Source organism: Quercus lobata, chromosome 1 (genome assembly GCF_001633185.2).
Source record: "Quercus lobata isolate SW786 chromosome 1, ValleyOak3.0 Primary Assembly, whole genome shotgun sequence".
In the NCBI taxonomy this organism is placed as follows: domain Eukaryota; kingdom Viridiplantae; phylum Streptophyta; class Magnoliopsida; order Fagales; family Fagaceae; genus Quercus; species Quercus lobata.
Genome location: NC_044904.1, coordinates 9,807,003 through 9,928,898, shown reverse-complemented (window position 1 = coordinate 9,928,898; position 121,896 = coordinate 9,807,003). Strand labels below are relative to the sequence as shown.

At 35.7% G+C, this 121,896-nt stretch overlaps 2 protein-coding genes across 4 annotated transcripts; both read right to left on the bottom strand.

Annotated features, from left to right (window-relative positions):
* Positions 1–4,575: 4,575 nt before the first annotated feature.
* On the bottom strand, positions 4,576–66,675 carry LOC115977697 (callose synthase 9). Its single transcript, XM_031099728.1, has 52 exons — positions 66,403–66,675; positions 64,898–65,102; positions 56,141–56,238; positions 55,458–55,621; positions 52,744–52,840; positions 51,329–51,439; positions 51,121–51,246; positions 50,202–50,291; positions 49,436–49,533; positions 49,207–49,324; positions 48,249–48,374; positions 47,590–47,666; positions 47,405–47,483; positions 46,809–46,931; positions 46,269–46,371; positions 44,574–44,697; positions 44,283–44,472; positions 44,123–44,175; positions 43,317–43,377; positions 43,148–43,229; positions 42,384–42,433; positions 40,968–41,054; positions 40,166–40,251; positions 40,008–40,032; positions 36,897–36,991; positions 36,681–36,762; positions 36,349–36,512; positions 36,110–36,230; positions 34,658–34,755; positions 34,477–34,567; positions 34,207–34,367; positions 33,997–34,106; positions 31,532–31,666; positions 31,020–31,088; positions 30,747–30,924; positions 30,470–30,584; positions 22,752–22,871; positions 18,067–18,182; positions 17,886–17,969; positions 17,686–17,798; positions 13,076–13,128; positions 12,834–13,010; positions 11,686–11,733; positions 9,912–10,070; positions 8,738–8,851; positions 8,568–8,656; positions 7,896–8,054; positions 7,715–7,817; positions 6,043–6,162; positions 5,748–5,798; positions 5,468–5,650; positions 4,576–5,002 (listed from the first exon to the last, which is right to left on the bottom strand). The coding sequence occupies exons 2-52, from the start codon at positions 65,097–65,099 to the stop codon at positions 4,766–4,768; spliced, it is 5,715 nt and encodes a 1,904-aa protein (XP_030955588.1). The 5' UTR covers positions 65,100–65,102; positions 66,403–66,675; the 3' UTR covers positions 4,576–4,765.
* A 15,117-nt stretch (positions 66,676–81,792) lies between these two features.
* On the bottom strand, positions 81,793–109,730 carry LOC115977682 (callose synthase 3). 3 transcript variants are annotated; one of them, XM_031099699.1, is made up of 44 exons: positions 109,517–109,730; positions 109,369–109,421; positions 109,016–109,280; positions 102,429–102,529; positions 101,755–101,879; positions 101,564–101,657; positions 101,351–101,461; positions 101,141–101,257; positions 100,888–100,980; positions 100,059–100,150; positions 99,655–99,781; positions 98,961–99,098; positions 98,785–98,861; positions 98,615–98,705; positions 97,702–97,839; positions 97,487–97,604; positions 95,881–96,215; positions 95,650–95,702; positions 95,489–95,549; positions 95,184–95,265; positions 95,051–95,100; positions 94,843–94,929; positions 93,781–93,921; positions 93,591–93,682; positions 93,360–93,444; positions 93,070–93,230; positions 92,796–92,919; positions 92,591–92,703; positions 92,350–92,479; positions 92,106–92,257; positions 91,514–91,623; positions 91,196–91,399; positions 90,270–90,338; positions 89,918–90,107; positions 89,688–89,841; positions 88,803–88,922; positions 88,603–88,721; positions 88,424–88,507; positions 85,175–85,287; positions 84,852–85,081; positions 83,963–84,760; positions 83,828–83,878; positions 82,901–83,086; positions 81,793–82,278 (listed from the first exon to the last, which is right to left on the bottom strand). In XM_031099699.1, the coding sequence occupies exons 3-44, from the start codon at positions 109,236–109,238 to the stop codon at positions 82,027–82,029; spliced, it is 5,991 nt and encodes a 1,996-aa protein (XP_030955559.1). In that variant the 5' UTR covers positions 109,239–109,280; positions 109,369–109,421; positions 109,517–109,730; the 3' UTR covers positions 81,793–82,026. The 3 variants fall into 3 exon arrangements, with proteins under 3 accessions (XP_030955559.1, XP_030955567.1, XP_030955576.1); XM_031099707.1 differs by having other exon boundaries at positions 109,016–109,243; XM_031099716.1 differs by having other exon boundaries at positions 97,702–97,836; positions 109,517–109,729.
* Positions 109,731–121,896: the final 12,166 nt, after the last annotated feature.

The window sequence follows — 121,896 nt, the reverse complement described above, 5'->3', positions numbered from 1 at the left end:
AACAATAAAATTTGTAGAGCGTGGACTTGAAAGGCTAGGTCTTGGTCACCGAACGGTGGTTAGTCATGGTGTTCATATAGAACTAAACCATGTTAGTTCGAGAAGTCTATCTCCTCGATACGGTCTGGGAGGCTCTGGTTTTTGGCCTTTTTTCCCAGCCCCTTTTCTGGATTGCTTACTTCTCCTTTTATATTAGCCTGTACCCCTCATTTAACGTCCACGTGTAGGTTCGACTTTCCAGGACTGATACTTGTCTCATCAGCCCATACTCAAAGTGGTTGGGGGTAGTTGTAAAAACTGAAAAGCATTACTTTGTCTGACGCAGAGTATTCAATGGCATTAATGGCAGCTTTTCCTTTGTCCTTTGTCGCCATATTATCCAGGGGTCCTTTCTCTATCAACGCGGATATTTTAGATTTTTCCCAGAACTGTTTCTATACCATTTTGGCCCTTTCTTTTAGGAGGGCCTTGGGGATGCCGAGGACAAAGTCATCCTCGGCTATGCCTCAAGGCTACTTGGACTTTTATTGTATGTTCTCGGCTATATCCCACCTCGGCTCGGGCCTTGGGCCCTAAGGTAAAATGGGCCGGGGTCACAATTTCTTTGGCCCCACAATATATATTTTAAAACTATTATAGGTAAAATTCTATTACTTGAATTTCAAAAGATTTAAAATTTGATTTTTTTAGGTAGTTACAATATATTGCTAATTCTGCAGTTCGAACTCTTTCCTCTCTAAACTTTTAAGCACTCAGGGCACAGGGAGGTGTCAATTCAGTTACACATCCCTTGGCAATTCTTTTTTCTTTTTTAATACAAGACAAAAATTCTATTCTATCATAATCTAAGTGTATATGTATGTGGAACTCCTTTCTGGAGACTTGAACCCCGACCCTTATCCCCCACACTCCATAAACACTTATACTTGTGGAATAACTATTGCGCCAAGGGTACGTGGTGATGTCCCTTTGGCAATTTTAGATTGTGGAATTGTACAACCTTAGATCTTAATTTCATTAACTAATTTAATTGCTTTAAACTATCATTAATTACTAGAATCAAAGTGGGATTACAACCCCATTAACTTGAAATAAATATATTGAACGTTGACTTCCTACCATATATGATTTGAAAATCAATACACGGGTAAAAAAGAGGTATATAATGATTAAAAAAAGTCGCAATTATTTATCTTAATTACACATTTTTCATGTTATTTGCGTATAGTGGATATTAATTTGGTTAATTATTATTGCACATAGTTAGTTACACAACTTGTAAAATCGTGTTTTGATAGTTGTAATTGTGAAGTAGTGAAAGGGCCTGTTTGGTATACATGTTCAAACACATGTTTTCAATTTTTAAATAACATTATACATATTTTCATATACTTATTCACCTACACGTATTTCTAAAAAAAACTGAAAACTGTTATTTAAATACACATACCAAACGGGCCCATATTTTGAAAACATGATTTCACAATTTTTAATTTAAAATCGTGTTTTCAAAATATAATTTCAGCATTTATGTACGTACATATTGTGTATGATAACAATTATAGTAGTGATTTATATTCTCAAAAAATTATTACTTACAATTAATTTCATTGCAAAATTTATCTATTTGCTCAAGCAGATGCAAATTTTGTGTGGATAAGAATCAAAGTTTCCCTCATGTGGATGTGGAATTAATAAGAACATTATTACTTCTATTTATGTCATTTCATTGCTTATCTCTATTATGTGGTGGTTATCATTCTTCAAATGCGTCCACTAAGGTTTGTGATTTGACACTCCCAAGCTCTTGTGAGCTTGAACACATGTCAAGAAATGGTTGGTTACATTTGATATAGCAATTGGCACTACTAAATTAACTAATGGGATTCTGTAACGTAACCTCAATCCCTACACTAGCATACACCTGATCATAATTGATTTGTACTGACAATGATGAATCGGCGTCGTTTCAGTGAACACTAGAGGGTGCAAATCATACGATGCCGTTTGGTTCCCCAGTATCGTAGTTCTGGGAAAAGGACAAACATTTGCGTGGCATTAGTTTTAAGAAAGTCTTGCATGTGAATATTAGTACCTAACTTCTGGTATACGTTTTCTAGAGAGAGTTTTTTTTTTTTTTTAAGTGTGTGTGGCTCACACTCTTGTGGTGTGGCTTGCTTTTAATGTAAAATGCCTTCTGAGCCAACAAGGTTTGGCAAACCTAATTTTTGTTAGCGTTAAAATTTAAAAAGCAGTATCTTTTCACAAAAATAATCATTTTACTAGTTTCTTTTAGTTAATTAAAAATTTATCTACATATATTCTAATTAGCTCAACTAATAAAATTTATAATTGTTGAATATGGATTTGTGTTCGAATCACACCTAAATAAGACAGAAATTAATTGATTTTTTTAACATGAAAGTCAAACATAATTGGTTTCCTATTAGTAAATGAATGTCATATATTTAAATTCTATCATTTTCAAATATTATTTTGATTTCATCGTTGATGTCACAAACATTGTTTGACACAAATGACTCATAAGATTAAAAGACCTTATGCGTGTCTGAAGTTTAAAAATGCCCATCTCATTTAAATTGACAAGTACAAATTAAAGAGAATATAAGAAGGTAAAGGTATTGAAACTTCATCATTTATTGATAGACTTGACAAAATTGGACCTAAACCCATTAACTCGACCAGTAGAAAAAACAAGTTAACCTATACCCAACCCATTGAAATGTCGAGTTGGATATGGTCAACCTGTACCCAATCAGTTCTTTAAATAAGAGATTTTTTAATTAAAAAAATGTTTTTATTTATTTATTTAAAGGTAATATGTAAAGTTAGATGTTCTCTTTTGGTGGAAAGAGTAAAATCAATTTTTTGAACTCTCTATTATGGCATGCAATCTCTTAAGTTAGATGTTCTCTTTTGGTGGAAAGAGTAAAATCAATTTTTTGAACTCTCTATTATGGCATGCAATCTCTTAAGTATTTCTATAATCAAAGTTGTTTTTAAACCAATCTTTAACACTGATTCACAATATTTAGTTTTTTTTTTTTTTTTTTTTGAGATAAACATTTAGTATTTATGGTAAACTTAAGTATGTGTGTGTGTATATATATAGAGAGAGAGAGTATTTTTTTTGTTCGTTTTTATGGTGATAATATCATTCGTGAACTATAAATTTTGTAAACTTAAGATATATATGTTGTTTAAATTTAACAAAAACAATATGACTTTTCTTGCAACCTATTAAAGATAATCTATTTATGAGCCAAACCTGATCTGACTCGTAACTTGATCAACCCAATCTGATTGTGACCTGTTTGACACATCTATTCGTTGATCTACAACGCACAGATCGAGATGCAAGGGAAAGCATTCCATGAGCAACTTCCGGCGGTATATGTCCAACTCACCAAGTTCACGCAAAAGAAAGACTTTCTTTTGGTTGTGAATTGTGAATTTGTGTTGCTACACGTTACCTTTGTCCAAAAGAATGTTTGACTTTTGATTTTTCAATGAAACCGTTTTCTTTTTCCTCACAAAGAAAAATATTGTATCAGTCCCTAATGTCGTTGAAGTACATTTCCTTTTTAATCAACTTAACTGCTACGTTGATGACAAAAAAAATATAAAAATAAAGAAAATAAAGAAGAAAACAGACATTTGCCTTCTCTAGCATGTTAGAAGTTAGAACTTCAAAAATAGGGAGGTTCGCCCCTCTAAAAACATTATTGCATATAAAAAAGTGAAAATTTAAAGAGTTACATCTTCTTAATATAAGATAAGAATGGCAGTGGAGATTTACTATGATTTTAAGCTAAAACAGCCCTGTAGCAGAATTGAACTATAGTTTCTGATGAGACAAGAACTTATTTAAATCAAACTTCGTCCAAAGACAACAGATTCTCTCTTTTTTTTTAAAAAAAAAGATATATTTATTATTTATTATTGATTTAATTTTTTTTTTTTTAATTTTAGAGAAAGGACTCAAATAGATTAAACTGCACATTACAAACCAAAATATTCATTGTCCTCTAGTAGTCTTGTTTATTTCAAAATTCCATTTAACTAAAATATTCTACTTCACCTTGCTAAATTTGTTTGATTTAAACATACCTGGATTAGTTTCCATTCAGTTTCATTCTTGGTTGAATCAAAATCAGTTTCATTTTGGCCTTCAGAGTTCAGTCATCACACAATACCCCGAGCTTGTCTGATTGGCGAGAAAAATATAACTCTTCCATCATTTTAGCAAGTTATGTTATCATCAAGAAAAAAGGTTTAGACACCACTATCAACCATTTTCCATGAGAGAAATAGTTTCCAACAAATTTTAATTACTATTTTAATAGGACTACGAGTAAAACATTGAGATTAATTCCTTGCAAAAAATTGTGGTAAACAACATTGAGATTAGTTTTTTAACCGCTTCACTTCTCTATAACTCCACAGAACCAAATGGAACATTAAACGTTTTAGATATAGCCACCGAACGTGAACATTCACCAAAACAGGTAAATATCAGCAATATCATGCAGGCACAGTGCAAACTGTGCACTCTTGAATGACCAAAATGATGTGACATATATTACCATTAAGAAAAATACTGCTATTCAAATGCCTCTACACAAGCTATATCAAATACATGCACATTAGGGTTTGCTACATCAAAAAATTTTGACAAGGAACTTTGAGACAGAATTTCCCCCCTTTTACAATTATAATATATGTACAGGATCAGAGTTGGTCATCATAACTCGGTGTTGGGGTTGTTTCCAGCAAGGATAAGAGAGATTTCCAACCCACGGCTGAAAGCCTGGTTAAACATGAGGCGGGTTTGGAATGTTGATACAAACGGAAACCATGAAGAGAAAGCAACAGGAATGAATATCAGCATCCCCATCCCCGCATCATATAAACGTGCAAGTGAACGAATTGATTTCCATAATCCCACCTTTTTCACAATTGGCTTCCAAGCTGCAGCAATCTGCAAATCATAGTATAATTCCATGTTAACGTGTGTAAAAAAAAACTGGTGGCACTAATATTATCTAATGTAAAATAGAAAACAATTACAAGTCTCCAAACAAATGATGGAAGCTTAGAAATTGGTGGCAAATTGCAAGGGCCAGATTTGTGTAGAAATGAGTCTGGAGTCACAAAAACCCAAAAAAAATTGAAGATAATCCTTATAATTGGGAAAATTAACAATATTACAAATGCATTAGGTGACCAGCATTACACACTGTCTGATTTAAGTAAACCACGGGAACAGTCTTTCCTCGTGGTCTGTTGTGCAAATGATTCATATAGTTGCTTCTATACAGGAAGAATATAAAACATTCAAACATAGTTTTGGAATTCTGATTCTGCCCAAAACATTGATTTTTCTTACCAGAGAGAGAGAGAGAGATTTAGATAAATGAAAATAACAAAGATAACTTAAACTTACAGAAAGGATTCCCCATCCAGTGGGAACAAATGCTAAGATGCATGCAAATATGTCAGGGATTGACAAATTTGTTAAAGCAACTGCGACAGCTAAACCAGCAATTGCCAACAAGAAGGAGAGGCCTTGGATGAAGCGCAACAAAAGCTGGAAATTGACTGAGATCTTTTGGCTGAATGTGAAAACCTGTAAAACCAAAGATGAAATGAAGAGTTCAAATCACAGATAACATAAATTTGGAAGTAGGGAGTCCAGCACTCAAGTTATAAGTTTTATTCCAAACCTTGAAAAGAATTATGAGCACAGCTAGCACGATCCATGACAGGCCATACACCTACAGATATGCACGAACAATGACATATGAACTGTTAAATGTCTCAATTATGTCCAAATTCTAAATTTTAAAGGTGTATCAAATATTAAACAGTATGGGAAACGAAGAACAGTTAGTTGACAAATGACAAAAGATTTACAAATTGCATTTTACAATAAAATTAACTGGCAAAAGTAGGTTCATAAGATGCCAGCGAATGAGAGAAGCAGTGAAAACTATATCAACTAATGAAGAGAGCCGTTACCGTCAATGATGTATCTGATCCTTGCAGATGCAGCTTGTATACAATGCCATACTGGAAGATAAAAAATCTTAGACTCAGAATAGTTTCAGCTATTCTTCCTCCCAATGTCCGAATATGTATCTGTAGATTCAATATATTTGGATCAACTGAAGGGGGAAAAAAAGTTGTGGTGGCAAAATAACGATGACACATAATAAAAAAGCATATGAGTTCAGTGGTCAAGAAGACACAACTTGGATGAGCCTGAGTAGCATCATAGTGACTGGTGCTCAAACAGGACGAATGACCCCACTGAAATGTTCACAACGGGTATAGTCGACCAAAAGAAGTTGATACAAACCAAAATAAATAAAACTTTGTTTAAGAATTTACTACCTGAAGATCTTTTACCAGAAATCCTATTATTTAGTTAACTTTTAGTGTCCAGCTTATTTGATTAGCTTTTAGCTTTATGCACAATTTTTTAAAACCTCATTTTTTTCTCACTTTTTTGAAGTACAAGTATATTTTAGCACTCTTTCAACAAAAAGCTAAATAAGCTGATGCCAATCGTACACTCAATACATAAGTTAGTAATGACAATCCAGCATGTTCCTTTCCTAAAAAAAAATTTTAAGCTTAACCTTATAACAAATATTTAAGCTACTGCAAGCTCTCTTTACCCACAAGCGTATAGCTTATGTTTGGTGTTAGTGTGTTTGTGATCGATATAAATTGCCTTAAAGGATTAAGTTTTTGGGAGAAACAGAGTACAAGAGTATTAAATTTAAAGGTCCAAAAAGGAACTCTTACTTTTCTTCTATCTCTTCATTTTTTATCCCTCCCATCTAATCACAATAAAATTATTTATTAATTTTATCTGTAAGTTAGACAATCACCCAATGGGTCTTGCATGACCTAACCCTCTACCAACCTCTTACAAGTGGAAGAGGTGCCATTTCAGCTAAAGTTCATTGGCTCATCAAATCACTCTATAATAATTCATCCAATCCAATCAATGCATAATGAGAATACTAAAATCTTGCTAGACTTACTCTAGTTATTTTTATATTAGATTGTTATAATTTAACAATAGCATAGGGGTATTCTTGTAATCTAGGCATATCACTTTAATATAAATATGTGCTGAGGTGAAAGAATGATTGATTAAGCCATAAACCCATTCTGTCTCTCTATCTCTCTATTTTCCTCTTCCTTTTTCTTCTCTCTTAACCATAATCCTTCATACTTTACAACTCAACATGATATCAGGGCATCCTGATCCAACCCTAAAAATGCATTAAAGCAATCTAGAGATCCTCGTCAGATGACAGCGGTGTGCTTATATCAGTTTCAACACAATCACCAAAATCTGACAACCATATAATCTGAGTCGCTGGACTCCCAAAAGTTTTCAATGATTTTTCCCAAATTTTTTTGAAGCTATTTGATGTGTGTTTGTGTTAATTACACACAGATATATGGGTAGTGTTAATTACACACCATTTCCCACACACATCCTGTACACAGGTGAATTTGAACTGAAATCATGAGTTGAAGACACTTTTGGGTCATTTGAGCTAGAGCTTATTGGCATTAGAGAGACATTACTACCAATGAAAAAAGAAAAGTAAATCCAAGCTTCCCAGCTTGGATATCAAATACAAAATAAATCCAAGAACAGATGCAATACCAGCTCTTCATCCCACCAAGCTTCCCAGCTTTCTTCTCCCTTCACTCCAATTCCACCTCTGTAAAGAAGCCAATTTGTCCAATCTTTGAAATCCTCTACAACTCTAAAAGAACAACATATATTTTAGTCAATGAAGTGGAGTAGACTTCAATTTCAGAAAAGATGAAAAAAAAATACTTACTTCTGCCACTCAAACCCAGACGGATTGAACAAATAGGGAGCAAAAAGCCATGAAAGAGCCATAAACCAACTGCTAATTGAAAGAAGAATGTACCCAATTGCACCACCATCATTATATCCATATGCTAGGTACACTATCAACAAAAGCACAACTTCAAATCTGAAGACAAGAGGATGAACATCATTGGACATTCCAATTTGAGTATGCACACTTTGTAGAAAAAATGGAAAAAATAGAAATTGCATAAATTCCAACATAGTTATGGTTTCTAAAAAATAAAATTGAAGCCAAAATACAACATCAACAACAAAGCCTTAGCCCTAGAATTTTTTGGTCAATTATGGATCCTCAAAAGTCTAATTGGAGTCAGCCACATGTATACCTCTCCATCATTCTATACCATAAAAAATTATACTTCCTGTTGGCTCCTGAATTAGCATTTCCTTCTTACTACTTCTACTCATGTTATGGTCTTCCTCCACCTCTTTTAGTAAGTCTTTCCCTATTACTAAGGAGAAATGTTGGCATATTATTGACAAAAATCCATGCTCAAAAATATAATTACTACATAAAATTTAAAAATCTCCCAAGTTTCTTGGATAGAACCGCTAGTATATGACAATGCACTGCCACAAAACAGATAAACACACACACACAGAGACAGAGCCACACCCTTTAACAAAATGACTGCGGGAGTAAAGCCTGTAGTTCTCGGCAAATTTGATATGGCGGACAACAAATCCCCTACCAGTTGCTTTGTACTGTTGAGAAATAAAAGTTAATTTAACTATTAAATTCACCATGAAAAATTAACTGAAAATTAAAAGAGTGCAGGAACAAACCCCAGCACCACCATGAAGAATAGTCCGACCAAAGTAATGAGTTCTCGTGCCCAGAGAGAATGTAAAGAATATGGTACAAAGCTGAAACTGCATTGTGACAAAACTGACAATGGCCTGCAGCAGTGATGGTAAAATTGCAAAAAAAAAAAGGTAAAAAATATTAATCCAACTAAGAGTAGAAAAACAAAACACTCAGCAGAAGGTTAAGTCTGTCTTCAAACAGAATGTCCACTTAATAAACATACATTTTTTTTTGGGCAATCTAAACATAACACAACATTATTCAGGCTACACTTTATCTGTATTAGCGACAATCATCTAAACAGTGACAATTCAGTAAGACATTATTTTATTTATTTATTTGTTCAAATTAATTTTGTTATTGATTATTCATTAGATACATTTATTTTAGACTACTTTAAAAAAAAATAATAATATTATTCATTAAATTTCACTCAGAATCAAAATAAATCAAAACAAGGAAATTTAATAAGATTGCAACTGCATTCCTTATAACCTACATTTATTTGATATTTTATACACACCAAATTGGAAAGATAATCAAATTCAATACTATTCTAATGTTAAGACCTATGCTTGAAGACTGCTCTGCTTTCCAACATACAGCTCTCCAAAAACCTATAGAATACATTGATTATCAAGATTTTGAAGATACACAATCAGACCATTTTTCTGGAGCTCAGATGAGACAGAGCAACTAATAGTGACACGATTCATCTATTATTCAAACTCACTCTACCTAATTACAAAGTATTTGTTGGACAATATGGACATAAAACTCAGAAATATAGCCCCAGTAGAAATAGATCCAACAATTAGATTTTATTTTCCTCACTTCCTTTCCATGTAAGTGTATACAAGATCACATGATGCCAAGACCATGCAAATCTCAGGGGCATAAACAAAGTTTCTAGCCTATGGTAGGGATATAGTTCAAAATCACAATTATAAGATATAAAAGATTAATTTCAGCACAAAAACACAAAAATCTTGCACTTACAGCTCCATTGCATGATGCAGAAAACAGCTGAGAATCTTTCGTAATATAATGAAATATAATTGTAAATATATAGGAATGATATATGAAAACATACACACGTTGCAGTACAAGTTGTTAAAAGGACAAATAAATACATGTAGGATAAGCACTTACCTTTAAGAAACCCTGCTCCAAGATGAAACCCAAAATCATTGGCACGGCAGTGAAAATACCAATTTGAAAGAGGAACTGTGTGTTTAAAGCAGCACTCAGGGCAGTGTTCTGCAATATCTGAGCTCTCTCTTCAATGGCTTCACCAACTCCAGATAGTGCCTGCAACACAATCATATCACAGTTACCTAAAACCTAATTGAGAATAAAAATCAACCACAAAATCTATTTGAGAGAGAGAGAGAGAGCGAGAGAGAGATTGAGCAAGTAGTACCACCCCACCCAACCCCTTAGTAATTTGTGCCAAGGTCCAGATGGTACATAATGCTTCAACATCAGAATGTACTATAAATATGTATTAAAAGAAGCAATATATTCACCATATAAGATTGAAACAGGAATCCTTTAAGCATGCATATCCTTCTAGCATTGGCATATAAAATATTTTCTTAGTAGACTGGAAAAGACACAATACAACAAAGTATATTTTCATAAAATATTTATGTATACCAAGCATTGTTCTTATGCCAACAACAAGTAGCATATGTGATAGAATTATTATCATCACTTCCTAAATTGTGTATTGGATTGGGAATTGTGGTCACTAGTATTTTGTTTGTTTGGTGTCTTGTGAGTAATGTCTAGTTCAATGATAGATATGTTATCTTGTTGGAAAGGACAATTTGTCAAGAGAATCAATGAGGAAACTTGGGAAGCTATTTCATTGTGCTTAATGTGGTGTTTTTGGACAGAAAGGAATACTGTTTTGAGGGAACAAGTCACATTCAATGAAGTTGAATCTCTTATATTTGAAGACTATATATGTGTGGACTTCAGCCTTCATTGTGTTTTCTACCTCAAACTTGCTAGAGTTCTTGGATAACTTGGATTTTCTGTAACTTACCTTTTCTTTTTCGCTATTCCTGTTGGATACCTGCCAAGGGCAGGGGTTTTGAGGTTCATAGTTAATTATCACTCCCTATCTGCTTCTAATGGCACGTTTTTCCTGTGAAAATTGGCGTGGCATTCAAAGTTCCCAACTAGGGTGGCCTTTTTTTTCTTGGGCTGCTTCTCTAGGGAAGATTTTATCCACTGACAATCTCTGAAAAAGAGGTATTATTGAATTGGATTGGTGATGCATGTGTAAAAGGTGTGGGGAGTCTATGGACCACCTTCTTCTTCATTGTCCAATAGCTTACGAGCTTTGGACAATGGTGTTTTGTTTATTTGGGCTCCAATGGGTTATACCAAAGAGTGTTATCAATTTGTTCGTAGCTTGTCAGGGATCTTTTGGAAGGCATAGAAATATTGCCTTTTGGAAGGTTGTGCCACATTGCATCATAAGGTGCCTTTGGTGAGAAAGGAATGATAGAAGTTCTGAGAGTTGTGAACGATCCTTTACGTTAAAGCCTTCTTCCTCCGTACCTTGTTAGATTGGAGTGTTGCTTTTCATCCTTCTTGTTTTTCTCTTTTAGAATTGGTTGAGCATTTTAGATTGAGAGCTCTTTGTAATTCTCCCTGAGAACACCCCCAGTGTACTTAGTTTTGTTTTTATTAATATAATTATTCGTTACTTATAAAATTTAAATTAAAAAAAAAAAAAAAAAAAAATCTACAAGGGTTGTGCATCTTTTTGCACTTTTTTAATGATGTTACTACTTTAAATGAAAATTGTAGCAATCGAACACACAGGTCATACAGACAGAAGCATGGCATAATTTTAGAGAAAATAAAGCACAATACAGTTGTCACAAGAGATGATTAAAATCCAGCATACCAAATATGCCCTCCCATAAAGGAAAGCGTATACAGTCAGCACCGTTAGCTGCACAAACAAAAAAAATGGACTTTATCAGAGATCAGTAAAAGTACCCTACATATGATATAAGTATCATGGAACTTTCAATTCATTGTCTGAATGCAGCTATCTTGCTTTGAGGCAAATGCCTCTTTTGCTTACTTTTTTTTTATTTAATTTTTACACTTGAGTATGAAGCAATGGGCAATAAGAACATCAAATCTTCATTGTATAATGTCAAAGTATTTCTAAATATTTTGTGCATAACAAAATATCCCTTTCACAAATGAAAAAGATAGCACATGGTACAAAAATTATAAACAGGCTCAACTTGACCGGATATCTTTACTCAACTCAACTGAACCATAACCGTCTCTAATAAATTAGCATTGCTATAGATCCTCATGAACTAATAGGGATAAGACACTCATATATTTTTCCTGCTAGTCAATCCTAAATCTTTCAGATTGAGAAGCAATGCTCTAAAGTTTCAATTTGGAGTAACCTGCGATCTAGTCCCATCAACTAACACAATATCATTTGCAAAAATCCAAAAGCCATACACGTGATCTCATCCTAAAGCGATCTAGAAAAACTCTAATGCAATGAGATAAGGACTTGATCTTTAATGTAACCTATTATGATTCCAGCACCCCCCAAAAAAGAAAATGTAACCGATTATGATAAGAAACCTGCTTGTAATACCTTAACTAGTTCTTGTACTATCACACTAATGTACTACAGACAACTTCCCCTCTTATCCAAATTCCACCACATTGCTTCTCTAATGAAAAAAAAAAAATCAAAAACAAAAAAAGAAATGAAATATGAATGAAAGGTGCACATTACGAAACAAAACCACATAAGGATCCTAATTTCAATAAGAAATAAAAAAAAAAAAGAAAGCAAAAACTGAAAATCATAATGCTAAAGGAAATGAAGTATTTGTGAAAACAAGTTAGTTAACCAAAAAAAAAAAAAAAAAATTTAAAATAGGAGTCCTAAGAAACTATGGAGCTCAAGTTGCGTTTAAAAATCACATTAACCATTTTAAACTTCAATCCGCCCAACCAACACTAATTACAACAATAATAAGCCATGGTTGACATAAGACACAAATAGCATACCATAGTACAAACGTAGTATCCAACAGTGGTATAGTAAAATGACATCATCCTAAAGAAATCAAGGAGCTGCCCAAGCCTGTATACATCACGACTAAGAACTTGTTCACCATTACCACCAGCAACCTTCCCTTCAAATAGAGCAATCTGATTGAGCCCAACATCTCTTCCTTTTCCAACCTGTAAAATTGTATTAGAAAATTACATGCCATTTATGCATCAAGTGAGGAAATCAGCATATCTACCTGGATATACTCATGATGAGTAATATTTCCTTGGCGTAAAGTTGAATTGAATCCTGCATTTTAACACCATAACTGAATAAATCAAAGCCTATCGGGGTGCTAGGAAGATAAATATCAAAGAAATTTGAGCTCAACTCAGCATAATTCTGTTATAACAGTGATTATATAAATTACTGTAAGAAGTGTAGTAGTAGAGTGGTTATAAGGTCCATAGAGCAGGAGAAACACCAAATAGTATGCATTGACAACAATAAAACATCCAAAAGATGAGAGCTTCATATAAGAGAGAGAACAGTGAATACAATATCCTAAAATTTCCATGAGGAGAACCAAAACCCTTTCACATCTTCATTCATAGAAAGACATAACACCTGATTGGTTGGAAAACAAATAACTATTCACTTTGGAGGCCAAAGACTAAGGGCTCCATGACTATGAAAAAAAAACAAAGAGATATCTACTCCAGAAGCAGTGATGTACGTGTGGAGGTCTATGGGAACCATTGATCAAATTGCTTTCATGACTGAATCTTGGTTGCACAGGTACAAAGGGTTTGAATGATTGATAAGGGGTTCTAGAGAATCTCCAGTTGTGCAACAGTTGCCAGCAAGTTCACGCAAGTTCACAGGTGGCTTGAGTTGGGATTTTTTTAAGTGTTTGGGTTGCTTTGGTTTCAGTTTGGAATTTTTTATAAACCGATGAACCTGAACCAACACAGCTTTTTTCATATATGTGTATTGCTTTTATTGGTGCTCTCGTTACACTTTATACCAAGGTCTTAAATTTTGTTCCGGCGGCCACTCCAGATTGGTTACTGGAATGGAATATTTTGGTATCGATGTATACTAGCGCACTGTTTCAGGATTCTGCACCAGATATATATATATATATATATATAATCTTATTTTATTTAGTTATTTATGAGTATATGTATATCACTTATTACTATATACCATATTTTGTGTTTCTTTTTCCTTTTTTTCCCTTATGCCAACCATCACATCAAAGTCAAATTAAATTTCGACTTGTCTTACCACTCTCTACGCATGTTCACACGACTCCACCCGCACTTGTCCTTTCAACTTTTTCTTCCTCACCCTTTAATGTATTTACTTCTTTCTTTTTCTTTTTTCCCTTACCACTAGTGCACTACTCTCCAGACTTTCCAACACTTTCTTCTTCCTTCGTATCAGTTCAAACTTCAAAGTTTCAGTTTATTTGTTTCAGCTTCTCCTATCTTCGGCCAACATCAACCACTTAAAGCTTTCATTTTTTTTTTTTTGGTAGCAGATCTGGTTCTTAGCTTCAATTTGTGAAATGTTTCTTTCATTATTTTCTCTTCACCTTTTTTTCCAAAATTTCACTCACTGAAAAGCTGAAACATTTGTTTTCAAGTTCTTTCAAGTTCCAGTCCAGTGCACCCATTTCACCCGAAACACCAAAATCTCGCCTGGAATGCTGGTGTAGGCTGGAATATAGGGCAAGACGGAACAGGTGGGTCACTTGCACTAGTCTACCTACAGGAACAAAAAATTCCATCCGGAACAGAACGGAATTCAAAACCCTGCTCTATACATCACAACCCATCCAAAAATTTGAAACCTAAACTGACTCAAACCCTATAACATATGAAGATATCTAATTCTAATCTCGGCATTTTCTCATTTTCAATCTTTAGTCTCTACCACCATCAATCCTCTCTCTCTCTCTCTATATATATGTATGTATGTATGTATGTGTGGGTATATCTATATATATATATACATATATATAATTTTTAAGGCTGTTATTTCTACTTTGTTAGCTTAATGTCTTAGATATTTCATATTTGGGTGAAAACTTAATCCTTGTTAGTTTGATGCATTTTTATTCTTTTGTTTTCCATTCTCTTTTCAATTTTATCAATAATGGGTTGGTTTGGGGTGGTAATTTCCCAATCTGATGATGTTGGTTTGGATTGAAAATGCCCCCAAAACAAACCAACCCAACTTGTTCACTGTTCTACTAGCAAGATTTCCTGGCCTATGTTAGATACTATGGTTTCCAGCAGATTGGACATGAGAAGTAATCCCCACGCATTTAGTGGGTGTGGAGTGGGATTTTAGTGAGAAAAACAGTAACTACTGAGCTGGACAATCTATCTACAGCAGATGATGTGGCTAAGGCGAGTTTTATGAATGGGCTTAAGTTAAATGGGGCTATCAACTCATTATTGAAATAAACCCTAACACAACTTAAACACGGAGGCAAGAAAGTTTGTTCAAAAGGATGCAAGAACTGCCAATAAGCTCAAGTATCACGAATTAAGCAAGATTAATGGAAAAAATATGTGGTGAATCCCACAATCAATGCTGTGGAGGAAGGGATTGGGAAGTGGGCTGCAAGCCTATTGGCTAAGTTCTAGACAAGCCGGGTGGTTGCCTCCCCTTCAGAAGTGTCCTCAACAATGCGGTGGTTGTTTGGTTGCTGCCATTATTCTTGGTCAAGAGGTCAGTTGAGATTCTATGGAGCCAATCAAGCAGGGTACTAGTCTTCTCCATGGAGAATGGCGTGTACTTATTCACATTCGCTGATACTCAAACCAGAGTTTTCGTCTTAGAAGCAAAAATTTGGAACATTGCCAATAAGCCTCTCATCATATGCAAGTGGTAGCCATGTATGCAACTCTTGAAATTGTCCTTATCTAAAGTCCCTACTTGGATTAAGATAGTTCCATCTCCCTGTCAAATATTGGAACTTGCTTGACTGATGTGGCTAGTGCTAGGTTGCAGGGACACCGACGCAAGTGCGGGTACGATACGGGTATGAGGGTACAAAAATTCTTGAAAAAAAGGGCTATGAAGCGTCAAGGGTACGGTAATTAAACAATTAATTAATTAATATATTTAGGTATATTTTTAAATATTTTTAGACAATATATGTTTATTTTAGGACTTAAATTAAGTAATAACAGAAAATAAGTACAATAACATGAGAAAAATGTTGTCTAAAATATAATTTTTGTTCCATTACTAAACCCATAAGACAAATAAAACCAAAAAAAAAAAAAAATACTAAACCCAGTACAAGCATATGGAGATAAACATAAAACCCAAAAAAAATAAAAATAAAAATAAACCTATAAAATATGTAAATAATGCGTGTAAATAAGTAAACCCAATACATGCATAAAGAGATAGGACAAGACTTAGGTACAGTACTTAGGTGTTATTCTTTAGGTTCCTCTCCTAAAATTCTATCATGGCTTTTTTTTCATGAGATGGAGTTTATTTTATAGTTAAGTGGTCATATGGCAGAATCTTAAGAAAAAAACCTAAGGAACAGCACCGAAAGTACTCTACATAAATTTTTTCCTAAGGAGATAAACATAACAAGCATATAAGTAAAGCCAAACTAAAAAGAGAGAGAGAGAGAGAGAGAGAGAGTTGAAAGACCAAAAGACAAAGAACTCAAAACCTGTAGAGAGAGAAATGGCAGAGGGAGAGAGAAGGAGGTTTGGGGTCGCTGAAGGCTGGGGTTCTTGTGTCGTTACTCCAAGAAGGCACACAGCACAGATCAGATCAGAGAGAGCAATGGCGGAGGGAGAGAAAAGGAGCTTTGGGGTTGCCGGAGGGGGTTTGGTTGTGGCTAAGAAGGCACATCGCACAGATCAGATCAAAGAACTGAGGGAAAGAGAGAGGGATTGGTCCAAATCCTGTTCTTTTTTTTGTTCTTTTTTCTTTTTTTGAAGTTTTGTTGTGTCTGGGGCCGGAAAGTTCTGGAGTGTTGCGACCGTGTCCGCAATGTACCCATATTTTTTCAAAAAAAAAAAAAAAGAGGATACTCCTCGGGTACAGATTTTAGGTGTGTCTTACCAGTACCCATGTGTTTGTGTCAGACATGGGTACTTGGCCAAAATCACCGTGTCCGTGCAACATAGGGCTAGTGGGGTTGATAAGCCTATATTTGCTGATTTTATTACTACGGCCCAACAAAGTTTAGGCCATACCTATGTGATGGAATTATGGTTAAACGATTAAATTCACCATTTCGTAACTCTTTAAGCTTTTGGGAGAATCTATAATTTATCATGATATTAGTGCCAAGTGATCCTAAATTTGATCCTTGTCTCCATTATACCTTTCGTTTAAAATGTTAAAAATATCAAGTCTAGTTCAACTTGAAGTTGTCTTTTCCCCCTTTTCTAGAAGGGTTAAAATCAGAAGTGCGAAGGGGCCAGTTCTGGCACAAGTGAATAGAGGAGCTCACCATAAGTATCCATAGGCAGATTTCTAAATCTGTCCAATGTCATGGCAATTACCAAAAGAATGATAAGTGATTTAACTAATGTAGCATCCAGCAAAATGCAATCTGAAATAGAAGTGCTTCAGCCTATGCAATGGAAGCTCAACACAATCAAGGTTTGAATGTCCGACATAATGAGAAGGCTTAGCAGACCAAATGTCCCCCATACAACAGTTAAGCGACCATTTCACCCTTAAAATAGTTGATAACATCCTTGAAATGATTGATTTTACTCATCACTAGTGTTAAATGAGAAACATCACAATGACAAAATAAATGGAACTAAACAAGTACAACAGCTTCTTTGTAAAAGAAGAGAGTAATACCTGCAAAGATATCTTCACTAATATTGATAACACGAGAGGCCTTGCTAATACCACCCCTCGTTATGTGGAAAACTCTGTCAAAAACATCCGGATGGCCATAATGCATACGAATCCTGAATAATAATTATGATGTTAATACCAAAAAAATGAAAATATACAGGGAGCCAATTAAATTGCCAGCATAATTCAAATGAACTTACTTTAATGGATTTGCCAAAACACGTTGACCCATAGTCACAAAACTACCTTCCTGATTTGACATGAATGAAGCTAGAGAAGAGACACTGTACGTTGATAAAAATAATTAAAAGAAAGAAAATATGAAGAAAATGAAATGCTACCAAGAAATTTAAAACAAACAAGGATTTAATGAAAATCTACCTTCCAGTAAATACATGTTCCCTGACACCAAGAATAGTAGGAGGACGAATACCATGATCAGAACTAAATTCTTCAAGAAGATTTCTCATCTTCAAGGCTTCCTCAAAATAATTATCCTAAAGTAAAAATATTAAGTAACATTACAACCAATCAGAGCCGGTTAAATAAATAAATTACATAGACACAAACGCGAACTAATGCAGATAGAGCTTCATAATAAGCATGACAGATGAGGAATATGGCAAAATCATAAACTGCTTATAGTAAACCAAAATTAACAGAAACAGATACTTATTATGAAGTTACATAAAATGTGGAACACTGTGTAACAAGGAATGTGTGCAACTTTTGAATGTGAAATGATGAGGTACACTAGGAGTACACTTTTTTCACTGGAAATTAAAATGAGATAAAATGTTCATAATTTTAATTTAATTTTTTCCAAAAACTTAGTGATACATATAAGATATTAAACTAGGGGTAAAGCTACCTACCAACCACTGCTCCCAAATCCTGTAGAAGTGGGGATGCTTGTGAACTATGTATGCTGTTTTTTTTTTTTTTTTTTTTGATATGTAACGTAAGAAATTTTATTTTAAAAAACCAACCAAGTACGCTAGAAGTGTACTACAGTGGCACAAATCAAGAACCCATATTACAACAATCAATAAGATCGGGGAGAGAAAAACAAGAATAGGAAGGCAAAACTAAACTCCACTCAAGGAGAGTACAGAAAAAGAAAAACTTAGAGTACGTTTGGTACACTGAATGGAGATTACGATAGGAATTGTAATCTTTGTTACTAGTAATAAAATGTGTTGTAATTCAATAACTAAACCTATTCATTAGTTTGGTTGTGAATTATAACATTAGAATGAAACTTAACATTTATTTTAGGAAACATCTTACTTATACAATTATATTTTCTTAATTTTTTTTTTTTTTAAATTTAAGAGAGATATGTGTTATTTTTTGTGATTTTTTATTTTTATAATTGTTAGATGTATATGGAAAGTTTGTTTATTTGGAAATATATTAAGTTTTGAAATTATTGCATTTACTAAGGAATAGCTAATACAACCTTTTAAAGAGAAATAGTTATTCTTCATTTTAAAGAATAGTTATTCATAAGGAATGACTATTCCTTATAATAAAAACATAACCAAACTAAAGAATAACTAAATCCTAGGAATAACTATTACATTACAGCATCTATTACAGTCTACCAAACATGCCCTCAATGTCAATAATAGACCATTCACAATCCTCAAAGCATCTAGCATTCCACTCCCGCCACAAGCACCAAAACAAGCAATGTGGCACAAACCTCCATAAACCTATATTTCAATGTCTACCAAACTTCCCCTGTCAAGAAGCTAACAACTCACTAACTTAGTGATACATATAAGATATTAAACTGGAGGTAAAGCTACCTACCAACCACCGCTCCCAAATCCTGTAGAAGTGGGGATGCTTGTGAACTATGTATGCTGTTTTTATTTATTTATTTATTTTTTGATAAGTAACGTAAGAAATTTTATTTTAAAAAACCAACCAAGTACGCTAGAAGTGTACTACAGTGGCACAAATCAAGAACCCATATTACAACAATCAATAAGATCGGGGAGAGAAAAACAAGAATAGGAAGGCAAAACTAAACTCCACTCAAGGAGAGTACGGAAAAAGAAAAACTTAATGTCAAGAATAGACCATTCACAATCCTCAAAGCATCTAGCATTCCACTCCCGCCACAAGCACCAAAACAAGCAATGTGGCACAAACCTCCATAAACCTATATTTCGATGTCTACCAAACTTCCCCTGTCAAGACGCTAACAACTCACTAACTTTATCCGGCATAGCCCAATGTATACCGAACAAACAAAAAACCATAGACCACAACTCATATGCTATAGGACAATGAAGAAGAAGATGATCCACCGATTCCCCACACCTTTCACACATAAAACACCACTCTAGCACTGCAAGATGCCTCTTCCAAAGATTACCCGTAGTTAAGATTCCTTTGTTCACTACCGTGAACTCTTTGTGCTTCTCCTGTTTTTCTTTTTTAATAATATTCTCTTCTTACTTATCCAAAAAAAAAAAGATTTTACCTAAGGCAACAGTCCAAGAAAAGAACGGTACTCTAGGAGGAACCTTTGATTGCCACACCATTTTCCAAGGAAAATCAATGACAGAAGAAGGAGATAAAGTGATAGAAGCCTCAAACCTCAAAACCTCTCGTCATTGCTGGCTTCCAGCAAAGTTTGTCATCACCAACACCCCTCACATTCGTGGAATAAAGCACCACCCAAAAAAGATCAAATGATTCTGACTCCTAATCTTGTGGTGGACGATGAAACTAAATGTCCCAATGAAGCCTCCCATTAGAGAAACGCATAAACTCCGACACAAAAAACTCCCTAGTCTGACTAATACTATACAATTTTGGAAATGCTTCCTTAAGAGAACAATCCCTACACCATACATCCTCCCAGAACTTTATCCTAGTACCATCACCCACATCAAACCGAAGAAATTTAGAAAAGTCTAGCCAACCACTTCTAATGGATTTCCGCACACTAACACCATAGGTCCCTAACACTGGTTTGGTACACCAACCACTCACTTCATCCCCATATTTAGCCTCAATGACCTTCCTCCAAAGGGCAACTCTCTCTGTTCCATATCTCCACAACCATTTGCCTAATAAAGCAGAATTAAATCTTCTTAGCCATCAAATCCCTAAACCACCATTCTGCACCGGCATACAAACCTTAGCCCATTCCACCAGAGGAACCTTAGGAGCATCAATACCACTCCAAAGAAAGTCTCTCTGTATTCTTTGTTTTTAATTTTAGTTTGAGTTTTATGCAAAACAATGTAATATAAGCTATTAAATAATTTTAGTTTGATTTTTGTCCAAAAACAATGTAATATAAGATATTAAACTCCAACTATCGTCTTTTAAAAGCATAGACAAAGGATTAAAAGGACCTAAATATTTGAACCAACGAAATTATTGCATTGGAACCAAGTTGTGCCATTAATGAAGCTGTGGAAGATTAATATGCTATTACTTTGCAAATTTGCCTATTCAAGAATTATTTTATTGGGTCCTCTTGTGAAGTCCAATTGAAGTGAAAGTTGTGTCATTTTAATGGTCTAAGTATTGAGTCTTTTAGGTTTAAAATATTTTTTAATTTTGGTTTTTATTTTATTAGTTATGGTCAATTTTATATTTAGGGGCAAATCTGTAATTTCCTCAATTCCTGTGAATTAAGGGTATTTTGGTAATTTAGTTGAGTCTAGTATCTTCTAGGGTATTCTAAGCATCTTAGGTTTATTTTCTTTGGGTGCAAGTTAGTATGAATTAGGTTTCATTTCACCAATCAAACTAGTAGTCCTAGTACTACTAGGAGTCTTATCACTACTAGTACAATTAAGAGTCTTTATACATATTGTGCTCAATGTATTCAAAGGAAGTAAAATGAGTAGATTAATAAAACTATGTGTTTTGAGCAAGAGGGACGTTGGCCTTTGTTGACCTTTTCTCCTTCTCTGTTATATTTATTTTCCTCATTTTTTCCCCTAAAGTTACTGTTCACGGGTACTGTTCACACAGCCCCTGAACAACCCTTATTTCTCTATAATTCTTCTTCTTTCCTCACCCTAAACCCACCACAACTAATAGTAGGCAAATCCCTAATTTGTCCTACATGAGCCTCATTTCAGATCAAGTGTTTCAGAAGACAGTTCCTTAAGGTATTGGTAGTATAGTCAGATAACTATCTGTGAAAACTTCAAAACAGTATTTGTGTTTTATATCTCTGCTAAAATCTGGATGCACATGGCATATAATACACTCAACACAAAATCAACAAGTGAGCTCATTCAAATTTGTGCAAGAGAGATTTATGGTACACCATGAACACACTTGCCGGTGTATGAATAAATAAAAGTTAGATGTAACACCTGTGGTTGCATCCCTCAAAAAAGTAAAGGTCACAGATGTAACAAATATATCCCTTTGGACCCCACTTGTAGTTATATCAACATAACTCTGGATTAACTATATATCTTTGCAATTAATCTATTACGACAGTAATACTATTCTGTAGAAGAGTTGAAAGTGGAGTAAAAATGTGGGAGGTGTGTTGACCATAATCTCAAAAATGTGCAAGATAGAACTCTTAGCAGGCCCTGCAAGTCATGAGCCCTGCTTAGCATGGTATATTTAACATAAAAGTGATAACAACTTCAAAGCATCATAAATCTTCCAAGAGAAACAAAATAGAGGAAAGTTCTCCACTAGCTGACTGCTGACCTTAGTGGCACAACAGCTCTTCTCTCAAATATGAGTAATATACATATAGGGATGTGCATGGGTCGGGTATAGGGGTTTTTTTTTTCAACCCAACCGAACCCTAAGTGAAAATCAAAAGACAGGATGAAGCATGTTAGAAAATCAAAGGCAGCCATATATACAATTATTTATTAAAACTAGCATAGTTAACCATGTCAGTTATCTACCTGCACTTTCATTTTCAGGTATGTATTGAGAAACAAATAAAACTCATCTTTTCAATCCACTTGTAACATGAGACTCCTACAATAAACTTTTTCCATATTCCTACTTAATTTAATTGAACAAATTTTAAAGGGATACAACCAATTAATCACCTGATTCATGTCAATTGTCTGAACTGCATTTCCACGAGTAAATATGATTGCATGGTTTTGGTTCTCCGGTTTTCCTTCACCAAGTTTTGGATTTCCAGGCAATTTTATGGAGTATATCTCCTACAAAATGAGAAAAGCAAACATAAAAAAGGGTCATCAGAAAAATAAAGTAACATCAACAAGAGGACAAACAGGTAGGTCATTTTAAAACTTTAAATTTATTCAAGACTAGGAAAAAGATAAACTCATAAAAGCATAACTTAGGTACTTCAACAATATTACATCTTTGACAAGAGTTTTGGTAAACATAGTGGGGGTGGAAATGTTACACTAAAATTTCAAGAGAACATATGCACCCAATACTCTGAGGTATCAGAAAAATTGACAAAAACCATTGGTCTTAAATGGATGGGTAATTCAGATCATCAATCAACAAAGGAATTGCAAGTCGACCCAAAGCCATCCTACCCAAGGGGGAGACTGGAAAAAAAAAAAAAAAAAAAAAAAAAAAAAAAAAAAGTGGTGAGGGGAGTAATTAGAAAAAAAATTTGAGGTAAAAAGATCAAAAAAAAAAAAATTTAATCATACAACAACAACCAAACCTCAGTCCCAAAATTTTGAGATCAACTATGAATCCTAAACAAACTAGTTAGAAGCAACCAAATGTATTATTATCCATCCTATCCTATCCAAAGTTCTGCTCTCTATTACCACCTTAATTGGAATGGCCTTTTTTACTAATTCTACTAATGTTATTTTGGTTTTCCTCCTTTCTTTTTAATAGGTAAAAAAAAGTAGGAAAAACTAAAATAACATTAGTAGAGTAGAGTAATTATAAAGGTCATACCAATTTTTGTAGTTTTTCCTCTACCTTTGTTTGTTTCCTCAACTTGAATCAATTCATTCTTCCTCACTAGAACATTGATTGCACTCCTCTACTTTTGACCGGACCATCTCAAATGACTCTCCCTTATCTTTTCATCAATAAAGGTCATCCCTATCTTTATGCAAATTTCATCATTCTGAATCCAATCTTTCCTAGTATATCCACATATCCATCATAACATTCTCATTTCACCTACACTCTCTTCATGAGTATGTTCCCTTCTAACAGCCCAACATTCAATACCATAGAGTTTAACTAGTCTTATAAAATTTTCCTATTAACTTAATAGGTATTCTATGATCGCAACACTCCTTATGCACTTTTTCACTGCATCCACCATGCTCTTATACTATGATTAATATTCTCTTCAATTTCTCCATATTTATGAATTATCTTTGTTTCTACTTTTACCAAACTTACATTCCATGTACTTTGTTTTAGTCCTACTTAAATGCTAAAAAACAAGACATGGTACAAGACAACAATTCTTGAAAAATTAGGACACAAAACAGTGGAGATACTACATGCATCTCTTAACATGATTGCTCCCACCCTCCCCCCTCCGCCCCACCACTCCTCTAGTCAACAACAACTTCCTCCACCTCCACCCCTAATACATACACAAGCCAATCCACCTTTTGTTAACTTCCCTAACCTTCCCTTTTTCTTCCCTCCTTCTCAAATCCCTTTCCCACAGCCTTGTTTTTGGCCTAGTCAGTTTGGTCAATACATACCACACCACACGCCGACCCAACCATCCTTACCCCCTCTGAACCCTAATCCTCCTAAGCCGCCACCTTCTTCACAATCCAAGCCTTCACCTTCACATGGGGAAAGGGGAAATTCTGCTTTTTTTTCGCATTGACACAAAGGCCTTCTTCTTGGCTTTTGATGGAGGACGTATGGATTCTTACTCCATTATAGAAAGACGGGGAAGGTACCATGGTTCTATCCGGGTAGGTAGATCAGGATTGGACTGGATCATTGCATGCTTGGCTGAGTTATGCAGTTGGGATTTTAGCAAGCAACATTTTTTCAAACGGTTTCATGAGAATTATAAAATTTTGGAGTGCTCTAGTAGGTTGAATAAGGGTGGCTGTTTTGTGGAAATCTCTGAATATCACAATGGGGCTCGACGTGGCTGCTTGCGTGTTCCAGAAGGTTTTCATAAGGGTGGCTGGGCTTTTCTTGAAAGGAAGTTATGTGAATTTTTCCTTGGTAAACTTGTTTCTAGGCCGGGGAAGGAGGTGGTTGCCGGCGGTGGTAGGTTTGCAAAACCTACCGGTAATCCAAGAAACCAAGTTTGGAAGGACTTTAATGATCACGTGAAATTAGGAAGTGATTTAGATATGGAGAAGCAGTTTCCTAAACTAGCTGGTTCGTTAAACCAGAAGGAGGGATTTGGGGGATTTGATTTTATCCCAAAAACAAATATCTCAACTCACCTTGTTTCTGGAAGGCCAACACGTGTGTCTACTTTGAAGTGGACTAGAGCCCATTTTTCTCTACACATATCAGTGGATCTTGATGGAAGGGGTCAACGTGAGGTGAAGTGGGCCAATTTTGTTCAGCCCAAGTCTGGTTTAAATGATAAAACATCTACTGAACTTGGGCCTGTTAAGCAAGCAGATGGTGGCTCTTTTAAACAGGCCCAAGAGGCCCATTTTGGTGACTTAACCCAGCAGAAATCACAAGGATTGTCACAACACTGTGAGAGTGGAGAGGTATCGGGCTTACCAGTCAGCATCGAGAAGTCAAACTTAGGTTCCGGCGAGATGGGAGAGGAGTTTTCAACCTCCGATGGAGGTTCCGACACGGTGGTGCAGTTGGGTTTTGTTCAGAGGGGTGTTTCCGGCGAGATGGGAGGGGCTTCATTAATTCCCGGCGAACCCAATAGGGCAGTGCAGAAGGTGGTTGCTCCAACGGGCTGTTCAGGTAGTGGCACTGAGGTGGGAGAGGAGTTTTCAACCTCCGATGGAGATTCCGACACGGTGGTGCAGTTGGGTTTTGTTCAAAGGGGTGTTTCCGGCGAGATGGGAGGGGCTTCATTAATTCCTGGCGAACCCAATAGGGAAGTGCAGAAGGTGGTTGCTTCAACGGGCTGTTCAGGTAGTGGCGCCGAGGTGGGGGCTACTTCTGGTATATCAGTTGCCGTCGATCCAGTTACGGGGGGACCGATAAGTGGGGCTGTGGAGGTTTCGCCTATTTTGAGCTCCAATGATCACCCCAGATTAACTGAGGCTGTGTCGGAGTGTTTGACGATACCAGAAAAGAGGACTGAGGTGTCTTGCCATCAGCCTTTACTAGAACATAACAGGTTTTCTCCTATTTCTGAGATAGTTTCGGGTTCTTTTGATGAAGAGACGCTGGTGTTGAATTGGGTCAATCCCACGGAGTCGGATAGGGATGAGGAGGAGCTACAGTTGATGGAATATGTACCGTTGGCTCAATGGGATCCTAATGGGGGTTTAGCGTTAATGACTGAGGAAGTTGTCCCAGTTGATATCTCTGTGGAGGATGATTTGGAACCTTCGGCTTGGGTAAGTAAGAAGGTCAAGGGCTTCGGTAAGTGGGTGGGCTTCCCTATAGATTCCTGTGAGAGGCAATGTGTTGAATGTTTTCAACGACTTGAGAAAGTATGGGAGAAAGAAGCTGAGGCAGGCAGTCTTCGTCGTACTGCTTCTTCCTCTACAAAAGGTATGAGGGAATTACGGAATTTAATTTCGACAGTTAATTATGATGGTCAAGCTGGTAAACGAAACAGGGAGATTGTGAAATTCAGTGGGTTGGGCTCTGATGGTTGTCCATGAATCTGAGACTTCTATCTTGGAATGTGAGAGGATTTAACAATCCTCATAAGAGGGATACTGTGAATAACTTACTAAAAGAATGGAAGTGTGAGGTTGTGTGTTTTCAGGAAACCAAACTGGACTGTACTAATTCTGTTGCTGTGAAAAGTCTTTGGGGCAGCTCTTTTGTGGACTGGGTGACTTTAGATGCCATTCACACAGCGGGAGGTATTCTTGTGGTCTGGGACACAAGGGTGTATGAAAAAATTGATTGTGTGGTGGGTAGCTTTTCTGTTTCGGTCTTGTTGAAAGGGGTGGCAGATGGTTTTGTTTGGATTTGCACGGGAGTTTATGGCCCAAATGATGCCGGTTTGAGGGATGCTTTTTGGGCAGAACTTGATAGTGTGAGAGTGAGGTGGAGTTCAGCGTGGTGTGTTTTGGGTGATTTCAATATTATTAGATACCCGGCAGAGCGTCTTGGGTGTAATTCGTTTAGTCCAGCCATGTTCAATTTTTCAGACTTTATTGAGAGGAATTTTTTGGTTGATCTTCCTTTGGTTGGGGGTGAGTATACGTGGTTTAGAGATTCAGCGAACCCTGCTATGTCTCGCATAGATAGAGTTTTGGTTTCAGCTGATTGGGAGGAACACTTCTTGGATGTAATTCAAAGGCCTCTTCCTCAGGTGGTTTCCGATCATTGTCCTATTCTGGTGGAGGCAGGAGGCTTGGTGAGGGGGAAAAGTCCCTTTAAATTTGAGAACATGTGGCTAAAAGTGGAGGGTTTTGTGGATCGAGTTAGGGGCTAGTGGAATAGTTATCATTTTGTGGGATCCCCTAGTTACGTTCTCGCCTGTAAATTCAAGGCTCTTAAAAAAGACTTGAAGCATTGGAATAAAAATATTTTTGGGGATGTGCATTTTAGAAAAAAATGTTTGTTGTCTGAGCTGTTGAATCTGGATTTGAGAGAAGGAATGCAGGTGCTGACTATGGCAGATAAAGCAAGAAAAAGTGAGATTAAGGCGGAGATCGAATCTTTAGCTTCTTTGGAGGAGATTTCTTGGAGGCAAAAATCAAGGGCTTTGTTCTTAAAGGAGGAGGACAATAACACTAGGTTTTTCCACAGGCTTGCTAATTCACATAGACGAGCCAATACCATGAGGGGTGTGGAGGTTGATGGCATTATGTATGAAGATGAATCAGATATTCAGGATCAGGTGGTGGGGTTTTATAAGAGTCTTTATCAGGAACCTGAGGATTGGAGACCCACTGTTGATGGGTTAGATTTTGCTAGCTTGGATGAGTTTGATAGGCTTTCTCTTGAAAGGGAGTTTGATAGGGAGGAGATCATTGCTGCTCTTCAGGAGGCCGAGGGTGATAAGGCTCCTGGTCCTGATGGCTTAGCCATAGCTTTCTTCCAAAAGTGTTGGGATGTGATAAAAGAGGATGTTATGGCTTTTTTTGCAGACTTTCATAGCCAATGCATCTTTGAAAAATCTTTAAATGCTACTTTTCTTTGTTTGATACCTAAGAAGTTTAAAGCTGTCAATATTAAAGATTTTCGGCCCATTAGCCTTGTGGGAAGTTTGTACAAACTTCTGTCTAAAGTTTTGGCTTCTAGGCTTCGAAGAGTTTTGGACAAACTTATTTCCAACTCCCAGAATGCATTTGTAGGGGGAAGACAGATTCTGGATTCTGTTCTTATAGCAAATGAATGTTTGGATAGTAGATTGAAGAGTGGTGTTCCAGGTGTGATCATTAAGTTGGATATAGAGAAGGCTTATGATCATGTAAATTGGAATGCTTTGTTTTACTTAATGGAGATGATGGGTTTTAGGGAGAAATGGGGGAGGTGGATGAAGGCTTGTATCACTTCAGTTCGTTTCTCAGCGCTTATTAATGGGTCCCCGGCTGGCTTTTTTGGTAGCTCTCGTGGTCTTCGTCAAGGAGATCCTTTATCTCCTCTTTTGTTCTTGTTGGTGATGGAAGTGTTGAGCAGGTTATTGAGGAGGACAGAAGAGGGTGACTTTCTTAGGGGGTTTCAGGCAAGCCCCAATGCAAGAGGAGGTTTGCATATCTCTCATCTATTGTTTGCTGATGATACTATTATTTTCTGTGACGCGTCTAGGGAACAATTATTATATATAAGGATGGTGTTGATCTTTTTTGAAGCTATTACAGGCTTAAAAGTAAATGTTGGCAAGAGTGAAGTTGTGCCAGTTGGTGAGGTTGGGAATTTGGGTGCTTTGGCTCGCATTCTATGTTGTAAGGTTGGGCGTCTGCCTTTGTCTTATTTGGGAATGCCTCTTGGGGCTCATTTTAAGGATGCTTCGATCTGGAATCCTATTTTAGAGAGGGTGGAGAAAAAGCTTGCTGGTTGGAAGAGGTTGTATTTGTCAAAAAGAGGTAGGCTTACTTTATTGAAGAGTACTTTGTCGAGTCTCCCAACTTATTATCTATCGCTGTTTACAATTCCGCAACACATAGCAAATAGATTGGAGAGGATTCAGAGGAATTTCCTGTGGGGGAGTTCTGATGATGTTTTCAGATATCCGCTTGTTGCTTGGGATAAGGTTGTTTGGCCGGTGGAGATAGGGGGTTTGGGGATTCGGAAGATTAGGCTTTTCAATCAAGCTCTACTTGGGAAATGGCTTTGGCGATTTGGGAAGGAAGTTACTCATTTATGGCGTCAGGTAATAGCCACCAAATATGGAGAGGATAGTGGAGGTTGGTGCACTAGACTTGTGAGAGGGACTCATGGTTGTGGGTTATGGAAGAATATCAGGAAAGGTGCAGGCAATTTTTTTAGTCATGTGGTGTATGAAGCAGGAGAGGGCAATCGTGTTCGGTTTTGGCACGACCCTTGGAGCGGTCCTACTCCTTTGAAGGAATTATACCCGGAATTGTTTGCATGTGCTGTGATTAAGGAAGCTCTGATTTCTGACATGTTAATCTTTGCACCAGACGGGGGAGGTAGGAGTTGGAACTTCCGTTTCCGTCGTAATTTTAATGAAGGGGAGTTGAGGAGGTTTTATTCTTTCTATGGGCATGTTTCTGCCAGGATTCCTAGTGGGGAGGGGGAGGACATTTTGATCTGGCAATTGAATCGTAAAGGTGTTTTTGATGTGCGATCCTTTTATATTGCTTTATTGAAAGCCCCTTCTGTTTCTTTCCCTTGGCAGAGCATTTGGTGTGTAAAGGTACCTAAAAGGGTCTCTTTCTTTTTATGGACTGCTGCTAGGGGTGGGATTCTTACTATTGATAATCTAGTTAAGAAGACCTTGCCCCTTGTCAACTGGTGTTGTTTATGTAGGTGTGATGAGGAGACTGTGGATCACCTTTTGATCCATTGTAAGTTTGCATCTGCTTTGTGGAGTGAGGTCCTTAGTATGTTTGGGGTTCAGTGGGTGATGCCGGACACTATTGTTTCTCTTCTTTTTGCTTGGAGGAATTGGTTGGGAACTTACTCTTCAAAGGTTTGGAATTTGGTACCAGCTTGCCTTATGTGGTTAGTATGGAAGGAACGCAATACCCGAACTTTTGAGGACGTTGAGAGTTCTATAGATAAGTTGAAGACCTTGCTTGTTAGGACTTTGTTTGAGTGGTCTCGTATTTGGGGGCTTACGCATTGTAGTACCTTGTCTGATTTCCGTAACTCTATTAGTCTTTCCTTATGATTTGACTGTATCTGTTTCAAGGGCAGTGTGTTTACAATCGTAAACACATTGTTCTTTTTCATCAATAAAACTCTTATTATCTATCAAAAAAATTAATTGATATATATCTTTAGGTATATTTTAGGTTTTCAAAATAAATAACTAATTATAAAAATATATAAAAACATGCATAAAATCAAAGATTTTTACTTTTAATAAAATAAAATAAAATAAATTACTCTTAGAACACAATGACGACACGCATGCAGGAGTGTCCACATCTAGTTTTATCTACTAAAAGCCCATCAGTAAACAATAACAGAAACCAGATATGGCTAATGGCTAATAGCCAGCGCAAACATTAATGGAAAAAAGAACAGGTGACTGAACCTTATCTTGCCCATTGATATCAGCCTTCACAAGCTTTGAGTAGAATTCTGTGTATGCTTTTCCATCTTTTGAAGTTTCAACAACATCGATAAAAGCAACTCGAAGAGCTTCATTCCTAACATACAAAAGAAAAAATGAAATTAGATATCTAGAGAGTAATTATCTAAAGCATTTTCCTGCAGATAAAACTATTATAATCAAGATTTTGAAGACTAACATATCAAAAACAAATTCAAGAGAATCCAGGTTTCTTTTCTTTGCATAAGGAAAAAGTCACCTTTGCATAAGCAATGCAATATCAGCAGCCTCAGGTTTTTGTTCCTCTTTCTGTTTTCCATATATTTGACATGTAACAACATATGTAAACTTAAGATCTGCCTGAGCCCGTGCTTCAGGAGATAGCTCAAAACCTTGAGTTTCAGTTGCATCATTATTAGAAACTGCAGCCTCCAAATCTGATATTGCCAATACATGATGACTATTGATGAGATAACTGAGCGTGCAGGATAGAACAGAACAAGAAAGAAGAAAATAGATATTAGCCTCTAACCTTCAGTAGTTGTCCTTTCTAAATAAGTCTGTAGCATAAGAGCTTTTCTATAGTACATCATCCCACGAACTGCAAAACACAAATCATTTAAAAATTTAGTAGAAAGCTATCAATGGATTGGGAAAAACATGCATACATATATTGGAGTAAAAGGTACAAGAATCCAACACTCATTTTGATAATTTATAGAAACCAAGAAATGTCCTGAAAATATCAAACAAACGAACTACTAACATTTCTTTAGGCAGCTCAGAGCATTCAAATGCTTGCCCCAATCAATTACGACATAATACATTATTTGCATTTTTTTAATATATATAAAAAGGCTTCATGCAACAAATATCCATGAAGAAATTGTTCTCTCCACCAAAATTGATACTTGTCCCAGAATTCAACATAAGAAATTAATATGAAACAAACATATAATATGGCAGGTAGACAATTTTCAAGATTCAACAAAAGAATATTGCACAGAGAGAGAGAGAACCGGGGGGAAAAAAAGAATCATTTACCAGTTCTGGCCAATGTTTGTCCCCTGTAGGAGGCCCAAAATCGAAGTTCAAGGGTCTCATTAGGACTATCCCAAATAACAGAGTCCGGCGTATTTTCATCCCAACCAATTCGAGCAAGAAAGTTCCTCCATTCATCTGTATCAAAATATGATTACTATTAATATTTAAGCTAGAGGATCAAAACAGTGCAATAAAAAAAAATTTTAAGGGCCATAAGGAATTAGTTCCATATACTAGATAGCACCCCAAGTTACAACACACAGAATTTAAATAAAAAACAACTAACTCCATATTTAGCAGACAGGAAATAAGGTTGCAGTACTACGAAAATTTCTAATAGGTGCAGTACAACAACTAACTCCATTCCCAAATGAGTTCCTTCTTTGACAAAGGCACAGTTTTCAAAAAGCATGAACTGTTTTACTAGTGCTTAAGTTGTATGATAAGTAGTTCCTTTTACTTGTAACATAAAGTTAGTTAGTTGATAAGATTGTTAGTTGATAAGTGCAATAGCCTATCAATTAGTTAGAGAAGTTTGTTAGGCTTAGGCCAATCACATGGCAGCCACATGGTAGGTTCTTGTAACTAACTCAGCAGCTTGCTTCTGTAACTATAAATAAGCAAGGCTGCTCTTCTTATAACTAGTCAAATTTGAATCCAAGAAATCTCTACCTATGAGGTATTATTCTAAGAGTGTGTCTCTTGAAGAGCTAGTTCATTCTTTATTTTCTTGAGTGCATGATTAGGCCATTCAACACCTTCGAAGGGTTTAATATCCTCTTTCAAATCTTTATATGCCTTTGATGATAAAACTTTCCTCCTTGTCAACAATCAAAAAACTAGATCTTCTTCAGCATGGACAAAGAGAAGCCAAAGAGTAAACAGAAACGATCATAAGTCCATTTCCAAGGAACAGTGCAACAGAAGATGATCAACACTCTCATTACTCTTACCCATGCAAAACCAATCAACAATCCTAAGAGAGCTTTACAAAGATTATACACTGTCAGAATTTACCCAAAGATGCTGTACAAACAAAGAAAGGTTTCCTATGAGGTACCATTACACACCAAATATGGAAAGTGAACTCCTGTATGTCCTCTGAGATGTTCATAGAAAGAATGCACCTTGAACTTTACACTCTTTGATAATCTCCATGAAAAAAAGTCTTTACCTTGGCCTTGAAGGAGGAAAGTGTAGCCAAAAAAAAAAAAATTTTAAAAAAAACTATCCACTGCTTCCAACTCCAAATCTTGGAAAGGCTTCCAAAAGTGAGGATTCTAACCACATCCTCCAGTCAAGAGACAACCATGAAAACTTGACAGTATATGTTTCAAGGGTTGAAAGTGCCTTTATAACTGCTAATGAAAGAGATGAAGAAATTCTTGCCATCTATTTACTGCAACTCTAGAAGGTAGAACTATCCTGTCCCACCCTTGAGATCAAAAGGCATGGTTTTTTTAACATACTATTGACACCAACAAAACTCTCATAAGTCAGGACTCAATATTTAACTTTAATCACAAGAGTCACCATTCACTTTTCTTTTTCTTTTCTATTTTTTATAAACATCCAGAGCCTTCCAACTCTCAATGCCAATATAATAGCTTAACAAGTATACACAAAAGACATTAATAACTAAGTCCTAGAAAGTTCCTTGATAATATATTTCCAGACTAATCCCCATGACTTCACAGGAATACAGCATATATTATGGAAGATGAGATCATCAATAGAACAAGTACATCCTACCAAAACATGAACAAGTTAATAAAATTGGGAAAGATAAATTTTGCACTTTTCTTGCCAAGTATCCTCTTAATACTTGATTTTCCCTATCATACCACAACTCCTTGGCGTACAAGTTGCCAAATACATGGTTGTTAAAAATAAACTGGTAATGTACATGGACATTCTATATTCAACAAATTAATGAAAATATATATGGTCAGAAAATAATAATGATAGATTTGCAATTTTGATAAGTAAAATAACTTTACTAGCAAAAAAAGGTATCAGTCTGAATACAACAAATGTATACTAAACTGCACCTGAAGGATTACAATCTCAAGTGCAAATATCAATAATGAAATATATAAGCAAAATAAATTCATAATTAGAAAAAGTATTTCACACCAAATGGAAATATAAAAATCTATTACTCTCGAGCACATGCATGTCTTAAATGTTCTAATAAACATACCTCAAAACCAAAAAATATTAATTATTCCCCTCAAGCACACGCATGATGCTATTATATGCCGTATCATGCAAACCCAAGATACAGATAATACACTTAATTAGAAAATAATAATGACAATAATCTGTTTTCTTCTTTTATTGGTCTAACAAAAAAGTTATTTCAGATTCCCAAACTTGATACTAACTAGGTTCCAATGAAAGAACAATAGAAAATGAGGAATCAAATAAAGCACAAACACTAAGCAGAGTTAAGAAGGAAGTACCTGGATATATTTTCTGGAGATAAAATAAAACCGATATCCCATCCTCATTTTTCTTTTGGAGTTCAGTCACACTATAAAGCACAGTCTCAGAATAATATGGAGTGAACACACTGAAAATACATGTGGAAAATGATGAGGATGCTAGATTCATCAAGCAAAAGTATTGGTAACTATAAAAGTAAAAGAGATCAATGAAAGAAATGGTATGACCTGAATGGCAACGTCTTACGCACTGGCTTAGGTTTTGGCATCTCCATGAAAAGGGAATTTGTAAAGAACTCCAGCCTACGCCTGGCCTCAAGATTTTTTGGAATATTTGCAGCCGAATCTTTGATAGTCAACAATGAATGCAATCTTTTAACTAGTGCTCTCTGCATATCCCAAAATTAATCAATCTCATCCAGAAGTGAGAGCAGACGCTCATTTAGAAAAGAAAATTGGGGGCTAAAAATGAAAGAAGATAAATCTCCCTGAACATACCAACTCCGCATCTTTGGGCCACTTCAATTTTGCAAAAAGACGACCTTCAGTCCTTGCTTTTGACAATATATTCCAGGTTTCATAGTGATCCCTAAAATATTCATTTACTAAATTATATATTCAAGAAAAAGAAAAATAAATGAGTCGGACACATAAGCCTACACCATCAAATTTAACATACCTCATGTCAATAGAAAGGACATCATGCCGCACGACATCATACAGATCTTGAACAGCCTTAACGGCACCGTTTTCCATCTCTGGTGTTTCTGCCCCTTTCTGTGCATTTCAAAAAACAAGGGTGATATCCAGTGTCAAGGCAATTCCCAGCCAAAAGTTTGATCATAGAAAAAAGGTCTGGAAAAGCAATACATATTAATATCAAGTACCCAAATAAAGAAAATCCAAAGAAAACATATTTGATTGTGTCAGAAGAATATTACTAGTGTTTTTTTATTAGTAAGCTACACAGGGTTTTAAACACACAGCATCACCCTCTACCCAATTTGAGAAAAAGCCTAGGGCTTAAGAGAGATTACTGTACCCAAGTAATCGTATTGGTCGGCCCTCTGTAACCCCTGAAACAAAACAACTACCTGACTTTCAAACAAAGGGAGTTTAATCTTGCACATGATCATCCCAATTTAAAACCTTTTCAATCAAATCATACTAAGAGGGTTAGAAGAAGAAAACTCCACAACACAAATTCTAAATGTAGTTGCTTAAGAAACACTAAGGTTGCGTTTGGCATTGGCTGAAAAAGCCAACTTTTTTTTACTATTTAGTTTATTTTTACTACTATTCATGGGTCTCATTGCACTTTTTGATACTATTCATAGGTCCCACTATACTATTTCAGCTAGTTTTTAACTTTATCTACAGTACTTTCAACAAAAAGTTTTCAGTTTCAGTTAAATAAGCTGTTCCTAAACGGACACTAAATAAGAAGAAAAATCATGTCTAGTAAATCAGCATTTTCAAGCCTCTTGTCATTTCTTTACATCCCCCTCTATGGGAAATACTTCACCAAATGGGACCCATAGTAGAATCAGACTCATCACTACATTACCAAACAAAATCTCTGTCCATAAATATCTTACCCCACCCAGCATAATAAATGGTACACCAACAATGAAAACGCATTTATCTCATGTAAAGCGGAATCCTTGTCTTTTTCAGGAAAAAAAAAAAAAAAAGACTAACAATATTTATCATTGCTTCATGCTAACTGTTGATTATTCGAATTCACATTAAAAGACAACAACAATGGCAAACAGATTTTTTTACAAGTTACAATAACAAACAGATACATATTCAATTAGAACTTTAAAGATCCAAATTAATTCAAAAAGTTTGCATCACTTACCAGGGGCACCTTAATTCATAATTCACTCAAAATACAAATGAATTGTACCACAAACCCCTATTTGACTTTAAGAATGAATAACATGAAAGCCATATGACCCATATCAAACTAAACCAGAACATTAGCATAAGTGTCCAAGAGAGGCAACAATATTCCCCAGAAAGGGAAAGAAAATATATAGCAAATACCTTTAAAGGTCAACACTTGTTTGCCTTAGAATTTGCACCAATTAAATCAAACAATATAGATAATATCATTAATACGAACCAAAATTCCCGTTAGTGCAGTGACTCTGGAAATCACAAGCGGCAGCTTACTGAGATGAAAGTTAAGATGAATTTTCCTGTCTTCAATACTTCTTTGAATATCTTCAAATACTCTTTCAACCCTGAAACAAAATGAGATAGTTACAAAACAAAGCCTTCGATTCCAACCTTCATTCATGAGTCATGTTTCAGATCAAATAATAATATTATAATCTACAGAGAATTTTTATAAAAACTAACCACATCCTGCCTTCACCATCCAATATTTCAGTCAAGATAAGCTTAATCGTGTGATAGCACTCCTGAACAGCATACTTCATATAGTCATCCCTTGAGATCCTTTCCCAGAGCTCATCTTGTGAAGAATCTCTAGTCTCCACAGCAGTATCTTTAGCCAGAAATATCTACATAATTATATTACAGCAATATCTTTATACAGAAATATCTACAAAATTATATTGAATCAAACTCAATTACATTAAAGTATTTGTAGATGAACTGCAGTTGAAGATACTCATAACAAGAATCAGATTAAGAAAAAATAAAGAAAATTTTCAAACCAGCTAAATGACCTTGCTAGCAAGAAGAAAAAGGGGCATCTGAACCATGGGCAGATCTCCAGAATTTTTTGGCATAAGAAGCAACTCCATTTCGCTAACCAAAAAAGCGAAACAACAGGCATCAGAAAAGAGCAACAAGTAGACGGCACACACAGGTATTTAAATAAAAACTAAAAGAATTGTGAGCTATCTAAGCAATAACAAATTGAGTAAATTTTTAGTACTCACAAGTTAGTAATATAATCTTCTTCCCTTAGATTTTTTATGATCTCATTCCAAAAGGGAGCAAATCGAGCAGCATCAACCTTGTTCTTCTCCACATCCTTCAAATACAAAGCATTATTAGTTTGCCAGAAATTATATTCTCAAACATGATCCAATAACGCTAAATCATATACACCCTATAGTCGCAAAAACAATTTCGTCACTTGCAGGATAGATCCTACCACAATAGTTCTGAGTTCCAATTTATGAAAAATGAACATTCTTGTCAGCATTAATTATTCTCTCGCACTCCACCGAAGGAAAAGGTAATTATTCTATAACATTAAAGTCAATGACCATCCTTTAGGGCCTGCAAATATACAGGACCAGAACCGAGATGCCACATGATCTCTCTATTACAATTTATATGTCAGCCCCACCCTAACCAATTCCACCAACTCTACCTAGCAGTTATGAGCTCCACCACTTACCGCCACCCAGGCTTTTCTTTTAGAAACCTAAACTCAACCACATCCCTCACATTTCCCAACATACACCCTTTGTTGCAAGTGTAAACACGGTGACAAGACTGTGGACCATGTATTGTTGCATCGTAATGTCACATATGAATTGTGGACTTCTATCTTGTCATTGTTTGGAGTTCATTAGCTAATGCCTAAGAGAATTCTTGGTCCATTTTATTGATGGAGGAACTGATTGGGAAAACATCCATCCAATTTACGTATGCAGTGGACTCCATGGAAAGAGAGGAATGACTACACATTTGAAGAAGTGGAAGCTTGGTTGTTCAAGTGAAGTCAGCATTCACAATTTGTTGATGCAGGAGCATTTAAGCCTAAAGCTAAGAAGGCCAAGTAGCGGAACGGAGTAGATGGAGGTAGAGGAGCCACCTCCCCTCTCCTCGCCCCCCATCCAAACAAAGGGTTAATTTTCTATGCTGCTAGTTGCTAACCTTTGCAATGCACAGGAAAGTTTGACAACAAATATTTATATATGATATATGCTTAATTAAAAAGTAATAACAAATAAAATTTCTATTAGAGAATTTGTACCAAAAAAATAAATTTCCTAATTTAATTGGATTTTGTATAGAGAAGATCAAACCTAATTTAATAAAAAAAAAATTATTGTTGAGTTGCATCATGTGAAAAGATGATGAGTTGTAGTTAGATTAATATAGTTTTAACACTATTAGTAACTCTAAAAGCAAATTAAACATTTTTACTATGATGATGAAGTGAAAATATGAGAACTTTCAGAAGCTTAGGTTCAACATTAGAAGTCAACAAAGAGTCAAAAGCTTCCATTTTATATATATTACAAGTCAGTAACATGCAATGCACAGGAAAGTTTAGCAAAAAATAATATTTTTGCTCTTTTATTTTTTTTTAAATACAAAATTCAATAATTATGGCAATTATTGATAGGCATTTATTATGATTGTATTTGTATATAGAACTATCTATTCTATCATTTAAAGAAAAAATGACTTAGTAAGAATCTAAGAGCCTTTTAAAATAAATTAAAATCTACATCAAAATACTGATTTGTAAAATTGTGAGGCTTCAAAAGTTTAGGTGGCAATATATTTTGAGGTCAAACAAAATTCAAACGTCTTCAGTTTTAAATATATTTATAGACGAATCACTAATCCATGCAGTATATAGGAAAATTAGACCCCCCCCAAAAAAAAACATTTATATACGATTCCTGTTTAATTAGTAAGTATTAATAAATAAAAAGAAAAATTAGAGAATTTGTAAAACAGTAAAAAAGAATTTAACTAATTTAATTAGAAATTGTTTAGAGAAGATCAAACCTGATTTAATTAAAATTTGCTTAGTGTTTGGTTGCTTTATGAAAAAAAAAAAATAGTTTCAATTAGTTTAAACTAACATAATTTAACACTATTTATAATTCTAAGTACCAAATTATAAAAAATATAAATATAATGATAATATAGGAAAAATGTGAGCTTCTTAAACGTTTATACAGAAACATTAGAATAAATCAACAAAAATTGAAAAAGCATCTTTTTTTTTTCTCTTTTTCAAAAGTAGTAATGCTTCTTTGAAAATAAAGAGCATGAACAAGAACCCCAAGTTCAAAGGCAGTGAACTAAGGATACAACAAAGAGTCAATCAAAACTACATAAATCTATAAAATACAATTTTATCTCCACAAATGAACTCCAGCCCCATCAAAATTACAGAGGTTTCTCTTTCCAAATGGTCCACATAACACAATAAGGCATGGCCCCCCATATATCATCAATATATTACTGTCTTCCATAACCCCCTTCCCAATTCCCTCCACATCATGACCCATTGTATGCCAAACAACACCATGGACCATAAATCATACACATAGTCACAATGAATTAACAAATGGTCGGTGGTCCCTCCACTATGATTGCATGTACAGCACCAATCAACAATGCACATATCATATGTATTATAGATGTTAATGTCTTTTTATGCCGTAAGTATTATAAAAAGTAATGTGACGAGCATTTGAATTTTAATAATGTTGGATGGTTCATATCTAATTGTTATATATAACACAAAGGGTTATGATTCAAGATTTACTAAAGGTTCTTATAAATAACATCTTTTGAATCATTGTAGGCAGCCTTTTCTTATATATCATTGAAATTTAATATTTGAATATTTCTTGAGCTCTTCGAGATTGGAGATGGATGTGTTTAGTGTTCCAACTTCAAACCTATTTTCTTAATTGGAAAATTGTATATTTTGACTCAACCGGCAATGGAACGTAAATGGTCATAGGGGGGGTGTGTATATATATATATATATATATATTAAAACCTCAAGGGATGGAGTGTCATTTATGAAATAAGAAGGTTTCTAATATTTCTCCAAACCTCAAGGGCAGTCAGTGTAAATTATCCTTTATTCTTTGTAATTCGTTAGGACTACATCAGATATACATCCCATGTACATGAGGTAGTGCCTTCTTTTTCAATCAAATGTATTACCTTATAAAAAGAAAAAGTTAATAATTCTATAATATAAATTTATACAATTTCTACCCTGAAGACTATTGACAAAAGCATTTTTAGAGGGAACAGGATAATTTTGATGGATGGCTCACCTGGCTGGAAGAAGAGTGACGAGTCCTGCAAAAGACACGTTGTATTCAGATACAAAACAAAACAAAGCAACAGAAACACACACACACAAATATTGGTCCACAGAGAACTGTATCAACATTTATTGAGGGGAAACAAACAAATAACAAATAAACTCAACCTGTTGGGTAGAGGAACGTGAAGATTGTTCATAAAAGCTCCGGGAAATTGCTCAAAAAGTTTGTGAAGTGCTTCCAGTGACCTAATCTGAAGATCATGACAGAAACCGGTTGACATTTAAAGCACTTAATTAGAGGTGTACATCATGGCAAAAGGTATGCTTTTTTTGGGGGTGGGTTTTAAGAAATGTTTTTTTAGCAGTCACATCAGGGAGGGATATAGAGAAAGCAACAATGTGCAGTGGATAATGATATTTGCAATTTGAAACTTCAGAAACATTCTCCTCCCCCCCACCCCCCCACAGGCGCCCCCCTTGATTGTAACTGATAGTTGCCGGGAACCACCATCAAAGGAAGTTTTACATTTTCATCAGAATTTGGTTTCACCTATCCTTCATTTAAATATTTCATCATGCTTCATAGTTATAGTAATAGTTCCGTTGCAAGCATGGCACTAAGTAAGAGTTTCATAAAAATAGTACAGATTGATGGTAGAAAGTCAACATGTGAAGGAATGCCAAAAAGATTTTACCTGTCTATCCTTCACTTAAATATTTCATCACAATTCGTTCTATTTTTTCCTCTCATTCATCTAGGGGTAATTAAAGAAAAAAGGAAACAATACAGAGCTTCATCTCAAGCAAAACACTAACAGGGAGAGTTCCATAACATTATGGTACAGAATACAGATTGATGGTAAATAGATAACATGTACACGTGAAGAAAAACCATAAGGCATTTAGCTTCTACGTGCATAAGACATTATTAAAAAGACTCCAATGAGATCTGACAAATATTACATACCTCGCCAAGACGATCTCTCGCCCCTAGCAAGAATCCCCAAACAGCAGATACAATAGTGTAAAACAAATAGATGTCTAAGAGATAGATCTGTACCAAGAAAAATAAAAATAATAAGATCAAAAAATGAGTTCATGCAGACATGTGCATGTGTGTGCGTGTGAGTGAGAGGGAGAGTGTAAAAAATAAAAAGCATCACTCAGTAACAGAAATAAAAAATTGAGATCAACTGCAACAATTGAGCATCTAAAAATCATAACTCTCCACTTGAGATATTTTATCCAAACCCTAGAGAGGGTGGGACATCATTATGTGTGTGCTCCTTACCTAACGATATTATTTTATGTCAGTTAATTTTTCATTTTTGCAGGGTACTTATCTGTGGTTTGTTATGTCATACATCCTATTAACTTACCGATTGTCCCAAAAGTTTAAAACTATTGGGATATAGTAAATTTAATCATTTAACCACACAATTCTAACACCCCCCCCCAAAACGTTTGGGCCCAAATTCCTCTTAACAGGTGAGGCCCAACAAGTGGGAATTTAAATGAGAGATAAAGTGGAGGAGACAAAAATCGAATCTAGGACCTCTTGCTCCAAATAACATGTTAAATTACCAATTGTCCCAAAAGTTTAAACTATTGGAATATGGTAAATTTAATCATTTAGCCACATAATTCTAAAACATCTCACAAAATTTCTTGGATTAGACAATTAGTACCTTCCCACTATCCAAAGATATGTGGGAGTTATTAGCACTTTTAAATTATATAAATTCTAAAGTATTCAATTAAGGGTAAAAAAAAAAAAAAACCAGACTCTTCTGCAACAAACCACTTAGTAGCAGAATCGAGCTCTCAAAAATGGACAAATTCATGGCAAAATGGCTTTAAGATGATTTACAAGGGAGGTAACTCTGGAGCTCCAATTCTCCCTTCCCCAACCCATCCCAAATACTATTCAAACTAAATAGTTAAACATAGTCCTATATCAAAATCAATTCACCAATTTTCTTCTCTCTAATTGACTAACCCACCAACAAAGGCTTTTAAAGTAAGTACAAGGCTGATCCCAGACTTTCTATTTAAGATACAAGTGTTCCCCTTGAAAATAAGCATTAAATAACAATTTAATAGCGTAACAAGTATCCTCCAATAAGGATATGACATCTTTCTACCAGTATCCATGCAGCTCCAATGATCACATGGTGTTTTTCACTTAAGGTGGAAGACTTTTGGAATCAAATTGTTTCATAAAAATAAATTGAATCACGTAAAAAAAAAAAGGAGGGAAAAGAAAACCATATCAAATCACGCAACCCATATTAGATTACTTTAGTGGAAAGAACTAAAAAATTATATTAAACAAATATTGTAGCATTTACAGAATCCAAGAAAAACATGAATCACAACTTACAGCAACCACTGGACCCCATAAGCTAGCAACTGCCAATGCGTTATGGTTATCTGCATCAAAAGAAAGCAGCATAAAGAGCCAGAAGTGTCATTGAGGAAAATTAAACAAATATCCATATAAGGTCAATCTGCACAGAGCACACACAAAATGGCAGAGAGAACTATATCACATAACACAACTCAAAGATATGACAAGACCACAAGACAATCAAACCTTCAGTCAAAAGCCAAGTAACCGGTTAAAAGAAAGCCTTGCATGATGTGACAATCAATTAAAGGAAGCCAATATCAGAACTTCCTTTTTTCTTCCCTTTTTTTCAATTGACCAAAATGAAGTCATCACGTTTAGAAACTCAAGTCTACCAACAATACAGATCCACTTTATCTCATGTATTATTTTTGTAACCAGGCTTATTCAGCTTTTAAATAAAATATCATTACTTAATTAAAATGATAGGCAGTCCACCATCACACTATGGAAACATATAAGAGTAGCGCTTATTTATTCAATCAAACAACTGAAGCAGAAAGTTTTGGGGGTGGAAAGAAAAATACAGGAGGCATCTACAAACATAGCACTAACAAAGTCCATCATATATGGTACCCAAAAAAAAAAAAAAAAAAGAGGGAAAAGAGCTTAGATTTGTTCATGAGGAAGCCAAAAGACATTCAAACAAAATAAAAAGTTAATACAAAAAATTAAGAAAAAATATAGCCCCGCCCAGAGCAAAATCTATGAATCTTAAATTCGTGAAGGGGGCTTACTCTTAGATACAAAATCATGCCAAGAATATGATATATCATTCATATCTACTATGGCCCTTGTGGGTTTCACCAATGGCTGGATCTGCAGCAGCCAACAAAACAAAAAATTCAGGCCTAAAAAAGATGAAATTCAATCCAAAAAACAAACAAAATACTATATGTCACTAACCTGGAGAAAGTAGGCAAACGAAAACTTTCCACACAAAACAACAAGCCAAAAGAACATATACCTGTAAAATTAACAACGTAAGTTATTAAACAATCTCATATTTTACAAAATTAATTAAAAAAGCTACCAGTATATGTATTGGTGGACCAGAGGAATCTAATATTGACAGTTATTTTTTCAATTTTTAATGGCCTAAGTTATTGTTTTCCAGTTTTTTCACTATTTGTAAGAATAGGATTAATATATCTTTCCAAAATCAAGAAGAAATTTCTAAGCAATTTCAATGGTTCTTTTACTTTATCTTTTATAGGAATTCTCTTCTTTTTTACTTTTACTAATCCCCCAAAGAAGAAACGCCAAAACAGTTACAATAAAATATAATTTCTTTTCTCTTATTAAGTTTCTTCCTTGCTTTTTAACTTCATTCTCAATACTTGATTATGTTTTCACCAGACTAAGAGAAAGGGACGGACAAACAAACTAGCAGCCCAAAGAGAAGAAAGCAATTTGCAATTCTTCTTAATGAGTTTTATATAGGGATAATTTCTTAGGTGTAGTACATTAGGTTCTTCAATTAAATTCAAACACATAAAGCTACATTGAATCTAATTGCCCTTGGAAAATATAACACTATTTATGCATCATTTATCAATGCAACCATGTGTTTGAATTTAAAATGGGGAATCTAATGAACAGCACCAACAAAACATAACCTAAGTTTTGCCCTTACATATATATATATATATATATATATATATATAGAGAGAGAGAGAGAGAGAAGTGGGGCAGTTAGGATTAGGGATTACTTGATAAAATCAGTAGGCCTCTCAAACATGCCTCGTCCAACATAATACCGTTCCTTTGATGAACAAAAACAATAAGCAAATGAATATAAAGAAAGCAAATGGAAACCACAAATCCAGGAGTCAAGAGTATCAATAAATTACAAGAGAAGAGAAATAAAACCTGACGCATCCACTTCACAAAGCGTATTAAAGGCCAGCGATCACATTGATTAGTTAGAAGGTGGAACGTAGGTATTCGCAAGAGGAAACTAATGAAAAACTGGATGCCAGCATAGATGCCGATTACAATAGAATACAGTTTGAAAATAACTGAATCTGCATTGGGTTTACTCTCTTCCTGGAGAGCTTTCCTGTACAAGAGCACAAAGAACCAGAGAGGTTACCAAATGACCAACAAAGAAATTAGTTGAGAAACAAAACCACCAAGCGATGTTATGGAAGAAAAACTTACACATAAAGGAGACATATGAAGACTGAAGCAACACCAAACCATATAAAACGGAGAAAAATTCGAGAAACAGCCATGCGTCGCGATGTAGAATATGCACCATACATCATAAGAATGTCCAAAACACCTAAATGAACAAGTGGAACTCTAGAATTTAATAGTAGTTTTAAGGTGGCAAACAATAAGGAAATAACGTACATTAGTTTGGTACAATGTTGGTAAAAGCTTGCTTAAACCGCCAAGCCTTAAGCTCTGTTTTCTCCTAAAGCAAAGCACCTTCAGAAAAGCACACTTTATTTTTTATTTTAAGAAAAAAATCACTTACTAAAGTTATCAATTTTGATGCTGTTAATATGGTCCCATAAATTGGTATACAAAGACCATTCTTATGGTGTGTATAATACACATAACCCACCTTCCAATCCTTGAGTAAAAATTTTAGAAGAAAACCAAAAAAAAAAAAAAACCCTAAGGGACCACACAATCACACAAACAAAGTAGTTTTGAGCTAGACCTACTTGAGTTGAAAGAAAGACTCAACATGAGATCAAGAGCGAGGTAACTGGGAAGAGCAACCGGTTCAGGTTCCAGTTCACAACATACTCCCAATGAGGAGAGACTATTAATTTAGATAAGGAAGATGATAAGGGTTACAAATCTGGTAACGACAATAATGATGAAAACATTTCTTGCTTATGTTAGCATAGAAGTGTTTTTTGGCATAAGATTCAGCACCTAGGGTTCGTTGGAGTCAACAGCATGACATAGGGAAATTTTCAAGAAAATTTTTATTTATCATCAAAACAATCCTTCTCCAAAGGACTACAATATTGTGCTTACATAGACTTATTAGAACTAAACCCTAATTCTAACTAACATACGAAAACCCTAATTTTAATTGACTTAGGAAACCTAATCTAAATGACTAGATAAATCTCAATAATTAAATTACAAAAATAACCTTAATTTTAGGAATTTAATAAAATACTAATAGCCCAAAGTTCATTGAAGTCAGCACTAGGCCATAGAATTTCAAGAGAAATTTTCATTCCTCATCAAAATAGTACCTCTCCATAGGAGTACAATATTGTGCTTATATAGGTTTAGTAGGACTAAACCCTAATACTAATTGACATAGGAAAACCCTAATTCAAATTCTAATTCTAATTGACTTAGGAAACCTAATCTAAACAACTAGGGAAATCCCAATTATTGAATTACAAAAATAAACAATTCTCTAGGAATTCAACAAAATACTAATAACCTATATAAAATACTAAGACCAAAAATACATAATGGACTTAAGATTTAAAATAAATATTACTTTACACTTCCCGTATCAATATTTTGATTCAACAAAGTAATTCATTTTGATTGCAGTTGTGTATATTTTCTAAAGCACAATTAAACTATATACAAAAACTGTTAAATTTGAATTTATATCATTAGTTGATTACTTAATTGTCATATCGTCCATTAACTACTATCTTTAAATTCATTACATTATTTCTTATAAATGTAAGCTTTACTTCAATCAAATGGGTGCTTGTACTTTGCTCTTTGCACTCTGTGCCATGTACCCAGGAGGCCTTTCCGATTAAGTGCACTTGTCACTTTCACCAACACTTGTTATGTACAACTTAAGAAGACTAACAAAACAAATCACCCACAACATATTTTGCATAAAGAGAAACTTACTCTCAAAGAACTTCATCACCACAAATGTTGGACCAACACTAAGAACTTCCCGTAACATTTTGGCATTAAAATGTCGATCATTGAATGCAAGGATTGTGAGAGCCTGAAATATAAATAAATATATATAAAGGAAAATATGTTAAAGAAAACAGTCTGTGCATTGTCATAAATAACAATTGGTTTTAACCAAACTATATCAATAGATAAAAGAAGAAAATCAAAATTCAAAATGTTGTTGAATAAGAAAAAGACCAGGATGAGGAATCGGTAACAATAAGAAAATAAAAATGTGAGAGGAAGAATATTTTGAATTACAAGTAATATACGCCCAAATATTTCCTAGTGAGTAGGAAACAATGTAAGGGGTGGTAGAGAATTTTATAGAAAACAAAAACAAAAATTAAAAAAAAATGGGGATTTGAAAATTAAACGCAAGAGTTTGCAGGGTATTGATTGCAATCTCAGCAAGTTAACAAATGTTTCAGTTCACAAAAGAGAGATTATGTATTTAAATTGAGTATTCAATATGGACATGCAAACCTGAAACATCATAGCAAGAAAGATCCAGAGACGGTGAAAACTATGATAAAGATGAAGAAATGTCCGGTGCTCAACAAATGAAGTTTTCCCTCGACGCAGACTTCCCCCACATGCAAGCATGTTCTGTAACAAAAGGAGCATAAAAATTATGCAAAGAAATTCACAAGGCACAATAAGATACTAAAAATTTAAATCCTAAGGGTTCAACTTGTATTGAGACTAAAATTCAAAGTCCAAAAGCAAAATTACCGAAAACAAGATAGAATTAACTTCTTCTAATTTGTGGGCACAAGCATGTGTTCCTCCCTCTCTTCACTAAAACCACATCAGAAAACCTTCTTTTTTTTTTTTTGTATAAATGATTTTATTCAATAAAAATTACCTCTTGAACAACAGAAAACACAAGATATCCTAAGAATTGCAATCAAAGAATTACAAACAAATGAAAGCAATTCATCAAACTCTATAATAGTAACACTGTCATTAAGACCGAAGATAGTCAACAAATCCCTTAACTATTATTGTGACATTCCCCCTCACATGTCATAAAAATAGCCAAACAATTCCCAACCATTAAAACATTTAGATCAGCTAACCTTTGATCTCCGTTGTGGCTTTTGGAAAAATGACGAAATTTTACGCCATGGCCAACTAAGTTCAAAGCAATGAAGTGACCTGACCAGAAATTTATAAATAAATAAATAAAATTTTCTTTAAAAAAATGGAATTAAGATCAGCTATAAAAAAAATTTATGTAACAAAAATGTTTCAAAAATCACACCAGAAGTACTCGTTAAAATCATCATAGTTTCTCCAGGAAGAATGAGGTGCTCGTCCATTAGCATTGTTAGCAGCTTCCTGTGCAAATTTGCGCATAAGTCAACAACAAAACACTGAAATTGGAGAAAATATCCATGACAAGACAAGTTCACCCACTAAAGACATATATTCTTGAAGTACCAAGATTTCAAACAACAATCACCAGCCTACATAACAAAAGCTTTCAACAGATTAAGTTGAGGCAAAATGAACATCAGGAATCTGTTTTTAACTCCTTGGAAACAATTAAATAAATATCGATTGATATATAGGTCAAAATCTTAAAATCATGCATGACACTACAAATCTTATTACATCACTAAGGGAACAAACTCTGATAGCTCAATGGAAGCCACAAACACCTTAAAACAGTCAATCTCACCTTTATCCCATTCCAAGATCTTAAACTAACCCACTCAATCAAAAACCCTAAAGCTTAAAGGTTTTAGCCCAATGATATTTATCAAAGAAAGATCTAATCAAGTATAAAGCATTGTCCAGCATCATCATCCCTCGAGCGTATGCAGTCCCTCCGTCCCACACACACCAGGTTACTAAATGCATAGTAAACAACGTAATATCAAATTTTTATGTTAACTAAAAGAACAGAAAGATACATACCGCAGAGACAACCTCATACAAAGGAGAGATGACTTGATCAAGAAATGACACACCATTTTCAGAATTGCAACTCATAGCTGGCTGTGCAATCTCCTGCCTCAAAATCTCATCCATTTCCCTTGCCATCTGGATATGAAATTCAAGAGTAAAAGAATGAGTCAAGTGAGGTGAAAAAGGTAGGTAGAAATTACAAGAAAAGTGAAAAGGCATGTGTCATAAATTTCAAATAACATAATCTATAAAATGGTAAACCACAGGCTAGTTTGGATAACAAGAAGAAGCAAAAGAAGGGTTAAAAAAGAGAAAAAAGCAACTCAAGATACAAACTTAGAACCAAGTAATTGATATTTCACAGCAGAGATGCATGGAAAAACCATAAGACACTGAATTTAATTTATCTTAAAACCCCCACCCCCAAAACAACAGAAATAAGCAGCCCTATAAAAATTCAATGCCAGTGACTGCCTACACAAGTGACTGCACTAAATTTAAGTTCCTGCACAAGCACTAGAGGATTGGACCAACTTTTAAAGAGGAAAAAAGAGAAAATTCAGACAATTATTTACATGAAGTTCAGCAAATATACAAAACATTAAAATAATAATAAAATTAAAAAAAATCAATGCTAAAATTGCATAAAATTAGTTGCTCCGAAACCATGGAAGAAACACTAGAAATCAGGACCAATTTTCGTGTGTGTGTGTTGGGTTTTTTTTTTTTTTTTTTTTTTTTTTTTTGGCAAGGGGGAAAGGAAAACTCCCTCAAAAGAAAACAATCAGCAAGCTAGGCTAAAATATTAAAAACAAGAGCTTAATACTAAGTCCAACAAGAAATTTTGTGTTGGGGTTTTGGGGAGGAAGAAAAACTCCAAAAGAAAGCAATCAACAAGCAAGGTTAGAATATTAATACTAAGTCCAACAAGATATTTAATGAATCAATCACTCCTGGATTAACTTACATGATGAAATATGTAACACAAGCATTCTGGAAGAAATCTAATGTTGGCTGCTTCGCCCCATATCAGAAAGTACAAAGAAACAAATAGTAATTTCTTTTCCTTGTTAACAGCTTCCAAGCTGCAAAAAAACCATATTCATTCCGTAACTCTCAATCACCAAATATCATTAATAAGAATTAATTCATTTAACAGCCACAAGGAGTAACAAATATATTTTAAGAATCCATACCTGCTCCAAACTGGCTGGATGCACAAGTAGTTACACCATTTAATGTAATTGTCAAGGGACTTAAGAAATACCTCCTGCACAGCAGCCTCATCCAATATCTGAAGCAATAACAAGGAAAATATCATGATTTTATGGATTAAAATGTCTATAAAGATAATAATAAATAAACAATTCGACCAACCAACAAATAAAGAAAAATACCAAACTGTAATACATGCCATCTATTCAACATACATAGAAACTCCACAATTTACATTTATGTTACAAGATGGTAAAACTTCAGAATACTGCTTTAAGGCCTTAAGACAAAAGGGGGTCAACTTGCCTTAAGGACCTCAAGTTATAATAAAAAATCGTAGGAGAACCATTTACCAACACTTAGAACCAAACTGTCATAATACACATATGAATCCAATTGCAAGTTTCCTTATTCATATCACTCTTCATTGTCAAGTTTTCCCTCTTCCACTTCTTAACCTTCTTGCAATTTTGCAAACAAATTTTTAAGAATACAGTTTTATTTTTCCCATTGTGTATTCTTTTGGGGTTTCCTCTAGTGTGCTTACCATATACTTCAGTGCATGCACTTACATTTTTTCAGAACTATCGCTAATACTAAAAAATAAAAAAGTAAGTACATTCTCAATTTCCAAACAGTCATAGAAAGATCCAAGGAAGCTATATGTCTCCTCTAGGTAATAAATGAACATCTAATACAGAATCCCTAATCAATGCAATTATTTGACAAGAAAGATTTGAGATTTACCGGTTCAGATTCTTCAGGAATACCAAGCCGAGATTGCCCATTTGCAAGGAGATGAATTATATGTTCCCGCTGGTTAGAAACATTGTCCTTCTGATAACCATAAACTTTAAGCATTAGATGCAAGAACAACTTAAAAGAGTACAAAACCAAAATATATTAATATAACAAACAAAGACAAGGAGAATTTCCAAACCCAACATATGGACATAAGAGGAAGAAGACCATGAAAAGGAGGGAAGATTCCCTAACGGTATAACATGATACACCTAACAGCCAAAACTCTACAACAACAACAGCAATAACAATAATAATAAATATATAAATAATACACTTTCTTTTTTTGATAAGTATGAATAATACACTTTCCAAAAACCATTATTTGGCAGACTCTAACTGAAACATCAAACTCAAGCTTTGAACTCTAAATGTGCCCATTCACGAGGAAAAGACTAACATTCTGAGCAACCAGCATTCAGAACCAAAAGAATTCACACGCAAAAGGAAACTCAAAAATCCAGTAATAACCAAGAGCCTCCAATCCACAAGAACACTGCTGACTTGTACATATGAATCACCATTGGAGGCTGATAATTCGCCTCAAGGCATGGATTCCAAAAGTCACTTGAACCGCCTTTCCAGACAGAAAGGCTTCTACTCCCAAAAAAGTAACCCAGATTAAGAACTGATTTGACACTAAACTCATTTTGATATAACCTTGAAACTTTTCAGGATTCAACTCCATCCAATGTCACAAAACCCCCAGATGATTAAAAAAACAAATCACATCAAAAACAGCAGCAAGACCCCTAATCCATGTATGCATCACATAGAAAAGCCCCACCAACATAACCAGCCCAAAGGCTTGGTCCATGAGGCAAAGACACTAATGACTATACAAACATTTCAACCAAGTACAGACCTGAAATCCAAATATATAGTGCAGAAAATCAAGCATATCAGAATTCCTTGTTGCAGGAATAGGAAAATCCACAGGCAATTTTGCTAGACCCCTGTGATACTTTAAAGCTGACACTGCTGCTTGCACCTGGAATAAGTTCCTCATGTTAATAAATGGCAGAAGTCACCAAATATGAACTTGAGACTTACACAGAAGGCAAAAAACTAACCTCGGGCATATTCACAATGGCATTTGTTAAGGTACGGCCATCCAATGGGATAATGTTATAAGCAATTAAATCTTCTGTCATTTCTGCATCAGCTTCCATCACCCGTTTAAGCTGCAGAGGAAAGCAATCATATATAAAGGCACATAAAAATCAACCCAAAGGGTACCACCGTTGGCCAGGAACCACAAATCATGAAGTGGAGATCACTAATTCAAATCCCCGATTCCTCCTCCCCTTGGGGTCAAAAACTCATATCTCAAAAAAAAAAAAAAAAAAAAAAAAAAATCAGATAAAATCAGATAAGATAATTATGTTATATGCATATCAACATATTTATAGTGATTTTTACGAACATAAAGGATGTAACAAATACCAAAGAAAAATAAGAATCACAAAGTAGAAGTCAAAGCAATAACAAAAATTGTATCTAAAGGAGTCCCACCTGTTAGTATGTTATACAACAACAATACAACATGTTATCAAATGATATTACACAAGGAACCCCCTGCTAGATAAGATAATTATCAGATCATATTAAGATAATTATATTAATGACATATCAGCATACTTCTAGTGATTTTTACGAACATAGAGGATGCAACAAACACCACAGAAAAATAACAATCACAAAGTAGAAGTCAAAGCAAGAACAATAATTGTATCTAACAGGAGTCCCACCTGTTAGTTTGTTACACAACAACAATACAACATGCTACCAAATGATCTTACACAAGGGACCCCCCTGGTCAACCTCAATTTATTACGATTTGTTCTCATTAACACCTCAAAAAACAAGAGTCTAGTCTTATCCCCATCAACATAAAGAAAGGAAGAAACCCTCCAAGAAACCAACATTATTGTCCGTCAAATCTGCACTTCTTCTTTCTAGAGGAGTTCACAGGTCAGTTGGGCTCAAGTAAACCGCCACTTGACCAATCCGGTCAGGACCGTCAGGTGAAGGTTGCCTTCACCCACTGCCGACCGACAACTCCAGTGCAACCACCTGTTAACTATCAGACGGATGGTCAGGTGTTGGTCGAGTCTCAGATTGTAGAGAATATGATATTTTCTCTCGTTTTCTACCATTTTTTTCACAATCCAAACAGATTAAGGATAAAAAATTTACCAAAAGGTTCAAATTGAAATTTATCAAAAATAAAAAGAAGTTCAGACAACCAAGATAACAAAGACAAACATAAAATTGGAGAATTAAGCAACAATCCTAGAAGACTTAGATCATTTGGTTGCCTAGAAAATGAAAAAAATTGCAAGAAAGAAAGTCAACTAACACATTACAATTTACAAAACATAGGCCATATCTACACATGTGATTCAATGGGTAGAATCTATATCGATGTTTCTGGGGCCACCACAACGCAGATTTATGGCAATAGACAACTGAGAAGATGTCTAACCTCTTCAGGAATTTCCTTAGTCAACTGTCCCAGCACTTTCCCTAAAACTTTCAAAGTTGCAAATATTCTTTTCCTTTTAACTGTCTTCCGTTCCAACCTGAAATTGAGAATTAGTTAGTCACAAGAACAATATGGAAAACAGAGGAAGGAAAAACGTGATTTTCAGCATTATAGAACCAGCTGCAAAACAAGCATCTATGGATATAAACTAAAAGAATCAATATATATTAAAGATGGGCCTTGGAGTCAGAGAAATGGGTTATGAGTAGCAAACAAGGAAATGAAAAGGGGGGGGGGGGGGGATGGGACTTTTTGGCATATCATCCTGTATCAGCCAATTCACAATAGACATGTTAAAAACTGAGTACAACAAAGAACAAACAATCATATACTTAACTCTAAACGCCCAACATAATACTGCTTGTGCAGCTTCACAAGTAATCAAATTCATTGAAGTGCAAAAGAGGTGCAACTAGGGGTGAGCAAATGAATACCGGAGCCGACGACACCGTCCCGACACCAGCACTGACCGAATGAGCCGAGGCCAGCGTTCGAAGGGCGAAGCCCGTTCCAACGCTGGTGCGGTGCAGTAACCGGATCAAAGAAGGCGAAACCGATCCACACCAATACCAAACCGATACCAAACCCAATATTCGTTTCTCCCTATAGTTTGGATACAATGTCGTTCACAAGTTCTGATTTTAATTTTTTTTTAATGAAACGACGTCGTATGGGTGTTATTAAAAACAAAAGCAAAAGCAAAACAGTGTGTTTTATGCTAGGTTTTCAAATTCTCAAGGCCATATAAATTCATTCTTTTGTCCTGAATCTCTTGATATCCTTTAACTCTCTCTCTCGCTCTCGCCTCTTAGTCTCGCCTGACGCAGCGACGCTTGCCTAAGCTCTCACCTGAGCTCTCGCCGTCGCTCACCAGGCACGGCAAACCAACGATAAGCATGAATGATTCTTAATCTCATGTACTTCGTAGTTTTTTGGGGTTGTAAAATATAGTATAATGGGTTTTAGGCTTGTAAGAGAAGTGAAGTTTATGATTTTGATTTATTGGTGAGAGCTTGTGTTTGTGTTTGTGTCTGTATTTGTCTTTGTGTTTGCGAGTGATTGAGAGTGTTTTGTATTTGGTGAGGTTCTAAGTGTCGTGTGTACTGTGTATCATAGGCATAAATAAATGACTTTGTGTTTGTGTTTGACTTTAGTCCCACTTAGGCACTTACTTTAATATCTCTTTGTATTTCTGAGTGTCGTATGTATTTGTCTTTGTGTTTGCGAGTAATTTAATGTCCTTGGATCATTACTATTTGGGTGAACAGATTTGTTGAACAGTTTTTTTTTTTTTTATGTGAACAGATTTTATTTATGTGAATAGATTTGTTGAACAAATTTTTTTATGTGAACAGCCAACAAATTTTTTTTGGTTAATGTTTCAAATCAAACCGACCAAACTGATTACACCAAGCCGATCAAACCGCACCGCCATAGGTCGGAAAACTGACCCTAATCGGTATACATTGGTTTTAATTATTACAAAACCGATCCCTATCGGTTCGGTAACAAATTTGAAAAAATACCGAGCAAACCAAACCGCGCACACCCCTAGGTGCAACCCTAGTACATGGGAAGCATACAAAGGATCTGCCAAAAGAAAATTACAAAATAAATTATCTAAGATTCTTAAGATCCAAGAACCCAAATAAGTTAGACGTAGAGAAAGACTAATTCTACAGCTTCTACAAGAGCTAAGGGAAAAAACCAATGGTTCACATTCATCGAACCAGAAGATGGGTTTTCAGAATGACTTTTTGTTCATTTCCATTTTTTCTCCTTTTCTCTTTTTTCGAAGAGGGGTTTGTATATAACCATATATGTTGACAAGAAGAATAATTTGTTAAGAAGCTGTTAACAATGCAAGGGAGGAGTTTTCTAGTTAACTACAGTAGTTCCTCATGGTTGTTCTTCATAGTATTCAAACCGTTTCAAATACTTATTTATAACAAACAGAATTCAATACTACCATTTACAAGGAAGCAGTAGATGTAGATAATAGACATAAACATACATATATAAACGAACACGCACATATATGCCTATGTGTATTTTCATTTTTCACAAGGACTTTCTGTTCATTTTCATTTTTCTCCTCTTTTTTTTTTTTTTTTTTGAAGAGCAAGGTTATTCAGGTTTGTATATGTGTTAATTGGTTAAGAATCTTTTTTTATATATTAGTAAGAAAAATTATATTAAGAGAAAACAGCTACATTAAAGAAATGAAGTAAGCAAAGAAAATATGTACACGCAACAAAAAAGAAAACAGAAAATTATGTACAAGAAGAAAGGGAATCTAAAAACAGCAGAATGGATTCCCCAGAGGAAATCCCCATGCATGAGACCAATCAAACAAGGTTCCTACAAATAAAGCTAGGAGCTTATCCCTAGTAAGCACCAAATCTTCAAATATGCGATTATTTCACTCCCTCCAAATAATCCACATCACATGGCATTTACCAATGTTTTCAACAAAGATATCCAAAGTTCAAACCCCCCCCTCCCCCACTAAAAATCTATCAAAAATTTGTTTCAAATGCAGAGATTCAGGACAGATATATTTACATTCAAAGAGAAGTAGGAAAAAGAATAGTTCAAGAGCATAGCTTAATTTTATATGATCAATATGTTTATTTGCTAGTTCAGAAACATACTCGCCAAGGTTTCCACTGAAAGCACCAGACTCCCTCAACTTCATTTCTTCCTCTCGTAGCTCGTCTACACTATTCTTCTCTCTATACATTTTGTAGAACTCTTGCAAGAGCTCAATGTCTCGACTCCTATCTATGGTTCCAACCTCCTTCTTGGCCAGTTTTTGCTGAAAAATTGTCCAAAGAGACAAAATATTGCACAGTACATTAAAATTAATATACAAGTCCCACAATAACAGAATTGCAGTTAAAGTTCCAAATTTAAGAATAAAGAAAAAACCTAACATCTTCAAAATCTGCTAAGAACAATGGAATTTGCAATCTCTAATACCCTCTATACATTTGTACAATGAACAGATACAAGCATAATATGCATGTGTGCGTCCATAAATTAATGATTTACACATGGATCCTCCATCAAATTCCAAAAGAAAGATGAACAAATATAAAGTGTCCAAACTCAGTCAAAATTTTGAATATCTAACATCATTTTTTTCTTTAAGTAATATCTAAGAAAATTTATTCAATATGTTAATCACTGATATGCAAAAGGTGTGATATAGGACTAGTGCTATTGACACATGCACAAACATACAAGTCCACCCACAAAATTTACAGTTTCTTGCCCATAATGCAAAAAGTTAGTTGTCAAAATCAAAATTTACCATTGCAAACTAAATGCATACCTTGATGACTGACATCAGTCCAGTCTTGAATTGTAAGACACCTCTTCCTTCACTATTAGGATCCAGATTTTGAGCAAGTGAATAAGCATGCTCACATACTGCGGATAACCAACAGAAACTTAGCCACTTCATACATATCTAAAGATTTCCATGAACATTATAGAATATATTTAATACACAAAACAATGAGCCAGATAAAATAGGTAGTCCACAGAAAAAACAAATAAAATATTTGCTGTTTGATTGCACAAACAAAGGCAGAATAGCTGCTTCACAAGAGATTCCATCCAATCTAGGGCTCCAAGTTTGTACCCCATTTTTCCCATCAAAATGTCAGCATTAACAAAAACCAACCCCTTTTCCCTTCAGGCCCTCACCATCACTGCATCGCCACCAGCCCCAGCCACAACCAGATCTGGAATCAAGAGTTAAGATAGAGGTGGTCAAATGTCCACAATGGTTTTGGGCTTGCACATCCAAGGACCAGTGGAAACTTGGACCGATGCCGGTATTTAACTTATTTGGTTGGCATTGCAAACAGAGAGATCAGTTTTGCATAAGGAGAAAGTGATGGTAGCAGAGTTACATTATATGGGATTAGGAATCTGGGTGGTGATGTGCAGTTCAAGGATGAGGTCATGGTGCATGGTAAAAGCGATCAAGGTTGATAACCCTAGTGATAGGCAGCACTGTGGTAACAATGATGGTGAGGAACAGGATTTGATGGTTATTCTCTTTGTTCTAATAAGTGATATCACAAGAAGGTCCAAATAACCCTGTACATGAAGAAGTCTTTCACAATAAAATCTCTTATCCAAAAAAAAAATTGTGATAATGTCACGAACAAGCATGCTTGAAGGCCAAAACTATTCATAATTAGGGTCTGAAAGTGATGTTGGGCCTACTTTGAACCTTATAAAGTTTTCAGTCTAGTTAACACAGGTCCTACTTCAATGTTTCTTCACTTTAATTATGTTGTTGGTTTATATAATTTCAATTTTCTTTAATTTGAGGAGTAATTTTACCTACACTTCACACACAATGTGAGATGTGAGAAGTGCTCAGAAAAACAAGCTTGGAGGCCAAAGTTACTTAAGATTATGGTCTAAATCTAGAGCCCACTTTTTTTTTAATAAGTCTAAATCTGGAGCCCAATTGGAATCTAAAGAAATGTTAGTCTAGTCGGTATAAGTCCTATTTTATCTTTCCATACTTTAAGTGCATTGCTCGTTTATAAAAGTTTTGGAACAACTGTGCTCTTTCTTGAGAATTGTGTGAGTCAACCAAAACTCAACATGTTATGCCAAGGAAAGCCTGTGCAATGCTCAGCAGATCTAGGTGTGAGCCTAGCATCAATCCTTCTACTAATTCTTGCCTTCTTATTTTCTGCAAGTAATCCACTTTTTTATCAATTATGAACAACTTTATTTTTTTTATATAAAAAAAGGGCTAAAAATACAGGCTATCCTCCGGGTACACAGGCAGTGTACTGAGTGAGGCTAGATAATCAACAAGAAGAACATAAATCTAAGAGCTCAATAAGAGAAGAGAAGACAAGTAATCCACATTTTAAACCAGCAAGCAGACTTGGTTTTCACCTTTCAAATCCTAACTCAATCTACCATTAGCTAATAACCAAAACCTCAATCCTCAATATTTTTCCACACAATTAACAACCCTAAAATTATAAATTCTTCAAGCAACTTAAATCCCATCAAGATTCAAATAGCCTGGTTGTAGGAACACTGAATCTAAATTATTTTTTTTCCCAATATTTAACACCGGACTCATCTTAAGAAGCTCTTTCCAGCTACCCCATGTTGGTTTGGTACCATTTTCAGCAATAGAATGTCTGCCCAGTGTCAATGCTTAAAGGTTGGAAGCAACTCTAATTGTCTGAGGGAGGTAGACTCACTTTGATTTAAAATAAGAATCCAATTTACCAACACATTTCTTGTCTTTTGTTTCCTATTCCTGCAAATGTACCTAATTGTATGGAAAACCTAAAACGATTTTTTTTTTTTTTTTTTTTGGAGAGGTGGGGAGAGGGGGTGGTGTTAGAGGAGAACTCTAAATTTCTTAATTTGGACAAAATTTGCGAACCCTACTAAAGTGGGCTGGCTGTTAAGAGCTTGAGACCGTTTGGTAAGGCCTTATTAAGGAAGTGGCTATGGCAGTTTGGTAGGGAGAGAGAGGCTTTATGGAGGCAAGGTCAGTTGCCCGTAAGTTTTACTCGCTAAAGGCGAGTCCAACAAGCTCTTCTTTAGAAGGGTCACCTACGTTATCTCTTTTTTGTTAGGTAAGGTTACCTATGATATCAAAAAATATAATAATATAATAAGAAAGCCTACCTATCTGATCTTCTCCTCCCCAACAAAGGAGGCTAAAAAAAATTGCACTATCTCCAACCAGTGTTGTTAAACATGCTGAGCACACTTAAGTGCAAAGGCCTACTGGAGCCTAGGCACAAAGCGCAGGCACACGCCTGATCGATGTGAAGCGCACATTTAAAAAAATAAATTTAATAAATTTTAAAAAAAATGATTAATGGTCAATACAACAATCAAGTGATCAATTAATATATTTTTTTTATAGGTAATAGATATTTTCATTAAAAAAAGTACGTCATGTTCACGATGATGAACAAAATGTACTAGAAACAAATCAAACAGAAATAGAATGCACGACTTCAAAAATGGAAATACATTGTGTAAAACCCCAAATACGAGATCACCCAAACAATGTCCCAACTAGAAAAGACTTCAAAAAATCAACAGATTTCTTAACATCCTCAAAAGTGCGGGTATTTCATTCCCTCCAAATTAGCCACATCAAACAGGCTAGAACCGAAGAAGAGTGTAACCCCAAATAATTCTACCATACAAAAAGAAGAGAAACAACCGTCCTTGGCATCACCCACTACAAACCAAACATCAAAAACACTTCACTCCATAAGGCATGTGCGAACTTGCAATGAAGTAAAAGATGATCCACTGTTTCTCCATCGCAACGGCACAAGCAACACCAATTAACCAAAGACAAGTTCCTTTTTACAAAGTTGTCAATAGTAAGAATACTATCTCGAGTTGCAGTCCATAGAAAGAAAGACACTCTTTTAGGTACCTTATTACTCCAAATAAATTTCCACAGGAAAGGAAAGGTAGAAGCAGATAAGAAATTATAGAAAGAGAGCACATCAAAAACACCATTCGGGTTAACTTCCAAAACAACTATCAGTCCCCTAACCCTAGGCATTTTGGAATAAATTAGCTCGTAAGAAGCAAACACTCTCTCCTCCTCCCAATCATCAAGAGCCCTGTGGAATTGAATATTCCAACTCCTACTACCACCATCTGGTGAAATACTAATCAACTCAGAAATCCAAGCTTCATTACCTGCACGAGAGAAAAGATCAGGGTAAACATCCTTTAAGGGAATGTGCCCACACCAAAGATCATACCATAATCGAATACGAAGACCCTCTTCCGCCACATACAACACATGATCAAAGAAACTCTCAGCACCTTTCCTAATATTCTTCCACATTCCACATCCCTGAGCACCTCTATTAACTCTAGTGCACCAACCTCCACTAGACTCCCCATACTTGGTAGCTATAACCTGAAGCCATAAATGATTGGTTTCACTTCCTAAACGCCATAACCATTTTCTAAGCAGGGCCTGATTAAATAAACCAAACCTCCTTATCCCCAAACCTCTTGTTTCAACTGGCCAACACACCTTATTCCAAGCAACAAGTGGATATTTGAAAGCTTCCTTCGAACTCCCACACAAGAAATTTCTCTGGATCCTTTCTAATCTATCCGCCACAGCTGGAGGGATAGTAAACAAGGATAAGAAATAGGTGGGAAAGCTTGAAAGGGTACTTTTCAATAAAGTTAATCTACCCCCTTTCAACAAATATAAACGTTTCCAACCAGAAAGCTTCTTCTCCATTTTTTCTATAATAGGATTCCAAATTGATGGATCCTTAAAATGAGCTCCAAGAGGCATACCCAAGTAAATCATAGGCAGCCTACCAAAACTGCAACCTAATACACCAGCCAGAGTATCCAAACTCCCTACCACCCCCATTGGAACAATCTCACTCTTACCAATATTAACTTTCAAGCCTGTGATAGCCTCAAAGAAAATCATCACCATCTGAATATATAAAAGTTGTTCCCTAGTTGCATCACACAAAAGGATAGTGTCATCAGCAAAAAGAAGATGAGAAATATGCAAACCTCCTTGTGAATAGGAATTCACTTGAAAACCCCTAAGAAAGCCTCCCTCTTCTATTCTTTTCAACAGCCTACTCAAAATTTCCACCACCAACAGGCCAACAGGAAAAGAAGAGGAGACAAAGAGTCCTCTTGGCAAAGGCCCCGAGTACCACCAAAAAAACCCACTAGAGAGCTATTAACAAGAACTGAAAATTGGATTGTAGAAACACAACACTTCATCCGCCTCCCCACTTCTCTCCAAAACCCATCCTCTCCATGAGATAAAACAAAACATCTCAATTCACATGATCATAAGCCTTCTCAATATCCAACTTTACAATCACACCTGGAATTCCATTCTTCATTCTACTATCCAAACATTCATTAGCAATGAGAATGGAATCAAGAATCTGTCTCCCTCCAACAAAGGAATTCTAAAAATTAGAAATAAGTTTATCCAAAACACAACGAAGCCTATGTGCCAACACTTTTTTTTTTTTTTTTTGATAAGTAACGTAAGAAATTTTATTTAAAAATAAAAATAAATAAAAAAACCAAGCAAGTACACTAGAAGTGTACTACAATGGCACAAATCAAGAACCCAGATGACAACGATCAATAAGATCGGGGAGAGAAACAAGAATAGGAAGGCAAAACTAAACTCCACTCAAGGAGAGTACAGAAAAAGGAAAACTTAATGTCAAGAATAGACCGTTCACAATCCTCAAAACATCTAGCATTCCACTCCCACCATAAGCACCAAAACAAACAATGTGGCACAAAGCTCAATAAACATATATTTCGATGTCTACCAAACTTCCCTTGCCAAGAAGCTAACAACTCACTAACTTTATACGACATAACCCAATGTATACCAACAAACAAAAAACCATGGACCACAACTCATATGCTATAGGACAATGGAGAAGAAGATGATCCACCGATTCCCCACACCTTTTACACATAAAGCACCACTCTAACGCTGCAATATGCCTCTTCCAAAGATTATCCATAGTTAAGATCTTACCTAAGGCAGCAATCCAAGAAAAGAATGCTACTCTAGGAGGAACTTTGATTGCCACACCATTTTCCAAGGAAAATCAATAATAGAAGAAGGAGATAAAGAGTGATAGAAGACTCGAACCTCAAAACCTCTCCTCATTGCTGGCTTCTAGCAAAGTTTGTATCACCAACACCCCGCACATTCGTGGAATAAAGCACCATCCAAAAAAGATCAAACAATTCTAACTCCCAATCTTGTGGTGGACGACGGAATCGAATGTCCCAATGAAGCCTCCCATTAGAGAAACATATAACCTCCAACACAAAAAACTCCCTTGATAGTAGCTTATACAAACTACCCACAAGGCTAATAGAACGAAAGTTCATAATGTTAATAGCATTGGTCTTCTTAGGAATTAGACATAAGAAAGTGGCATTAAGAGATTTTTCAAAGATGCAAATTCTCTGAAAATCCACTATAAAAGCCATAACATCTTCTTTTACCACACTCCAACACTTTTGGAAACATTTTATATAATTTATATAACATTTATATAATTCTCTTGTGCTTTACAAAATATATGCAAACATGATATTTGATGGCCATGATTACAAAAAATCATAGAATCAAAATAAAAGTATAGAACTAGAAAGGCAAAGGCTAAAAAGTACTAGCAGGTTAAGTAATGTTATCTTTGCCTAACAAAATTTCTTTGCCTAAAAAAATCAATGCAAATATGCAATGCAATCCTAACCTACATAATCATCATCCTCATTAAGCAAGGGACCATCATAATTGTCTGACTTGAGTGTTTGTTTGTGTGGTCGTGGTCCAAAAGGTCTAAAATATCTAAAGAGGTAGGCTTAGGTTTATGGTAGCACACTACACTATTAGTTTTTATATATTAAATCAATGGCATATCTCAAACATATTTAGATCTAATGGCTAAAAATCAAATCAGGATTTTTTTTTTTTATATAATTACAAAAGGCTCAAAAAAGCGCACTTTGCGCTTAATAAAAAAGCTCTAAAAAAGCACGCCTAAGGCACACTTTTGTGAGGGTGCCTCGCTTTAGAGGGAAAAAGCCCCAAGGCCTATGCGCTCTACGCTTAAGCGCACTTTTAACAACACTGTCTCCAACTCCTAATCCTGAAATGGCCTAATGAATGTGGCATCCCATAACATAGTGCCATTAACCCCCTGCCACAGCCACTTGATTCCATGCAATATGAAATAGATCAGTAATACCTTTGCCCTGGGTGATGCCAAGGAAGGTTATAGATTTACTTGCTTGTTAGCAAGACCGATTTGGGAGACACCACAATAGTGAGATTTGGAAAGGTTATAGATTTACTTGCTTTCTTATATATATATATATATATATATATATATAAATATATATATATATAAAAGAATAATTTTGTTGGAGAGACGACACTTCATGTAAATACGACACAAAGAAGCTCAAAGAGTTACAATGGAAAGAATCATCTACAAAGATAATGGCTCTATGAATGACTCAATGGAATTGCTATCCATAAAGCCCAATGCATAAGACCACTCATATAAGGAACTAAAAGAATTATCTACAAAGATAATGACTCTATGAATGACTCAATAGCATTGCTATCCATAAAGCCCAATGCATAAGACCACTCGTATAAGGAACTAGTGAAGATGGCTAGCAATTGACTTCTAAATCCCCAACGCTCCACTAGACATAAAAGTACACATTGTATCTCATCCAACCAAATGATGTTTGAACTCCTCACCCAAACCACCCCACAAGAAATTCCTTTGCAACCTCTAATTCCTATTGGTCACACAAGTGGTAATGGTGAGTAACAAGAAGTAATAAGTAGGTAGGCTCGAAAGTGTACTCTTCAATAACTTCAGCCTCCCCTTTTTGAAAAGTAAAGCCTCTTCCAATCAACTAATCGACGTTCAAATTTCGCCAAAGAGGATTCCAAATTGTCTTTTATACTTGATGCATTTTTTCTTAATAGAACTTATTACTTACCAAAATAAATTAGGATGAAAACAAAGCACATGGAATGTATGTTTAGTAAAAGTAGGAATAGAGATAAAGGGACAATAAGACTCGATGGTTAAGATACAAGCTAGAACTTCTTTTTTGTAAGTAGTAAAGTTTTATTCAAGTAAAAGATTACTTCATGTTCACGATGATGAAAACAAAGTATCTTAAAAATAAAAAATAAAAAATGAACAAAGTGAGTCTAGGAACTCAAAAATGGAATTACAATGAGTAAAACCCCATGTACAGGACTAATCAAACAAGGACGAATCATAAAGGATTTCAATTAATCAAGAGGTCTCTCAATGTCCTCAAAAGTATGGTCATTCCATTCCTACCATACTATCCACATAAAGCATAACAGACTAAGATTCCAAACATTTGAATACTGCTTCCCAAACCAATTCCTACAACCAAATAATAACTCTGCTACTGTCAATGGATCATCCATTGAAACCTAAGCTTCTTAAAATTTTCACTCCACAAAACATAAACAACATCACAATGGAGAAACAAATGCTTTCCAAACCAATTTTTACATTCTTACCCAAAGTTGTTGTCCACAAAAAAAAGACACCCTCTTTAGGGCCTTGACACACCATATTCTACTTTCTTTATTTTTTTTATAAATGACACCATATACTCTTCCAGAGGAATGAATTAAAAATGGTACCACAAATAGCCTTGTAATAAGAGTGAACATCAAACTTCTTTTTTTGATAGGTAATAAGAGTGAACATCAAACTTAACACTCCAATCAAACTCCATCTCACCCTACCACCCCCCTAGACAACAGTGAGTTAATAAGGTCTAGAAAGGAATTCACTGACTCCGACTCCCAATGATGAAAGTATAGAGGGACAGTGAGGTCATGTGTCACATGGTGTGACAGTGCAGCTCACATATCAACTTGTTACAATAATTTATCAAAGTAGAACTCCTCTCCTTATTATAGTTACATGTCTTTTCTACTAGAGCACACAAATAAAGTAGCAAAATTTGCATCTTCAATATTGCGCATGCATAAAATATGGTCCATCGTTCCTCATTGCTTAATGTGGTGTCTTTGGAGGGAGAGAAATAGTAGATGTTTTGAAGATATTTAGAGATCTATTCCGGACCTCAAGCTATTCTTTTTTAGAACTTTATTGGATTGGTTGTTTGCTTTGCAAAAAAAACCATTCCCTTCTTTTATTGATTTCCTAGATTCTTGCAATTTTTGTATTTGATTTGTTGACCCCTTGTACACTCCCTGCGTACTAGGGTGTTCCTTTTTTATATCAATAAAACTTATTACTTATCAAAAAAAAAAAATTCAGGCCATAAAAAGTTTCGGAATATATTAAAGCCACTAAACATTTGTAATCTAGAAATGCACCTGGCAACAGGAGACCCAAGTGTATGCAAAAATATATTAAATAAAAGGATGAGAAAACCAAAGAAAAAAATAAACGATGATCTTTCAAGAAATAAAAATATAAAAATTTCATACAGATTCTAGAAACATTGGGATCTTCATCTTGAATTTCATCTGCAGCTCTCAGAATCTCATCAATATCTCTATTGTTTGCTAATGAAGATGGAACATATCCAGCAATTCCAGTAACAGGATGCCCAAATGCATCTGTCCCTGTCCTTTCCCTCCTTAAGGCAGCACGGACTAACCGCTCCCACAGTTCCTCAGCTCGAGACATTTTCTATAAAACATACATCACCCAAAAAAATTAATAAATAATCAAAACAACCATACCACAAGTTTTCTCAACAAATCATTAGTGCTGAAATATACAAACACCAATAATCACCGAGAGAGATTCCATTCAAGCAAAACTACCATCAAAAATTTTCTTGCCAAAGAGCTCTAGGTCAAATGACACGAGCAAAAAGATAACGGATGCCCTAAGGGCACTGGTTTGGGAAATATTTTTAGAAACTTTTTATGGGAAAAGGAAAAGGCAATTGATTTTTTTTTGACATTTTTTTATAATTCTCATGAAAGTGGTATCAAAATTTTCCTAAAATGGTCCATTAACAAATGCCCTAGGGGCACCCCGTTAATATATAAAACATACATCACCCGAAAAATTAAGAAATAATCAAAACAACCATGCCACAAGTTTTCTCAACAAATCGTTAGTGCTGAAATATACATACACCAATAATCACCGAGAGAGATTCCATTCAAGCAAAACTACAATCAAAATTTTTCTTGCCAAAGAGCTCTAGGTCAAATGACACAAGGTGGAGGGTGAGGTTGTTGGGTTCAAGACCCACCAGTAAGTTACGTGTGCATCTTTTCCCTATTTATATGGAAAAAGTTAACGGATGTCCTAAGAGTATTGGTTTGAGAAATATTTTTAGAAACTTTTTATGAGAAAAGGAGAATGCAACTGAATTTTTTTTCAGCATTTAATATTTCCCATGAAAGTGGTATCAAAACTTTCCTAAAATGACCCATTAACAAATGCCCTAAGGGCACCCGTTAAATAGCAACTCTTTTCTTCTCAACACAACAATATATATATATATATATATATATACCCACACATACATAAATACATAAACTTTCAAGCTAGACTTAAACAGTAACTATTTTCTTCTCAACGCAGCAAGTTGTTTTGAATCAACTATAATATATAACTTCTAAGCTCAACTTAAATAGTTAGCTCTTTATTTTTGTCAACAAAACAAGTCATATTGAATCAGTTAGCACAGTTTTAAACATTAAAGAAGCTCCCTATACAAATTCCTTAAAACAATTCTCATAAAATTTGAAACAAACCAAAAAAATGAAAACGAAAAATTGTAGAATCTGAATCCTAAACCACGTAAATTATTCAAAAAAACAACAAACAGAGCCTCCGATACCGCAATAAATTCAAACAAAAACACTACATTCCACATTTAGACATTCAAAACCCTAAGGATCTCAAAAAACCTGCATATATTTTTTTCTCGGGAACCAAACGGGAGATCAAGTAAAATGGAAGTGCGTACCTGATTTGGGAGAAGAAGAGCCTAGAGAAAAGAGAGACCGAGTTGAATCGGAATCGGAATCCGAATCGGTCTCCGACTCGGATCAGAGCTGAAAAGGTGTTTTTAGCTGTGAAAACTGAAAAGAAAGCTGGGAGAGAGGGAAAGGAGATATGAAATGAAAATGAAAGAAAAGAAAAGGAAAGAAAGAAAGAAAGAGCGCACGAATCTAGTGCTCTTCAAAGATACCGGAATTACCGGTTACAGCCGGTAGAACACGGCAATTTTTTTTTTTTCCTTTTTTTTTTTTTTTTTTTTGGTTTAGTTTGGGTTTTTGGTCTCCTTGACGCGGAGAAGAAACCCCTTTGTACACGAAAACCGGCGCGACTTTTTTTTTTATTTTGAAAGGAACCGGCGCGACTATTTGTTTAACTTAGGACTGGCTTTTGATAAATTTAATTATAAAATAATTTTTATAGATCTAAAAGTTACATAAAAATATTCCCCCAAAAAAAAATACATAAAATATAAATATAACCCTTTTTCTTCTTAAAAAAAAAACCTACTATGGTTTTTTATCAACCAAAAAACAAAAAAATTGGTATCCTGAGCTAAATTTAATACATTTTTTTTCTATCTTTGCTTGCTTTCCTTTTCCTACTAGGATAGAGATTCAAAAAAGAAAGAACTCATTTACTAATAACTAGTCGCATCTCCATGCTTATCTTATCTCTCTTGAGCTCTCTCCCTTTATCAAGAACTAAAAACAGATAGAAAATAATCATAAGCATAGGCGGAGGGAGGGGGTTCGAGGGCCATGGCCCTTCTTGGATTTTCCAAAAATGCCCCCTCTCCCTATATTTAATGTTAAAAGTTTAAAATATAAACAAAATTTAGTTGCAAAATTTGTTGTAGCCTTCAACTACAACTTTACTTAATATATATTTATTGGAGATGATTTTTGACAAACCCACCATTAAATTACATTTTCTTCTTATATCTTGTATACTTGCAAAATTTCTAAAAATTAAAAATCAATAATTATGTCATCAATAAATTGTTTAAATTACAAGTTTTGTAATTTAAAATTATGCATAAAATATAAGCTTATAGATCATATAACAAATAATATCCAATTGACACAAAATTTGACATATGTATTAAAAGCGTAAAGAACATACAATTTAACGATTAGATTTTTAAAATATGTAGTAATGTTTATTTGATTGAGTACAGTTGTGGTCTTAGGTTACAACCAATTTTATAGCTAAGCATTATCCTAAAAATATTAAGTAAATTTTAGGTGATGGCCCCCTTTCATTTAGAAAAAAAAAAGTATAAATGCTCTTTAATTTATTATTTTCTCCTTTATTTTCCTTTTAATATTGATTTTTTTGTCATATATAAGTCGTTAATTGTAGGAGCATATTATGTATAAGTTAATAAAAATATATAACTAAAGCTCCGTTTGGGTATTAAGTGTCTGCGTCTTTGTTTAGAATAGCTGCGTTTTTTGGCTTTTTTTTTTTTTTTTTTTTAAGTCCAGTGCCTATTGCGCAATTCATGGGACATGAACAGTGCAATCAGGGCAATGAACAATAAATTTATTAATGAACAGTAAACAAAATATATTTTTTATTATTTTCAGTTTTCAACAAAATAAACGGTATCCAAACGCACACTAAATCTCTTTAACAGAAGATTTTTGTTGTTTTCCAAAAATAAAGTCATACGCATTTATATAGAGTTAAAGCTAATAGAATACAATAATACATTTGGCTTGGCCCCCATTGAGAAAATTTTCTGGCTCTGTCACTAACCATATGAAAATTGTTGAAGCAAGAGGAAGAGCGAGGGTTGCCCCTATCTTGCTAGAAGCATAATTTCTATAAAAAAAAAAGCGGTTGATTACTCATATTGGTTCTTATGTCCCTATGCCCAAAAGGATGGGCGAGTCCAGTGCAAGTGTTCATTGATTAGGAGCACCTATATGCTCCGGGAGTGAGACAAAGTGTAGCGCAATTTGGTTAGTGCATCTATTTTCTTATTGTCAAACAAATAATCTAGAATTCAAACTCTACTTATGCCAAAAATCAATTGATATTTTAGCCTGATGAAATAGCAATCACCATAAAGTTGAAACTCTATCAGTTCTAACAAAAATAACTCTTTTCTAATATATATATATTAGTTCCTTTTATTGCAAAAATAAATAAAAATCATATCATTTTTCTTCGTTTCATTAATGTATTTCTTGTTTAAAATTAGTTACTTTTCTCCTTTAACTAATGTATCTTTTATTAAGTAAAATTAGATTTTCTTTTAAGCGATGTAAAATGAGATTTTAAACTTTATTATATCATGTAAAATTTATAATTACTAAAAAATCAAAAACTTAACCACGTAATCCCTTATTTTGGTTAACATTTACGAGGTAAGTAGTTGGCCTCATATTGTCTCCACCCACCAATGAAGTGACTCAAATAATTTGCTCATCTTAGCAAAGGATAGGCTTTCAACACATTGAACCATATTTTTGTTGAACCTTTTAGTTTAGTCAAGAAAGCTCTAATCTACACATGATCTTGTTTGAAATAGCACGTAGATGGATTAGTGTCTTATATATTTCCAAGTGGTCAAAAGGGTTACTTATGTCAGGAATGAAATTTATATATGTTTTTGTACCAAGTCTCCACAACTGCAAGAGTCTTCCCTTTTCATGGCTTGTCTAACTTGGCATCAACTTTTTTATTCTTAAATTGCACGTCAAGTATGCAAACATCTCTAGCTCATTGGCCTACTTATGCAATTAATTTTCCGATAGACATACCATTTTATGTGATCAATTCTTTGTTTGGCTCTTGGCTTTATCATGAAGGTTTTTTAATGGCTCATCATTCTTTTACGATGTATCATGCTCTCCTTTGTTGATGTTATGCGAAAATGGACCGTCATGAGGGAGAAATCTTTGAATTGAGCATCACTTTTGTTGTACTAGTTGATGTACATTTTGTGTCATGTCTCTCACTTGTTGTTCCAATGTAACTACTCTCGATGGATCATTTTGGTTGCTTTCCGTGATAATGTTTTGACGAGCGTCCATTAATTGAGTTTGACCCATACAACAATTTTTTCATGAGAAAATTATCCTTGCTCCTACAAAAGATGTTAAGCGATGAATAATATGGTTGCATGATTAACATGGATAATGGATACTGTAAGGACACGATTTTTAACGGCCCAGGAATGACCTTGGGCTCGTATGTAAAGGGCCCAAACAATAAGATTTGCAGATAATGGGTTTGGAAATGCATGCCCTTGGGCACTGGGCAAGGGTCTGGTCCTGGTTTAATGAGAAATCATACAAAGGTATGCTTGGACTGCATAGCTGAGCCTTACCTTGGTGTGGTTTAAGAGGTTTGGCTCCTCGGACTTAATCCGATGAGCATTACCTTCTCACCAGCCTTCCTCTTTTCTCTCCTCCTTTCTTTGGACCTCCTTCTTTTTAGCTCTCTTTTCCCTTTTATACTAGTATTCATTTCCCCTTCTTCATCTACGTGTCAGTTTCTCCTTCTTTGAGATGGTTACTCGTCTTATCAATCCTCACGTCAGAGTGGTTGGGAAAAACTGGATAGCATGGTATGAGTATGGGTTTGTCAGGCGATGGGCTCCACATTAAGGTGCTGGCAGCCTTCTCCCTTGTGCTGCTCTTGTACTGAATCTGTCCTTTTCTTCAAGCGTTTTTGTGAGAGGTTGGACGTAAAGTCGTCCTTGGCCACATCCTTGGGCCTTCAAGGAGCATTCATGCGCGTCCTTGGCAGTAGGGCTCCTTGGCTTGGGCTTTGGGCCTTTAATACAAAGTGGGCTGGGACCTCAGATTTCGGGCCCCACAATAGCCCCTCAAAATCCTGCTGCCCGACTTCTTAGTTGGGGAAGAGGGTTTTGGTGACGTTAGGCCCACATTATGGCTCGCTCAAATCCTGTATTCTATTATTATTTGTATTATTAATTTTTTTTTTTTTTACATGGGAGGCGTGTCAAAATAAAGAACACTCCTTTATCTTTCACTCACGCGGAGTCCTTTGACATTTCGGTACTCGAGGCGCGCCTTCACGAGGATCTTCAGATCCTACGGCTGCGGATGAGGTTGGAAATTGAGCCAAGTCTGCCTTGTCCGTAGCATTCTTTGGAAATTTGCATGAATTAAATGCCACCGGTTTGCTCTGTGTATAAATATGATAGGGGTCACTCCCCTTACATATGAATTCTCCTGTTCCCTTTGGAATCATACTCCTCCTGCCATATCCACGATCTCCATTTCTAGTGCCATTCTGCCTCAAAGCAAGATGTTTAAGGCGTGGATGGGGATGAAAAATCTTCGCACACTTCAGAGGCATCGAATCTTCATGATACTCAAGGTGATGTGGTACGGACAAGGATGGCACAGATTCAAGCCCGTCCCCTGTTTTAACAGGGGGAAGATGGTATTTCTCCCTCTTTCAGTCAAAATCCGAAGCAGGTTATGGTCATGCTAGATTTTTGGTATGGCAGAAGAAAGAATTTCCGCCATCAGTGCCATCTGCCTTGTCGCAGGCAAATTTTCGTGGGGGCTCCTCAACTTCCGGTTCCCAGCACCTTTTCTTCAACGGTGCGAGCCTCAAGTTGGGTTCCCTGCACCTTTTCTTCAGCAGCGCTAGCCCGAAGCCAGGCGCTCTCTGCACCTTTTCTTCAACGGTGCAGGCCCCACGTTGGGTTCTTTGGCTGCCTGAGTTATGGACATGTAAAAGTATTGAGGAATGGTTCCCTTAATCAACATCTTGGAACAGCAGCCAACCTCTCCTCTGTATTTCTTCTTCGGCTTTATCTTCATTCTCTTGTATCTTTTCTTTTCACTTACGTAGTTAGCTTTAGTATAAGCTTGTTCCAGTTTTTCATTATACACTGTACTATTTCTTTGTCTTAATAAAAGATGAGTTTATTTCTTTCTAAATACTTTTCTTTTCTACAACAACTACTTTGTGCATGAATATTAAATATACGCTTGCCTTTAATGATACTTAGAGCAGAAAAATGCCTTAAAACAAATTCCTACTAGTTTAAACCTATTGACATTATCAAGTATAGCAATGGTAATTCTCAATAAATTAAACTCATGAAACTAACCGAGATAACGGCCGAGCGCTATGCGATACATGCAAAACAAATGTCTGAGAATGATGAACTCTAAATAATTCATCCGAGAGGATAGCCGAGTAGTGAGGGACTTCGATTGTGTTTTTGGTAACATATTGCCCTATATTGCATCAATCCCTTTGGTACTGAGGATCTGAGAGTAGACTGGGGGATCCGTGCAGTTTAGGGATTAACCCAACTGTTAATGGGAAGTTCTCCTCGGATGGATTCTAAGGTTCATGTAACGTAATTTTTCTTTTAAGTACTTGATTTCCCCATAGGCTTGAGTCCGAGGACCATGCAAGGCCTTGGTTCTGTCCAAAACTTGTAATTTTTCTTTTGAGTACTTGGTTTCCCCATAGGCTTGAGTCCGAGGACCATGCAAGGCCTTGGTTCTGTCCAAAACTTGTAATTTTTCTTTCGTACTTGGTTTCCCCATAGGCTTGAGTCCGAGAACCATGCAAGGCCTTGGTTCTGTCCAAAACTTGTAATTTTTGTTTTGAGTACTTGTTTCCCCCATAGGCTTGAGTCCGAGGACCATGCAAGGCCTTGGTTCTGTCCAAAACTTGTAATTTTTCTTTTGAGTACTTGGTTTCCCCATAGGCTTGAGTCCGAGGACCATGCAAGGCCTTGGTTCTGTCCAAAACTTGTAATTTTTCTTTTGAGTACTTGGTTTCCCCATAGGCTTGAGTCCGAGGACCATGCAAGGCCTTGGTTCTGTCCAAAACTTGTAATTTTTCTTTCGTACTTGGTTTTCCCATAGGCTTGAGTCCGAGGACCATGCAAGGCCTTGGTTCTGTCCAAAACTTGTAATTTTTCTTTTGTACTTATTTATTTTTTGAACGTAAGCCCCTAGACCAGGGCGGGGAGAGCCAGCTTGAGGCCAGAAGCCCCTAGAGCTGTCTGCGCCATTGGCACTGCAAGGCGTAGCCCCTAGCAGAAGTTTATATCGGAGCAACAACTGCGTGTAGCCGGAGATGGAGGAAACCCCGCGAACCTCTGCTTGCTAGAGAGTTGACTCCACCGCCACCTGCGCCAACGCGCAAGCCTTCCCACAAACGGCGCCAATTGTAAGGACACGATTTTTAATGGCCTAGGAATGACCTTGGGCTCGTATGTAAAGGGCCCAAACAATAAGATTTGCAGAGAATGGGTTTGGAAAGGCATGCCCTTGGGCACTGGGCAGGGGTCTGGTCCTGGTTTAATGACAAGTCATACAAAGGTATGCTTGGACTGCATAGCTGAGCCTTACCTTGGTGTGGTTTAAGAGGTTTGGCTCCTCAGACTTAATCCGAGGAGCATTACTTTCTCACCAGCCTTCCTCTTTTCTCTCCTCCTTTCTTTGGACCTCCTTCTTTTTAGCTCTCTTTTCCCTTTTATACTAGTATTCATTTCCCTTTCTTCATCTACGTGTCAATTTCTCCTTCTTTGGGGTGGTTACTCGTCTTATCAATCCTTACGTCAGAGTAGTTGGGAAAAACTGGATAGCATGGTATGAGTATGGGTTTGTCAGGCGATGGGCTCCACATTAAGGTGCTGGCAGCCTTCTCCCTTGTGCTGCTCTTGTACTGAATCTGTCATTTTCTTCAGGCGTTTTTGTGAGAGGTTGGACGTAAAGTCGTCCTCGGCCACATCCTTGGGCCTTCAAGGAGCTTTCATTGCGCGTCCTTGGCAGTAGGGCTCCTCGGCTTGGACTTTGGGCCTTTAATATAAAGTGGGCTGGGACCTCAGATTTCGGGCCCCACAGATACCTATAACAAGAGTCAACCAAAGGGCACTAGTGTTGTACCAACCACCCATGATTTGATGCTTCAATTAAAGTTCGTGCTTTTATTTGTAAAGGGGAAAAAAATAATTTGAGAATATTTGCACGTGCATGCCTTTTCAAAAATTTTATGAAACTATTTTAAGCAATTACTAACAAAGATTTAAGAGCACTCAAGGCAGTGGTGCTACATAGATATAATGCTATTTTTTAACTCCAAATATCAAAAAACCTTCACGCAACAGAGGAGCTAAATCTAAAAAATTTAGCTCCTCAGCTATAGTGCACATCTATCTTTAGATGTGCACTGTAGCTCAAAGCTAAAAAAAAAATTATTACACTTCTCTCTCCTCTCTCATTAAAATATTCCATTCCTTTCTCTCTCTCTCTCTCTCTCTCTGGCTTCTCTTCTTTCTTCTTTCTTCCTCAATTTTTTTTTCTCTCTAACTCACCGGTCTCTCATCTCCCTCATCCCTCAGCTCGCTGGTCTCTCTAGCTTGCTGGCCTCCCTCATCCCTCAGCTCGCTGGTCAAAATTTTTTTTTTTCTCTAGCTCACCGGCCTTCCTCATCTCCCTCATCCCTCATCTCTCTAGCTCGACTGCCTAGCGCTGACTGAAGCCCAGCCCAGCGCCGACCACTCCTCACACTTTGTTTCTGCCCAGCGTCGACCACTCTTTGCGTTCACCACCTCAAAGGCCGAACCTCCGAGCTCCCCCTCTCTCTGCTATATCATGTTTTTTCCGATCTGTTGTGGGCAAGTGGGCTTGTGCTTGTTGTGGTTTTTTTTTTTTTTTGGTTGTGGACTGCCGGTAGTGGTGGTGGTGGTGTTGGTGTTTTATGATCTGTTGTGGGCAAGTGGGCTTATGTTTGTGTTTGTGGCAATGGGCTTGTGCTCGTTGTGGGTTTTTTTTTTTTTTTTTTTTTTTTTTTTTTTGCTGTGGACTGCTGGTAATGGTGGTGGTGGTGGTTGTGCCTGTGGTTGATGGTAGAGGTGGTTGAGGTTGGTGGTATAATATTTTTTTGGTAGTGGAATATATTATTTTATTGTAGTGGTTATAATATTTTATTGTGATGTTTATATTATTTTATTATGTTGAAAGCTAAAATAGATCCACTGCTGTAATATGTGTGTAAGTAAAATAGATAAAGTAACTTTTAGTGAAGCTAAATTACTAAAAATTTAGCTAAATTACTATTTGGAGAACTGTTTTTTTGAATTTTGTTGTCACGGTTGTAACCATCTAGGTTTAATTTATAGATATTGATTTACTGTGGTTTGATTGACTTTTTGAGTAGAGGGGTCATGATAGTCTTAATTGTGCAACCCTGAGTAAGTCACTTGATGAGCATGTCTTGATTGGCCAAGTCATGTAGTTGGATTCTAAGCACATCGATATCATTGCATACCCCTTTTTATTTTTTTTATTTTGTTTATGAAAAACATTATTTAAAATCAAGTGATAGAATTGTTCTTCTCAACCAAAAAAAAAAAAAAAAAGTGATAGAATTGTTGTTATTTTTTCACCCCAACTTCGGATCCTCACGCCAATGTTGTTTTGTTTTGTCTGAATTTTTTTTTTTTTTTAGCCCATTCTCTGACACCATCATCTCCAACAAGCCCATCATTCTGTCATTGTCTTAGGTGAGCAATGCCTACAAGACTAACATCATCATTTGAAGCAGACGTTGCAGCATCCCAGATAATCAGAGCGATTGGCGATATGGGCCATTACATAAGATTATCGTCTAGGGAAATTGAGGTACCGTACCGTAATGGTAAACCTTTTTTTTTTTTTTTTGAGAAATGAAATACTTGTTGATATATTAATCAAGGAGAGGATAGTCATCCAATACAAAAGCCATAATATCCGTTGGAACACACTCCAACCAGATTTGAGGTAAGAAAGATTGTCTCGCTCGTTGGGCTAAAGCGTGCGCAACGGCATTGCCTTGCCGACCAACGTGAGCGAACGAAATACTCAGAAATGAGTTTGATTGGGATTTGATGTCCCTAATTAAATGCCCTCCCCGGGAATTTTCCATGCCATGACCCCTTAAAGAGTTGACCACAGATAAAGAGTCGCCTTCACAAACCACCTGCACATGACCAGTTTCTGCAGCAAAGGAGATGGCACGCCTGGCAGCAAGAAGTTCCAGCAATTCAACAGATGGAGGCTTTACAATCTGCTCAGACATGGCAGCCAGCACTAGGCCCTCTCCATTTCGAATTACCACTCCTAATCCCGCTTTCTCCGATTCATTGTACCAAGCACCATCAAAGTTTATCTTCACCAAACCAGCAGCTGGAGGACACCATTTGCGAGAAACCGTTCGTCGTCTGAGAGGTTTTGGACTGTCCAACTCCCTGAATTCGTAAAGATAATTTTTTGCAAAACCAGCGATGCTGTGGAGGGGCAGGGGGTGGTCTTCATGGCGAGATTTGTTTCTTTGGAACCATATTGACCAAGCCGTAGTAGCAAATAAAGGAACTAATGCCAGTCTTGCTTGGATTTTTTGCAGGACATCCAAGAAAGATTTAGAATATGAAGGACAACGAATCACCCAATTAAAATCTGAATTCCAGACTACTTTGATGCAGGAACAGCTCCATAAGGCGTGCACCACAGATTCTGAACTACCAGTACAGCGAGGACAGTCTGCTTCTTGAATTATTTTACGCTTCAACAAATTTTCCTTAGATGGCAGTGAGTTTGTACAGGCCTTCCAGAGGAAATGTTTTATCTTCCCAGGAACTTTCATTTTCCAAATGCTTTTCCAGAAACTCTTCCTAGAGTCCAAGGTTTGAGACCGAATGGGGTCATGAGAAAGAAGCTCGCAAAGGAACTTATATCCAGACTTCACTAAGTAGCAGCCGGATTTTTCTAGTCTCCAAACCATAGTGTCAGGTTGCGGAATGGAGCTCAAAGGCAGAGATTTGATCAACTTTGCTTCAGGTGGATAAAAACACAAATCAATGAGATTTGTATTCCACCAGCCCGAAGCACCATTTATCAAAGAGTCTACTGACGACTCTGGAGCTAGATGTAACACAGGGGAGCTGATACGGCCTTCAGAAGTTGACAGCCAGGCGTCTTTATAAATCTGAACCGATTTCCCATCACCAATTCTCCAGAAGGAACCCTTTTCAATTAAGTCTCTAGACCATAGGATACTCTTCCAAGCGAAAGATCCATTAGAAGATTTAGCTTCAAAGATTGAGCAATTTGGAAAATACTTAGCTTTGAAAACTCTATAAAATAGAGATTCCTTATCCTCAATCAATCTCCACGCCTGTTTAGCCAACATGGCTTTGTTAAAATTGCAAAGATCTTTAAAGCCCAATCCCCCCTCACTCTTAGGTTTGCATAAAACCTCCCATTTTGCCCAATGGATTTTTCTCCTATCACCCCTTTGTCCCCACCAAAATTTTCGAACGAGCATCTCAATGTCATGACAAAGACCCAAAGGTAAGCGGAAACAACTCATAGCAAACGTCGGAATGGCTTGAACCACCGCCTTCAAAAGCACTTCTTTTCCGGCTTGCGACAATAATTTTTCTTTCCACCCTTGGAGTTTTCCCCACACTCGATCTTTTATGAAATTTAAGCTCGCCCTTTTTTTCCTCCCCACCACCGTTGGTAATCCCAAGTACCTTTCATATTCCTTAATTTCCGGCACCCCAAGCAAGATCTTTAGTTCTTGCTTTGTATCAAAAGAGGTGTTATTGCTAAAAAAGAGAGTAGTCTTTTCCGAGTTAATTTTTTGCCTCGAAGCCCGTTCATACATTCCCAAAACCTCCTGAATTTTTACCACGTCCCCCACTCTAGCTCGACAAAACAATAGGCTATCATCTGCAAAAAGGAGGTGAGAGATCTTAGGCCCATTTCTACAAAGAGAGACACCCTCAATACTCTTACAATCCACTGCATGCTCAATTAATCCATTTAGACCTTCAGAACATATTAAAAAAAGAAAAGGGGAGAGAGGATCACCCTGGCGGATACCGCGTGTGGGAATAATATGGCCTTTTGGTTCACCATTGACTAGGATCGAATATGACACGGATTTAACACATTCCATAATCCAACCTATCCACTTCGAATGGAAGCCTATCCTCTCCATAATCCTTTGAAGGAAAACCCATTCCAACCGGTCGTACGCTTTGCTCATGTCCAATTTTAAGGCCATGTGACCCAACTTTCCCGTTCTTTTTCTTTTCATATGGTGTAAAGTCTCAAAGGCTACTAAGATATTATCGGTAATAGCTTTATCCGATTGGAATGCACTCTGAGATTCAGAAATAACATGGGGTAAAATTTTCTTCAGCCTGTTTGCCAACACTTTTGAGACAAGTTTATACAAAATATTACAAAGGGCAATAGGACGAAATTCAGAAACATATTCAAGACTCTTCACCTTAGGAATAAGAGTAATAAATGTGTGATTCAAACCTGGCTCAATAGAATTTGAATTTAGGCAAGACACCACAGCTTTGACAACATCATCCCCAATGCTCTCCCAATAATGTTTGACAATAATGTTGAACTACTTCCTCGATATCAAGAGGATTTGAGGTGGTAAACAAATGTTTATAATACTCCACAATCATAGTAGAGACCCCATCATCACCCGAAACCAATCTGCCCTGAGCATCTTTGAGTTCAGTGATGCTGTTACGCTGGAAACTCTGCGAAGCGCGATTATGGAAATAGCTAGAGTTTTTGTCTCCCGACACCATCCAATGCACGTGGCTTCGTTGCTGCCGCATTTTTTCTTCCACTCTAAGAAGATCGGCCACTTCAGCTTTTAATTGGAGAAAAAAATCTACATTCCCTCCTTTTGTCGCAGACTCTTCTGCTTCTTTTAGAATCTTTTTTTTTCTCCACTAAAGTGCTTACTACATTACAAAAAGACTTCTTGCTCCAAGCTTGCAACTGGGTTTTGCATGTACCAACATTCAGCATCACTTTTGACATAGGTGGGTCAGAGGAGACAGTTTCCCAAGCATTCTGGACTGTGTCATGGCAGCCCTGATTTTCCAGCCACATGTGCTCAAAGCGCCAAGGGCGTTGAGGCTTTAAAATTATCCCCTTAGGTAGGACAATGATAGGACTATGATCAGAGGAAGCACAAACCAAAGTTTTAACCTTAGTTGCAGGGAATAAGTTAAACCAATTGGCTGTACTGACAGCTCTATCCAGCCTTTCCCAAACCACACTACCACCCGAATGAGTTTTATACCATGTAAACTTGCTGCCCACAAAACCAAGATCAAACAAACCACACTCATCAAGGGCTTCCCGGAATTTTTGCATCTGCCCATACGGTCTTAAACGTCCCCCCAATTTTTCATGAGACTTCAAAAGTTTATTAAAATCTCCTCCACACAGCCAAGGCACAGAGAAGCGGTTGTTTAATTCATGTAGCAAGTCCCATGAAACCATGCGCAGCTGTGTTTCTGGTACACCGTAAAACCCCATAAAGTGCCACACATTTTCCTTACCTCTATTGATCAAGGCATCAATATGATTTTTTGAGGAAGACATTACTTGTAAATCAAAGTCTTTTTTCCAAAACATCACCAAACCACCCCCACGAGTTAAACTAGAAACCCCATGGTGATGGCCAAATCGAAGAGAGTCACGTAAACCAGCAAGCCTAGAATCAACCAGCCATGTTTCAGCTAAAAACACCACTGTGGGATCTTGTGCCTGGACTAAATCACCGAGCTCTTGAACTGTCTGCCGGTTCCCAAGCCCCCGACAGTTCCAGCAAAGGATACTCATTGCTCCCGGCGGGGTTGCTCTGCAACCTCCGCCGATCCCCATTGTGTAACAGACAACACACTCTGTTTTTTTGTCACCTCCTCTGTCTTTTGTTTTTTTTCCTTCGCTACGTTAATTTCCTCTCGGGCCTGAATCTCCCTAGCTTTACGTTTTAAAACCTCAGCCCCACAAGGAACCTCCTCCCCTGCATCATAAATGGGCCTATTAATTCTGGTCCACAGCCCTTTTTTTATTTCCTTCTGTGGGCTGGGCCCAGGTCCTATTTTTTCTTCCCTAGCCGGCCCTTTTGAGACTTTACATTTTCCTATTTCCCCACTTTTCTTTTGTTCACCTATTATAGATCCCAATAAGCCCAACTCCCCATTCTGACTACCCACTGTTTGAAGTGTCTGAGCACTTTGTTTGTTCCCTGCGCACTCCCTTTCTCCACATGGGACACATTCAAACTTTTTTAAGTCACGGTCAATTTCTTGGAGCTTAACTAAAAATGGGACACCCTCAGCGTAAGTTCCCGTGATTTTAGGATCAAGTACCTGATTTGAGATCTTTGGAGGGGGTTCCGCATCACCCATCGAGGATCTGCCTTCCATTGTGCTAACGTCCCTTCCATTGGGATGATGAAAACCAGCTGGTGGGGAGGAAGAAATAGCTTTATCTAGAGTGTCAGTCGTCATTTCAACATCAATTCGCTGTCTTGAAACAATCAGGGGAACTTCCGCATTTATTGCATTCACCGCCACTGACGAGGTGTCCATACCTGCTTCTTCACCGGAAAGAGGAGGAAGAGTGTTTTCCGGTGAAGTTTCCATCTCCGAATGACTTCTAGTGCTTTCTTTTTGCTTCTCATGGCTGTTTTGATGACTCCCTCTGTTTTCGTAAAAGCCCGACACATGCAGAACAGTTTTCCTTGGGTTGACATTCAGAGAAGCACGCATGAAAGGACCAAACTATTTATCCTGGTGCTTCAGAGTACCCCTGCTTTCAATCCACACCGGACAATCTCTCTCATCATGATCAAGATGCCCACACCAATAACATATAATGGGTAACCTTTCATATTTAAAGGAAACCCAGACACGGCCACCTTCTTCCAAGTCAACCACTCTTCCACGGCATAATGGTTGAGTTGTATCTACTCTGACCCTGACTCGTACAAAACTGCCTCCAACCTCCGTTGGGTGACTTTCCGAGAGGCACACTTCTCTAGCAGCACTACAAATATCCTCTGCCACCTCCTTTGTCATGTATCTTACTGGAATGTCAAAGACCTGCACCCACATAGAGGTTTTGTTAAAACTAACGTCTTGTAAAGGAGTGTTTTTTTCATACTTCTGAACCACCACTAAGTGTTTGTCGAATGTCCATGGCTCACTAAGTAAGACCCGGTGTACATCTTCCAGATTTTCAAAGACAAACAACAAAATGTGGTTGCCCATGTTTTTTTATCGTGAACCCATTTATCGCCCTCCATAATGGTTTAAAAGTTCTACCAATAGCATCTACATTTAAAGCTCTTCGGGTTAAGAATTTTGCAGCAATGATATGTTCATTTGATCCTCTGTTTTTTCCCAACGTTATTTTGTCCCCCTCTCTGTCTAGCAGTGAAAACTTTGTCCATTGTTTTGAGAGGTCTTCCATAACTCTTATGCTAAGTTTTGAGAATAAAAGAAAGAGAGAAAGAACGTAGAAATACTAAGAGAAAAGAATACTTTACTGTTTCTCGGATCCCTTGAAGGAAGCAACCACTAGCCCTACAGACAACAGGGTTGTCTTAGGGGAAAAACAATCCTTACAGAGAAGGAACGAACAATTTCACAGCCTTAGGGAAGACTTGGGAGAGACCAGGTCAAACACAAAGGAAGGAAAAAAAACTACCATGCCACCGTAATGGTAAACCTGGTTTCTCAACTTGAGATAACATCAGTGGTCATTGTTTGCAAAAGGAGTAAACTCCTCCTTGAAAGCTATCCTGTTCAATATGGAGTGAGGGTGCCCGGAGATTCAACGAGGAGCTGAGTGAGCATGATTCTCTCAATTTGGAAACCCCATTTGAAACCAAACCAGATTAGCTTGACAATGACCAATGAATACAATGCTAGAATATATGCAAACTAGTTTCCTCCAATCAACAGAGAAGATGGCCAATATTTTCAGCTTGCCTCGTTACTACCAGCCTGCTTCATTTTGGTAGGGCTCCTACAGCCACTACCCAGAAAAAAAAAAGACAAAAAGAAAAGCCCCTTGAACTTTTATGCTTCATAGTTTATCCCAAAACTCATTAATACCCTTAAATATATGATATCCCATTCCTCCTTGAGCTTATAAAAGACAAGCCTCATATAGAAAAATTGTTGTTCAAACACGAGGAATCTCTAAATTGAACCTTCTAGTACTATTCTAACATGATTGGATGGAAAATACATTATATGAGAGTGAGGCAAGTAATCCTTTTAATAAAACAATGTTTTAAAAGTAAAGTTTATTAAAGTAATTACTAATGTTTGCCTGTTTCGGACACATGTAGACATGTCTAACATCCCTTTTACAAGGAGTGGGTTCCATGCTTGTCCACCCCAAGTGAGAGATGTGCTACATTTTTTTGCAGGAGGAAACGAAAAAGGTTCCCCATTGTTCAGATCACTTGTAAAATCAGTTGCGTGTTTTCTATCTATCAGAAAAGTCATTCCAAGTTATATAACCCAATTATCATAATTAGTAAAATGCTTTTTGATGGGACACAGAAGAGCTGGCAGAACCTGAGTCAAATAGAATACACAAAAATGCACTAACGCAGCCCTATTAGCACCATAATTAGTTAATTACAACAACAGCTTATAATAGATATAAACAGTAAATAAGTCTGCCTGAGTGTAATAAGAATTGTGGGATTAGCATAAACATAGCCCCTGCTGCAGTCAGTAAAATTACTCCTTGTTGCGTGATGAACGATCCTTTCGCTGGCCACCACCAAGAATACGAGAAATCTGTAGACCTCTGCTGAATGCTTGGTTAAAGAGCATACGAGTTTGGAATTCTGAAACGAAAGGAAACCAGGCCAGGAATGCAACTGGAGTGAACAGTAGCAAACCCATTACAATCTCATAACCACGAGCAAGTGTCCGAACTGAACCCCAAAACCCAGCCCGCTGAACAACAGGCTTGCAGGCTTGCGCAATCTGGTGCAATTAAGGAGAAAAAAAACCATGTGATTAAGCATACAAAACAAAGAAACACAAACACGTGATGCAATTATTTTTTTGTTGTTGATAGGCAAATGGCAGAGGGCCAGGTGGGGTTTGAACCCCAGTGCCCAAGCACCATAAAAGGTGTTGGAACCATTGGGATATCCCTTGAACCCCGCACATGATGCAATTCTCACATCATTATCCTTGCAGTGTAGTACAATATGCCCATATATACTGGACATGAACCTTATAAGGTGGGAGAACAATAAAGCTAAGATGTATCACAACATTAGGTCAAATCACCTTTAAAGATTTGATTTTCAAAAAGCAAAAAAGCAAAGTAAATTATTTTAAGCAAATTTTCTTTTATAAATAGCATGACTGCATGAGAGAGAGAGAGAGGGAGGGAATCACCAAGATTTTAGGCAATCACATCACCCAACCAGAGCAGGTATCTTGTGGGATTAAAAAACACATATTTCAAGTTTGACACTCATGCAAATACCCATATTTCAAGTTTGACACTCATACATACACCCCATATTTCAAGTCCGTTTCAACAAACTGCAGTTGGAAAACAAAAGTATAGGAGACAATAGAAATATTAACTTACCAGAATGAGCCCCCAACCAGTTGGCATAAAGGCCAGAATGCAAACAATGATGTCTTGGACTGTCATGTGAGGGAGGGCAATCAGAGTGACCAGAATGGAGACAAAAGTTAGGAAAATCATTCCTTTGATTAGCCGGAACACGAGTTGAAAATTGGCACTGAACCTTCGCCGCCCAACAGAGACAGTCTACCACCACAAAAAAAAAAAAAGTAACTCTTCAGCAGTGCCAATTCATAAAAAAATATTGAAACATACAACAGAACTTTTGAAAGGAATAGACTCGGAGAGACATAACAGTATTCTTAAACTGTGATAAGTTGAAAACAAACAAAGCAATGGAAAAAATGCATTGTCTTAAACGAAAGCTGCAGACAGACATTAAAAACAAACCAAAAAAGTCCTCAAATTTGAAACATGCAACAGAACTTTTGAAAGGAATTGACTCATAGAGAGACATAACAGTATTCTTAAACTGCGATAAGGTGAAAACAAACAGAGCAATGGAAAAGATGCTTCATCTTACAAGAAAGCTGCAGACTGACATTAAAAACAAACAAAAAAATGTCCTCTAATTTGCATCAGGCAGTCAGTATTTGAACATTTAATCAGCTTGATTGAGTCAAATATATTAATTTACCAAGGCAAACTTGACCCGTCCTCCCTCTTTCTCCATAAAAGATGGGACTAGTGTGTGTACAATATATTAACTAGCTCAATTCTCTAACCATTTAAATCAATTTACAGAAGACATATTTGAATTCAAAATTAGTAAACCCCTGAACTGCAGTAACAAAAAAGGTGTAATGCTAGCCCCTGATTAGATTACTTAAAAAGAAGAAAGTGAATTGTTGTATGGAGAAAGAAACTCTTTATGCTGTGCATAATGTAACATGTGACAGGGAAATACATGAAGAAGTTGGTAGTTACCTTCATAACAAACAATATTAGCAAGATCACCAGCCAAGATATTCCATAGACCTGTGACCAAGCGAAAAGATAAGATATGATTTCACTGTTGAAATTCTACTAAAATTTGATAAAATACTAGGATACAATCCTTACCAGAAAACTTTTAGTGTTTTTTGTAATGTTCAAATGATATACAAGTCCATATTGATATATAAAGAATCGTAAGGATAACAATATTTCAGCTATGACACCACGCTTTCCAGAATGACGAAGATGCTCTTGTTCCTCTTCCCACCATGATTCCCAACTTTTTTCTGGTGGCACACCTATACCTCCTCGGTTGCTTATCCACTTATTCCAATCGGTCCAATCGTCTACAATCTTTTGCCACTCGAAACCAGAAGGGTTGAAAAGAAAGGGAGCAAAAAGCCATGTACCCACCATAAACCACATAGATATAGTGATCAAGACATAGGCAACAGCACTTCTATAAGTATGACCAAAGATTTGGTACACAAGAAGCAAGATCATGAGCTCAATTCCCTTGACAAAGTGACTACGGGAGTACAGTCTATAATTGTCAGCAAACTTGGCATGGAACACCACAAACCCTCGACCTGTGGGCCTATATTTTGCACCCCCATGAAGCAATGTCCTTCCATAGTAGTGGGTCTTTGTCCCGAGAGAGAATGTGAAAAATACAGGGGCCAGTTGCAATTGCATCAATATAAATTCACTTAATGCAGTTCGGAAACCCCTTTCCAACCCTATTTCCATCAACATAGGCAAGGCCATCAAAAATCCAATTTGAACAAAAGATTGGGAAGCAAGAGCCACTTGAAGAGGCTTATTATCTCGAATTGCTGGTTGAGTACTCAGGCCTTCTTCAAGCCCACTCAGGACAAGATAAAGGCGACCATAAAGGAACACATACACAGTGAGCACAGTGATCTGCCAGAAGAAAATAAGATTCAAAGTCTTCAGTTAACTACATAATATTTCAAAAAGCAGAAAAATCGTTAATTGTTCAAATTGAACATACCAGAGTACTGAAGTAGAAACCAATTGTGGTGAAATAACATGATAACATTCGGAAAAAGTCAAAACGGTGTCCAAGCCGGTATATATCTCGACTCAATGTCTGTTCTCCATTGCCATTAGCTACCTTTGCCTCAAACATAGAAATCTGGTTCAGGCCCACATCCCTCCCCTTCCCGACTTGTATGTACTCATGATGGGTAACATTGCCTTCACGAAGAGTAGAATTGAAGCCTGTGTGTGCAGTCATAATATAAGTTGGATAAAGCCAAAATCACGCACATAGACCAACAAAATTAAATGAGAAAGCATTCGCTATCAGCATACCAGCAAAAATGTCTTCACTCAAATTAATAACCTTGGAAGCTTTACTGACACCCCCTCTAGTAAGGTGAAAGATCCTATCAAACACATCAGGATGACCATAGTGGAATCGGACCCTAGATGAAAGAGATTCGATAATGCAGCATAAACATGTATCTGGATACACAAGCACACAAGAGCGCAATAAACATCTGAAACACAACAAGATGGTATAAGTGCCCTTGCAGATCCACATATGGACAATGAAAATGACTGTACATCTCTCTCAACCCCCCAAATTTCTTATTATTATTATTTTTTTTAGTAAGACTTGCAATAGTTTATTGAAAAAACGGGTGACTCCAAGTAGCTCTATTTCTGAGCATTCACAATATTATGTATCAACCTTTTTGCAAGGGTCGTCAATCCAGTTCCCAGAGAGGTTGGAACAAAAAGTTTCAGGCTGGGTAAAACAAAAAAAGTGCTAAGTTTGAACTTTAAGTAGCAGTAAAACAACCCGTATCACATCTTATAAATTCATTACTCATTGAAGAAACACACATTTCAAGACAAACATTATGGGGAAAAATGAAAGAAAGAAAGAACATACTCATTGTGCCATGCTGACATGGAGTTTATCTGAAAGACTAAACCCTCACACTCAACTGCATTTCTGCAGAAACCATGGTAATTTCCTAGATGCCCTTAAATTTGCATTTGCACAATACACCAAATTTTCAAAGAACTTCCTCTTTTTCAAAATTTTAGTAAACTGAAGTTAAAATATCAACCTAGAACTACAGCTGTGCAGGACTTGGTTTCTCTCATACTTTGATGAGTTGATCAAGTATATCTAAGAATTGACAACTGGATTTACAAGTAATGACACACCCACTCCCCCTGTGGGGGTGCAGGCAGGCAAAGGAAAAAGGCATTAGACTCCAAATATCATCAAACGATCAGAATTGAGTCATCACCACAGTTCAAAATTTTGGGACTAAGGCTTAATATTGTTGTAGTTGTAGACGTAAATTAGGGGATTCGAACCCCAAACCTAACAGTCTGTTTGGTTGGGGTGAAATTAGGAACGAAAATGGGGGAAGGAAAGTGATGAGAAGATTGATATTTTTCTCTGTTTGGTATGAAGGAAATTCAGGATAGAAAATGGGGAAGGGTGACGTTCACCGCCAGGGACCACAAATTCTAATCTGTCTGAAATGGTGATAAATGAGGAGTGAAAATATGGGCTGAGAAAAAATTACTAATTCGCCCTTTGACTGCTCACTTTCATTCTTTTCCTTCGCTTTCTCAGTTACCAAACACAACTCAAAAAATTTCAGGAAAAAAAAAAAAAATTAGAATGGATTTGAGATGCAACCGCAAACAGAGGCTTTGAGATGCAACTGCAAACAGAGGCCATACTGTTGTTCTTAGAATAGTTAGGTCATCCCCTCCCCTCGCCTGCATCTCTGTCAAGCCCCCAGAGGCTTTGAAGGCAAAAGTTGCAGAGGCCACTTTTTGGGTGTGTCAATTTCGGCACCACAGCATTCACCTCTTGAGTGCTGCACTGCTGTACTCTTTTGTCCTTACAGTATATAAGAAGGCAACGTTTTGTGGGCTGTAATTTTTGTGCTGAAAAACTAATTACAAATGGGATAGTACAAACGCAGAGAAAGGTGAATGTAGACCTCTTCCTCATATACACGCTGTATGTATACACTTGGCAGCAAATGGAAAAGCCCCATTCTTCTAAGATTATTTTTATTTTATATTTCCTTCTTTCCTTTTTCATTTATCTTTTATTCTTAGGGTAATTACACTCCCCTCCCTTGAGGTTTGGGGGAATGACACTACACCCCAAACCTGAAGGGAGAAAACACTTGCCTCCCTTAAGGTTTGAAGAAATTAACACTCCCCCTTCTGTTTATATTAATAACAGAATATTCTAAATTTCTATAAGAATCTCTTTACAAAAGTTTTTCCATGGTTAGTAAATACATAATTGATAAATTTAGAATAAAAATGCCAAGTTTATCAAGCACCAAAAAACTTGCAATGGCAAATCTCTCCACAAATCGTTGAAAAAAGAAAGAAAAATATAAGCAAAAGCAATACTTAATATTTTAAAATACACTTTAATTAAATATTTAAAACAATGGATTTTAATTCTAAAATGGAGGGCAGTTTTGGAAACCTAACCTTGAACAAAGAACAAGTTAGTACACAACATTTCTAAACTTCACATTTTTAATTAAAGTGTATTTTGGTCAAATGGATGTCAAGTGTTTTTTTTTCCTTCAGGTTTTGGATGGAGTGCCATCCCCCCAAACCTCAAGGGAGGAGAGTGTAATTACCCCTTTATTTATTTATTTATTTTTTTTGTATTAATTCTTTGTTTTGTTTTCAATTATTTTTGTGACATAACAATATGAATCTTGGAGCTATTCTTTTTGTTTATATAATTGTAGTTTTTTTTATTATATTTTTTATGTTTCATTATTTTCAATTACACACACACATATTGATAGGTAATAGGACTTTTATTGAAAAAGATTGAACGTCATAATGAACACTCTGAACATGAAACAAATATATATAACTCAAGAACTTAAGCTAACATATTGAAGAAAATCAGAAATAGAAAGACATTGCAAAAAACCCCAAATATGACCCCACTGACTCAAAGTACCTAATATATATATATATATATATATATATATTCTTTCATAAGTAAAAGGAGGATAAGGACCAACTTTTTATATATGTTGTAGTAAATTCATTTCCTATGTAATACTATATTAGGAGAAATGCTATGTCCACAACACCTTCACAATAAATCCTAGGTTGTTGCTGACACTTACTGATAGTCAAAAAAGTAATTTCAATGGTAGGCTCAAACTAGAACTAGTAACAACCTACAACTTAAGATTTGTTGCGAAAGTGGTGTGAAAATGTTGTGTGGACGTAGCAGTTCTCATATAACAGAGACATAACAGCAAATTCATAAAAACTACTTTTCCCTTTTGTTTTTCTTTTTTGTTTTTCTTCAACCAAACAAAGCAAATTTATATTTATTTTCCATCATTCCACTTTTCCATCCACTGTACCGAAGACATATGGGGAAAAACTAAAACTTTTCTATACTCCTAGTTTTCTATCCACCAAACCAAACAGAGCTTAAACCCCACAAGTAGAGGGCAAATGCCACTGGTGGCACCCTGAATTTTTATTTCTATGTCATGTTTGAAGAAATTCGGTGCAATGATGACTTACTTCAGAGGGTTGGCCAATAGTCTCTGCCCAATTGTCACAAAACTGGTTTCTTGATTTGACATGAACCAAGCAAGAGAAGAAACACTGCAACAAAAAGTGATAGAATAGTTAGTGATACATAATATCATATAATTAATTCCAAAGACAAACGGCTCATCTGATAACATCAAGGTACCAACCTTCCAGTAAATATATGTTCCCTAAGCCCAAGAATTGTAGGGTGCCTCACACCATCATGCTTTTTAAGAAATTCTTGAAGCAAATTCCTCATTTTTAATGCTTCCTCCATGTAGTTATCCTAAGAAATAGGCACTTTAACCAACTGATATATGTTAAGAGAGAAGGTAGGATGTTTATTTAGATTTAACAATAAATATACCTGGTTCATATCTATTGTTTGCAAGCCTTCACCACGTGTAAATATAATGGCATGGTTCTGATTTTCTGGCTTTCCCTCACCTAAGATTGCTGGTCCAGGAAGTTTTATTTTATAAATAATCTGCAGGGACATTGAGACAATCAAGTCGAATATATTTTAATTTGGGAGATTGATAAAGACTAAAGAGTGTTTGTGAAGCTACACTCACACACACACAAATTGACATTAAATTAATAAAAGTGTAAATGAGTTTGAAATTTTTTAGAGAGAGTGAAAAGAAAATGAATTTATAAAAAAGAGTTATCTGCACAAAAGTCAACTGCTTCTCCCAACCACTCACTCAACATTTTATCTCCACACATCTGGCTGTCACAGGGACTACTGCATACACATAAGATGGTTGTTCATTTTTTTTGGTAAGCAACAATAATTCATTCTTCTGGGGAGCAAATTTTCACACCATTTACTCCCATCCCTAAAACTGTGCTAGTGAGCAAGTGAGAGAGGGCCACAACCTGCTATGTTATACATATAAATGGATCTACTGGAGTCAACATAGACACCTTTAATGGTGTTGGCTTATTTTCGTAGCTTAGGTCATCTCACTTGTGTAATCAACTACTTCCATTTAAATTGCCAAAAGTATCATCGACAAAGAGGGCAAGGGGATTACTGACCAGGCAAAAGCATTTGCAAAAGTCATATTTATTTTTATGTTTTTTTTATAAGTAATGAAAATGCATTTGCAAAAGTCCTTAACACTTACAAGTGCACTACGTCAAACTTGAGGCATGCTATTTTATGAGTAAAATAAGTTTTAGATGGCATGCATTATGTGATAAATCCCCAAATCTTTAGTATGCAACAGATCAAATGAGCTTTTACCTGGTCCAAATTCTGCACAGGATCCGAAGAATTAGAATTTGGCAAAGCAGCCTTCACTAGACAAGAATAATAAGCCTTCTCATTGACCTTTTTGGAATTGTCTTTGTTGGGTTCCTCTAGCTCATCAATGTATGCCACACGAAGTGATGGGTAGCTGCCAAATGGAAATATATCCATCAATAGAAAGTTAAGACAATTAGGAGTTCGAAATATAAAGTTAGGACAAATACGTTGTCATGAGCCTCAAGATGTCCTGTGCACGAGGATCACCAGATCGCTTGTGAATTCCATATTGCTGGCATGATACCACATAAGTGAATTTCATATCAGACACAGCTTGGCATTGTGCCCAGAGAGACCTTTCCCCCTTCGAGTGGTCCTCTAAATTTAATTCTACAGCTTTATAGCCTTCCATTAAATCTGAAGATACAACAGTCAAACCAAGAAAAGAAAAGCCACTTAGTATCAAGACATCAATAACTTGAAAGTATATCTTTTCTTGTATAAAAATTTAAAAACAAGTATAAAATATCACAAACTAGAACAATCAATTGTAACATGATCACTAAAATGTATATGTACCTTCATCTTTCGCCATATCAAGGAAGGCCTGAAGCTCCAAAGCTTTCCGGTAGTACATCATACCTCTTACTGGCATATGTAAAAATATTTTTGTCAAAATTCAAAGACAATTTAGAGTGGAAAAGATAAATTTCCCAGCATGGAGCGCATATGCGCAGACACAAGAGTGTCAGAAGTACGGTTAAGTGACACAAAAGAGAGTGTTTGCTTGTGCTTTATGAAGTGAAGTTTTTCTGATATTTGGGATTCAGTGGGTGCTGCCAAAGGCAGTTGATTCTCTTCTCTTTGCATGGAGGAATTGTTTGGGGAAATGTTATTCAAATGTTTGGAATATGGGACCATCTTGTCCAATGTGGTTAATTTGGAGGGAACACAATACCTGTGCATTTGAAGATTTTGAGATACCTGTAGATCTTTTGAAATCTCTGCTAGTTGGGACTTTATTTGAGTGGTCTCATGTTTGAGGTTTTATGCATTGCATTACCATTTCTGATTTCTTACTTCTGTTAGTTCTGCTCTTTGATTTGTTTGTTTTTATTTCAAGTACAATGGGTTCCCCATCGTGAACAGGATGTATTTTTTATTCAATAAAACTTATATTACTTATAAGAAAAAACACACACAAGAGACTGTTAAGTATGATTAAGTTAAATTCACCATTTCCAGTTTAAACTTTTGGAACAATTGGAAATCTGTCATGGTATCAAAGCAAGAGATTCTAAGTTTGCTCCTTGTATCGACTCTACCTCCCATTTAAAATGTTTAAATCCTACATGTTGTGTCCCACTTGATATGGGGGAGTTTGGGCCCACATATGAGAGAGAGTGTTAGAAATATGGTTAAGTGATTGAATTCATTATTTCCTAGCTTAAGCTTTTGGGAAAATTGGTAATTTATAAACACATAGAGAGAGAGAGAGAGAGTACCTGTTCTTGTCAAAGTTTGGCCTCTAAAAGATGCCCAAAGGCGAAGTTGTTCTTCTAACTCAGCAGATCTTTTAAGTTCTTCTAACTCAGATCTTTTAAGTTCTTCTGACTCATCAGATCTTTTAAGTTCTTCTGGATGCACGACCTTCATCAGATTGTCTTCATTATCCATATTCACCCGCTCAAGAAAGTTGTTCCATTCATCTGTATATTCATATTTGCGTATTAGTATGAACCCTAGACCAATTAGTAGAGACAGAAACAACACAAAAATTTAACATCTCATTGCAAGGCCATTAATAGGAGCATTAAATAAACCTGGAAAAATTTTTTGCAAGTAGAAGAGTATTGAAACACCATCTTCATTTGGCTCTTCCAAATCACGCAAGGAGAAGAGAACTTCCTCAGTGTAGTATGGTGTTAAAACTCTACAGGAAAATTATTAAATCAGAAGCATATATTACAACAAATCAACAACTACTACTTATAATACTATGTTCCAAACTAGTTAATGATATTATATTCCAATTTAGAGATAATGTACTTGTAATTGTTACCAAGGGTAGGGTTTTTTGTATACAATCTGTATACCTACGTCACTATGTTTTTTCATCAATAAGATTTATTTATTTTGGTAAGTTACACACACACTCAGTGGGTCTTGAACCCATAAGCATACCCTCAACTTTTATTATTATAAGACAAGGAGTATTATAAGACAAGGAGTGCAATTGGACCTAGAGCTTATTAGCAATAAAATTATCTGTACCTATTATAGAAGGTAATTAACAGAGAATTGGAAAGTTAAATTGTAAACTGGCAAAGAAAGGCTTTTGAAACATTAAGATTTGTCAACAGGAACAAAGCAATACACAAGCAACTATCAAAATTAATCAGGAAAAAAACTTACGAGAAAGAGAGCATATTGCGAACTTTGGGGGCCAAAGGCATATCCATAAACAATGAATTTGAGAAGAATGACATACGCCGTCTCGCCTCTAAGTTGGATGGCACATCCATGGCAGATTCCTTTGTAGTAAGCAGTAAATAAAGCCGTTTGAACTGCAAATAAAATAAGTGAAGAGGTTTATAAGTGTACATATAAGATTTATATGAAACTTTTCATTTATAACATATTGGTAACAATTACACACTTTCTCCTTCCAAGCTTCTGTTTCCTTAATTGGGAAATTGATAGCGCCTTCAGATGCAAATAACTGATATTTAGTTTCAAGGTTGTTCATCCCCTCATGCTCAGGTCCAGTGTGGATTGACTCTGCCAAACTATTCAAGAAAAAAAAATTGAGAACTATTCAAGAAAAATTGAAAATGCTGAAGTTACATATTTAAACATAGATGTATTTTAGAGCAGACATTCAAATAAAGATGCAGCACCTGGATATTTGGTCCTGGTCCTGGTCCTCCATCATTATGTCTCTTGTCACAACTTCCAGCATGTCCTGGAAAAGAATCACAACTTGATCCCTGTCTTCCGGCTTATTATCCAACTGCAAAAATCAGGCTGACTTAGTTAGGACTCCCTATCAATCCTAGAGTTATCAACTGAAAAGATCATACCAAACAATATTTCGAATATTACCAAATATTTGATAAGCTTAACAAAGAGGTCATAGAGGGTGGGGAGAGCACTCATTTTGTACTCGCGTATTATTGTACCATCTTCTATATGGGGATCAACCTCAGAAAATATCTTATCTATGATCCTGAAAAGAACCAATCAAGAGAAACACCAAGAATATGTTAGAATACTGTATCTGCAGTCACCCTACCAAATCTGTCAAAGGATAGTAGAGGAAACCGAACTCCTTGCTCATCAGTATTCTTTCTTCTAGTTACATTGCAGAGAAACTTACATATTCTCGCGTTGCCCTTGAACCAACAACTTGATAATGTTCTTAAATGACGCATAGGACTCACGAACAGCACAAGACATGTAATTGTCATTTTCAATTCTCTTCTTTAGCTCCCAATCCTTACCATTGCTGTCCTTAGCCATATCTAATGCTATGGGGATCTAGAGAGCAGACACAGAGAGAGATTCATAAACATATCAACATGAAGATTTCAAAATTTTCAACAGATTTTTATATCTACTTCAACATGAATATTTCAAAATTTTCAATGGAAAGGTGGTGAAACAAACCTTGCTAGCAAGTAAAAATGGAGGCCATTGTATAAGGTCCAGATCACGGTCAGCCCAATAAGGAACCAGCAAAAGATCCATTTCCCTGAAAATTAGAACAAGGTCAGTACACTACTGCAAACAGAATTAAAGTAAGAGCAGACATCCAAGACAAAGAAAATACTGTCAAAGAAACCAATAGGCTTGAGAAGAACAAGATAAAGAATAACTACAGAAAAACACTCCAGATACCTATTACTTATAAGATCTTCCTCCCTAAAACTAGTGATTATCTTGTTCCACAACTGAGCAAATCTTGCTGCCTCTTTCCCTTTGTTAGATATCTGTAGTAGTAGCCTGATAAGCAAAACTCAAGGGAAGGGCAATATTTTTAAGTTACAAGAGGTACAAAAATTGTGAGATGAAATTATAAATAGTTCACCGAAACAAAATTGCGAGACAAAGACAAAACGGCTTTCAGTCCTTTCTTCTTTGGCTCAGTCTTTTCCTCTGGAATCAAACTGGCATTGAAAGCAGCAGGCAGTGATTGAAAACGAGATCGAAGCATTCCTAGTGTCCGAATCTGGCAGCAAAAGTATCCGTCAAAGTAAACAACAGATCACTCAGATACTGAACAAATGTGATAGTTCTTCTTATGTCAATCTAAAAGGATTTTGTATTCAAAGCCAAAGAAATGAAAATAATAGATTTCAATTTTTTTTTTCTAGTAAAAAATTTAATTCAAAATAAAATTAAACAAGAAAAAATATGAACAAAATTACTATCAAACGCACAACAAACAATAACAAAACAAAAGCAAACAACCAAAACTACTTACAAGCACGATAATGTGATTTAAGAGAGATTTTTGCAACAAGAACTAAGAAATCCAATCACAGGTCATATTTCTAACACCACCAAAAGTATTGAAATTTTTTCTACATGATTAGGGAGAGGGGCAAGAGTTGATGCATGATAAGTGATACTTTTAATGAATAAGTCCCTGCTCTTCCATGTTGGGAATATCATGACACGTTTGGAAAGCAGAAATGTCAGTCTACAAGAACATGCAACTAGCATCTTCCAATTAATGCAAACTCTAAGATGAAGCAAACTTATAGAACTTCAAATATGATTTTTTAGGAAATATAAATAGTTCAAATGTTAATTTCATGACAAGGAATAAAATTACAGAGTAGGTTAAGGTTTTAAAAATATTTCTTCATTTCCAGGTGGAACAGATTAGTGAAATTTCATGACAAGGAATAAAATTACAGAGTAGGTTAAGGTTTTAAAAATATTTCTTCATTTCCAAGTGGAACAGATTAGTGAAATTTTATGAAAAGAGAATCCTTCTTCGTTCACAACTACCACATTGTCAGAATGAAAGCTTTGTATTTTTGGCATCAAGGCTATTTCAAGCTTCATGACCATGCCCAGCACCAAGATTAAGACCAAAAAGCTTATAGAATTATTTTTTAGGGTTAGGAAATGATCCACTAACCTCTCCAAGGCGACGAAACGCACCATAAATACCTCCAAATAATGTAGAAAATATCGCATACCAAATCTGGGTATCCATAAAATAGACCTAGAAAATATAGGTGCCCCAGAAGTTACATTAGGCTGTGACAAACAACAAACTTATATATATAGAGAGAGAGAGAGAGAGAGAGAGAGTGAGAGTGGAAAACAAATGACAGAACCCATACAAGAATAATTGGAGCCCAGAGTGCAATCACAACTCCAATATTGTTCTTTGCTGCAAAGCAAATGAGCACATCACAAACTATTTTTTTTATGAAACAGATATTTAACTACAAGCCACATATCCATGTGTATTACCACGGGGAAAAAACTCATGCCACTGAAAATTAGTTATTCGAACCTCCATAATAGCTTTTGTTGGAGCCACTAGAGGCTTTATCTGTAACAAAACATGGGCCATGAGAACATGAATAGTGACTAAATCATTGCCTATTAACAAACAAAAAGAAGGCTTTACACAAATTACAGCTTTGTCACATCCCCAATCTATTGTTCTGGTCTTTGCATTAAGTTTGTTCATGCCATTATTTTTTTGTAGTTTATATTAATTTACTCAGTATTGGCACATAAAAGCAACTAGAGTTTCCACATGTAAAAAGTACCTCTATATAGTAACTAAATGCCAACTTAGTCACTATAAGAAGAACCCAAAACATTGTGTACCTGCAAGTTTTAAAAAAGATATATCAGATATCAGATATAGTGAATCACTAAAACATTTAAAGTAACAATTCCACCCATCCAATGAACACTTATTTCTTACTTGAAAAGAGAAAATGTGCTCTCATGCATTCCCCTCCCAACATAGAGCCGAGGCTGCAAACATACAAGGCATACATACAAATGAACCATCATATATACAAGCAGACAAACAAAAAGTCAGAACTACTTTTGTTTCAGTTTGAACACCTCCAAAAAAGGGCTTGATCATACCAAATAATAATAATAATAATAATAAATAGAAGAAGAAGAAGGAAAGGGCAATGCTGCACACCTGTGACCACCACATCATGAGCATCACAATCTTATAGTTTGACCTCTCAAGGAACCGACGAATGAAGGGGAAGAGAAACAATATTGCAGCCAGCATATTCGGTGACAGATACATAATGACAGCCAAAATAAACAACGAGGGTGAACTTGAATTATTTCCGAACCAACTTTTGATAGTTTGAGCAAATCCAGGAGGATTCTCCCAAGTGTAAGCATATGTAACTGGCAGAACTATCACCCAGGCAGCAGCTGAAACCACTTTGAAGATGTATCTTAGTTTAACATGGAATGACATACTCCGCTGAGCTTTCCAACCAAGAATTACATCAAGGACAGCTGCACAAGCCAAAAGTGAAATGATGAAGCAACAGTTTCAACTTGGTACAAGGAACAGGAGCATTTCTGAAAGTAATAATATTCTGGCCACATGCTGCAAAAATTAGATTTCTTTCAACATCTTAAAACATAAAAAATTTAGCCAACAACTCAATATCCATGAGTAAAAGATTCTAATTGCATATTTTATAATAGCTTAATAGACATCCTCCAGCCACAGTTACCGAACTGGATGTATGACAGCAGTTGAACCTTCCATCCTGACTTGCAATGTAGAATGTATACTCTGGACATTCCCAACAAAAGTAATTAAACACGAGGATAGTTTCTCTGTCTATCCCTGATTAAAGAGAACAAAATCCAAAAGTATTCTTCACTAGTTGGAAATCACATTCTGTGAACAAATAGTTGAATCCCTAAACTTTGAGCTAGAGCTCACTGGCCTTGCTTATCTTAGGGATAAGTCTCTACTCATTTTGTCTCAGGCAAAGCTTTAGCTTGATTGTCTTAGTTTTTTTTTTTGATAAGTAAAGAGATTACATAAATCAGAAAAAAGAATCACCCAAGTATACAGGTGCACAGGAACCCCCTTTGTTGGCCAGTGCCGCACCCTGTCTCAAATTGGTTCAGTGATTTACCAACTACAAGATAGAATTGAATGGACTCAATATTCCTACAATTCCAAATGAGCCACCAAAAAAACAGATCCAAATATGTGTAGCTTGGTTTGTACTACTTTCTGATTGAGAGCTCAAAATATTTACTAGCAAAAGAAATCTGCTGATTACTTGACTGTTAATCCTTCAACTTTTTACTTGCAAACAGATATTGAGTATTGGAAAATGTTAAAGCCACAAACTATTTTACAAACTACTGATGTGGTAAATGATTATTAGTAAGTAAAAAGTAATGTTAGTGGTGGGCCCAAATGAGAACCGGTAAGAATTTGTCACATCAATAATGTTGTAAAATAGTTCATGGCTATAGCAACTCTTAAGTATTTAACTTCATACCTCTTGACCAGCTCCTTTATAGCTTAATGATTGAAAATTACAACCAACAGGCATACCATAAGTCACCATAAATCATATTAATGGTCAATAGCTATCATGGGCAAAAATGAATGTACTTTGAGAGAAAGAGGATGAAAAACAGAAGATGTTGAAGTTTTACATAATTTTGTATTTAATTGAAGTTTTACATAATTTTGTATTTGAATGTTTTGACCATGTAAATCTAGCTTAAACTGTTTGGAACTGGGAGTTACCCACCTTGCCCTAGCTTCAAAATTGCGGCAGTTATAAAGACACTCAATACTTTCTTGAATACATCAGAACCAAAGATTGCAGTTGGTTCCCCCGTGCCATTCCAAGCAACAATGATCATAGCCTGATAAAAATGGGCCAACTTCAACACTATTTCATATAATTGAAGATATAAAAGAATAATTTGACAGATAAAAGTACTGTGATGCAAAAATTGGTACCTGTAAGCATAGAATGAAAAAGCTCCACATACGGTCGAAGCTTCTGAAAATATGCCAAAATGACCTTATCTCAACAAAATTAACTTTTCCCACCCATCTATCTCTACTAGCTTGCTTGCTTTCCTGGTTTAGGCTCTGCTGAGGAAGTAAATATCATTCTAGTCAAACAGCAGTATGCAGTGTATAGAAGACAAATATTTACTTTCTCATAGATAAGACAATCAGGAGCTATGATCACAAATATACTCGGTGCAGAAAATTCCCACATTTACGGGCTTTGCAAGAGGTGATTGATAGGCAGCCTTACCTCTAAATATTTTTGGAGAGATCAGACTCAAACCTATGCTGTATTGCTTTTGGTGGAAGGCACTTGCCATCCCACAAAGGCCCAAAATCGCTCTATAAAAATTCTACACTCACAGAGGTTGGCATTTATGCAAAAGAAATCGATATTATCCCATAAATCATCATTATTACTTATCAAAAAATAATGAATGTGATACACATTACATAAACACTAGCTTGTACGATTCAAAAAGATTTAAGAGTTGGTTTTTGTAATTTTATTTTTAAAATCGTACCAGCCAGAGGAATATCGAAAATTAGAAAACATAGGCTTTTTTTTTCCCTTTTCACTGAGGGGCGGGGGAAGATAACAACTGTCTGCTAATAATCAATATTGGGATATCCAGACAAGCTCCAAGTTGCAAAAATTCTCCCAGATAAATTTAGTAATTTTACATTATATCAACTAGATATATAGAAATAAGACCATTCCCAATAAACATATTTTATTTTATTTTATTTCTCTTGGAATGGTCAGAGCCTTGGAAGACAACAATAGCCAAACTTTAAAAAAAGAATGGAAAAAAAAAAAGTAAAAGAAGAAAAGAAAATAAATATCACTGCTTACCCCATTGTTCTGGCGAATCTGTTCTGTGGACAAACAAAAAAAATCAGCATCTGCACGCATCGGCCAGCCCAACCGGAAACAATCAACAGACCTATGGTTATATAAGACAGTTAGTCATGATATAATATAGGTAACAAAGAAATAAATCGTAACAAGTAAATAGAAATTACCAGAAGTATTCATTTACGTCATCGTAGTTCCTCCATTGTGAATGTTTTGATCTCCCCTTTTTACTTCTTTCAGCTTCCTGTAAAGCAAAGAAATCACAAAAGATGACGAGATATAACCAAAATGAAAAACACTCAAATTTATTGGACTCCCAGAAGGGAAACAAGTCTCACTACACCTTAGCAATCACTTTATATATTGGAGTTACAACTTTTGTCAGAAACGCCTCTTTTTCACCTCCGTAGGCTGGCTTTACATTCTCTCCTGTCATGGGACTGACATTCCCAGCTAGCATACCATACAATTCAAAAGCCATCTAAAAATAGCAAAACAAATAAGTACCAATTAGATCATTAAGGCAGATTATGTCCATGAAAGCATAGAGTTGGTTTTGTCTAACTAATTGTAAGAGGCCAAAATCATTGAAACTAAATCATAGCTACACAAATGTTTCACATTATTGTATTTTTGTTCAATAAAAGAAAAGGAACAACACAACAAAAAGCTGCAGTAAGTGGCTAAAAGTTTCCATGTTACTACTCATAAATGATGAAAAGATGCCAATTTAGAACAAAAGTTTTACTGTCTTAACACAATAAGCACTACACAACTCATCGGCACAGAGTTAACTGATAAAGCTCAATCTTTAAATTTCAACAAGCTGCTTGGGGACGGGATTTTTTTTTATGATTAAGCTTTATTAATAAGGAGAATTCTTCATGTTCACAATGATGAACACAGAGACAAACAAATCAAAATGTTAAAACTTCATGGGGATGGAATTGGTGGGTGTGTGTGTGTTTTTTTTGTTTGGGGGGGGGGGGGGGGGGGCACAATAGTAGGTAGTCAAGAATTAACCATCTGAAACATACATGATGATAAATATAGCAAAGGCATTCTGGCATGAATCTTAAATTTGCAGCTTCCCCCCATATTAGCAGATAGAGACCCATGTACAGTAGTTTACGCTGTTGCACTTCTTGCTGTATTGTTGGTAACCTGCAATTTTAGAACATTTAAAGCAATAAATATGATAAAAATTGAAACTGAAGCTTATTACTTTACTTGAATCCTGCCCAACCAAAAAAGAGTATAAAATACTACACAAGCTGCAGAACAAGCACTTCTTGAGATACAAACTAGCATATAAGGTACAAACATGTATATGAATTTAGAACATAAGCCGCCACGTTTTTTCTTTTTCTGGATAAGTCTCATCCATCAGTAAGTGAACAGCTACTATCGTAGTCGATGATATCAATATGAGAAGGCTTACCAAAGGCTACTTTTGCGACCCAAGTACTTGCACCATTTTTTGTAGTTCTTGAAAAGTTTCTTCATTACTTCTGTCAATGCACGCTCATCCAACTAAATAAAAAATATGCACAAGTATGTTATGAGCAAATAAAAGAGGAACTTCTAAATCTAGAAATATTATTTTTATACTTTTCACCTGTGCAGACCGAAGATACTGTTCCTATTTTTAACAACTTGGTGTCAGCATATTTCAAGAATAGAATCGTATATATAAGTTTCCTAATAATAATAAGTTATCATTCTCAGGAAAATGTAAAAGTACTTCTGCAAGGTGCATAACTTTTTTTTTAATAGCTACTGTCTGTACAAAACAGGAAGAGAGAGGTGGGGGGCAAATGTAGTGGCATCGTAAATGCTGGAACACCTAAAGGATTGGTGCAGTGTCCTGAGCCTGGTGTCAATAAGCTGTAGCAAAGAAGCTCATTGGTAATGCTTGTAATCGGTCCTGGAAAACCTAAATGATTGGTGCAGCATCCCCAACTTGGTACCATCAATGCTGAAAGTAGGAGTGGTGGAGGCTGTGGTAAAGAAGGTTATTGGTAATATTCACAAGGGGCTGCTTTGGTGCAATGATAATGGACATGGTGCAGGTGGAATTGCTCCTATGTAAACATAACCAAAAGTGAACAAGTCCACCCAAAAGTACAATCCAGTAATTTCGCATTAAATGTTGAGTAGTACAAATCATTGTTCTGTAGCGGATAGAAAATAAGAAACAGAAGTAGGTGAAAGCAAATTAAGAAACAAAACTGTATCCACTGAGACTAAATCTTTGATTGAGAACAAACCTTGGGTTGTTGATCAGGCTTTGGAAACTGTCGTATGTGCACATTTGCAAGCAATAAGACCAGGTGCTCCCTTTGATTTGAAACATTATGCTTCTGCATATTTATTAACATAATCCATGAACATGAAAATACGGGTTAAGATTATAAATACAGTTGGCATTTAATCATTTAAAGAAGCTTATTTCTAAAATATATCATGACCAACCCAACTGCGCTGGAAAAATAATGATACAGTTCCAGTTACTTCTATCACCTGAAACCCAAACATTTGCTGAAGCCAATCCAGAATGTCTTCGTCTTTCTTCTTCTGGTAGTCCTTCGGCCAAGGTAGGCCTCTAGTGTTACGTAGAGCCAAAACAGCAGCTTGGATCTGCAAATCAAGATGATGAAAGCAATATTTCATAGTACAGAAAAAATTCATTGTACTGAAGGATACCAAAAAATATGAAAATTGCAAAAGTACCTCAGGATATCTCATAATTGCCTGATTTGCACTATCAGGATCAAGAGGGAGAATATTGTAAGGAACATAATACTCTGTCTTTTCAGCAACTTTATCTTGAACGTCCAAAATCTTATCAAATGTCAATCATAATAATATCAGGCATATGTGCAACATCCACCATAAAACAACAGCTTTATATATCACAGTTCAAGAAGTGTAACATAGTTTTACCTCACGATCAAGTTCCATAGATTGTGTCGTATTCACAGCCTTCAAAACTTCAAAGAGAACATTAGCAGTTTGGTATGCCTTTGTAAGCTGTGCACTGGATAAAAACAGAAAGTTGGCAATCAAGGACAGTGTTGACAGAAGCAATTTCCAAGCATATCACCTAAAGATCGAATATCTTCCATAGAACTCACCGATCAGCTTTATCAGCAGCATTTTGCAAAGCCTGGATGTATTTTTTATAGTAATGCTGATAAAAACTCTGCATTTCACGTGCATCACTTTTTTTTACCCTTCCCATTAACGTTGGATCATTCTCCTGAAAGAGTTAGAAAACGATTAAGAAATAGACAAAGCTTAAATGGTTTAAGCTAACCAGAAACCCCCCCCCCCCCCACACACACAACAAAATAGATAAAAGCAGCCATAAATCTTACTGAAGGCTGTTATAGAATCCAACAAAAGAATCAAATAGCAAGGTCTATCTGAGCCTACTATAAGCTAATTCTGGTACAGTTGTATTGCCTTCTAGTCATAAATGTGTTGTCACCGTTTCGGATCAAAATGAAAAGCCACTTCACAACCCACACCCCCCCCCCCTTCTCTGTAGGAAACCCTCAAACAGGTTATCATATATATATATATATATATATATATATAGTTTCTTTAATTACGATAGCTGCAAAGCATTCAGAAGGTCTAGATAAAAGCTTGTACTTGATTTAAATCTCTAACATATTTTTAAAAGGGCACCAAAATCCATACAAGCATTACTGTCTTACTTCTACAAATGAGTGCTTAATTCTCATTCTATGCACCCCAAAAACAAATCTTGGCATGCATTTGATAAGAACATAATAATGCTTACCCTTTCAAGACGTTGAAGGAGAGCAGTTTTAAATTGGCGAACACCACGTCCGCTAGAAGTGGGATCCAACCTATGAGCTTTCTCAAAGGCATAAAATCGGCCTACATCAAAGCCATAACAGATGAGCTAAATGTCAGGCTCCTGGAATGCATAATGAAAATTGAAAAAGAAATATGCCTCAAGAAAGTAATAATAATGATGATGATGATGATGACAACTACATCTCAAACAAGATTAGCAAACATGTCAAAAACAATAATGATGAAAAAATAATAACAGCAACAATAATTATTATTTTTAAATAAATAATACTTTGATTGAGAAAATATGCACTTATTATAATGATTACTACTATTTTGATAACTAATACAGGAACATAAATAAAACATTTATGCACATAGGGTGCGCATACACAAAATTATTCTAGAGAATAGTTCAAAGAATTTATCATTTAAGATAAGAGAATCTATAAAATCTACAAGCGAATGCATTACCATTAATTCCCATGCAACAAGACCACTCAAACAAAGATCCCCCACAAACAAATATTTCATCTCTAACTGAATTCTTCATCACGTAACTAAAAGTGCAATTATTCCTCTCACTCCAAAGTGTCCACATTAAACATAAGGGGCAATATCCACACAAGATAATTACCATGATTTCCAAACTAGATTTTCGAAGAACAGCTCTGCCATGGTCTTTGGCATCACCTAATGGACCTCAAAAATAGTCTAAAATCAAGAACAGAACTCCCTAGCTACATTTGGATGCCCAAAATAAAGGTGAACTACATTCTCACCATTAAACATACACGCGCAGCACCAGTCCACCAATGCAAATTTGAAATTAAACTAGCATCCATTGTTCAAATTTTGAAATTTCCAATTCCCGAGTAAAATAGAATTATAAAAAATAAAAATTTAAAAACTTAAAATAAAATTTTTTTTTTATTACATTTTGATTTTAAAATAATTTTGGCGAAAAGCACATTTTAGTCCCTACATTTTCAGGTGATTCCCATTTTAGTCCCTACATTTTACTTTTACCGCTTTTAGTCCCTATCCTGAAAAACGCTTCCCGTTTTGGTCCCTGCTGTTACTCATTTAACAGAAATATCCTACGTGGCAAACGGTTCAACAGTAAATGCTGACATATCTATTAAAATAATATTAAAAAAAATATTTGCATTTTTAAAAATGCCACGTCAGCAATTTAATTTTTAAAAAAAGCCACATCAGATAAAAATAATATAAAAATTCTAACCTAATTATTTATAATAAAAAAAAAGAAATTAATTAAATTAATTTTTTTTCCTTTTTTTTGGAAGAACATGAAGAACTCAGAACTATGTGTTCTTCATTTTTGGAAGAACATCATCATGTTCTTTGTGTTCTTCCCCAAAAGATTGACTCATATTCTTAGCAAATTAATCCTTATTTTCTTCCCTTTTCTTTGTCTTCCTTTTCTTTTTTTCATGTATCTACTTGGCATCCAAACCCAAAAAATTCTCATTCACAAACCCAAAAAATTTTCACACACTCAAAAAAATACCTTCGAACCCCAACACTACCTTATCAAACCGGTTCCCCTCACTTCTAAATCTCAAACCTTCCTCTCTCTTCCAAAACTCTCACAACTCTTTCAAACTCCATGGCCGGCCTCCTCTACTCATCGCCACTACCGCCACCACCACAACCGGCGGTGGTTCTCTTCTTTTCTTTCTCTAAACGACCTACACTCTGTCTCACGATTCTCTCAAACTCAGACCCAAATAGCTCAAACTCTCTCTAACTCACAGATCGTAGTCTCTCTATCCCAAATCTGTAAGTCTCTCTCTTTCATCTCTCTATCTCTCAGCTCAGTGGTGTAGATCGTGGTGGAAATATGTATTCCGATGGTGGGTTTGTGGGTTGACTTTTGTTGATCTGGGTTTGTGGTGTATGTTGATTTTTGGGTTTGTGGTGTATGTTGTATTCTGATGTTGATTTATGGGCTTGTAGTGTATGTTGATTTATGGGCTTGTGGTGTATGTTGTCTAAATCCAAATCGACTACTCATTTGGAGAAGATTTCGAATCCAGAGTGGAATCAGGTGTACGCTTTCTCTAAAGATCTTATTCAGGCTTCGCTGGGTTTGGTTGTGCATGGAGGCCAAAATTTTGGGTTTGAGTTTTGTGTTTTTTGTGTTTGGTTTCAAAGCATAAGAAAATCTTGTTTAATGTTTGTGTTTTGTAAATTTTTATGCGCATATCTTTTTATTTTGTAAATTTGAGTGATTTTAAGGTTTTGGTTGCTAAGAAAATGCAAGAAAAGAAAAGTAAATTTTTAATTTTTAATTTTCTGGGCAAGCTTCGTTGGGGAAGAAAAATGAAGAACACATAGTTTGAGTTCTTCATGTTCTTCCAAAAAAAAAGGAAAAAAAATTAATTTAACTAATTTCTTTTCTTTTTTTAAAAAATAATTAGGTTAGAAATTTTTATATTATTTTTATCTGAAGCGGCTTTTTTTTAAAATTAAATTGCTGACGTGGCATTTTTAAAAATGCAAATATTTTTTTAATATTATTTTAATAGACACATCAGCATTTACTGTTAGACCGTTTGCCACGTAGGATATCTCTGTTAAATGAGTAACGGTAGAGACCAAAACGGGAAGCGTTTTTCAGGATAGGGACAAAAAGCAGTAAAAATAAAATGTAGAGACTAAAATGGGAATCACCTGAAAATGTAGGGACTAAAATGTGCTTTTTGCCAATAATTTTTTATTAGAATGATATCACATGCACTTCAAGTGATGGATGCAAATCTATCAAAGGGACCAATTTGGTCATTTATCTAAGTTTTTAGGGATTAAAGATTTCAAATTAGAATAACAAAGGGTTAGTTTGATTTTGGCCCAACGTTCAAGGGGATATTATAGCATTTTACCCAAATTTTATCCCACACAAATGTCCACACAAAAAATTTTACTTCCTAGGAGCTTTATTTAACCAGTTAAAATAGAGAAGAAAAAAAAAACACACACACACACACAAATGATGTAGAAAGAAAAATCTAGAGAGAGCAAAAGTGAAAGTAAGAAAATTAATGTGGTTCAACCTAATGGCCAAGGTCCGCAGTGGAAAGCCTAAGCCATTACATCTTTACTATATTGAATTTTCTATTACAATATAGATACACACACGTTAGACTTAATATGATAACCCTAAAACCACAATAGTCCACAGCAATGGTATTCTACCAAACCATGGTCTACTTATTTATGTGAATGCATATATTCTAACACCTCCCCAAACACAAGGCAAAGGCTTGATAAAAACTTGAATTTGGAAGGATAGTATTCAATGCCCATCAAATGATCTAGGTATAAGAAAGAAATGCCTAAAAAATCATTGTTGAAGAGGAGGAAGTCTGTGAAGCACATGATGCACAGAGAGACTACATAGCCAAGGTTGTGCAAAAACGATCTCAAAGAGCATTGGTATGCTGCTTAGGCAAAGAAAAACACTGAGAAGAAGCATGAATGCAAAGACTCGATATGACAACGGAATGAGCTCTATCACAAGAGCACAAGTAGGCATGTCTCGAACACGTAAATTGTAGGGAACAAGGACCTATAGTAGGTAAGGCGCACTAGCTTGTAAGGACTCTAAGCAAAGATAAGATACATGGATGGTGTATTTAAAAAAAGAATCAGTGCATGAAGCTACAAGGAATTGCAGGATTGAGACTGAGAAGGTGATCAAGGGCATGTGCAACACTGAAATAACAAATCGGGGAGGATAATATACATATGTAACTAGCCTAGGCATTGATGAAATCCCTATGGATCAAGATCTTGGTTGTAGGCTCTAAAGTTGATAGAGACTATGAAGGCTAATGAGGAACGGAAATTGAAATTCTAATACCAAGTTGATATAGAAAGAAGATAAACTAATGTGGTGAGAGAAAGCTAGAGAGCATAAGAAAACAAACTAACGCGGCTTCACCTGAAAGTCAACAACAAGCTAAAGGAAGCGTATGCCAGCTAAATCTTTGCTTTATCAGATGTTCTATTACAAGGAACCCAATATTGGGTATATATATTAGGCCTAGTACGACAACCCTAAAACCTTTAAACCACAGTAGCCCATGGTATTCTCCAAAATTATGGTCTACTTATTTATGGGCATATCCTAATATATTCTAACAAAATTAAACATTCTTCCAAGGAAAACACACTCCAGTAGAGCCTCTTGGAACCTCATAACAAGAACAAACAAGGTAGTCAAAGGTGATCTTAGGGCGCCAAGGCCTTGTATCACCTAAGATGTAAGGCAACAAAAAGGTGCTAGCCCAATTAAAGTAAGGTGTCAAATTCATATATATATATATATATATATAATGTATTGAACTATTATAATAAAGTGTTTTTGACATGTTTTTTATAAAGAAATTAGGTCTATTAACTGATTTTAAAATAGGCTTAAAACAAATAAGGCTCTATTAATTATTCTAACAATAGGTTTCATAACAATCTTATTATTAATTAATTAATCTAACAATAGGTTTTAAACAAGCTCCTATAAATTAATTAATTTAACAATAGGTTTTATAACAAACTTCTGTAAATTAATAATTTAACAATTCATTTTACAACAAGCTTAACAAAATACACACTGAGTGGCTCGCCTTAGTGTATTTTTCATGTTTTTAGGCAGTCACCTTAGAGCCTTAGAGGCACCTTAGTGGCGCCTTGCCTCGCCTTGCCTGGGCGCCTAGGTGAGCACTCAACTCACCTTTGACTACCATAGAACAAACATCCAATTGACCATTGTTGGTCAACCTACAACTCAAACAATTTGGACCCTCTACCCTTGGAATACAAAGTATCAACTAATTATTCCATAGATTTCAATTCCTAATCACTTAAAGCCCATGCGAAGCAAATATTCCAAGATCGTGTCCCCATCATTCAACGTCTCCACATTGGAACCAATAGAAGCATCTTTGTTTACTGCGATTGAGAAAAATCCAGGAAATGCAACTTTTATAGGTTGATTCCCACACCCAATGTATGCCAAAACCTCACCACAAAATGAATGCAGCTAACAAGCCCCTCACTGTCTCCCACCCCACCCAAATGCTTCATTAAATATTACAGCCATATACCTTTTTTTATAAGTAATAATATTTTATTAAAATAGAAAATTATTTCATGTTCACAATGTTGAACACAAACTATTTAAAAAAAAAAATCATACCAAAATAAATTAAATAAAAAGCGAGTCTTGGAACTCAAAAAATGGAATACAATGTGTAAAACCCCAAGGGCAAGACCAATCAAAACAAGGTACGAATCAACAAGGAGTTGAGCTGATCAAGAGATCTCTCGATCCTCAAAAATACAGCTATTCCATCCTTTTCACACTATCAACATCAAACATAACAGAGTAAAATTCCAAACTTCTGAATGGTACTCCCAAACCAATTCCTCCATCCAAATAATAGGTCTTCTACAACCAATGGCACCACCCATAGCCATATGATCTTACAATCCTCTTTAACTATTGACTTCAATCTTCCCTGTATTTCAACCAACGGCCCATATCCAAAGATGATCTCCTTCCATGCCATACATCCATTAATCCATAGCCTTTTACCCAACAGAACTAAATTAAAAGTGGCCATTTTCCAAAACCCCAAGCCCCCATTTATAATTATAGACTAATGACTTGTCACTGCCAAAAAGTGGAAATTATTTGCTTTTGTGTGATAAATTTCTAGAAACATCAACTTAGTGGAGAAGTCATTCATGTTATTAGAGACACCCATCTACAGAGATTTTTTAATTTCAAATCTAGATGTCTTCTCCCTCATTTGTAGGGCCTAACTTTTAGCTTGTTAACAATCACTTTGGAATTTGGTAGCTATACAAACTCTATCCAAGTTCATTGTAACCGCGTCTATATATTCAGATCAATGTACCAATCTCTACACAGAGAAAACAATTCAACACGTGTTCAACCAATACACCTTAATTCATCAACAACATGTTAAAGTTTCACAAATTAAAAAAAGCAATGCCATATTTGATTAGATAGCATAACACAATATTGGGGAAAACAAGCATCTTCAATTTGACACCAAAATTTCTGCAATATAACAACAAACTCTGAAGATGAGTTAGTAATCGGTGGGCCTTTCCTTTAAACGCATTTTCACATTTAGAGAAAAACCCTCACTAGTTGAACTTTAAATTGTTTCACATCTATTGTACTTATGGCTTAAGATAGTGCACAATTTAGATATACACACACACACACACATATATTTAGATGCACAGAAAACTCAAACTTTTAAGTTTTAACCCAACCACACTTGTCAATTTATTAGGAAGAAAGTATTATTTACTATATTGTCTACTTTGAATAAGATAGTATGGTATAGCCACTAATGGCTTAAGCTCTAGCTCAAATTCATTACACAATACAACATGCAGAGCAAGTACCACAAGGTTCACAACCACTCAACACAGAATATTATACTGTGAAAAAAAAACCGTAGCTTTTTTACTATTCTAAGAGCAATGGAGCTTGTAACTTACAGAGATAAGCAACTCTAGGGTTGCTCTTTTCGACTTCATTGGCAACACGAAGAATCGGAGCGATTTCTTGAAGCGAAGACGGCACAACCTCACTGTCGAAGATCGTTTCCCCAAGGTTTCCGGCAGTCTGCGTCCGCATAATCCTCCTCTGCTGCGGCTGCGAAGATTGATCGGAGCCTCCTCCGGCTCTCGCCGAAGTCGACGCCGACGACGACGACGCCATGTTCTCTGGCCAAATCCGACCAGAATCTCAGAATCCAAACACCTTTTACACAAAAGCACAAATCTAAAACAGTGAAGCTTCAATCAAAGCAAACAAAAACAGTGCGAAGAGAAACTGCTTCTCTGCTTACCAGATGGTTGAGAGAGAAAGAGAGAGCGATGACTAAGCTTCCGAATCTGACATCTGCAACAGCACAAAGAGAATCGGCGAAAAGGTGATGAAGCTGAGAAAGCCAAACAACAATGTAGAAAAAAATGCTTGAAGAAAGAAGAGCTTACAGATGAGTGGTTGAAGCAGAAACCCTAGAGAGAGAGAGAGAGAGAGAGAATGAGGAGTGAGAGAGAGAGAGAGAGAGAGAGAGAGAGAGCGCTGCAAGTTTAAGCAACTTAGTGAGGAAGGAAAAGCTTAATAAGCAGCAGAGAGAGTGAGATAGAAGGCTTTTGGGAAAGTCTTACTATTATTGTTGGTATTTTGAGTGTAGCGTGAAACTAGTGTGAGTGAGGTAGAGAGAATGAGATACTGTTGTTTAATTTTAGTGGGGTCTCTTCTGCGTGTGTGCTGGAGTGGCGCCGTATATAAAAGAGGCTGAATGTTCTTGGAAATCACAAGACTGCCACGGGACTCCGTAACTAATCAAATGCGTAAAACCTTTTTTTTTTTTTTTTAATAGATGCATAGAAATTAAATTATTCAATTTGCATTTATTGATGCATGAATTTTGGGTATGTGTGTAGTTTTTAGATATAAAAAACCAACCTAAGAATTTACTATAAAAGATAACATTCTTTTTGTCCATTAGTGAACAACTCAATATATTCATGTAGTTTAAGGAACTTGTATATAAAGCTTACAATAATAATTATTTTCAGATTTGCTGACTAATGAAATGAATATGAATTATATTTGCACATGTCCTATTCTAAACTTTGTAAAAGTAAAAATGTCATATTAACAAGTTTCCTTAGAGTAATTGTTAATAAATTATATCATGAAAGTTTTTAACATCATTTTCATGAAAAATATAAAAAGATGTCAGAAAAATTAATTATTTCATCATTTTTTTCATAAAAATGTTTTTAAAAATAGTTTCTAAATTAATACTTTTAAAACATTTATTAACATTTCTCAAAATAAATATAATTTTGAGTCTTTTGTTTTTAAGAAAAACAAGATTATCATTCACAACAAATGAACATTTACATCAAAGTACAAAACCTCTAAAGTAGAGAAGGAAAATCTTCCAAACAAATTACATCATTAGGAATAAACTTGGGAAACTTAACTAATGCATATGCCTCCAAATTTTCCATTTGCCTTAACACATGAGAAAGAAGCATTGCCCTGGTACATATTCAAAATTAATTCCTAATCATTGTTGTATAAATAAAAATAGTTTGAGTAATTTTAGACTTTAAGTCATGGGATAAGAATAATCAGCCTGTCAAATCAGGTCCCATTAGCACGCATTCCAAAATAATAATAATAATTTAAAAAAATCCCTTCAGTTTGTAACGCATATAAATGGTAATATTGTAAAAACTAACCAATCCAAGGGCATCTAGGGCAGGCGATTCGAATTTGAAAAAAGGGTAAAGATTCATAAAGATACAAAGCTAAAAAATTGGGAAAAAAGAGCCGTTTTTCCAAAAAACCAAATAGACGATTTTAACCTCATCAAAACACCCAAATTACCACCTCTCTAACTCACTACCAAACACCCGCAAGGACAATATAGTAAAAACAACCTGAGTGCGGTAACTCCGAACGGCTGCTTTTATTAAAGTTTTTACTACTATTACTGCTCTTTTACCGAGATAGCACAGGACAGTTTGGTAATTCCAAGAAAAGGTAAGGGGTAGTTTAGACCAAAGGAGTTTACGATTATCCTAGGGAGAAGCGATAAATGTCGGTTTGTTTTGTCCTAAAGCCCACTTTTTTGGGTATAGACGTGGGGGTGGGGTGCGTGGAGCCCACTCGGATTGGGTAATCGCTACTGACATGTTATCAGAACATGAGTCCACTTTCTGCATAGGATGTCTAACGACGAATGAGGACGTGGGAGGACTGGACTTTTTCTCTCTGATGAGTTGGAAATACCTCATTTTCAAGCAAAAGTGAAACCTATGAAGCAAACTGATCATGGGAGTGATTTGAGACAATTTTTTTTTTTTTTTTGAAAGGGATTTGAGACAATTGACCGTATAGGATGAGGGCGATCAATTTTAGGGCTACAGATTATTTTATTATAATTTTAATAACCGTATAGGGTAAGGGTGATCAATTTTAGAATCACAAATTATTTTATAATTATTTTATTATAATTTTAATGTGATAGATTATGAGTAATTAATTATTACTTACACAATTATAATAAAAAGTTATAAAAAATATTGTAGTCCTAACTTTTTCTAAATATATGCCAAATTGTTTGGGTTAAGCTTTATTATTATTATTATATTTTTATTATGAACAAAAAAAATGCTCATACAGTGCGATATCATTGTCCTGTCTCGCTTAATCTCGAATTTTATGGCATGAGACCACTAAAATTACTTGGGGCTATCCATGTGAGCATAACATTTTAAACTAAAGTACCATGACTCGAATCACAACCCTTAAACATGCAAAGATGATGATTCAAAGAATTCCTATTATCAAGCTGTGACCGTCGGTGGTGGGTTAAGCTTTATTATTCTTATAAAGGTATTGATAACCATAACAATGATAACAATAGCTTTATTATTGTTATCAGTTATCCTACAACACTTTTTTTTTTCCCCATTATTTAAAGATATATCTAGATCTAAAGGTGTTAAAAATATTATTCCATTTTCTACTTTCCGAATGTATTTTCAAGGAATGGTCTTTTTGAGTTTTTAACTTTACCTATTCTGTATGCCCACGGGCCACAACTTGGACCCATCACAAGTCCAATTGGTCCATCTCCACCATTACTCCCTAGGATAGATATTGCTTTACTTCAAACACGGAAAACTATTAGACAATTGGGAGCAATGCTCTCTTTTCTCACATGAGAGGTGGGCTCTACCCCTCATGTGAGAGAAGGAAACAATTCTCCTAGAGTATGAAGTGTTACCCAATAAACACACTTAGACTTTGGTTGAAATGAAAAATCTAGATCTTAGGTTAAATTTTGCAGAGATATCAAAACACACACAAATACAAAACAATAAAGGTAGGATCACCATAAAAATTCACAACATTCCTTAATTTGCCTACCAGGAAAAAAAATTGCAGAATTTGGTGGCTCAGGTGTGTGTGTGGTTAGTAGGCAAATTAGAGGTGTTATAAAATTATTGTGAATTTTTATTGTAAACCTGATTTTATAATATACTTTTTTTATGAATAAAAAATACTTTATTGACGAAAAAAGAAAACTACACAAAAGGGTCACTCTCATTTACAATCACATCTTCAACATTAGAGCAGTGACCAGGACAAAAACTACCAAAATGGCGACTAGACCATTTTGTTGTAACCTTGATTTTATTGTATACAAAAGCAAAGAAATAAAGACAAAAACAATACAAAACCCCAGAGTCAAAAAAGAAAAGAAAAAAATATTTCCTCCTTGAAGGACGACCAGAAACACATGAAAAGTAAGCAAATGTAGGAATAAAAATAGACGGAAAGAAAGCAACATATCCCACAACTACAAGCATAAACCATACCTACAGTAATCTGTAATCTCATCAAACACCTGGCCTTGCATGCGGGCCCAAATGCATTACAAGCAGCTTTGTCCCATTGTGCCTCAAAAGTCAAATGAATGTTTATTAAATTGGATCCGGCTTCTTTCCCGTGGACACGTTAGATTGCGGACATGTGTCCAAAATTAGACACATGTCCATTAGCCACTAGCCACTAGACAGAAGCTGAACCATATTAAATTTACAAAACGGCCTAAGAAAACGCATAGAGCCACCTTACATTGAAATTAAACAAAATACATTGTTCCGAGTTCCAATACTATGGCTAATCCCATACAGGACCTTCATCAGGTCATGGGGGCATTACCTTCAGTATCTTTTCTTCACAGTTCATGGCAAAGAACCCACTTTTGCATGTGGGTATATGAACCTTCTATATATCTTGTGGGTATATGAACCTTCTACCTCCGATCCATGTGGGTATATTGTGGGTGTTCAGAGTTTACAGCAACTGGAGTCAGCGCTGGGTTTTTCTAATTATTTTATTTATTTTCTTAATTTGGGTCCTTAAATTCACTTTTACATTGGGGTTTAAGTACTAGCCCAAGTAGGCCAATGATCTTCTAAAAAAATAGTAGTAGCCCAATGATGGACTGTGATCATTTGCACCATGTAATACCTTTTTAATGGTTGTGATCAAAAGTTAAGAAGGTTACTTTTAATATCAATCATTAGATAAAAGAATTTAAAAGTTATAAGAGGTAAAAGATGAAGAAAGTTGAATTTTTTTGTGAATGATTTAGGGGGTATTGCACAATGTAATAGCCCTAATTATTCCATTGGATCCAAATCTCCCAATGATCATTTCAAAAAAAAAAAAAAAAAAAAAAAAGAGTAGTAGCCCAATGATATTGTTTCTAGGAGCTGTTTGATTTCTAAAGTTGGAATCTCACCTTTGCCTTTCAAGGCTTCATGAGATTTATGAGTTACTTGGTTCAAAGAAAAAGTCGCTGGACAACAAATCTCACACCTTAGCTTATTGGGGGAAATGTAGTGAGGTTTTGTTGTTATGATAGAAAAGCTTAAGTTTCAAACTCTTTACCTGACATTGGGGCCACCAGCTCCAAGAGCGCTAGACAACAAAATTTAAAAAACAAACAAAACAATGGATTTATTTATATCATTAAATAATTTTAATGGTTAAGTCCCAAAAATGGGTATTTATAGTTTTATACTATGTTACTAATATTTAATTAGTGGCATAGAAAGTTTCCAAAAAAAAAAAATTAGTGGCATATAGAAAGAATGATATGTATGACTTTTTTTTTTTTTTATATAGAAAATTTCAACTTATGGCGTCCGCTCTTGACGATAGCTTTTTATCATCAGACCAAGACACTAATCAATTTTTAGTGTAGGCACTAATTGGATCACAGATCTCTTATTCAACCATCAAAGATTTTATATGTTAAGCTAACTATAACCCACAATGACACATGTGACTTGGTAACAATAACATGTGTTGGTGTAGTGGCTATGCCATGTGGAATACACTTGTGCATCATACGAGAAGATTGGAACACTAGTGCATCTTCTTGTGGGCAATTTAGTGATCTTCAATTTGCATTCAAATGATCCTCAATTAGTTTCAAGCTTTTATTGAGATTGTGCTCTTTGATTTAGTTCAAGTAAATTTAAGCAAGTTCCTAGTTGTTAATATTTCTTCCTTACTTATGCATGTTATTACTTTCGTGTTTATTAAAATCTCTCCATCACTAAAAGTATTTTTAATTGATGCATTGTAACAAACCCACACAAAGTTGGATGCTTACAAAAATAAATTAATTATACAATAATTTATTTTTGTCATATAGGATCACTAAAAGTATTTTTAATTGATGCATTGTAACAAACCCACACAAAGATGGATGCTTACGAAAATTAATTAATCATACAATAATTTATTTTTGTCATATAGGATTTCAAAAGTGAAGGGAAATTCCAATTCAGTATTTATCTATGGAGAGAATTGAACAATATAATTGAATCGGAAAACTCTATACTTAATTGAATTGTGTGTTATGTTATATATATATATATATATATATATTTATATATATAAAACGAGAATTGAAATATTCTCATCACAATTTTCCATGTCATTATGTTCTCTCATTAAGTAATAATTAAAATATTATCACTATTTCTCTTTCTTTTTTTCTTTTTTTCCCTGATGTAGTTAATAATGGAAAAAGCTTACCTCTAAATCAATTTGGAGGAAAATTTCTTCAATTCATTACATAATGATAAATAAAACTATCCATGTGTATTTCACTATTTTAAGTCACATAACATATTTACTGAGTCATATGACTTATTTAAATAACATGTAGATGTTTTTATGAACCACCACGTCACATATATATATACACACACAAAAAATCACCACATAATAGGTTGGAGGAAATATTTATTTCTTAATAATTTAGTTTTAAAGGCATTAATTACATTTCTTGTGTTAGACTTCAACTTCCCTTAATTTTTTGTTACACTTAGCATTCTATCACTACAACAAAGGTTTCGTCGCCAAAAGTTTTTTATTTTTTAAATTAGTTGGACCTTTTGGCGATGAAATTTTTCGTTGCTAGGAATTCTAGTGACGAGGTATACGCAACGAAACCAGTTTTGTCAACAAAAAACAAATTTCATCGCCAAAAGAAATAGGTGATGAAAATTAGGACTTTTGGTGACAAAAATTTTCGTCACCAAAAATATATTTTGTTGAAGTGTATTATATTTATGGTTGAAATTGCCCTAGACTCACGCACGTGTGTGTGTGTGTGTGTGTGTGTGTGTGTGTGTGAAGGAAAATGAAATACTCTTCATTTAGCTCTCCACCTTAGCAAAACTTCGTATTTATGTCATTGTATTATTTATTGCAAGATAAATGCATTTATTTTCATGTATTAATTACATATAGGTAATGTAATAATTATTTGTTTAAAAGAAATTTATGTTGATGTATTAATTTATTGTGGGGGTAAATGCATTTGTTTCCATGCATTAATAATATATATGTAACGTACTAAGAATTTAGGGTATTGCAAATTACACCTCCAAAGTTTGGGGTGTTTGGATTTTACACCCTGGAGTCTTAGAATTTGAATTTTACCCCATGAAGTTTGAGAGTGTTTAGATTTTACATCCTGATATTTCAAAATTTGAATTTTACCCTCTAAATTTTAAGGGTGTTTAGATTTTACTCCCTAAAATTTGGCAGTGCTTGGATTTTACACTTTGAAGTTTCAAAATTTAGGGGTGTAAAATTCAAGCACCCCTAAACTTTAGGGTGTGTTGATGCTCAAAAAGCCCAATAGCAGGAAGAAGACCAACAATATGAGTAGAAAAAAGTTAGTAAATTGGGAGAAAAACTATTAAGCCCAAACGGTAGGAATAATGGATCATGAGCCTAGAAAATAATAAATGGGCCTTGAAGAAAGCAAGTGGGTGTAAAGGAGCCCAGGGAAAGGAGTAGTAAACCCATGAGCAGTATGAAAGCAAGAATGGGCCGAAACAGACCCAAAGTAATAAAGTAAGTAAGTAAGGGGTTGATGGAAAGTCCATAAACCCCAAAGGTAAATGATATAGTAATTGGGCCGGAGAAGCCTAAAAGAGTTAGCAAAAGGCCATGGGAATGCAAAGTTGGAAGGGGCCAAGGATGTCCAGGGAAAGAAAGTGGGTCGAGGATGCCCAAGGAGGAAGAAATGGGCCAAGGAAGCCCGTAAGCAAGGGAATGGATCAAAAAGGCCTGAAGAAGCATGAATGTAAGCCTAATAACAATACTGGGTCATTGTAATTGAGTGAAAGAAAAGCATACAACAAGCCCAAAAGAGGCCCAACAAGCACGGGTCAAATAATACCATTGCAAGAATAACAGAATGGCATAGCAAGAATGCTAGCAAGTTTACGGAAGGAGCAAAGAGTGGGTTAATGAGAGAAAAGCCTACAATCGAGCAAGGCCCAGCCCTCAAAGGAAGCAAGCCATAAAGGATGAAGGATCGGGAAACTAGTTCGTGCCACAAGAGGTCAAGAATGAGCAGCAGAACACACAGACGAGCCTCCAGGCCATGACAAATGCATGAGCAGTAGACAAGTTTTGGACACACATGGAAGTGGAGCACGCACAAGGCTCAAGCACCACTAACCTATACCAAGCCAATATAGGGGTGGTGGGCCATGGATCAGAGGTAAGAGAAGGTATGGTCTGGCGGTGGGGAGAAGGGGGAGCCTATTTTGGAGTTCTTGCTTAAACACTTTTGGAGGAAGTGTTCTGTTGGGATGATATACCACCCAAAAGAGGGAAATATGAATTAGAATCACTAGGTGCATGCTATGAGGGGCAGTGAGAGAGAATGCCCACCTTGTTTTGGATGGGAATGCCACGGTGAACAAGCAAACAAAATAGATTTCTTTGTCTGGTAATGGGATGTGGTATGGCCAGCACAGGTAAGTGGTGGTGGTTGGGCAGCTGACAGACCAGTGTGTGGTCTGGAAGGACACTCACACCCAGACAAAAATGGTTAAGGGGTAAAATGGTAAAAAACAGTCGTGGCAGGCAGTATATAAAGAGCCTATGTCGTGCACAGTAGGATCATCAACATAGCAACAATCATAACGAGAGATTCACAACATTACAGTAACAACAATCACCACTATAACACACGAGTAAGAACTATAAGGAAAAGAGGGGAAAAAAGCAAAGTAACAAAACAAAGAGAAAGAAAAATAGAGAGTAGGCAAGAGTGTGATAGCAAGCATGCACCAATAGGTTAACCCCTTCTCTTTCTCTCTAAAAGCCTACCCTTTGTCAAGGATTAAGGATTTTTTAGGCATAAGTCATTTAAGCCCATTCTCTTAAAGTGGGTAATTTTTACAACAGGATATTCCTGTGAGGTTATTCACATTGAGGGAGTGGTTCCCTCCTTGGTCTTAGTTCCGTAATGCAACTAAGCATGATAGACTAACCATTCACTCTTTGCTTTTATTGATCAAGTAGCAGTATTATTTCTCTTTTGCTGTTGCCATTTCATTTATAATGCCTTTTCTTGTTGTTGTGTTGTTCTTGTCCTTATTTTAATTGAAAATCTTTTACTTATTCTATCTAACAGCAAGTATATTTTTCTTTATTGTTGTTATATTGTGTTTGTTTGTCATAACTCTTTTGTAACAGTCTCATTTGCCATGGGCATGCGACCAAAGTTTCAACAAAGAGGTTTTAGTTTGCACACAAGCCAGTCTGAGGTGAGTTGTAATTGGACCGGTCTTAAATCTTCTACCTAGAACCTTTGGGTCGTAGTGTGGCAGGAGGTAGCCCAACTCACAATCTCAGAAAGGCCCACCACAGGGTGTAAAATCCAAATTATAAAACTTTAGAATATAAAATTCAAACACTCCTAAATTACAGAGGTAAAATCCAAATTCTAAATTTTATGGTGTAAAATCAAAACACCCTCAAACTTTAAGGATGTAATTTGCAATTTACTCACAAATTTATAAGAAAAAATTCAATTGGAATATGACATTCTTCCTTAGGTTTAGTTGCTTTAACAAAATTTAAAATAAAAAAAAAGGAAAAGATAAAAGCAAATTTAGTAACACACTAATCAATAATATAACAGAAAAAAAAAAATTGTGTGCTTAAGCTTTTCTAAATAATCAAATATTTGTAGAATTAATCAAGCAATGCATTAAAATGTTTTATTATACTAATCTTAATAATTTACATTTTCTCTCTTTTTAATGCATGTAATGTAATTAAAATTAATTCCCCAAATATTTTTATCATATAATGAGCATTATGCATAAACCATAAATAAATAAATAAATAAATAAATATATATATATATATTAATAAAAATATTTCAAAATAAAATTATAGCATATTTTAATCTCCCCCTTATTTGAAAAGCATTACATTTGATTGATTGGTAACATACAAATTGTCATATGTCGTTACAAAATTTCACTAAGCTCATAAATTTTATATATTAAAAATTTGTGCCATATATAATGTCATGATCGAGAAAGCACTAGTAGTTTCTACATTATATCAAAAAATGACTAGGCAAGTTACAATTAAACTTATTTTAATTATTTATCCAATATCTGTCTAGAGAGACCTGATGTGTGACTTTGTACATATTTATACAACACACACCCCTACAATCCAATCCAATCCAATTGAGTCCATAAACTTAGAGTATCATATCTACAAAATTTAATGTATACTCCATGAAAAGTTACACAAATTAAAAAGGAGGACAAAAAACCCTTCCTCTCTTTCTCATTGCATATAGGTTATGCGATGTACATGTATGTAGCCAATGAAGGCATCTTTATTTTGGGGGGAGGGGGATGTTGATGGGTCTGGCTAGTAGAGGTAAATGTAGTGGTGCTTGTTGAGGTTCCTAAGGAAGAAAAGCTTGACAAAGACACTGTTGAAACAACTTAGTTTGGAGGGTCATAAGTTAGGTCGCTGAGGGTGGTGAGCTCTTTGGTTGGTGGATTAGTGATTGGGGTTTAAGAGATTAATGGTTGGTTTGGGTTTGGATCCATGTTTTGGGGAGGGTAGTTGAAAATGAAGCTAAATTGGGGGTGGCCGATTAGATTAGTAGTAAATTTAGGATTCAAATCCTTTAGAATCTTTAGAATACTCTACCATATAGAGTTATTTAAATCCCTCACTCTCATTTTTATAATAAAATGTCAAAATTGTGCCATATCATTATTCTATTGACTTATTAATAAAATAATGCTTAAAAAATTCATTGAGAAGGGAAAAAAATAAAAATGAAAAATCCCCAAAGGCCTTGTTTTCTCAAATACATAAAGAATTAAAAAGCCATGTCTATCAGGCTAAAAAAAAAAAAAAAAAAGCCATGTCTATCGATATTTTGTTAAGAACATTGAGGCCCCGTTTGGATTAGCCTTGTTTTGAGTCATATGACTCAGTTCTAATCACTCAAATTGAGAATTGCGTGGGACCCACTGAGAACTGAGTGTTTGGCTTGATTTCCTCTTCCTGTTTTCTTCACTCAAACTCAATTTGGGATGAGTGAGAGTGATGAAAACTGGAAACAAGAAAATGTTGTTTTCTATTTCTCAAACTCAAACTCTATGGCAATTCCGTAAAATGGAAGACCTCATGGAGCCCACAGCTTCTATATTGTCCCATCACTACTTGATCTCTCTCCAACCTGTTCTTCTCTGTCACTTCTCCTTCTTCATTTTTTTTTTCTTTTACCCAGAGCTCTCTCTTCTCACTGACCCAGAGCTCTCCTTCTCTTTTTTGTGTGGCATCAGAGAGAGAGCAAGACCAGAGATCAGAAGCTTCGCCTGCCTCGAGACACGCGGACCTCGAGATCGAACTGAGCCCAGGCCAGATCTTTTACTTCTTTCTTTTTCTTTCCTCTTTTCTCTTTTGTTTCTTTTCTTCTTCAAGGTGGGTTTTTGCTCTTAGTTTCTTCTCTCATTTCTTTTTTCTTTTCTTTCTTTCTTTGTTCTTCACTTTGGTTTCTTCTCTTAGTTGCGCTTTTTTTTTTTTTCTTCTTCAAGCGGTGATGGTAGAGATGGCTGAGTTTGGGTCTCCGATCTAAGGATTTGGGTTTGGATTTTTTTGTTGTGGTTGTGGTGGTTTAAGGTTTGGATTTTTTGGTGGAGGTTGTGGTTTTGGTTGAAGGTTGTTGGTGGGTTTGGATTTTTGATTCATTCGGATTTTTTGGTGGAGGTTGTGGTTGTGGTTGTGTTGAGGGCTGTTAGTGGTGGTGGTTGTGGTTGTGGATTTCTGGGTTTGCCGTTGGTGGTGGTGGAGCTGGGTTTCGGTGAAGCTGGGTTTGAAGAGCAGAAAAGAAAAGGGACGCGGAAGAAAAGGGACGCGGGTAGCAACCGTATTCTTTTGTGCAATGTCAGTGGGTGGGTTCATCATTTTGGCAAAAAGTGAAGTTAAAAACTGAGATACATGACTGGGTTTTGTGACCAAACAAAAGTGTTGGATTTTTTGAGTGATAATGGAGATTGAGTTATGAGTTATGGGTTTTGAGTTTGAGTTATGAAAACTGAGTACTGAGTTATAAAAACTGAGACACCTCTAAACCAAACGGGCCCTGAAGCAAATACTTTTGGATTCTGCTTCGCACTTCCATGCACTTCTTTGAATATTTTCTTTCTTTGTGGAACTTTGAGTATTTTCCTTACGATTAAAAATGACTAACTTCTTCTGATTTACCACCATTATAACATCACCATTCCTTGTGAAAGACATTGGATTCTGAGATGACAAATAATTAAGACCAAAATTTCTTTACCACATATTCTCTCATCGTTACCATTAGACTCTTCCAAGGAAAAGGCAATGGCTAAATCGAGCTTGGGAGGACCAATGATTGGGAGATAAGACTAAGAGATAGAGAGAAATGAAAATGGAAAAGTGTTCTAGGAGATTGCCATTGGAGGAAGAGAAAATTAGTAAATTACAGTTTCTTTTTTACCTTGGATTAAGTATTATTATTTTTTAACTAGCATTGGCGGCTCTATATAGAGTCTAGGGTGGTCTGACCACCCTGGCTTGGAAAAAATAATTATTATTATGTATAAGTTTTAAAAATTTATGAATTTTTTTATTCTTAAAAAAGCTTTGTGAGCACCCTCAATACTTTTTAGGCCCAACGTATTTAAACTTTGGAAAAATTTTGGTAACAAACTTAGTTGTAAGCTAAGGGTACAATTCCATTTAATATTTTTTTATTGGATGTGAATTTTGACAAATCCATCATTTAGTTACATTTTATTCTTATATCCTCCATGTAAGGACACGATTTGGTGACGAACCTAAACAGTATTGGGTTCGTACGTAAAAGGCCCAGACAATATGATTTGTAGAGCGTGGGTGTAAAGAGCTAGATTAACGGTGGTATCTACCTCCAAAATTT

Excerpts from the sequence above, each read along its gene's own strand:
- LOC115977697 (XM_031099728.1), bottom strand. The coding sequence starts at position 65,099 with ATGTCTCGAGCTGAGGAACTGTGGGAGCGGTTAGTCCGTGCTGCCTTA. Across the intron at positions 31,089-31,531 it reads ACAAACATTGGCCAGAACTG|TTCGTGGGATGATGTACTAT; the intron begins GTAAATGATTCT and ends TGTGTTTTGCAG. Across the intron at positions 11,734-12,833 it reads GATACTACGTTTGTACTATG|CTAACGGTGCTGACTGTATA; the intron begins GTATGCTATTTG and ends TTGTTTGTGCAG.
- LOC115977682 (XM_031099699.1), bottom strand. The coding sequence starts at position 109,238 with ATGGCGTCGTCGTCGTCGGCGTCGACTTCGGCGAGAGCCGGAGGAGGC. Across the intron at positions 101,658-101,754 it reads GCTGCTGATAAAGCTGATCG|TGCACAGCTTACAAAGGCAT; the intron begins GTGAGTTCTATG and ends GTTTTTATCCAG. Across the intron at positions 90,339-91,195 it reads CCAAACTTTGACAAGAACAG|TAAGAGGTATGATGTACTAC; the intron begins GTACTCTCTCTC and ends TACATATGCCAG.